This window comes from Taudactylus pleione, unplaced genomic scaffold (assembly GCF_031769625.1).
Source record: "Taudactylus pleione unplaced genomic scaffold, aTauple2 ptg000533l, whole genome shotgun sequence".
NCBI classification, from domain to species: domain Eukaryota; kingdom Metazoa; phylum Chordata; class Amphibia; order Anura; family Myobatrachidae; genus Taudactylus; species Taudactylus pleione.
This window is the reverse complement of record NW_028284935.1, coordinates 45,906-190,084: the sequence shown is the minus strand read 5'-3', so window position 1 is coordinate 190,084 and position 144,179 is coordinate 45,906. Positions and strand designations below refer to the sequence as shown.

At 46.5% G+C, this 144,179-nt stretch overlaps 1 protein-coding gene across 1 annotated transcript; it reads left to right on the top strand.

The window, feature by feature from the left end:
* The first annotated feature begins 2,878 nt into the window (after nt 1–2,878).
* Nucleotides 2,879–3,898, top strand: LOC148501132 (uncharacterized). Its single transcript, XM_088450884.1, has one exon. The coding sequence runs from the start codon at nt 2,879–2,881 to the stop codon at nt 3,896–3,898; it is 1,020 nt and encodes a 339-aa protein (XP_088307010.1).
* Nucleotides 3,899–144,179: the final 140,281 nt, after the last annotated feature.

The window sequence follows — 144,179 nt, the reverse complement described above, 5'->3', positions numbered from 1 at the left end:
ATAGACGCACTGTACAGGTGGCCATGTTCAGATGATGAAATTGCACCTGCCATGGGTCTGATGCACTCTTCGATGTTGCGGCCAATGGTGCATCTTAGTACGCATCGCGACTGAATATTTTTGTAGCCAGTGGGCCCGTCATGGACACACAGACAAGGCAGTCATTTTGTGGGACAGGTAGAATAAATATTGGTTCAGCCCACAAAATGGCTGCATCCGCTTTAGGTTTGTGACAGGTCCGGTTCAGCTGAAAACATTGCCCATGTTCTGAGGAAATACTGTGGTGGTAAACGCAGCTACAGGAAAATGCAGGAATTAGGTAATATTTCTATAAAGCGACTGGAATGGTGAAACACTACCTCGCTGCCTGCCCATGTAATCGTACACTGCATCCGTTCTTATTGCTCTGTGTTCTAGTGAGGCATGCAGGCCCCTATTCTGTTGTCATGACAACCGCTTCACCATTCTTGTCAGTAAACTCCTGGTAAAGTCTCTCCGAGCCTCGGCATGTGACTTTGACATGTGAGAAAAACTGTGCAGAGACGATTGGAGACATTACATAACATGTACCAAGCAGAAATTGTGCCAGAATTTATGTAAAATGCTATTAATATAAATATTTTTTTTAACACAATACGTTCTGTTACATATATTTCTGTATATTTAAATGCAGTATTGGAACGGGCTCATAATTAATACGTCTAATTAAAAATTCTATATGTGCTTATTATTTTATACATAACCTAATACCAGGCAATGATGGATCATGAAATAAAGGATTTTTTGTTTGAATGAGCCCCTCCGCCATTACATCTGATGAATCGTCTCTGGACAGATAAGGCAATGGGATAGCTGATTAGTTTCCTTTTGCAAATTTTGGACCAGAACTCTCCCCTAAATAATCCAACAGTGGCCCTGATTCAGAGGCGGACGCTAATGCAGCCGTGACCGCGCCTTGTGCCGCAGTGCAACTGCGATTTATGCTAATGGGGTGGCTGATGAACATCATATAGAGCTGCTCACCGCCTGCGGAGCTAATCCCCCGCTTTGCTTATTAAAACACCATCGGAGATTGCGCCAGCCCTAAAGAGTCGCTGTCAGGATGCAGCTTGGGATTGGCCATTACTCACGTCTGCGATGGCGTCTTCGGGCTCCTAATATTTATTACGAAAGTACAGTGCCCTATTGCCCTGAAGGAGTGGTCTATCCCCTTTTGACTCACACTGTGGCCGTTATGAGAGGGGGCACGAGGCAGGACTCCCCCACTGAACTGTACAGGGAAGCCCTGTATGTTAGAGCAAGGCTGGCCGGCTGCTATGAGAACTATGGGCTGTGGCACGCGACTCCGGCGGGAGAAGAGCCGGCGCGTGTTGGAGCCCCGGATGGGATATATAAAAAGCGCTGCCCACCTGACTGAGAGTCAGTCCTGAGGTAACGCCGTCGGGAGGAGGTGACACGGTCTGTCGGGAGGAGATCGGCGGCCGGACGCGGGCAGCGCAGCTCCAGGACCCGGTGGTGAGCGCGGAGAGAGTTCCGGAGCGTCTCACCACTCTCCGAGAGCAGGTGTCGGCAACCTGTCAAGGCGGAGCTAGAGGCAGAGCCGGAGGCGGATAGGGGTATTCAAGGCAGCCCTCCCTAGCTTCCCTGCTAAGTCCGGAGGCGGAGATAGAGGATCTGTGAGGCGGATCTATCGGAGAGGGTGGAGGAGCGATGGTGAGTGACAGCTCCCCTAGGGACTTGCCGAACTTTACAAAAAGCCCTTAGGAGTGGAAAACAAAGACATAAAAGGTCCCTATATAGTGCAGTGATATGGAAGGAGCTATAGTCACAGTAAAAACATCATAACATCAGCTGCCTTATTCAGTCAGATTACAGGCTCCGCAGACTTTAGGGATTGCTCTCAAGTTCCCTCAGCAATACTTACCTCAGTTAATCATACTGCTTTCATCACACCCTTATTAAGCTCTGCAAGCCAGTACCAGCGCAGCTTTAGCGAAGTGCAGTCAAATCATCATCCCTTGTTATTCTGCAAAGATACTCCCAAGCCCACCTATGTTCGTCTCCATGCAACCTTGACCTTTTAACCTCTACACAGAGAACAGAGGATTGTAAACTGATTAGCAACAGTGTTCACAGCCCAGAACAGGATTATAAGTAGACACTTTCTTGACAGTATAGCGCAGGAAGCAATCTCTGCCTCATTAAACCAAACCGGCTTAGGAAGGGAGTCAGTACAGTAATGCAGAGATAGTAATGGGATTAACCAATTAACTAACCCAAACCATCTGCATTTCTCATGAGCTTGTAGACTCATTAGAGCAACAATTGTGCACCATCGTTAATAACTTAGTTGGCCGGCCATCTGGGGACTGTACTATAGTAAAAGGTTATTATATTGCATGTTACTACTGTTGTGGTATTTAAGTAATGATATATTTATTGCATGAAATCTGATAACGACTAGAATTACGGGGTTAACCCTTTTAATTTGCAGACAGACAACTGCGAAGGAGTCTTTGTTCCAGTATAATAAACTATTCGTTGGACAAGTGTCCCTTTACTGTAGTGCACTACTGTAATGCATATGTGATTTGTGTAATGTATTGAGTCATACGCGCTGTATTGTGTATTGTATTTGTTCCCTTGTTACTCTTTGAAACGACATTAAACCTGTTGTGGTATCTCCAGAAGAGCAATCGTTCCAGAGTTAAATTTATTTGGCATCGTGGTAAGACATTCCTAACACACTGCCGTATCAGATATCACTTTAGGAGGGTGTTACATAATTGGTGTCCCAAGAACAGGATACGAAACCTGAAATTAAAACAAGATGTCACAAGAACGTTCAGCAGGAGATTCATCCCAACAAAGTCCGGCAATGGCACAATTAAACCCTATAACAATGCCATATTATTTCGGGGCCCCGTGGCTCCCAACATATACAGGGGATGAACAAGATGTAGAGTCGGAAGGTAATTCTCTAAGGGAGTTTAAAAATAAAATGAGGAGCATGTTCCGATTATATCCTTTAACAGACCGTCAGCAAGTTGAAATACTAATTGGACAATTAAAAGGGTCCGCATTGAGAGAAGTTACTTCCTGGCCACGAGAAGAAAAGCTTAATATTGACCAAATTCTACAAAGGTTAGCTGATACCTTCGATATCCGTACTGTGTCAGAATTAAAAATGAAATTTTATGCCCGAAAGCAGCAGTTTGGGGAGTCCCTCCGCAGTTTTGCACTGAGCCTCCAAGAAGCGCTGCGTCGAATCCAAGCTGTGGATGCCACCGAGGTGCGACACATTGATGAAACCTTAGTCAATCAATTTGTTGAGGGGTCTCGAGGGGAGAGCACTAGAGCACAATTACGTCTGCTGCGAATGCAAATGCCACGAAGCACTTTTCTTGATTTCAAAGAAGCCTCTATTAAAATGGTGGGATCTGCCAGGAGCGATGATGTCATGTTCCCTGAGATGCCAGGCTTTCAGGAAATAGCTCGAGATGCATCTGTAGGGGGTCTAACTATGATAAAAGGGAACTTGGCCCAAAGCGTTCAGTCCACCACTGTGGATCCGTTACAAACTTTGACAAGTCAGGTGGAGAAGTTAGCGGCTGGACTAACTGAGATGTGTCAGGAGATTAAAAAAATCACAAAGCATACTGGGGAGCCTAGAGAAGAAAACTGGCGCCGGGAAAGAAGAAGAGTAACTTCTGATTGGTGGGCTCCACCCCGCTCCAACGGGCGACGACCAACAGATCAATTCGATTCAATGGGACGTCCAATCTGCCGCAAATGTAATCACAGTGGACACATTGAGCGGAATTGTACCCCAGCAGATTCTTTAAACTCCAATGCCCCGAGGATGGAGAACAGTCCTCGGGGGTCACAAGTCGAATAGATCCAACTCCGGAGAAATGGTGGCCACAATATGTGGGGCGTTGTCCAGTTGTCCCTGTTCATTTGAATGGAATAGAAATGCCCGCTATGCTTGATACTGGGTCCCAAGTTACCACCATACAGTCCAGAGCCTATCAGAAATATTGGAGAGATGAACCTATTTTTCTTCCGCCACCCACGTGGCTACAGCTGATTGCCAGTAACGGCCTGGGCATCTCTTGCCAGGGGTATTGGGAAACAGACATTCAAGTGGGAAGGGCAATTCTACCAAAACAAGGGTGTATCATTACCAACGTGGAAGACGACAATGCCGTAGCCGTCATAATTGGAATGAATGTCCTTCAGAACTGCCCTGAGGAGCTTATTATGGCCTTAAAGGCCGAACTCTATCAGAAGAGAACGACAGAATGCCAAGTCCTGCAGTATACTATTAAAGTCATCCAAGGTCACCAGAAGTTGGCCAACTCAGAAGGAGAAATAGGGAAAGTCCGAGTGGCAGACTGTCAACCCATAATTCTCCGGCCCAATGCAGAAACTGTAATCTGGGCCAAAGCGCGTTGTGGTCCCCAAGGGACCAGTTACGAGGCTATGGTTGAACCAAATGAGACCCAAGGTCGAGAAGATTTAGTGGTGGCCAAATCGTTAGTGAAAATCCAGGATGGGCGCGTACCACTGCGTATTCTAAATCCTCATAACCATCATATCCGACTTTTCAAGCATCATCCTATAGCTAAATTGTCTCAAGTCACTTTTCAGGATGTTATTGACCCAAGGTTCGTTATCAAGCAACACAGTATGACAACAAAAACTGATCAAAACTCGGTGGAGGAACCATGGTGGACCGCCATTCAAATTGGGGATGAAGAAACGACAGTTGACATGAAGGAAGGAGTTCTCCAAGTGGTTCAAGAATGTTCAGAGGCCTTCAGTACAGATCCCTCTGACTTGGGAAGGTTGACTGTATTATGCACCACATTCCGACCGGGAATGCTAGCCCGATTAAAGAAAGACATCGTCCCCTTGCCCCAGCTTTATATCAGCCAGTAAGAAAGATGTTGCAAGACATGGAAGCATCGGGAGTCATCACAGAGAGTCATAGCCCATGGGCAGCCCCGATGGTCCTTGTAAAGAAAAAAGATGGACAATTACGATTTTGTATCGACTACCGAAAACTTAACAATGTTACCCATAAAGATGCATATCCCCTCCCAAGGATTGAGGAATCATTAGCAGCCTTAAAGACAGCAAAATACTTTTCCACCCTTGATTTGACCAGTGGATATTGGCAGGTGCAGGTGGCTCCCCCGGATAGGGAAAAGACCGCCTTTACGACCCCAATGGGACTATTTGAGTTTCTAAGAATGCCTTTCGGGCTCTGTAATGCCCCCGGAACGTTCCAACGGCTGATGGAGCATTGTCTCGGCCATAGAAATTTTGAAATGGTTCTGTTATATTTGGACGATGTGATCGTATTTTCCCGAACCTACCAAGGCCATCTCCAGCACTTAAGAGAAGTGTTCGGGCAGCTTGTTAAGTATGGACTCAAATTGAAACCATCCAAATGTCATCTTCTCAAGCCGAAAGTATCATATTTGGGGCACATCGTGTCAGCTGATGGGATTTCACCTGACCCCGACAAGATCCAAGCCGTCCGAGAATGGCCTATCCCACGCACCATCAGAGATGTACGACGATTCCTAGGCTTCATCGGGTACTACCGGCGTTTTGTTGAACATTTTGCAGAGATTGCCGCCCCGATCCAAGAACTCTTAAGAGGAGTCCCCAATTCAGGGCACACAAGAAATCTCCCAATAGAGTGGACCTCAAAGTGCCAGGAAGCTTTCAATCAACTAAGAATCGTCTTGACTGAAGCACCTTTGTTGGCTTATCCCAACTATGGATGCCCCTTCCGCCTGTATACAGATGCCAGCAATCAAGGTCTAGGAGCAGTTCTATCACAGGAGCAGGAGGGGCGAGAGCGTGTTATCGTCTATTCCAGCAGGAGTCTAAAAAGAACTGAGAGAAACAACGCCAATTATAGCGCCTTCAAACTGGAATTGCTGGCACTGGTGTGGGCGGTCACCGAAAAATTCAAGAATTATCTCCTGGCCACTCCAGTTGTTGCCTATACTGATTGTAACCCGTTGGTTCATCTACAAACTGCACAATTAGGGGCCCTTGAGCAACGGTGGGTTTCCCGATTGGCTAATTTCCAAATCAACATCCAATATCGAAGTGGCCGAATGAATGTCAATGCTGATGCTCTATCCAGGATATCCCACCAAAACGAACAAGGGGAAACAGAAGACACGGAAGAAGCAATTGAAATGCCTACCTTTCAGCCAGTTCGGAGTACTTCAGTCCAGAATACTATCACTTCTGACAATCGGCCCAATAGTTTCCCTCTAAGTGATGAGACAGGAAGATTGTGGCTACAAAAGTAGCCCCATTATCCAGCAAATCGTAACCTTAATCCAAAATCATAGGCAATTATCCAAGCAGGAAAGACAAAGTGCTCCATTGGAAGTTTCGAAACTATGGAGACAACGAGAAAGGATGACAGTACAAAACGGCTTATTAGTTCGAAAAAGCATTGACCCTAAAACACATCTCCCGATAACCCAGATCGTGGTACCGAGGGTGGAGGCAGAGACCATTCTAAGGACTTATCATGATGGTTCTGGCCACTTTGGTTATCAGAAAACGGAAACCACCATCAGAAAACGGTTCTACTGGATACATATGCGGGAAAGCATCGAAACCTGGTGCCAAGAATGTGTCCCTTGCACCTTGAAAAAGAAAGCACCGACCTCACAAAAATCTCCTTTACATCCTATTGTAACTTGTCGTCCCTTGGAGATAGTCACCCTTGACCAGGTCAAATTGGAAAGAAGCCGAACAGGCTATCAATATGCCCTCACTATAGTGGATCACTACACCAAGTATGCTGTTATCTTGCCAGTACGGGACATTACCGCCCAAACCACAGCCGAAATATTCTGGAGGGCCTTTGTTCGACCATATGGCTACCCCGAGAAAATTCTGACAGATCAGGGGTCTGCTTTCGAATCGCATCTATTCAAGGAACTGTGCAAATTGTACAGATGCGACAAAATGCGAACCACCGCCTACCATCCACAAGGGAATGGTGTCTGTGAGAGAATGAATCAGACCCTCATCAACCTTCTCAGAGCCATTCCCCTACCACAACGAAACGAGTGGCCTACCCTACTGGCTGAATTGGTCTATATCTACAATAATACCGTACACCAGACCACCGAGTATACCCCATACTACCTGTTATTTGGGCGACAGGGCCAATTACCTGCAGACATACAGCTAGAAGTGTCTTTAGAGGAACCGCAAGGCTCCCACCATCAACAGGAATGGGTAGCTGAGCATCAGTCTAGGTTAAAAATAGCCTATGATCTGGTAAATCGACAAAGTCAGAGAGCTCATGATAAACAGAAACGAAATTACGATCTCCATGCCCATGCTGAACCATTACCCATTGGGAGTCAAGTCTGGAAGAGAAAAAATCATCGAACCAGCAAATTAGACTATCAATGGGAAAAGACCCCCTACACCATAGTTGAGAAACCCAGAGAGGGTATGGCTCTGTATCTTATCCAAAGAAAGGATGGCAGTCACAGACATCTAGTTCACCGAGATCTACTTAAAGAGTCTCGTCATCCAACTGCTAGTTGTATGGACATGTATAAATCAGACCCGCAAAAGTCAGAATCTCCTCAGACTGAAAAACCAGTTGATTACATGAATCTATTGATGAGCATGTATTGGCCTGTCCATTGTAGCTCCAGTGAACCTTCAAGGGGTCAAGACATGCTGATCTTTTCTGATGAAACCGAGAAGTCTCCAAGTTGTCCAACAACCGATCTGACCTCCTCAGGACTCAGGCGCTCAGTAAGAAGCACCAGGGGAAGATTACCCCAAAGATACCAACAGTGACATCGCCATTGGTGCCAACCAATGTTAAATGTGAACTTTAAAAATAACAATTGTGATATATAACTCTGCGTGGGGTCACGCATGTTTTAGAGGGGGGGAATGTGGTACCCCCAAACTGTGAGAGTACCGCTTTATAGAATCCCTGAGGTTAAAATGACCCAGTTTTTGTGAAAAGTGATGGTCATGATGTATTACTGATGCCTTGTTGGTGTTTCACAATGTTTATGTTGAATGCAATACTTTGTCTGAAATTACCCTGCTTTATTTATTACGAAAGTACAGTGCCCTATTGCCCTGAAGGAGTGGTCTATCCCCTTTTGACTCACACTGTGGCCGTTATGAGAGGGGGCACGAGGCAGGACTCCCCCACTGAACTGTACAAGGGAGCCCTGTATGTTAGAGCAAGGCTGGCCGGCTGCTATGAGAACTATGGGCTGTGGCACGCGACTCCGGCGGGAGAAGAGCCGGCGCGTGTTGGAGCCCCGGATGGGATATATTAAAAGCGCTGCCCACCTGACTGAGAGTCAGTCCTGAGGTAACGCCGTCGGGAGGAGGTGACACGGTCTGTCGGGAGGAGATTGGCGGCCGGACGCGGGCAGCGCTGCTCCAGGACCCGGTGGTGAGCGCGGAGAGAGTTCCGGAGCGTCTCACCACTCTCCGAGAGCAGGTGTCGGCAACCTGTCAAGGCGGAGCTCAAGGCGGAGCTAGAGGCAGAGCCGGAGGCGGATAGGGGTATTCAAGGCAGCCCTCCCTAGCTTCCCTGCTAAGTCCGGAGGCGGAGATAGAGGATCTGTGAGGCGGATCTATCGGAGAGAGGGTGGAGGAGCGATGGTGAGTGACAGCTCCCCTAGGGACTTGCCGAACTTTACAAAAAGCCCTTAGGAGTGGAAAACAAAGACATAAAAGGTCCCTATATAGTGCAGTGATATGGAAGGAGCTATAGTCACAGTAAAAACATCATAACATCAGCTGCCTTATTCAGTCAGATTACAGGCTCCGCAGACTTTAGGGATTGCTCTCAAGTTCCCTCAGCAATACTTACCTCAGTTAATCATACTGCTTTCATCACACCCTTATTAAGCTCTGCAAGCCAGTACCAGCGCAGCTTTAGCGAAGTGCAGTCAAATCATCATCCCTTGTTATTCTGCAAAGATACTCCCAAGCCCACCCATGTTCGTCTCCATGCAACCTTGACCTTTTAACCTCTACACAGAGAACAGAGGATTGTAAACTGATTAGCAACAGTGTTCACAGCCCAGAACAGGATTATAAGTAGACACTTTCTTGACAGTATAGCACAGGAAGCAATCTCTGCCTCATTAAACCAAACCGGCTTAGGAAGGGAGTCAGTACAGTAATTCAGAGATAGTAATGGGATTAACCAATTAACTAACCCAAACCATCTGCATTTCTCATGAGCTTGTAGACTCATTAGAGCAACAATTGTGCACCATCGTTAATAACTTAGGCCCTCATTCAGAGCCGTACGCTCTGAGCAGAGCGCACGCTCTGAATGATGGCCGGGCTCCATTTTCATGGAGCGTCCTCCTGGACGCTCGTATAGCTGTGGGTCACCACCCACAGGCTATACGAGCGTGCATTTTGATGGCCGCGATGGTCGTATATATTGCCTTCCCATTTCCACTCACCTGCTACCCTTAGCCCACCGACCCAAGTTCCAGCAGTTGTAGCCTATATACATCCGGGCATGACAGCAGAATCTCCATCTGTACATGGCCGGCTTTATCAGCGCAACTGTGGCAAAACACGCAGTCGCTGACAGCAACACACTATGACACACCCGTCTGTGCTAGCCACCGCTGTTACTACTCAGAAACTCCCACCAAAATTTCCTCTCTCTGCATCCAAATTTGTCCAGTGCCTTTTGGTGGATAGCATCTGGCCGTTCACGCAGTGCGCACGCCTCTGAATCAGGCCCAATATTGCGTCTAATTGTGCAAGAACCGAGACGCCCCCACTTTCAGCATCTATAGACTGACACCACCATAATACGCCCATAAGACGGACCATCTCTGTACTTGCGCTAAGACATCTCCCTGTCACCGCCCAGGATTCCCACTACATTATTCAATTCAGTTCTCCGTGTTTGCGTCTGGCATTGCAACTGCGGCTCTTTATGGCCACAATGAGGACGCATGTACAGTAGGTGAAAATCACTCCACTACAGTGTGTCCACCTCTGAATCAACAATAGTGGGCCTGATCCATTAGTGATCACAACTGCGATTACGCACGCAATTGGCCGATTGTTGTGTTTTGCGCATGCATAGCAATGCACGTGTGCTAAGGTCTCACTGTGATCATAGTGACTACGCAGACCCATTGCAGTGTGATTGACAGGAAGTGGCTGTTCGGGGGTGGTGACGGGAGGGTGGTCGGCGAAACGCAGGCGTGTCAATGCGCTTGAACGCCATTACAGGTACGTGCCGAAATTAACCACTGCGATGCCATATGCAGCCTGGGCTTTCACTGCGTGCGATGAGGTTAGCAATTCATGAGCAAGGTCAGACCATGTGCAAGTGTGCGTGCGGCTGCGATGGTACTCGATGTTACCGATGGTATTGCAGACTTGCTAAGTATTACGGATGTGTGTAAGGTAAAGTGGGCATCCTTATGTTTGGCTGCGACGGCATTGTGATTGCAGTCATTAGCATATTTTTGCAGTGAGACTACGTGCGTAATTGCAGTTACGATCGTAATAGCGATCCGTAATGAATCATGTTGCGACTGATGTGATTAATGCAATCGAGCACTGTCCAAGAATGCAAGTGATCCTTCCTATCATCATCAACCATTAACTTTGGGTCTGATTCTGAGTTGTGCGCAACTTCGATGTACTGGACATGTGCCGATCTGTGTCTGCAATGACGGTCGCAGTGCCCCCTAAGCCGCAGCATGTCCGTTTGAGGGTTGGGAGGGGGCGGCAGTGGGCTACATTCTTGAAAATGAGAGCGTGTCGACCGACTTAGCTTTCCTGGCCTCTGAAGCATAATTACATCGGACATCCTGAGTAACCTGAGAGTCGCCCAGATATCTGATGGTCATGCAAGCATTCCGATGCTGAATTTTGAGAAGCAGCAATGGATCACACAAGCCGATAGGAGGCGTCTACAGTATATACACAAGACGCCTCCTGCGGCTCAGGCGCTGCATACAGTACAACGACGTAGCCGCTCAGTAATTCTTTGCAGCCATGTCAGTAGGATCAGCTGGGAAGCATCAAAAAAAAAAAAGCATGTACATATGGGGGGAATTCAATTAGACGCAAAAGTGTGTCACTTTTCTCGTCTGCTGCTTTTTGCGCAATACTACTGCAAAAGACGCAATGCGCCATTCGCCCGAAATATATTCTTGGCATTAGGCAGCAAAAAGTGCAGGTGAAAACGGGGAAATCTGCCCGTACCCCCCAAAAAATCCAACCAAGATAGGATAGTGTAGAAGTGTGTTGGTGATTATAATTAAAGGGTTTGGGGCTTTTAACTTGTGTCAAACGGCTGTTATATGCCTCTCTCTCTTCCCCTAGCCTAACCCTAAGTCCCCCCCGGGAGTCCCTACTCCTAACCCCCTCCCCACGGCTAAGTGCTCCCGATGCCCAGCTTACCTACGATCGGTATGCCGGGCATCGAGATTTTGGCGTGGGGCTGATGATAGGCGTCTGTATTTAGACGCCTATCATTAGTCACATGCTGAGATTTCACAGTCAAAATGCCGACCGCTGGCTTCCTGACTACATCCCGGCTAACACATCTGTCCCATCCATGCAGCCCCCCCAAAATTCCAGACCCAATACCTTAAACCCAATTCCCAACACTTTTTACTTTTTATCCCTAAAAATTTAATTGTTCCCCAAATTAAGCTAATTAAAAAATTTTTTTGCCTATTTAGTTATAAATGGGGGTGTCCAAGGGGTTCTAACATTTTAAGCCAAAAATAGGGATTTTGCACAACTTATCACCTGCTCTGAGGTGGTGAAAACGTTTCCCGGATTTTGCCTTTGGAGATTTTGCCACTCAAAAAAGCCGCGTCTGATAGGACTGCACGATACGCACGAGAAGCCGCTTTTGTGCGAAAAGTTTTCACTTGTGAGAAGTTACCGCACCAACGCGGCTTATCGTGTCTAATTGATTGCGGAGTTATGTTGGAAATTAACCTGCTTTACTGTGGTTTCTAAACACAATGATTTATAAAATGATATCCAGAGTCACCTTCACCACCCCAGGATTTCTTGTTGAAAACACTTCGAGAATTGCAATATGCCCTTTTTTTAACATTCATTCTGTAGTATGAGCTGGCAATTCTAGATGTAAACCTGTCCTTTATTTAGGACAACGCTACTTCAATGGTGGCATACAGGCCTTGTAGAGACCCCCTAAGGCACTTATCACAACCATATATCTATCCATCTATCCTTCTGTATGTATTTTTATAACTCGCTCATTTACATGAACATGACAGTGCTGATTCAGATTAAATAATTGTTAGGATTCAGAAACAAAGGATCTGGTTAATGCATACTTACCGACATTCTGGCAGCCCCCTCGGGGAGGGCGGGGACGGCTAAAGTGGGCAGAGTGGGGGCATGCCAGCTCCATCACGGCCCCGCCCCTGCTTTATAATGCCATTATAAAGCAGGGGGCGGGGCTATGATGAGGCATCATCGCCGCCCCAAACCGCCCACTTTCACGTGCCGGCGTGGGGGGGCACGGGGGGACGGCGGACAATCCGGGGGACTTACCTACTCTTGCTCGGTGACAATATTTGGGAAGGCACCCGACAGTCCCGGGAGATTAGGCAAGTATGGATTAATGCATGTAGCAGTAGCAGCTCCGCTCACATGGGTGCCGTTGGTGACCCTCCTCAGCCCTCGGTAAGTATGTTGATGTTTATGTGTGTGTGCATGTATATATGTATGCTGTATGTTTGTATGTCTTACTTGCCAACCCTCCTGGAAGTCGCTGGAGGCTCCCGATATTTCGGTAACCCCCTGCTCTCCTGGAAGGGTGGGCAATTCTGCCCACTTCCTAGTGAAGTGGGCAGAATGGGGAGATTATTACTGGGGATCGGGGGGTCCGTGCGTTGGGGGTGGGGCCTAATGACGCGATTATATGAGAATTGCGTCATTTAGTCCCGCTCCCTATTTTATATATCCGGCGTTCGTGCCAAATTACAGTGAGAGGATGGGCTTAATGACGCATTGCGGCCCACCCCACCCCCAACTCCGCCCACCTGCTTCTCCTCCCAGGGAGTATGATGTATGTATATATATATATATATATGCTGTGTATAAGTATGTTTGTGTGTGTGTATATACAGTGCATCCGGAAAGCGCATCACTTTTTGCACATTTTGTTATGTTACACTTACAACCTTATTCCAAAATGGAATAAATTCATTTTTGTCCTCAAAATTCTACACACAATACCCCATAATGACAATGTGTAAAAAGTTTTTATGAGATTTTTGCTAATTTCATTAAAAAAAAAACTAAGAAATCACATGTACATAAGTATTCACAACCTTTGCTCAAGACTTTGTTTATGCACCTTTGGCAACAATTACAGCCTCAAGTCTTTTTGAATATGATGCCACAAGCTTGGCACACCTATCTTTGGGCAGTTTCGCCCATTCCTCTTTGCAGTACCTCTCAAGCTCCATCAGGTTAGATGGGAAGCGTCAGTGCACAGCCGTTGGCAGATCTAGACTCCAGAGATGTTCAATGGATTCAAGTCTGGGCTCTGGCTGGGCCACTCAAAGCCATTCACAGAGTTGTCCTGAATCCACTCCTTTGTTATCTTGGCTGGGTGCTTAGGGCCATTGTTCTGCTGAAAGATGAACCGTTGCCCCAGTCTGAGGTCAAGAGCGCTCTGGAGCAGGTTTTCATCCAGGATGTCTCTGCACATTGCTGCATTCATCTTTCCCTCTATCCTGATAAGTCTCCCAGTTCCTGCTACTGAAAAACATCCCCACAGCATGATGCTGCCACCACCATGCTTCACTGTAGGGATGGTATTGGCTTGGTTATGAGCGGTGCCTGGTTTGCTCCAAACATAACGCCTGGCATTCTTGCCAAAAAGTTCTTTTTTTTTGTTTCTCAAACCCCAGGTGGGCTGCCATGTGCCTTTTACTAAGGAATGGCTTCCGTCTGGCCACTGTACCATACAGGCAGGGCCGGCTCCAGGGGTCTGAGCACCCTGTGCCGGCCCGGTACACTGCGCCCTGCTATCATTACCATAGGCCACACCCCCTAAGTGATGTTATTTGGAGGCATGCCTGCCTGGCACGCCTCCAAATAACGTCAGGCTGGGGGTAAAGTCCAGCCAGTGACTGGGCTCCCCCCAGCCCTCTCCCGTTTCTGAATGGATGCCGCCTACAAGGGCGCTGCATCCATTCACACTCCAGGGGTCTGGCACCGCCGCACAGCTGCGGCAGTGGGGCTCCCCAACCTCCCAATTTCACCACCCACGGGCCACTTCGGCCCACAGGAGGAACAGCGGGACAGTGCTGTCCCGCTGAAATCGGGATGTTGGGGAGGGGTGCGCCCTCTATGGGTGGTGCCCCTGTTCAAACACACTGGTCGAACACCCCTAGAGCCGGCCCTGCATACAGGCCTGATTGGTGGATTGCTGCAAAGATGGTTGTCCTTCTGGAAGGCTATCCTCTCTCCACAGAGGAATGCTGTAGCTCTGACAGAGTGACCATCAGGTTCTTGGTCACCTCCCTGACTAGGGCCCTTCTCCCCCGATCGCTCAGTTTAGACAGCCGGCCAACTCTAGGAAGAATCCTGGTGGTTCTGAATTTCTTCCATTTACAGATGATGGAGGCTACTGTGCTCATTGGGACCTTCAAAGCAGCAGATATTTTTCTGTACCCTTCCCCAGATTTGTGCCTCGAGACAATCCTGTCTCTGAGGTCTACAGACAATTCCTTGGACTTCATGCTTGGTTTGTGCTCTGACATGCACTGCCAAGTGTGGGACCTTATGTAGACAGGTGTATGCCTTTCAAAATCATGTCCAATCAACTGAATTTACCACAGGTGGACTCCAATTAAGCTGTAGGAACATCTCAAGGATGAACAGTGGAAACAGGATGCACCTGAGCTCAATTTTGAGCTTCATGGCAAAGGCTGTGAATACTTATGTACATGTGATTTCTTAGTGGTTATTTTTATAAAATTTGCAAAAATCTCAAAAAAACTTTTAACTAGAGATGTGCGCCGATTCCCGTGTTTTGGTTTTTGTTTTGGATCTGGATCTCCCCTGGTTTTGGATCTGGATTGGTTTTGCCAAAACCTCACCTCCGTGTTATGTTTTTGTGTTTTGGATCTGGATTTTTTCTTAAAAAATAAAAAGAACAGCTAAAATCACATCAAATTGTCAATTTTTTGTTCCTTCAGTATTAATAACCTCAATAATATTTATTTCCACTCGTTTCCAGTCAATTTTGACCACCTCACAGCTCACAATATTGAGTTTTTTATTAGTTAAAGGGCCAAAAGGTTGCATCCAGCTTGCTGGCTCAAAACTGATTGATATAATTATTAACCACTTGCCTGGCATGGACGGCAGCTCCTGTCCACACCAGGCAGTTCTTTATCTGTACTGGACGTAAAATTTCATCCAGACAGATAAACATGAGAGCGGCAGCAGGAAGAGAATCTTCCCGCAGCTGCTGCTCTCAGAGGGACCTTCCGGTCCCCCTGCTTGTCAGCACCCTCTCCTCCTCTGTCTGCTGTGCTGCTGATCAATCAGCAAAGCAGGACCACCTACCCAGCGCCTGCAGAACTGAGCAGGCGCTGGGGAAAAGTAAGTTAACTTCCCCCCTCACTCCCCTTACGTACTTGGTACCTGGATCCGGTCTCAAACTGAACGTCGCAATGTTTCAGATGTTCCGATGGTAGTTCCCATGTTCCAGTATTTGAAAACCGATTTTAAAAAAAAAATCTTCTTTTTTTTTATGAAACCATTTTGAATAAGTTAAAATGGATGTTCCTCACCTAATTCACTAAAAAAAAAAAAAAATTTTTGAGCGGTTTTTAGAAAAAATAATTGTCAGTTAAGTGGTTAATTGAGTTGAAGACTGTGCAAAGATGATGGTTGGGATACCCTTGAGGATTGAGGAATTGATAGTTGATACTAGTTGGTGCAGCCCCTGGCTCTAAAATTGATAATAAATAAATTAAAAAACAATTCATTGGTGCAGCCCCGGCCAATAATAAACAGAAATTCATTGGTGCAGCCCCTGGTTGTAAATTGATAATAATTAATTTAAAAACAATTCATTGGTGTAGCCCCAGGCTGAAAAATTAATAATAATTTTAAAAAGTTAAAAACTATTCATTGGGTGCAGCCCCTGACTGAATAATTAATAATAAAAAGAAATTCATTGCTGCAGCCCCTGGCTGTAAAATTGATAATAAATTAATTTAAAAACAAATTATTGGTTCCTAAACCAACCATAACATTAATTTAAAATATCAGGCAGCAATGCCCCAACCAGCATGTAATGGAAAGGAAAAAAGTGTAAGATGGAATAGTCCTTGGGCCCTCCCACCCACCCTTATGTTGTATACAAAACAGGACATTCACAGTTTATCAAACCAATCATTTCAGTGATAAGGACTGCCAATTGTGGCTGAAATGATTGGTTTGTTTGGCCCCCATAAAACAAGATGCCAATGTGCATTGGACATGGAAATGAAAACTATCCCATACACAAACTGGCTTTACATTACTAGTTGTCATCGTCCTTGTCCTCGTAATCCCCATCAGTGTGTACATCATCTTCTTCACACAACATTATTTTGTCCCCGCTGGAATCCACCATAGGCGCCTCTGTAATTTTTTGATGTAATTGTTGGTAGAGGTCTTCCTCGTGGAATTTGTAATTCATTTTAATGAACATCATCTTTTCCACATTTTGAGGAAGTAACCTCCTACGCCGATCACTGACAAGGTTGCCAGCTGCACTGAAAACTCTTTCGGAGTACACACTGGAGGGTGGGCAACTTAAGTAATGCAAAGCCAGTTTGTGTATGGGACTCCAAACTGCCTCTTTTTCCTGCCAGTACTGAAAGGGACTGTCTGACATGCCTATATCTCTGAAATAGTCCTCCACCATTCTGTGAATGGAGACCATATCTGAATGAGGTCCATAGTCACAGTAGAAGACATGTCACTAGTAGGCAGTTCTCTCAGGCCCGACCAGATGTCATTTTTTGGTGACTGATCTGCATGGCCAGAAGGCATTCTGTAAGGAAATTGAGTCTTTTCCTGTCAGCTGCAGAAACTGAAGGAGGAGATGATGAAGTTTCACATGCGGCTGCAGCTGACAATTTTTTTACCAACATCTCTTTGCACAGTTTTAGATTTCGGTCTGTTGGAAAAAACTCACAAGGTAGGACTTAAACCTAGGATCCAGAATGGTCGCCAAAATATATTTTTCAGATTTCAATAGATTGACGACTCTTGGATCCTATTGAAGTGAATCAAGGGATTGATGGACCAGTCCGACATACTTTGCGCAATCGCTTTGGTTCACCTCCTCCTTCAGTTTCTCCAGCTGTTTTTGCAAAAGTCTGATGAGGGGAATGACCTGACTCAAGCTGGCAGTGTCTGAACTAACTTCACGTGTGGCAAGTTCAAGGGGTTTGAGAACCTTGCACAACACGGAAATTATTTTCCACTGCGCTTGAGTAAGGTGCATTCCCCCTCCACAGCAAAAGTCATAGTCCATTGTATAGCCCTGGATGGCCTTTTGCTGTTCCTCCATCCGCTGAAGCATATAGAGGGTAGAATTCCACCAAGTTACTACCTCTTGCTTTAGCTGATGGCAGGGCAAATTTAACAGTACCTGCTGGTCATGCAATCTTCGACAAGCGGTTGCCGAATGTCTGAAATGTCCAGATATTTTGCGCGCCACGGAGAGCATCTCCTGCACGCTCCTGTCATTTTTTTTTAAATGTTGCACCACCAAATTAATTGTGTGAGCAAAACATGGGACGTGTTGGAATTTGCCCACATGTAATGCTCTCACAATATTGCTGGCATTGTCCGAAATCACAAATCCCGAGGAGAGTCCAAGTGGGGTAAGCCATTTAGCAATGATTTCCCTGAGTTTTTCTAAGAGGTTCTCAGCGGTATGCCGCTTAGTGAAACCAGTTATACAAACAGTAGCCTGCCTCTGTATCAGCTGTCTTTTGGTAGATGTTGCTGCTGCTGTTGCTGGTGTAGGCAATATACCTACCCAGTGGGCTGTCACAGTCATGTGATCCTTAGTTTGCCCTGTCCCACTTATCCACATATCAATGGTCAAGTGGACAGTGGGTAAAACAGCATTTCTGAGCACATTAATAAGGTTTTTGGTAATATCCTTGTACAGACTTGGAATTGCTCTTCTAGCGAAGTGGAATCTAGAAGGGATCTGGTAGCAAGGACACAGGATCTCAATTAACTGTTGAAAACCCACTGCGTTAATGGCAGATACTTGGCGCACATCTAATACCAGCATAGCTGTTATGGCGTCAGTAATCCACTGTGCAACTGGGTGATTGCTGTCATATTTGTTTGCCCTTGCAAACGATTGTTTGACAGTTAATTGTTTTTCGGAGGATACACTACAAGTAGTCTTCTTCCTGGTCCCCTTCTGGGATGAAGATCCATTCACAGCAACAGCAGCAGCAACAGGAGTAGTCATCAAGGATCCTTCTGAGGAATCACAGATAGGAGAGGAGTCAATCATGCTTCGAATACCAACATTGGATTCAGCAGGACTACTCCCGATGACGAATGAGGATGTTGATGATGCAGGTGTTGGTGTTGAAGATCGAAGGCGCTTGGAGCCCACAGAGAGGGAGCAGGTAGGTGACACTGGACTTGTTACGTTTTGAGTTTTGGAACTTGGCAACAAACACTTTTATATTTGATGAATGCGCTCCAAGTGACGTAACAAGGAGGAGGTTCCTAGGTGGTTTAGATCCCTCCTCTACTCACTCTTGCTTGGCAACGGTCACATATGGCTGAACAACTGTTGCCCGGATCAGGGTGGAAATAATTCCACACGTGAGAAGTGGATTTTTTTGTCTTTTGTCCCGGCATGACAACAATGGGCATTGGCTTTTTCAATCCATGGGCAACATCTGTTGCCTTACTTACACAAAGGACATCCTCGGCATCAACATCCTCATCACCGACACTGACATCTTCATCATAAACATCCTCATCATCCTTAGCACCTTCAACTACAAAAATATCCTCCTCCTCCATGTGCAATTCCACAGAAGCATCCTCGACGACTACGTCTGCAAGATGTTGACTGCCCTTCCCCACATTTACAGAGGGCACACAAATGTTGGAACTTGGAGGATCCTCCCGACGGTAAGTATCAGGGTGTTAGCGGGAGGTTAGGGTGCGGGGTTAGACAGTAGGGGGAGGGTTAGGACCCGGGGAGGGAGTGTTAGGTTTAGGGTGTGGGGAGGGGGAGGTTAGGCTTAGGCACTGGGGGGGGGGGTCAGGGTTAGGCACCGGGGAGGGAGGGCTAGTGTAAGGGAGGGGTTAAGTAAAAGACTCACCATTCGTTCCTATGGCTGTTGGGATTCTGGCTGTCGGGATGCCGCTGTCGGTATTCTGACCAGCGGCATCCTGAGAGCCGGGATTTCATACACAACCTTTGTGTGTGTATATATGTATGCTGTGTGTGTGTATGTATGTATGCATGCTGTATGTATGTGTATGTATGTATGTATGTATGTATGCTGTGTGTAAGCATATATATGTGTATGGAAACTCCCCCTTAAGAATCCTGCATTTGCCTCTTATAAGTCTTGCTTTCATAATCTCCCTGAAATGCTATTTCACAAGTAGGCAAGTATGGGATAGTGAGATGTGAATGGAATCAGAGTAGTCTGCATATATAACTCCCTACCTGCCTGTTGGGTGGTATAGTGATATTCTCTATAAGACACCTACCTCTGTAACACTCATGGGTCAGCCAATCAGCTATAGTGATTTTCTCTTACTCCAGGCTCCTGCAAACATGCATCCAAGCACTGGTAGGATTAATACCAGGAAATTACATGTAGTGTAGAGATATGCAGTTACTAGTGTATAAAAAAATGGGAACCAGTCCATCTCTCCCCTCATGAAGTAAAGGAGGTAGGACTTTACATTTTCCAACTTCACACTCTTGACACAAGAGCTGACATTCTCACTGCAGTTCTCGGCTCCTGCACAGTTGTGGCTTTTACTATCTCACTCATTCGCATGGGGTTACTCCTTCAATTACTTTCATCCTCAACTACACTCAAAGCCATGGTAAATGCAGTCTTGTGACCCCACTGCTGGCTTTCATTGACATTCAAACTAGACCCAGTGAGAGAACAGCAGCATCTTCCCCTGTTAAATCTCTCAAGTTCACATTTCAAATTGTCAGCATCGTCACCAGCTGGGTTACACCAGGACAGAACAGTAGTATATGCGCCTGGGTTACACCAGGAGAGAACAGTAATGTATGTGCCTGGGTTACACCAGGAGAGAACAGTAGTATATGTGCCTGGGTTATACCAGGAGAGAACAGTAGTATATGTGCCTGGGTTACACCAGGAGAGAACAACAGTACATGTGACTGGGTTACACCAGGAGAGAACAGTAGTATATGTGCTTGAGTTACATCTGGAGAGAACAGTAGTATATGTGCCTGGGTTACACCAGGAGAGAACAATAGTACATGTCACTGGGTTACACCAGGAGAGAACAGTAGTATATGTGCCTGGATTACACCAGGAGAGAGCAGTAGTATATGTGCCTGGGTTACACCAGGAGAGAACAGTAGTATATGTGCCTGGGTTACACCAGGAGAGAACAATAGTACATGTCACTGGGTTACACCAGGAGAGAACAGTAGTATATGTGCCTGGATTACACCAGGAGAGAGCAGTAGTATATGTGCTTGAGTTACACCAGGAGAGAACAGTAGTATATGTGCCTGGGTTACACCAGGAGAGAACAGTAGTATATGTGCCTGGGTTACACCTGGAGAGAACAGTAGTATATGTGCCTGGGTTACACCAGGAGAGAACAGTAGTATATGTGCCTGGGTTACACCAGGAGAGAACAGTAGTATTTGTGCCTGGGTTACACCAGGAGAGAACAGTAGTATATGCGCCTGGGTTACACCAGGAGAGAACAGTAATGTATGTGCCTGGGTTACACCAGGAGAGAGCAGTAGTATATGTGCCTGGGTTACACCAGGAGAGAACAGTAGTATATGTGCCTGGGTTACACCAGGAGAGAACAGTAGTATATGCGCCTGGGTTACACCAGGAGAGAACAGTAATGTATGCGCCTGGGTTACACCAGGAGAGAACAGTAGTATATGTGCCTGGGTTACACCAGGAGAGAACAGTAGTATATGTGCCTGGGTTACACCAGGAGAGAACAGTAGTGTATGTACCTGGGTTACACCAGGAGAGGACAGTAGTATATGTACCTGGGTTACACCAGGAGAGGACAGTAATAAATGTGCCTGGGTTACACCAGGAGAGAACAGTAGTGTATGCGCCTGGGTTACACCAGGAGAGAACAGTAGTGTATGTGCCTGGGTTAAACCAGGAGAGAACAGTAGTGTATGCGCCTGGGTTACACCAGGAGAGAACAGTAGTGTATGTGCCTGGGTTACACCAGGAGATGGCAGTAGTATATGTGCCTGGGTTACACCAGGAGAGAACAGTAGTATATGTGCCCGGGTTACACCTGGAGAGAGAGAGGTAGTATATGTGTCTGAGTTACACCACGAGTGAACAGTAGTATATGTGCCTGGGTTACACTAGGAGAGAACAATAGTATATGTGCCTGGGTTACACCAGGAGAGAACAGTAATATATGCGCCTGGGTTACACCAGGAGACAGCAGTAGTATATGCACTTGGGTTACATCAGAAGAGAACAGTAGTATATGCACCTGGGTTACACCAGGAGAGAACAGTAGTATATGCACCTGGGTTACATCAGAAGAGAACAGTAGTATATGTGCCTGGGTTACACTAGGAGAGAACAATAGTATATGCACCTGGGTTACACCAGGAGAGAACAGTAGTATATGTGCCTGGGTTACACCAGGAGACAGCAGTAGTATATGCACTTGGGTTACATCAGAAGAGAACAGTAGTATATGCACCTGGGTTACACCAGGAGAGAACAGTAGTATATGCACCTGGGTTACACCAGGAGAGAACAGTAGTATATGTGCCTGGGTTACACCAGGAGACAGCAGTAGTATATGCACTTGGGTTACATCAGAAGAGAACAGTAGTATATGCACCTGGGTTACACCAGGAGAGAACAGTAGTATATGCACCTGGGTTACACCAGGAGAGAACAGTAGTATATGTGCCTGGGTTACACTAGGAGAGAACAGTAGTATATGTGCCTGGGTTACTCCAGGAGAGAACAGTAGTATATGTGCCTGGGTTATACCAGGAGAGAACAGTAGTATATGCGCCTGAGTTACACCAGGAGAGAACAGTAGTATATGTGCCTGGATGGCAGACCAGTGCTTGTGAGCTCCTAGGCCTCTGGAAGATTTTGGAGCCTGCAGTGTTACCTGAGAGGCCTCCCAGGAAAGGATGGATCCCCCTGGGGAGGAGGAAGATGGCGATCTGGTAACACTGGCTCTGGGTCTTTTTCCACCTGATCCTTGCCAAGGCCCTGGAATCCCTGGGAAAATGAAAATGGAAGCTTTGCTGAAGCCAGAGACTGAGCATGTGATTATAGCTGGCCCAGTTACTGCGGGTTCTGCAAAGGGCCCCCAACTGATGGCTCCATCGGTGGAGCCCACTAAACTGATGGAAGCTGGCCTCTTGGGTGAATTAACCCTTGATGGTGGAGTCTCTATTCTTGCCAGCAGTGAAGGGGTGGGTGAGGATGCCCAAATTCTGAGAGTCCGGTGGAGCAATCCTCTAATAGTGACAACGAGTTTTCCCAGATGGGGCTGGAGGAATTTTAAAAAAAGCCCCAGAGAATCCAAGGCCAGATTTGTGCCAAACGCAAAAAGTGGGCGTCCTGCCAGACTTGGGAGAGGCCGATCATTCGCGATGAGCTCCTGAAATTAGCAGAAAAACAGGGTGCAAGTGTTGCATCACCATGCTGAAAGAAAATTAGGTAAAAACCATTAAGTCTGAGGAAGATGGCGGACAAGTGGCAGCGGCAGTGACCTTACCTGCAAACCTTTCGGCTGGTGGATCAGCGGTGAAAGGGCAGAGCCCATCTGTGTTTGTGGAGCCAGGCGGACCATTGGAGAAAGGTGGCATGGAAGTGGGGTCCCTTGTCGGTGATGTCTGTGATCAGAGAATCAAGTCCAAGATGGAGCTGGTCTCAAACAAACAGGAGAAAACCCTTAAGATGGCTCCCAGGGATATTCTTTTCCAAAACTCTGCGTTCCACAGTAGGAGAGGGGAGACGTCTCTCCTTGAACGTACGCCAGGTGGAGACGGAGTGGGGGGCAGCCTCAGTGTCTGCTGCTGTTTTCCATGGGCCTGTTCCCCTTGCGCTCATTCAAAAGGTTGCAAGATCGGGGCCAGTGCGGGCCAGAGAACATCATGACAGTGGAAAGGGCACTGAAGCTGGCTATCCCAATAAGCGGGCTTATGCCTAGCTGCTACGGAGTCTTCGGGAGGCGGGGCTAAATATGCATTGAAAGTGACATCAGCATGTCCTAAAGAGACTAGGGATACAGGCTCAAGGAATGCCAGCTGGGTTACACCAGGAGAGAACAGTAGCCATAAACCCATAAACAGTCCAGAATAGCGGACTCTATATGCGGTGATATAAATAGCTTTGGCTGCCGTTTATCTGATTAGTGCCAACCAGGCCAGGTTAGCTAATGTTAATGCAGCTGCTGAACAAAGTAAAAATGTTAATATTAATAAACAAAGGAATCCCTTCTACTTCTGCTAATGTACTTAAGCCAGGTCCTATGTCCTATGCAGTGGCGTAATAAGGGTATTTGGAGCCCAGGTCAAATTTGAAAATGCAGTCCCCCAACCCCCCCTATGTGCGTGCGCTGCAAAAAAAATGGGCGTGGCCACTGAAAAATGGGGCGTGTCAACATGACACACACCCCTTTCTTGTCACTGGGAACATTTCTTTCCATTTGCACCTTAATGCAGTGCCCCTTATACAGTCCCCCCCCTATGCAGTGCCCCTAGTAGTGGTCCCCTTTATGCAGGCCCCGATTAGTTCCCCTTATACAGGCCCCCAGTAGTGGTCCCCCATATGCAGTGCCCCTTACACAGTGCCCCCTGTAGTGGTCCCCCTTATGCAGCCCCCCATTAGTTCCCCTTATACAGTGCCCCCAGTAGTGATACCCCATATACAGTGCCCCTTATACAGTGCCCCCAGTAGTTGTCCCCCTTATGCAGTGCCCCCTGTAGTGGTTCTCCTTTTTCAGTGCCCCCTGTAGTGGACCCCCCTGTGCAGTGCCCCCAGTAATGAGCCCCTTATATAGTGCCCCCAGTAGTAATCCCTCCTATACAGTGCCCTTCATATAGTTCCCCCAGTAGGAGTCCCCCTTGATGCAGTGCCCCCTGTAGTAGTCCCCAGTAGTGGTCCCCCACAATGCAGTGCCCACAGTAGTATCCCCCCCTCCCCAGTGGTAGTCCCCAGTAGTGGTTCCCCATGATACAGTGCCCACAGTAGTATCCCCCCCAGTAGTATCCCCCCAGTAGTGGTCCCCCCCCCGAGGCAGTGCCCCAGTAGTATGCTCCCCCAGTAGTTGTCCCCAGTAGTGGTCCCCCCCTGAAGCAGTGCCCCCAGTAGTATCCCCCACCCAATAGTAGTCCCCAGTACTGGTCCCCCCCCACCTGAAGCAGTGCCCACAGTAGTATCCCCCCCAGTAGTGCCCCCAGTAGTAGTCCCCTTCTTTGTAATAGAGCGCACGCCCCCCCCCCCCGAAATACGAACTAAAATGAAACAAAAGAAAAATACCTGTATCCACGCTCCTGATCCCGCCGCCGTCCGCACATCCATCCTCCCGGGCCAGGCCACTCTGCATTATGGGAGAGACATCATGACGTTTCTCCCATTACTGCTGCAGGAGCCGGATGGAAGCCCGGCTCTTGCAGTGGGCGCGCAGCAATCAATGAGAGTCTATCTGACTCTCATTGGCTGCTGATTCACACACACATCGCTGCCGCTCGGCAGTGATGGGTGTGCAGCAGCAGCCAATGAGAGTCTGTCTGACTCTCATTGGCTGCTGATTAACACACACATCACCGCCAGTGCTGGCGGCGATGTGTGTGTTATGCACAGTCTGAGCCCGCCTGCCACCCTCCTCCTGGCGCTATTGCGCAAGCGCTCAGGGGGAGGGAAGGGGCTCATCTGTGCAGCACAGGACTGGCGCTGGAATCGTAGCGCCGGTCCTATGTAAATGTGTAGCGCTGACCACGCTCACTGCGGTCGGCGCTACACTGGCTAACTAGGGCGGGCCGGTACCGTGGCCGGTGACGCCATCCCGAGCCGCCGGTCCCACGGCGCCCAGGGCACGCACCCCGCTCGCCCTGCCCTAGTTACGCCACTGGCTATGCCCGGGCAGTGAGCAATGCTAGTTCAGGTAACAGTGGTCCTAATCTAGGGCCTAAGTGGTGGTCAAGCAATAAAGAGAAGAAATGTCATCCAGTTCAGGTGGGTGGTGGAGGGTGAGGTCCCCAATAAGGCCACTTTTCTTGATATGATTTTTTCTCTGGGGTTCAAAGCCATGGATTTATACGCATGTATACACCCTGTCAAAACCCCTGATCTTGATGTAAGTTTCTTGTCTCTGAATGGTCTTCAACCCTTTTGTTCCCAATGGGAGTTAAATAAATTAAAAGAGCTTTGTAAATTTTGTAAGACAAATATGGTGATGAGGCAGGACAGAGTCAAGGCCACAGTCTTAGTGCGCAACAGGTCCCTACCTCAAGCTGATATAATATTCTGGCTATCTAGGTTCATTACGGTGCTTTTCCCTATTGAAAAATCGATTACACCAAGGGTGTATGGGGGGATTCAGTATGAATCAATCCTCATCTGAAGACCCTAACCATTTACAAGACAAACCAAAAGGAATCACATCATCACGCTCTAACACAACCTCCTCCCCAACACCCTCCACAACCCCACAACCATCACCTGAAACCGGGGTAATTATCCCACCATTTGGGCCATACTATAACCGAGACCTACCTGGAATCAAGACCATGACCATCCACTTCCTTCACCGGGGAGAATCCGGATCAGGAGGCTTAGGATTAGTTCCACCTCAATCACCTCAATCACCTCAAGGGTAAAGAGGATAGGGGTGATTGAGGTGGAACTAATTCTAAACCTCCTGATCCAGATCCTCCCCCGGTGATGGAAGTGGACGGTCATGGTTTTGATTCCAAGTAGGTCTCAGTTATAGTAGGGCCCAAATGGTGGGATAATTACCCCAGTTTCAGGTGATGGTTGTGGGGTGGTGGAGGGTGTTGGGGAGGAGGTTGTGTTAGAGAGTAATGATGTGATTCCTTTTGGTTTGTCTTGTAAACGGTTAGTGTCTTCTGATGAGGATAGTGAGAAACAAGTAAATGAAAGTGAATGGGTCCTACCTCAATCATCCAAGAACCATGGATCCCCAACCTATACGATGTGTTACCATTAATGTGACTTCCATGCTTCTGAACATGCTCGTTTTCCGGCCTATCATTTTTTTTATACGCTTGATGTTGATTTTTTATTTTTGCAGGAGACCAGGGTGGGTGATTAGGCCACACTCCATTGGGGCCAAATCACAGTGGAGGAGGGGGCCATCTTTACGGTCTCTTGCAGCTGAACCATACGGTTGGTTGGTGGTGCTTTTTACCGGTATGGTAACCGTGCACAGGATTATAGAATTACAGGTAGGTAGGTGCATGGTTCTGGATATCAACCTGTGAGGACATGACCTGAGACTAATCAACGTCTGTGGGCCCCAGTCAAAATGGGACAGGAAATGTCTTTTCAGGGAGATAAAATCTTTTCTTTTTACAGCCTAGCAGATTGTCTTTGGCGTTTATTTTAACACCGTCATTAGGCATAAAGACAGAGGAGACACCAGAGCAACCATGGGTTATGATTCCAACTTTTTAGTTAGCATTATTAGAGAGGCAGGTCTGCTGGATTTGCACGTTCGCCATTTCCCAGACCTCACGGGTTACCATTGCAGTAGTTGTAGGTCTAGGATAGATAGGATTTTTGTTAAAGAGTCCTTGAAAACCTCCTGAGGAAAAGCCAGTAGAGTTCTCCGATCATGTTTTCCTGAGTGTTACTTTAAATGCCTTAGAAACCCCTCAGATAGGGTGGGGCCTTTGGTGTTTGAACTCTGAGCTCTTAAAAGAGAGGGTCAGACAGTCGTTTAAAGATTTTCTTCAATTACAAGAGACACTTCTGGAGGCTGGCTGGAGTGTAAAAAGAGGGCCCAGAAGTTTTTCCAATGGCTGGTAGCCAGGAAAAACTTGTCATAAAGGTGCGTCTACCAGGGCTTGAGAAGGAGACTTGATCTCTGAGCATGGAGATAGTTGGGAAATCTCCTGAGTGAAGGCTCAGATGAAGGACAGTCATCTGTCTTGGATTCTGGAGAGGGATTATTTGAAATACCACTCACCTGATCCCTACCAGAGTTGCGGAAGATCAGTCATTCTGAAGGAGGTCCGGGGACTGTATGATGACCGGGGTACTCTTTGTAAGGATAAGGAGGGTATCTTGGGAGTCAGTGGGTCTTACTGCTCCGAACTCTGAACTTTTATCTGAGCAGCCACTTATCAAAGAGAGGATGGAGCGTTTCCTCAGTGAAACACCTGGGCTTGAGGGACTTGATTCCTCCTTTGATTCTTTAGGTAGAGATGTAACGGTGGAGGAAGTCAAGAAAGCCATAGACAGTTTGTCTATGAAGAAGTCTCCAGGCCCAGATGTAATGACATCTAAATTCTTTAAAGTGTTTTCTAACCTCTTGGATCCTCATCTCGTAGAGGTTTTTAATGAAAGCCTGGGAGAGGGGTTGCTCCCTCCCTCTGTGAGAACCTCTGCACTTATATTATTGTCGAAAGGTAAGGATCTAGCCCATATTGAGAACTGGCGCCCCATCGTTCTTCTCAATATGAATAGAAAGATTCTGGCAAAGGTACTTTTCAACCGGCTGATGGAATTTTTAGGGCTGTTGCTTTCTCCGTCTCAGCATAGCATCTTTAGTGATGTCCTTGGCGTCCGGGAGGCTGTGGAATGATGTCATGCTGAAAAGTTGGGGAAGTATTTGCTGGCAAGCCAAAGCTTTTGATCGAGTGAATGCCCAGTATTTGTGGGCTGTGCTAGAAAGGTATGGTCTTCCTGTGCGGGTAGTAGTTTGGCTGTGAGCCATTTATAGTCAGGCCGAGAGCTCCCACTGGTCAATGGCTGGATAGACCCTGCTTTCACGGTCAACTAGGGTGTCCATCAGAGATGCCCCTGGAGCCCCCTTCTGTATGTGTTCGCAATTGATCCCTTCGTAAGGAGGATTGAGAGTGGCACTGTGCAGCTGGGCCCTGAGTCTATGTTGAGGGTGGTGGCCTATGCAGATGACATCACGATTGTACTGTCATCCATGGCAGAGGCACGTGGCGTAGAACATATTATCTGCGACTACTCTGAGGCTTCATGCTCTAGAGCAGAGGTTCCGAAAGGAGGTCCTCAAATGTCCCCAACAGTTCAGGTTTTAGAGATATCCATGGTTCAGCACAGGTGACTTTATTAGTCAATTTGATTTAACACCTGTTCTTCACCATGGAAATCTCTAAAACTTGAACTGTTGAGGAGCCTTGAGGACCGTGTTTGGGAATGTATGATCTAGAGTCAACCAGGATAAGTGTGAAGCTTTCTGGATGGGGGAGGAAGGTGATGAGTTTGCCCTTTTGGATAGCCTCCCCCGGGCCAGCCCTGAAATAAAATACTGGGAGAAAAACTGGAAGATGCTACCAGGAAGGTATAGTCTTGGAGAAGTGGCAGCTTTCTTCAGACAGAGGGTTATATATTTATATAGTGCAGCTATGGGGTTGATTTTTGAGGTGTGGATCCCCTGGATTGCTTTGGTTGGGCTGCTTAAGGGTATCACATTATAACACTTTTTTCCTTTTTTGCACTTTTAGCACCTTTATTATTTGTTTATTATATATGTAACATTTCCACACCTATATTCTTCACCTCACTACTAACATATGCAGTAGCTGCTCCTATCTATCTAACACTCTTTTACACTTTCTCACTAGAGTGATGCCCTGGGGTGGCTCAACTGGGCTGGTTTGGGGGAGTCCTGCACTCTGGATTTTAACCCCAGCATGGAGGGAATTAACAACTTTTGAAGATGTGGGACCTCAAGTACATTATGGAAACCACTTTTCGTACATATTTTTTTTTCTCTGATGTCTGTATTTTTATAATACAGACATCATTAGTGACCATATGCTACACACACCAATAATGACCACCATATACTACAGACTCCATATACTACAGACTGCATTAGTAACCACCTTATAATACAGACTGCATTAGTGACGAGCATACAATACAGACAGCATCAGTGACTGCCTTATAATACAGACAGCATTAGTGACCAGTATACACTACACACAGCATCAGTGACTGCCTTATAATACAGGCAGTATTAGTGACCAGCATATACTACACACAACATTGGTGACTGCCTTATAATACAGACAGCATTAGTGATCAGCATACACTACACACAGCATCAGTGACTGCCTTACAATACAGACAGCATTAGTGACCAGCATATATTACACACAGCATTAGTGACTGCCTTATAATACGGACAGCATTAGTGACAAGCATACACTACACACAGCATCAGTGACTACCTTATAATACAGACAGCATTAGTGGCCAGCATATACTACACACAGCATTAGTGACTGCCTTATAATACAGACAGCATTAGTGACAAGCATACACTACATACAGCATTAGTGCCTGCCTTATACTACACACAGCATTAGTGACCACCATATACTACAGACTGCATTAATAACCACCTTATAATATAGACTGTATTAGTGACCATCATATACTACACACAGCATTAGTGACTGCCTTATCATAAAGACAGCATTAGTGAACATCATATACTACACACTGCATTAGTGACTACCTTATAATATAGACAGCATTAGTAACCATATACTACACACAGCATTAGTGACTGCCTTATAATACAGACAGCATTAGTGAGCATATACTACACACAGCATTAGTGACTTCCTTATAATACAGACAGCATTAGTGACCATATACTACACACAGCATTAGTGACTTCCTTATAATACAGACAGCATCAGTGACCATATACTACACACAACATTGACTGACTGCCATATATTATACTACACCATAGTGACCACCATAGAATGCAGAATGCATTAGTAACCACCTTATAATACAGACTGCATTAGTGACCAGCATATACTACACACAACATTAGTGACTGCCTTATAATACAGACAGTATTATTGAATGCCATATAATACATACAGCATTAGTGAATGCCATAGAATGCAGACAGCATTAGTGCCTTCCATATACTGCAAACAGCATTATTGACCACCATATAGTACAAACAGCATTAAAATACACCCCTCAGTCTCATTAAAAAAAACATAATCCTTTCTAACCCCATTAAACCATTAACCCCTTATTACCTACCATAAATTATCACCAATCACCCCTCCTCCCCAAACTCTAACTTTTCCTGTTGGATATCTCTTCTGCTGCGTCTGTTCCTCTCCTGTTCCTCTAGCGGCCAGACATAAGTGCCCAGGAAGCAGCTACAAGTCATGCAGGTCCCACTGCGGCTGCTGCTGCTGTCAGTGAGGAGGCGGGGCCATGCAGAGACAGACACCCCAGATGCACTACGGCAAAAAAAAAGCTAACGTGGCTGCAGCAGCTACTTAGAATGAGACACTGCGGACGGGATCTACTAAAGAGTGAAATGCGGTCCAAAAAGTTTTGGCTGCATTTCCATATGTACCAAGCTCTGGAATGTGATACATTCCGGAGCTTGGACCCAGTGGGTTACGCCATCTTACCCAATTGAAGCCTATGGGCATGCGCAGAAGGACTCCAGAGGGACTTTTGGGTCATAAACCCGGAAGTACCTCTATCGCAAAGGACAGCTCTTACCAGGAGATGTTATCGCCGGTATGTACCTGACTAGTGGTGGAATGTACATCATCGCGAACGTGATGTTTAGTACATCCTGCCCTATGTGTGGCAATTTCAGATTTTCTAATTACATGATTCACGAAGGCCCTCCCCACTTTTGCAGAGTGGTCTTTTTCATTCAGCCTTTATTATTCAGAAAGCACTTTATTATGTACGTCTTATGTCATATATTCTTTACAAGGTTTAACACCTTTATTACCTTCCTATTGTCCTATTATAGAATTAGTAACAGCTTATCTAATGTTTAAAAACAGAAAATCACAAACCAAACTGTGAACTAGAACTGTCATAAAAACAGCAACACCTCATCTATTTTTTAAACCTGCGAAACCAAACTGACTAAAGTAAAACCTCAAATTTAGGAAACAGGCACATTACAAGCATTGTCTCCTGCTGAAATCAACCAGACAGCACGACAATAGGGGGCAAATATGGGATGAGGCAAATTTGCATAGCATTCCTAGTAGTGTGTGCAAGGACATTTCCGTGGTAGAGCTGGAGAGGATGGCAGACCTCCGGTATTAGAGACCAAATCCGCATGAGGCTGATCGGGCTCATCTAAAACAGATCTCTGCTAAAACTAACATTCCACAACACGTTCAGGGTGAACGATGTACATGTCTGCTGCCAGTAACATTTCCTATAGGCTCTCTCCAGCACCTCAATTTTGCAACCCACCCCTCCCTTTCTCTGCAGAACCTCTATTCCTCCTGCAATTTTCTCCAGCTCCACAATCCCTCCTCAGTGTTCTCTCCAGCTCCTCTATCCCTCCTCAGTGTTCTCTCCAGCTCCTCTATCCCTCCTCAGTGTTCTCTCCAGCTCCTCTATCTCTCCTCAGTGTTCTCTCCAGCTCCTCTATCCCTCCTCAGTGTTCTCTCCAGCTCCTCTATCCCTCCTCAGTGTTCTCTCCAGCTCCTCTATCCCTCCTCAGTGTTCTCTCCAGCTCCTCTATCCCTCCTCAGTGTTCTCTCCAGCTCCTCTATCCCTCCTCAGTGTTCTCTCAGCTCCTCTATCCCTCCTCAGTGTTCTCTCCAGCTCCTCTATCCCTCCTCAGTGTTCTCTCCAGCTCCTCTATCCCTCCGCAGTGTTCTCTCAGCTCCTCTATCCCTCCTCAGTGTTCTCTGCAGCTCCTCTATCCCTTCTCAGTGTTCTCTCCAGCTCCTCTATCCCTCCTCAGTGTTCTCTCCAGCTCCTCTGTCCCTCCTCAGTGTTCTCTCAGCTCCTCTATCCCTCCTCAGTGTTCTCTCAGCTCCTCTATCCCTCCGCAGTGTTCTCTCCAGCTCCTCTATCCCTCCTCAGTGTTCTCTCCAGCTCCTCTATCCCTCCTCAGTGTTCTCTCCAGCTCCTCTGTCCCTCCTCAGTGTTCTCTCCAGCTCCTCTGTCCCTCCTCAGTGTTCTCTCCAGCTCCTCTATCCCTCCTCAGTGTTCTCTCCAGCTCCTCTATCCCTCCTCAGTGTTCTCCCCAGCTCCTCTATCCCTCCTCAGTGTTCTCTCCAGCTCCTCTGTCCCTCCTCAGTGTTCTCTCCAGCTCCTCTGTCCCTCCTCAGTGTTCTCTCAGCTCCTCTATCCCTCCTCAGTGTTCTCTTCAGCTCCTGTATCCCTCCTCAGTGTTCTCTCCAGCTCCTCTATCCCTCCTCAGTGTTCTCTCCAGCTCCTCTATCCCTCCTCAGTGTTCTCTCAGCTCCTCTATCCCTCCTCAGTGTTCTCTCCAGCTCCTCTGTCCCTCCTCAGTGTTCTCTCCAGCTCCTCTGTCCCTCCTCAGTGTTCTCTCCAGCTCCTCTGTCCCTCCTCAGTGTTCTCTCCAGCTCCTCTGGCCCTCCTCAGTGTTCTCTCCAGCTCCTCTATCCCTTCTCAGTGTTCTCTCCAGCTCCTCTATCCCTCCTCAATGTTCTCTCCAGCTCCTCTATCCCTTCTCAGTGTTCTCTCCAGCTCCTCTATCCCTCCTCAGTGTTCTCTCCAGATCCTCTATCCCTCCTCAGTGTTCTCTCCAGCTCCTCTATCCCTCCTCAGTGTTCTCTCCAGCTCCTCTATCCCTCCTCAGTGTTCTCTCCAGCTCCTCTATCCCTCCTCAGTGTTCTCTCAGCTCCTCTATCCCTCCTCAGTGTTCTCTCCAGCTCCTCTATCCCTCCTCAGTGTTCTCTCCAGCTCCTCTATCCCTCCTCAGTGTTCTCTCCGCTCCTCTATCCCTCCTCAGTGTTCTCTCCAGCTCCTCTATCCCTCCTCAGTGTTCTCTCCACTCCTCTATCCCTCCTCAGTGTTATCTCCAGCTCCTCTATCCCTCCTCAGTGTTCTCTCCACTCCTCTATCCCTCCTCAGTGTTCTCTCCAGCTCCTCTATCCCTCCTCAGTGTTCTCTCCACTCCTCTATCCCTCCTCAGTGTTCTCTCCAGCTCCTCTATCCCTCCTCAGTGTTCTCTCCACTCCTCTATCCCTCCTCAGTGTTCTCTCCAGCTCCTCTATCCCTCCTCAGTGTTCTCTCCTGCTCCTCTATCCCTCCTCAGTGTTTCTCCTGCTCCTCTATCCCTCCTCAGTGTTCTCTCCAGCTCCTCTATCCCTCCTCAGTGTTCTCTCCACTCCTCTATCCCTCCTCAGTGTTCTCTCCAGCTCCTCTATCCCTCCTCAGTGTTCTCTCAGCTCCTCTATCCCTCCTCAGTGTTTTCTCCAGCTCCTATGGCCCTCCTCAGTGTTCTCTCCAGCTCCTCTGTCCCTCCTCAGTGTTCTCTCAGCTCCTCTATCCCTCCTCAGTGTTCTCTCCAGCTCCTCTATCCCTTCTCAGTGTTCTCTCCAGCTCCTCTATCCCTCCTCAGTGTTCTCTCCAGCTCCTCTATCCCTCCTCAGTGTTCTCTCCAGCTCCTCTATCCCTCCTCAGTGTTCTCTCTAGCTCCTCTATCCCTTCTCAGTCCCCCCCCATTCTTCATGCCCCTATGACCCGCAGGGGATGTAGTTATGATCCTGGCTGCCGGGATGCTGGGACTCAGAATACCGGCCCCAGAATCCAGACACCAGTCAGAATCCTCGTGCCAGCATCCTGACCGCTGACATCTTGATGGTAAGTATTGGTGTTAGGGGGAGGATTAGGGGTTAGGGTTAAGCACTTTGGGGAGGGTTAGAGTTGGGCTGAGGGGGGAGGGTTACGGTGCCCACACACATAGTGATATTTTACACAATTTGGCTGATTTCGACGAATCGTGACAACAATTCGTGTAAAATATGGCCAAGTCGTGAGTAAATCGTGAGTCCCCACTCACGATCACAATGTGATGCGCGTCCCCGCTGGTCGCACATCGCATCGTCAGATCTGCCGTGCTGTAGGGCAGATCTGACAATCTAGGACGTGATGAACTGTAAAAAGTCTGGATGCAGGAGAGATCATATGAAGATTGGACACAAAATTGTGTGCAGATCGTGTGCAGATCGTGTGGCGATCGTGTGCAGATCATGTGGTGATCTTGTGCAGATCGTGTGGTGATCGTGTGCAGAGCTGCCGGGGAGAGTTTCAAGGGAAATCGTACACATCGGCTGATCGTGATAACATCGCTATGTGTGTGGGCACCTTAAGGTTTAGGTTGCGGGGGAGGGAGGGTTAGTGTTTTGACAATTAGGTTTAGGCTGCGGGGGAGGGAGGGTTAGTGTTATGAGGGTTAGGTTTAGGCTGCGGGGAGGGAGGGTTAGTGTTATGAGGTTAGGTTTAGGCTGCGGGGAGAGAGGGTTAGGTTTAGGGTTGATATACTTATGTGGTTTTGTCAGGATTGTAACCCAGTCGGGATGCCGGCATCAGGATTGTGAGCACTGGGATCCTGAGCGCCGGTATCCCATACCCTCCGCAGTTCTTGCCAGCTCCTCTATCACCCCCCGCAGTTCTTTCCAGCTCAATTGCCCCCGTGCATCCCTCCTCTACAGCCCCCTTTCCCCAAGTTTCTGAGTTATCTGTCTCCCTTCACCTAACAGTGTCGCAATGGCATGACATCATGTACACGGTGCTGCAGCCAGAACTGTAACTACGGGTGTGCGACAGCAGAGAGCCAGGGGCTTCTTCAGGGACCGGAGCTTGTGGGGGAATAATAGGTAGACATGGCTCCCGCTGCGCCTTGTGCTCTGTGTGATAACATCGGTCTTGCTGCTCTCGTTACCATCCTGTCTGAGAATGATTTCTTGCACAAAAGAAGTTGGTGTCTGTATCATGTTTTCTGGGTGTTAGGACGGTGTGGACTACATGGAAGGTATTAATGCCACTGTACTGGCAAAAATACTGACAGCAGGTTCTGTGCACCTACATTTGGTCCTGGCAGTACCATTAAATATGGTGTCACTGCTATCGGAGTCATAGTGAAGCGGCAGTCATATTAGCACACACTTGCCAACTCTCCCTCATTGTCAGGGAGACTCCCTGAAATGTAGCAGCAATCTCTCGGACTCCCTGGAGAGTCTAGCAATCTCCCTCATTGCACCTTACCCCCATTATGTCGCTAATTAAAAAAAAAAACAGAGATATATACATTCAAATGGGATCATTTCCCTGCATTGGTTATAAGGCACCGTGATCCATACCCCCCGCCCCCCAATACTTACCTGTATCCGGGGTCTTATGATCGGGATGCCGACTGTTGGGATTCTGAAACCAGTGGCGTAAGGGGATACTGGCGTCTGTGTATTAACCGGCAGCGAAATGCCAGCATCGGTATATCGACCACTGGCATGCTGGTGGTGATTAATCCACACATGGCACAGCTTAACCGGGTTTTAGGTTTATTTAACTAGGTAGAATAACAAGGCGGACAAGACACAGGGATGTACAGGTATACTAACAATGTGGGAGCGGCCTGTAGCATGAAGATATTGTTGGTATTGTAGTGCGCCAAGCAACAGGATGGTGTATGCGCCGCTACTTAGTGGTCCTATGCCCCCTAGTAATAGCGTTGGTGGAATAGTATACTTGCCCTACTCTTTGGGACTGGTTTTGTGTCTTAGAGGGCACATCCAGTCTCCTGGATTGCTGGAGAGGAAAGACGCACCAACAGGGCGTGTATGCGCTGTAGCGCTTGTCTTAGGTCGAGCCTCCTGCTGCGCCGTGGCAGGTCTGAAGACTACTGGCTCTGTGGAGGGGAGGATCCGGGTGCTATGTGGCTAGTCGGGTGACTTGCCTGCTTTTCCGTATGGCCAGGAGTGCCCCAACGCGGTTTTCGGGAGCCTCCCGGGAGAGTAAGAAAGTATGACCTGTACACACACATTTTCTGACAAGTATTCGCTTCTAATGCCCATTAATATATAACGGAGTACTTTGCGGGCGCTCATTAGGTTTGAACGCTCTGTTAAAAGTGAGGAAAAAGGACAAGATTTTGTCTACACTTTTAACAGGTGTTGTTTCCCAACCCCCTTGTGTAAAATCCCAAACTGCAACCGAGCTCAAAGAATATTCCTCAGCCGTTCCGACAGCACCAGTAGGGGGCTGCTGAGCCCTGCCATTCCCACAATGTGTCTCATCCACCTGCCTCCGTTCTAAACCCCTCACATTCTCCCTTTGATGCCTGCGCTGACGGCTGGGACGCTGGCTGGCAGGCTTTACAAATGTTATCACATGTGAAGCAGTGGATTTAAAAAGAATATTTTAACGGCAGGTTCACTGAAAGTTCACATTTCTCTATATACCAGACGTGAGTGATGGCTCATTTTCACATGAAAAAAGCCAATTTCAACCTATTAAACCAAACCAAGAGGAAGATCAGGCTGAGCCTGACTGTATATTAATGGATAGAGCCGGTTTACAAAGGCAAGAAAGTCAATATATAGGATACACTACAAGAAATCAAAAGTTCAAAATGGTTTTGTAAGTTCATATTTGTCTCTAGCTGTGCTCTTAAAGCGACACTATACAGCAGCGCTCCTTATGTTGCACACTATATACATTTTATGTTTTGTTAGCATCTTTTAGCAGAATAAAACCACCATTATTAACCACGCTGGGGCTGTGCTTCGTAAAGACCTGATAAAAAAAAATAAAAACTCTCCTTGGTGCTAATTAATGTTATTCTAATTTCACCACTTGAATCGACTAATTTTGACGCACGCATAGAGGTCTATGGGCCTGATTCAGTAAGGATCGCTATAGCGGTTACGCACGCAGACGACTGATGTAATTCTGCGTGAGGGACCGATGGTACTCGATGTTACCGATGTTTGTGAAGGATTGCATAGTATTACGGAAGTGAGATAGCGGTAGAGGGAGGCAGTGGGCATCTCTATGCTGGCAGTGCGTCGGCATTTGCCGATTGCAATCATTACCATATTTTTGCTGAAGACCTGCGTGCGATTATGGAGCCGCGATCGCAATAGCTATCCTTACTGAATTAGGCCCTATGTGGACAGTGATAGTATCTGTAAATAGGTTAAAGCCAGAGAAAACTGTCTGTAGCATTAACCCTGTAACAAACTGCAATAGACATTCTTTTGACAGATTTTAGTCATTGTGTCCCTTAGTTGCCCCATAGTTGCAAATCGTGGCAAGCAGTGGCAGTTCCTACAGAATCGGTATGATCCCGGCAGCAGCAGGCCGACAGAGGAGGAAGTCCTGATCGTCCCCAGGTAAGTATAAACTAACCTAAGTTTACCCCCTAACCCTCCTTTAGGGTGCCTAACCCTAACCTCCCCCCCGTGCCTAACCCTAATCCCCCCTCTAAGTGCCTAAACCTAACCCCCCTTCCTCGCTGCCTAACCCTAAGTCCCTCAGGGGGGTGCCTAACCCTAACCCTCCCTTCCCCTAGCCTTACCCTAACCTCCCGGGGGAAGGGTGCCTAACCCTAAGTCCCCCGGGGTCATGCCTAAACCTAGTCCTCCCTCTCCCTAGCCTAACCCTAACCTTCCCCCGGGATTGCCTAACCCTAACCCTCCCTCCCCCTAGCCTAACCCTAACCTCCCGGGGGGGTGCCTAACCCTAAGTCCCCCTGGGAGCCCTAAACCTAACCTTCCCCCCACGGCTGTCTGCGCCCGGCATCCCTTCGATCGGGATGCCGGGCGCCGGTCTCTCAGCGTCGGTAAAATGACAGGCGTCTAGATTTAGATGCCTGTCATTTAACCTTCGCCGGGATTAAGTAGTCTAGAACCCGGCGGTCGGCATTCCGTTCGCCGGCTTCATAAACATATACCGTTCCTACCTTTAGGAGGGCTGCAAGTGCCTAACTACTGTTAGTTGCACAGGGTACACCACATACAGTTGACCTACTTTAAATCACCTTAAGTTATAGCTTAGAGCAGTGATTCCCAAACTTTTTGGAATCACGGCACCCTAGTGTATTAGCATTGTTTTCACGGCACCCCTAAGCCAAAAGTTTGTTATTGTGAAATTCATAAAGAAATGTAGTGAAGTAGTAAAGTGAAGTAAATTGTGCTTACCTGTCATCCTTAAGGTGCCCACACACATAGCGACATTTTACACGATTTGGCCGATTTCGACGAATCGTGACGACGAATCGGGTAAAAAAAGTACAAATTGTGAGTTTATACTCACGAGCACGATGCCGATGCGCGTCCCCGCTCGTCGTTTATCGCATCTTCTGATCTGCCGTGCTGTAGGGCAGATTAGCCAACCATGAACCCGATGGACGCCGATCGTGAGGGTTTTTTTCCTCACGATGAATCGTACGATTCATCACACAATGCAGAATTTGACTGACAGAAGCCTGGACACGCCCCATCGCCGTCTTGTGCAGCATCGTGTATGGAGCAAGACAGTCACACTTTGGGAGCCTGCACACTGGATATTTGTTTTGTTGGATATTTGGTGAGTATTTGTACAGTTTGCAACCACACTGACCACCAATATGTGCTCCCCACTGCCCACCAATGTATGCCCCCAGGTAATAAATGCATGACCCAGCCACCGCCCGCCGTATTGAGGCGGGCGGTGGCTGGGTCATGCATTAAGCTCCCCCACTGCCCACCAATGTGTGCCCCCAGGCAATAAATGCATGACCCAGCCACCGCCCGCCGTATTGAGGCGGGCGGTGGCTGGGTCATGCATTAAGCTCCCCCACTGCCCACCAATGTGTGCCCCCAGGCAATAAATGCATGACCCAGCCACCGCCCGCCGTATTGAGGCGGGCGGTGGCTGGGTCATGCATTAAGCTCCCCCACTGCCCACCAATGTGTGCCCCCAGGCAATAAATGCATGACCCAGTCTCCGCCCGCCGTATTGAGGCGGGCGGTGGCTGGATCATGCATTAAGCTCCCCCACTGCCCACCAATGTGTGTAATACCTCAAATAAATAAATAAACACGTTTTTTACAAAAAAAACACCATACATTACATTTAAAAACACACATTATTTCAAGCTGGGGGTCTTCTACCTTTCGGTCTCCAGCTGTTGTGGAACTACAGATCCCAGGATGACCTGCCACCCACCTTTGAAACTGTTTTTAGGGCATCCTGGGATCTGTAGTTCTACCACAACGACAGGCCCAAAGGTGGAAAACCCATACTGTCAAAGAAAAACATTATATTACCAAGCAATAAACACATAACATTCCTGTAAAAGAAAACATGATTAGAATACCATAACAAACCTTTAAAAACCTGTAAAAAAGAAAATATTAAAACATTAAAAATGTGAACTATAACAACATTACATTTTACAAAACTATATACACAAATATTTAAATGTCCTTTTTTTCTTATTCATAGATAATGTCCATGGATTCAGAACGTGAATTCGTTACAGGATTCATTGAAATCCTGCACTCGAAAGACTGTCTGTGGAAGATCAGTTCTCGGAAGTACCACAATAAGTCGCAGAAGTTGGCCGCACTCGAGGAACTGTTGGTGTATACAAAAAAATACATATCTGATGCAGACCTGAAAACTGTACGGCAAAAGATACAAAATCTCAGGACAGTATACATCAAAGAAAAAAAGAAGGTGGATGACTCCAAAAAATCAGGAGCGGCTACAGATGAAATATATACTCCTGCGCTGTGGTACTACCAAATGATGTCATTCATCAGTGAACAAGAGCCTCAAAGGGAATCAATCACCTTGATGTCTGAGCGTGAGGGAGATGAGGAGGTTGCAGAAGTCTTGGTAAGTAGTGACACAGTTTAAACCAAAATCCTTAATGTTTTTGTTGTTAAATCCCAAATGTCCAATTTAGTCAGTAGTTCACAGATAGTCCTCCTGCCATGGTACAGCACCTGGTCCATTGAAATAGGTCATGTACTCCTCCCTCACTTCTTTGGCACGTGCGGTGGATGTTGTTGTAGTTGTTGGTGCAGACACAGATGTCAAATGTTCAATGTCCTCCAGGGGTCCTACATCTTCTGGTCTAGCTGGGACTGGTCCTCGTTGAGTAGATTTTCTTCGCAGAAAGTTGTGCAGCACACAGCACGCCATCACGACCCAGTCTATCTTCTCCACATGTAGATTGATGGTGGTGTGGAAAATGCGGAAGCGGTTGCTCATTATTCCAAACGCATTTTCCACAATGCGCCGTGCTCGGGATAGACGGTAGTTGTATATCCTTTTCTCTCTGGTCAGGCCCCTGTGTGCAAATGGCTTCATTACATGTTCATGTAATGCAAAAGCCTCGTCTGCAACGAAAACGTAATTTAGGCCGTGCTTTGTCTGGTCCAGTGAGGGCAGGTTTTGTTGGCGAGTCTCTGGTAGAAAGCCGTCTTTTTGAAGGTTCCACCATCTGAAGCACGCCCATTCTTGCCCGACATCCACAAACAGAAATTCGTAGTTGGCATTCACCACTGCCATGAGAACGATGCTGAAGAATCCTTTGTAGTTGTAGTAATATGATCCGGTGTTGGCAGGTGGGTTGATGCGGATGTGTTTCCCATCGATGGCTCCTCCGCAGTTAGGGAAATTCCAACGTTGTTCAAATCTTCTGCGATGCTGGTCCACTCCTCCACGGTGTTAGGAAACTGTAAAAATAGGAAAAAAGATGTTAAAACATGACTATAATATTTTTTATATCTTTTTTCCCTATATAGACTCCCACCCAAGACCCTGATTTAACATCAACACCGGACCTCAGTCTGCTCGGTGGCGACAGTAATCCGGAGAATAGCACACAAGTGGAAAGTCAAGTTCCACCTGGACCCTCATCTTCGCAACAACCCCAAAAAAAGAAAAAAAAAGGCAGAAAGGAGAATTTTACAGAACGAGAGGACCATTTTTTACAAAACGCAGAACGGCTGCTGCAGAAACCCCCAGATGCAATTGATGATTTCACAGCTCATGTGAACAGCACATTGAGAAATCTGGATGCAGATATCCCCAAAAAATTTTTACGGTTATACTACGACCTCTTGAGTCGCTGTATGAGCAAAAATATCTCATATTCAACATACATTGCAGATCCAATGCTATTTTCCCCTGCCCCAAATAGGTATGTCCGCCCCCCCCTGCCCAGTTAGATATTACTCCCCCACCAAGCACCCCAAGCACCAGCACCACCTTGTATAATGCTCTGCTGGATGCAGCAGATGAGTCGCCCCAATATACAGAGATGTAAATTTTTTCTATATTGTAATATCACCAAATTTTATGAATTCCAATCGGTGCTTGCTGCATGGGATAGGGTGGTGATGACGCCATTTGAACAAGGTCACTACGCACATGGCACAAGTACACATAGCTGGAAGCCGGGGCCACAATGTGTACTTGTGCCATGTGTGTATTGGCCTGTTCAAACTGGCGTCTGACCCACCCTATGACATACAGCCGGCTACCTATTGGGATTCATTAAATTTGGTGAAATTTAATTTGGTTGTTTTTTTGTCTTGATTTTAATGTCACCAAATTTTATGAATTCCAATCGGTGCTTGCTGTATGGGATAGGGTGGTGATGACGCCATTTGAACAAGGTCACTACGCACATGGCACAAGTACACATAGCTGGAAGCCGGGGCCACAATGTGTACTTGTGCCATGTGTGTATTGGCCTGTTCAAACTGGCGTCTGACCCACCCTATCACATACAGCCGGCTACCTATTGAGATTCATAAAATTTGGTGATAATGTTCTTTTGTAAAGTTGTAATAAAAAAGGATATTGCACACAGTTTAGTGCACACTTTCAGTTGCCTGCAGGTCAGTGCACATTGTACTAAAAGAAGGCAATTTCTTGCTTTATATGTTGAGTAAAAAATAATTATAAAAATTTTTCTTTGCACAAGAAACCAATGTGTGGTGTTTTTTTTTAACTTACCTTGCAATACTGGTACTGTAGCACTTTTACGATGGCTTTGCAGGTCTCCGGAATGATGACGCCCAAGGACTGAGGTGAGATGAGTGTCCCAAACTTTAGGTCTTCCAGTGACCTTCCGGTAGCCAGGTATCTCAGGGTAGCCACTAGTCTGTCTTCAGCAGGGATTGCCCTCCGCCACCTTGTGTCCTGTCTCTTGATGTGGGGGGTCACCAGATGCAGCAATTCTTGGAAGCTGGCGTCATCCATGCGCAGGTAGTTCCGATAGGCCTCCGGGTTGTTCTCCTTGATCTCTATCCGCAGGGACATGTGAGAGCGGGTATCCCTTTGTAGCAGCCACTCCTTGGTCCAGCATGCTCTTGTCCTTCTTCGCTGGGCCCTCTTCCTAATCTCCCGGACCCCGGCTTCAGCGACCAACACTTTATACTGATAGGGACGCATCAGTACAGAATTCAGGAACAGGAAAGAATGCAGGTAGGTAGCACACACTTGCAGGTAGAATAAACTTTGTATAAGGCAAGCCAAATACAAAGAGCACAGTAGCAATGTACAGGATTCAGCAGGAATACACCTAGCCTCATCTAGTAGCAGAGCAGAATGTACACAGAGTTTAAAGGGTGCCTGCTTTTTATACTCCCTAGATAGCCCCTCCCATTGTTATGACTATTTAAATTTCCCACCAATAGTCAAGAGCCTGTTTTATTTTTTTTTTAAGCTCACGATTTATGTCCAATCTCACGATGCGTACGATCCGATAGATCGTGAGATCGTAAGACAGATTGGGTGTCTTTTTTCCCAAATCGTGATCACGACGGCAAGGGAGCTCCCATGAAAGTTCATGAGGAAATTGGCCATATAATCGTATCATGAGCACATCGGTATATGTGTGGGCACCATTAGGGTCAGTTATGTGGTGGTGGACAGGTTTGTGCTTCTGTTTGTGCACATATTTACATTACATTGACCATAAAGAAGTTGATTTGGTGCTGAACCACCAACCTGAGGCACCACTGCAAGTGTCCCGAGGCACCCCAGGGTGCACAGTTTGGGAACCACTGGCTTAGAGTTATAATAACTAATAGAACACTCTTTTAACGTAACACTTCCAATGTATTTCTGAGATTACGCGTCTCAATCACCTTTTATAGTGTTTAAAGCTTGGTCTCATATGCTGACAGGTGCAAAATTAAACCTATAACATTAGTACAGCTACTATTATTTAAAATAAATAAAAAAAACACTGCATTTTTAATCTTTTATTTTAAAGACACTACAAAACAGTAAAAGATTCAACAAATAACAAATTTCAAAAAGTGGGAGACAAAAATAAAATTAAAAAAAATAACAATCAGAGGATCCCACCAAACTTCCTTTCAAATATAGCAATAATGTGTAGTAATTTTAAAAATTTCTTACAGAACAACATACAATCTGATGATTAAACAATGGATCAACTATCCTTGTTAAAACAAAATTGAGAAAAAAAGAAAAAAAAAATGTAGGGAAATTTTTAACAGCATAATCGATATATAATTTAGCTTTATTTTGTTCAGTATCCTTGTCAGAATACAATAGGATTCTCCCTAATTGCTGACGTCACTCAGTTTGTGCGCATTAGCAACTGCACATTATGACCAGTGATTAACACAGCCTGGACTTCCTGCTGGGCAGTGGCTGATTTTTACTTGGGCCCTAGACAGGCCCGGCGACAGGGGGTACAAAGGGTACTCCTGACCCAGGCCCCAATGTTAAGAGGGGCCCCCGATGTCCAGTGGGGCACAAAATTGGGCTGCAGCGCCCAAACGTGCATTACATACTCACAGGACCGGCCAGCGCCGCGCGGGCAAACAATGAAGCTGGCCAGGGTAAGGTAACTCTCTTACCGGCAACCCCCTCCTGGCTACCCTGTGACCTGATACGTGCTGCAGCAGTGCATGTACAGTGTAATGAATAACGCATGCCACTGTGCTGGCTCTTCTGTCCCACAGCCACCTAGGGAGAGAAGTGGGTGACAAGTGTAACTGCAAGCCCACCACCCCGCCCCTGAGGCAGCCTCAGCAGAGCTGTCACTTTCACGAGACAAGTGTGTGGTAAGTGTACAGTAAAGGTGCGTACACACTACACGATATGCTCCCTGAGCGATATCGTCTAGTGTGTCCCCGGCAGGCTGTGCTCAATGTCGTTTATGACATTGAGCACAGCTGCTGAACGATATCATTAACGATATCGTTCAGCACCGGGCTCTCTCCCCCATTCCCTGACATGCAGCAACCTGACGAGATCAGCCCGATGAATGATGATGACGAACGACCCGCGGGAACGCGCGTCGTCATTATCATTCATCTTTTTGGGCTTAAAAATGGACGATAAAGTGGACGACTGAACGATAACGATATCGTTATCGTTCAGTCGTCCACTTTATCGCCCAGTGTGTACGCACCTTTACTTTATTTAATTGCCATTCTAAAGAGGGATAATTGTGGTCATGTGAGAGATTCAAGGGAAGCCCCCAAACACATCAGTGCACCGGGCCCCAAAATTCCTGTTGCGGCCCTGCCCCTAGATGAAATCTGCCACTGGTTGCAAGCATATCTAAGCAAAATACTTTTCTACCTTAACACAAGCACCAATAGCAAATCGGGGGTGTGGATTGAAAGATCTACAGTAAAAAGGTTCGATCAAAAATGGTTGTTTTCTTCACTAAATCGGGAATTTACCAAGCACCCGGTTTTCACAGGATTGTGTAGTTTGATGGTGTACTTGATCGATCCTGTCCGTGTTGAAGCCCCGAGTTCCCTGCCCGACTTTCCCTCCCGAACAAGTAGCCTGCACATATCAGTGAAATATGTGCAGGCTGCTTGTGTGTTTATTGTAATGTTAAGGGTTAAACATTTTTTTTTTAATTATGTGGGGTCCCCCCCCCAAAAGCATACCCAGCCCCGGGCTGCTCAGCCAGTCCTGGTTCCTAAAATTACGGGGGAAAAAACGTGTGGGGTTCCCCCGTAGTTTAGGAACCAGCACCTGGCTGCAGTCCTGGATTTAAACATACGGGGAAAAATGCATAGGGTTCCCTCTATATTTAAAACCAGCACTGGACCCAAACCGACTGTGGTGTAATGCCACAGCCAGGAGACCCTTTCACCGGGTCTCCCCAGCCAAAGCATTCATTCCCCAAACCAGTCAGGCCAAGCCGGGGATCTCAGAGGGAGTGGGGACCTCGTCCAACACCCCAAGCTTAGTCTGAAGCCCGTGGCTCTTCCCTGCATCCCTGGGCTGTGGGTACTGGGGTATTAATGGTGAAAATAGTTCAAAACTATTGTATTTTACAGTGGAACTACAGGTGCCAGCATGACTACCCTTTGGCACTTGAGATTGAAATCTCGGACCAACACGATTCTTAGTAAATGTATCCCCTGGTGTCTATCTACTGTAGACATTGTCTACCTGTTTGCTGTAGATCTTTAGACCTGATCCCCAATTAGGAACCTATATTGGGACTTATAACTAAATAATTAATTAAAGACGGACCACTCAGCCTGGATTATAATGTAATAAATTTTTTACATTCCCCTCCCTCATCTGTGTAGCAACACATTCCCCGCCCACACCTGTCATAACTCCCTGTGTAGTAACACATTCCCCTCCCTCAACACCATAGTAACACAGTCACCTCCCTCAACACCATAGTAACACATTCCCCTCACTGCTGTTGTAACACATTTTCCTCTCACCTCTGTAGTAACACCAACTGCCAGTGATGTTTGGCAGTACTTGGGGTGACAGTTGGTGTTTGAATTCTCAACTGTGCTACAGCCATGATGAGACAGTCAGGCAGGACATTGCACAGGGGGAGGAAACATTTTAGCCCTTCTCACCCCCTTAGGAGTCAAATTTCAAAATATCCCTTCTTAGTGGGCACCTACATCATGGAAGGTATATACACCCCGAATTTCATGTTTCCATGTCCAGGGGTTTGGTCCGGGTTTTGTTGAGTCAATAAGGCAGTCAGTGAGTCAGTCAGGACATTTGATTTTATATATATATAATGCGCAGAAGCTAATTCTGACCACTGCCCAATCAGAGCTGAACTCCAATCGTGGTAGCAAAGGGGACAGGTAATTGCCGCGTCCGGCTGGCACCATCACAGCTACAGAGTCGCGGGATGCTCCTAAGGCATTCCAGATGCCCTAGGCCACAGGTTCTCAAACTCAGTCCTCAGGACCCCAAACAGTGCATGTTTTCCAGGTCTCCTAACAGAATCAGTGAAATAATTATCTCGACCTGTGGGTATTTTAAAATGTGTCAGCGAGTAATGAGTACACCTGTGTTCCTGCTGGGTAACCTGCAAAATGTGACCTAAGAGGGGTCCTAAGGACCAAGTTTGAGAACCACTGCCCTAGGCATTTGCCTAGCATGCATATGCCTAGGAGCGGCTCTGTTGCACTGTAAATAGTTTCCATCTGCAGAAAATAGTCACTTGCATGTCACTACCCACAATTCTTATTTGGAGAACAGTTTTTTTTACTGTCTTTGTTGGAATAGCTTGCAGAGTAACTTCAATAAATCTATCATATATTTGATATTTTCCTCATCAGGGCTGGTGCTTGGATTTCCCATTCACCACAGTCCCCTTGTACCTTACCTAATATAGTAGTAGGGGCAGAGAGGCATCTTTTATTCTTTGGATGTGATGTCAAAGCAAGATGGCACAATTCCATTACTAGCCTAACATGACAAGAAACTGCAGTGCCGGCACCCACTGCTCAGTCTATAAGATACTGAATCCCTTTCCGGTGTCCTAGGTGTCTGCTTAGTTTCAACTAATGGCAGTGCTGGTCATGCTCCTCATTGATGAACATAGGGATGTCCATTGATAGCTCTGCCATCGATGGTCACTGGTTTTATACTAGAGGCTATGAGCCATCGATGGCTTAACTTTGCATATGCGCAGATGACACCCACGCATGTACAGACCACGGCCGGCATAGGCAAACACAGGGGGGGTTTCTGGTTGCCTGGAAACCCCTCTTCCCAGCCCACACCATGATGACCACAATAGAAATAGCATATACAGCGGGTAAAATAAGTATTCCAAATGTCAGCAACAACCCAGGCAATCCACACATGCAAAGAAATCAAACCATAGATGTCCATAAATTAAGTTGTGTGTAATAATGTGAAATGACAGAGGGAAAAAGTATTGAACACACTTACTGAAATCTATTCAATACTTCGTACAAAAGCCTTTGTTGGTAAGTGGGCGGGCCGGGGGGGTGGCTGCCCAGACGGAGGCGTCCCCATGAGAACACCTACCGTTTGAGGGCGGCCCCACTGACATCAAAAGTGAAGTCAGTGGGAGAGCTTACGGCTCTGTTTGAGCCAAAGCTCTCTGTGGCTTGCGGCCACGAGACCCTACCACAAAGGTCTCGTCGCAAGCCCGATGGTCGCGATGGTCTTAACCATCGCGACCATCATCCTGGCCGCTCGCATTAGTTGTGGGTGGCAACCCACAGCAATGCGAGCGGCCAGGAAGCCGCTCCATAAAAAAAAAAAAAAAAAGACGCCCTGATTCAGAGCGAGCGCCCGGCTCTGAATCAGGGCCTCCGATCTTTTGTTCTTTCCATAGATTTTCAATTGGATTCAAGTCAGGTGATTGGCTGGGCCATTCTAGCAGCTTTATTTTCTATCTCTGAAACCAATTGAGAGTATCCTTGGCTGTGTGTTTGAGATCACTGTCTTGCTGAAATGCCCACCCTCGTTTCATCTTCAGGACCCTGGTAGATGGCAGCAGATTTTTATCAAGAATGTTTCTGTACATTTTTCCATTCATCCTTCCTTCCAATAATATTAAGTATGCCAGTACCGTATGCTGAAAAACAGCCCCACACCATGATGTTCCCACCTCCAAACTTCACTGTCATTAACCATTAGTGACGTGTGGTGAGGGCAAAGGCTGGGGAGGCACACATGTATAAAAACACAGGCCCTGATTCAGACCCACTCGCGAGCGGCTGTCCGCTCGCAAGTGGGTCGATGTTCTGCACTGAGCATGCGCACGACGGAGGGAGCTCCGTTGTGCGCATGCGCCAGACGCGACAAGCGAAGGACTTTCCTTCGCTTGTAGTGTCTGATCAAAGGGGGCGTGCTGTCGATGTTGATTGACAGCACGCCCCCTTTGGTGGGCGTGCCGGGGGCGTGCCTCCCTGACGGGGGCGTTCCTAAGGGAACGCCTACCGTCAGAAGCCGGCCCACTGACATCACTAGTGATGTCAGTGGGAATGATTTTGGCTCTGATAGAGCCAAAATCATTCCGGGCCTTGCGGTTGAAAACCTCAACCGCAGGCTCCGGCTCGCAGTTTCGATGGTCGAGATGGTCAACCATTGCCAGCCTCCCATTGATGGTACAACTAGTCATCATTGCCATTAGTTGCTAACCATCGATGGTCGATAACCAACCGTATAGTCAATCTGCTTTGTGCTCAATATAATGACATAATTATCATTATTTATAGGGCACCACAAGAGTTCTGCTGCACTGTGACTGCAAAAGTAACAGGTAAAAAACAGTACACGTCGAAGTTAATAACTACAGATCTATGCAAATACAGGGCCCGATTCACTACCGATTGCAAATGCGATTACGCACGCAATCGGCCGATTGTTGCGTTCTGTGCTTGTGTATGCATCGCAGTGTGCGAACAGGCCACTGCGATCAGGACTGCGATCGTAGTGACCACGCAGATCCATTGCAGAGTGACGAGGTTAGCAATTCGTGAGTAAGGTCAGAGCTTGTGCAAGTGCGTGAGGCTGCCATGGTGCTCAGTCTTGCTAAGGATTATGGATGTGTGTAGGGTAAAGTGGGCGTCCTTATGTTGTGCTGCGACGGCATAGCGATCGCAATGGATTAGCGCACTATCGCAGTGAGACTGCGTGCGTAATCGCTATTGCATTCACAGTTGCAATCTGTAATGAATCCGGCCCAAGGTGTCTATAACTATAAAACTAGCTCGGTCTGAACCTGTACCCCAGTTTTTTATCGTTTTATCAGATATAATATAATAATACCAGTGTAATGTAATGAGACTTACATTTCTTGTTTTGCTTGGTCAAAATAAAAAAACACTTGAAGAAGCATGAAAACGCAGATGAGATCCAACGATAACCACGCTTTGTGGTACAGAAGGCCATATTGCTCAATTTGGGCCTGTTTCCCAGGTGCACTCAATTTGAATATGATGCTGATGTTCATGTCGTTGCAACTGCGCATTCACAAAGAGTCCTGGAAACCGCTGCGATGCATTACACTGAGTGTACGCACGAAGGTGCTGTTATGTTCGGGACAGACGCGTGTAGTAGATATTACCGCCGGACGCAAATCCCAACAGCGGCAGCCCGGCAAGGGTGAAAATCCCGATCGTCCCTAAGGTAAGTATCGCTAACCTAATACTACCCCTAACCCTAACCTCCCTCCCAAGTGCCTAACCCTAATCCCCCCTCTGTGCCTAAACCTAAACCCCCTTCCCCGCCACCTAAGTCCCCCGGGGGGGTACCTAACCCTAACCTCCCCCCAAGGGTGCCTAACCCTAACACGCCCTTCCCCTAGCCTAACCCTAACCTCCCGGAGGGGGGCCTAACCCTAAGTCCCCCCCAGGAGCCCTAAACCTACCCCCCCCTACAATCGGGATGCCGGGCGTTGGTCTTGCGGCGTCTGGGGAATGACAGGCGTCTAGATTTAGACACCTGTCATTAGTACCACGCCAGGATTAGAACGTCTGGAAGCCGGCGGTTGGGATTTAGACCATCGGCTTCCAAACTACATCCCGGACAGACCGTATGAGAAATGGGGCAGCAGGGTGATGTTCCCGGGCGGTGACTGGGAGATAGCCTGATGTGCACACAAAAAAAGTCTGTCTCGTGAGCGTGCTATGAAAGGGTCGCGGGCGTGTCAATGAAATCGTCTGCGTTCCCAGACATACAGCCACTGAGGCCGTAGTTAGATGGTGACACTGCACCTGCCATGGGGCTGGTGCGAGTGCCGATGGTGCAAGGATCGCTGTGCCTTGGTGGCGTGTCTAGAGTCACCGTCAGCGCTACAGGGTGACGGGATGCAGAAAGCTGGCGGCTCAGTGCTTGCTCAGTTAGACGCAGGCTACTTTACCAGGGATAGGCATCTGCATATTATCGCAGCCACAGCTGCTGTCTCCACCACTGAATAAGGCCCTTTGTCTAATATCACACTACAAAGCGCCACAGATGGTGATAATGGTCCTATATACGGATGGGATCATCATTGCACATGTTTGTCAAGGACCTCGGTAAGTATCCCTGGCTAGAGTGGTTCTCAAACTCGGTCCTCAGGACCCCACACAGGTCACGTTTTCCAGGTCACCCAGCTGGTGCACAGGTGTAGTCATTAATCACTGACACATTTTAAAAAATCCACAGGTGGAGCTCATTATTTCACTTTTGATTCTGTGAGGAGACATGGAAAACATGCACTGTTTGGGGTCCTGAGGACTGAGTTTGAGAACCTGTAACCTAGATGATAACACACTTCCATTTACTGCCACCACCTGTGATACTTAAAGGAGACACAGGTCCCCGAACTCTATAACACAATTGCGCAGGCTCGGCGACACAATTTCCGCTCAGTTAATTGTTTGCCCCCTGCTTCCAACAATTCATAACAGTTACATCGTAAACTCTATCACCGATTGCGCAGGCTGTGGCGATCAGACTACCACACAGTTAGCCGGTGAAACCATTAACAGTTTATAGCGTAGCCCAAGGGGGTCTAATAATCTACTCAACGAATGGGTTCTGGAACAAATATGAGTTAGATTAATAAAGAATACATTTATTAAAATACTTAGTTATAAAAATGTGACAAAGAGATTAGTTACTTATACCCCTTTTACACCGGAGCTAAAACCCGGGTTTTTGAAGGGTTAACCCGGGCAGCTCCCTGGTGTAAAAGGGGAGAGAGTTGGATCGCTGGGTCGAGTGACCCGGCAATCCAACCCAGGTAACTAGCAGGGTTTAACACGGGCGCAGCCCGTGAAACCCTGCTGTGAGAACAGCGCACTCCGGGTCACGATGACCTGGAGTGCGCTGCTAGCCGGCCGATTGGTCCGGCTTCAGTGGCGCTTGGAGATGACGTCATCTCCAAGCGACCACTTTCACTCCGCAAAAGCCGGGTCTATGCAGACCCGACTGCGGTGTGAGCGGCGCTGACTCGGGAATATCCCGAGTCGGCGCCGGCAAAATTCCGGGTCTGATCCGGATAGGAACTTTGTTCCAACTCCGGGTCAGACCCGGAATTTAGGTGGAAAAGAGGTATAAGGTACATATATGTAATGCAATTTCAAATAAAAAAGGACAAAACTTACACTGTAATCATGCAGCTAAATCTGTTCGGGAAGAACCGAAGGAAACGCAGGTTACAAACTTCAACACAGACATTGATCTCTCGATCCAGAACAAAGGGAGCACAGGCCTTTTATCAGATGATCCTCACACCCCAGGATGAGGTCATTACAGTCTCTGTTGACTGGTTGATTAGTTAATTAGATCTGTCATCCCCTAGACCGGTTTGGGTACGCTGATAATGCCGGCGGTCAGAATCCCAGCAGCGAAATCCTGATGGTGGAAATTCAAATGCATAAAAGTAATGGTGCGTACACACTGGGCGGTTAAAGTGGACGACTGAACGATAACGATATCGTTCAGTCGTCCACTTTATCACCCATTTTTAACACAAAAACGATGAACGATAACGACGACGCGCGTTCCCGCGGGTAGTTCGTCATCATCGTTCATCGGGTTAACATGCAGGCCAACCTGACAATGTCATCAGGTTGCTGCATGTTATGGAATGGGGGAGAGAGCCCGGCGCTGAACGATATCGTTAATGATATCGTTCAGCGGGTGTGCTCAATGTCATGAATGGCAGCACACCCTGCCGGGGATACACTAGATAATATCGCTCAGGGAGCATATCGTCTAGTGTGTACGCACCAATAGTTTGCAAATCGTTTGCAAATCGTTCAGACTGAAAGATAAAATTTCAAGGGAAAATCGTTTAGAGATTGGACAGGGAGTAGATCGTCTAGTAGATGTGCCCCTTAAGTATTCAAACCCTTCCCCTAACCCACCTGTTACAGCAGCCTAACCCTAACCCTCCCCTCCCACAGTCTAACCATAATCATCCGCCCTGCAGCCTGAACCTAACCGTCCCCTCACGCAGTCGAACCCTAACCCTCTTCCTAGTACCTAGCCCTAACCCTAATACTCAGCATCAGGATTGCAGCTGTCGGGATTCCAATGCCAGGATTCTGGCCACCGGTATTGTCTGATGCTGACTTCATCCCCCTAGACCTGCCTAGACCAAAATACAATTGATTGGGTATAACTTCCTCTGTGCAATGATTACCTAAGATTTGGGGTGAACACCTGAATCTCTGCAATTTTAGCTACAATATGACTGCAAATATGATGCCATCAGCCAGGAACACCCCCACTCTACCCCCTAAATGCCGCAGCTTACCAATCAGGCTATAGCATGGAGGCACAGAGAGCAAACTCGCCGATGGAGGGCTGCACATGGATAAACCGCATGGAAAATAGATGTCAGAGCGCAATGGTGCAAACTTCGAAAATCAAAGCCATTTAATCTATTTTTAAGAGCCTTTCATAAGCAGGAACAACTCATTAGAAGCAGAGAGGTGTAACCAAGTCCTCCTTCTTAAAACATAACCGAAACCCACATAGTGATACACAGCCCGGCACCATGGATACAATCACTGTGGATTGTATTTGAGGATGCAGAAATGATGTATTATTTATACAAATGACGGAATACTTTACTGTGTACGTTTTGACGCAATGTGCGCGGCTATTAAACAACACATAAGGAACGCTACTGAAGCATTAACCCCTTCCTGTCCGTCTGTTTTTCTAACATTAAAAAGTGTCTGCGTGAACATTGAAGAAGAGGAGGGTGGGGAGGAAACACTGATTAATTAGGAATACCTCCAGTCTGGGCAGTCATCCATTGTGAGCCCAGAAACAACATACAAATACATCCCCAGCTCTCCACATTAACAAATCGCATCCCAAGCTATTATCCATAATGTAGCTTAATAATACCAATAAATATAATGCATTCATTAATAAGCCATGTACCAGCCACCTCTCTGCATTTATGTGTTTTAGGCGGTATGCAGTCGGCATGCTGAAGGTCTAAATGCCGACCATCGGCATCCCGACTGTCTAATCCGGCAAGGGTCTAATGACAGACGTCGAAATCCCGACACCTGTTTTTTTACCTAAGCCGAAGCCCGATCGAGGGTAAGCCGGGCGCGGACAGCCGTGGGGGGGGAGGGTTAGGTTAGGGGCTCCCAGGGGGGACTTAGGGTTAAGCACCCCCCCGGGAGGGTTAGGCTAGGGGACGGGGACGGGGGGGGGGGGTTAGGGTTAGGCATCCCCTGGGAGACAGGTTTAGGCTGCGGGGAAGGGGGGGGGTTAGGTTTAGGCACTTAGAGGGGGGTTATGCACTTGGGGGGGACATTAGGGTTAGGCACCCCTAAGGGAGGGTTAGGTTAGTTTGTACTTACCTTAGCTGCTGTCGGGATCTTCACTGGTGCCGGGCTTCCGGCGTCGGGATTTGAATCATACCGATCCCGTTTCAGGCAGATAGTAGCACATGCTGTATATGTATTCAGGTGATCACCTACAGAATACCTAGGTCCTATAATTAGTTCTCTGTACATTGTCTGTATGTAAGTGGTCACATGGATCATGGCAGATGCAAGCAACTTGTGGTGGTCGTCCAGCAGTTGTTGAACTACAAGTCCTAGCATGCCCAGTGCCACAACTACTGGACAATCACAGCCTCTGACTGACAGCGCATATTTAGACCTATTAGTCAGGAGACCTAAAAGGCAAGATGTGTATAATATATATATATATATATATATATATATTTATATATATTTAAATATATAATAATTAAATAATCACCAGCAGCATGGAGGGTATCCCTAATACAGTATATATATATATATATATATATATATATATATATATATATATCTATATCTCGATGTACATAAATATATATATATATATATATAGATCTGTATATCCATATCTATCTATATCGATATATATAGAGATATCTATCTATCTAGAGGTTGATAGATAGATAGATAGATAGATAGATAGATAGATAGATAGATAGATAGATAGATAGATAATCATGAACAGTAGCAGGAGGGGCAATGGCTGGGGTGGGGGAGGACTCCTGTGGGCCAGTGATGCCACTCTGGGCAGGGAAGTGGGCGGAGTGAGTGACTGGTGCCCCCCGGGCACACTGATGATGGTGCCAGCAGCTGGATCTGTCCCTGACACCCTGTAGTACCCGGCAGGCAGGATGGAGGAGGGGGCGGCCAGGTGAGCTGCTGCCGGTACAGCACGCGTTGAGCCCGGACTAAGACCCGATGCGCCGACCGGACTGGAGCAGAGAAGATGCCCCGGATAGGGAGGTGGGTGCTGTGCTGGGGGTGACTGGGGCAGCGGGGACTGCAGTGCAGCAGAAGCAGCAGCGTCTCCCCAGCAGATGATGTCATCCCCAGCTATGGGCGACAGCAGGGCTGCGCTGCTGCTGATGGTGCCGATGCTGGTCACTGGTAGTGCTGGCTGGTATACTGTATGGGCTTAGTCACTGGTAGTGCTGGCTGGTATGCTGTATGGGCTTAGTCACTGGTAGTGCTGGCTGGTATACTGTATGGGCTTAGTCACTGGTAGTGCTGGCTGGTATGCTGTATGGGCTTAGTCACTGGTAGTGCTGGCTGGTATACTGTATGGGCTTAGTCACTGGTAGTGCTGGCTGGTATACTGTATGGGCTTAGTCACTGGTAGTGCTGGCTGGTATGCTGTATGGGCTTAGTCACTGGTAGTGCTGGCTGGTATACTGTATGGGCTTAGTCACTGGTAGTGCTGGCTGGTATACTGTATGGGCTTAGTCACTGGTAGTGCTGGCTGGTATACTGTATGGGCTTAGTCACTGGTAGTGCTGGCTGGTATACTGTATGGGCTTAATCACTGGTAGTGCTGGCTGGTATACTGTATGGGCTTAGTCACTGGCAGTGCTGGCTGGTATACTGTATGGGCTTAATCACTGGTAGTGCTGGCTGGTATACTGTATGGGCTTAGTCACTGGTAGTGCTGGCTGGTATACTGTATGGGCTTAGTCACTGGTAGTGCTGGCTGGTATACTGTATGGGCTTAGTCACTGGCAGTGCTGGCTGGTATGCTGTATGGGCTTAGTCACTGGCTGGTATACTGTATGGGCTGTCACTGGTAGTGCTGGCTGGTATACTGTATGGGCTTAGTCACTGGTAGTGCTGGCTGGTATGCTGTATGGGCTTAATCACTGGTAGTGGTGGCTGGTATACTGTATGGGCTTAGTCACTGGTAGTGCTGGCTGGTATGCTGTATGGGCTGAGTCACTGGTAGTGCTGGCTGGTATGCTGTATGGGCTGAGTCACTGGTAGTGCTGGCTGGTATACTGTATGGGCTTAGTCACTGGTAGTGCTGGCTGGTATACTGTATGGGCTTAGTCACTGGTAGTGCTGGCTGGTATGCTGTATGGGCTTAGTCACTGGTAGTGCTGGCTGGTATGCTGTATGGGCTTAGTCACTGGTAGTGCTGGCTGGTATGCTGTATGGGCTTAGTCACTGGTAGTGCTGGCTGGTATACTGTATGGGCTTAGTCACTGGTAGTGCTGGCTGGTATGCTGTATGGGCTTAGTCACTGGTAGTGCTGGCTGGTATGCTGTATGGGCTTAGTCACTGGTAGTGCTGGCTGGTATGCTGTATGGGCTTAGTCACTTGTAGTGCTGGCTGGTATACTGTATGGGCTTAGTCACTTGTAGTGCTGGCTGGTATGCTGTATGGGATTAGTCACTGGTAGTGCTGGCTGGTATACTGTATGGGATTAGTCACTGGTAGTGCTGGCTGGTATACTGTATGGGCTTAGTCACTGGTAGTGCTGGCTGGTATACTGTATGGGCTTAGTCACTTGTAGTGCTGGCTGGTATGCTGTATGGGCTTAGTCACTGGTAGTGGTGGATGCTATATGGACCTAGTCATTGGTAGTGCTGGGTAGTGTATGGGCTTAGTCATTGGCTCAGTCACAGGCAGTGCTGTTTGGCATAGGGGCACAGACACAGGCAGTGCTGTTTGGCATAGGGGCACAGTCACAGGCAGTGCTATGTGGTATAGGGGCACCGTCACAGGAAGTGTAGTGTGATAACTGAGTATTGTCACTGGCAGTGATGTTTACTAGATGGGTATAGTTATTGGCAGTGATGTATGATACATGGACCTAGTCACTGGCAGTGCTGTGTGATAGGCTTAGTCATTGCTGTGTGATAGGCCTAGTCACTGGCAGTGCTGTGTGATAGGCTTAGTCATTGCTAGTACCCATAATAGATGGTCCTAGTCACTGGCAGTCCTGTGTGGTGCCTAGACTTACTCACTGATAGTGCTAGATGAGCTGACTGTTCTAGATGGTCTTGGACATTGACAGCGATCCATGCTGAATGGGCTTAGGGCCTAATTCAGCAAGAATTGCTATTGTGATCACAATAGTGATTACGCACTTAGTCTGACTGCGAAGATATGCTAATGATTGCAATCGCAATGCCATACGCAGCCTAACATAAGACGCCCACCTCACCTTACACACATCCGTAAAACTGCGAAACGATCTGTAACATCGAGTACCATCGGAGCCTCACGCATACTTGCACAAGCCCTGACTTTACTCAGGAATTGCTAACCTCATCGCACGCAGTGAAAGCCCAAGCTGTGTATGGCATTGCAGTGGCTAATTTTTTCATGACCCAGCAACGGCGTTCAAACGCACTAGCACGCCTGTGTTTTGCTAACCGCATGCGCAAAACGCAACAATTGGCTGATTGCGTGCATAATAACAATAGTGATCCTGGCTAAAACAGGCCCTTAGTCAGTAGAAGTGCTTTCTGCTAGATCACAGGTTCTCAAACTCGGTCCTCAGGACCCCAAACAGTGCATGTTTTCCAGATCTCTTCATAGAATCACAATTGAAATAATTAGCTCCACGTGTAGATCTTTTAAAACAGGGATGGGGAACCTCAGGCCCGGGTGCCGTATGAGGCCCCCAGAATCATTTGGTTTGGCCCTCTGAGCTTTTCTCTGCTAGCCTCATCTGGATAGCAGGGTGCCTAGAATGGCACCCTGCAGCTAGAATCTATGCAGCAGTGCCACCTGGAGTGTTCTTAGGACGCTTCAGACGGTCACACCGCTTCCTTTACAGCTCTACGGAACATCCTGAGGATGCTCCGGGCATTGCTGTTATCACCAGGGATTGTGGACCCGCCCCGTGTGATGACACAATGTCACATGGAGAGAGCATGGCCTGCACCGGGCCCTCAAATGATGTTATTTATATCAAAATGACCCTCGGCAGAAAAGAGGTTCCCCACCCCTGTTTTAAAATGTGTCAGTGAGTAATGAATACACCGATGCACCTGTTAGGTGATCTGGAAAACGTGAACTGTTTGGGGTCCTGAGGGCCGAGTTTGAGAACCACTGTGCTAGATGGACTGACAGTGCTGTATTCTAGATTGGCTCAGAGTAGACACTGGAAATGCTACAGGTTCTCAAACTCGGTCCTCGGGACCCCAAACAGTGCATGTTTTCCAGGTGTCCTCAGTATCACAAGTGTAATAATTAGCTCCACCTGTGGATCTTTTAAAATGTGTCAGTGAGTAATGACTACACCTGTTCACCTGCTGGGTAACCTGGAAAACGTGACCTGTGTGGTGTCCTGAGGACCGAGTTTGAAAACCACTGATCTAGATGGATTTAATCACTGCCAGGCCTGTGTTCTACAAGGGTTTATTCACTGGCAGGGGGTATATTTACTAAAGTGCAGATTTTTAGAAGTGGAGATGTTATCCACAGCAACCAATCAGATTCTAGCTATTATCTTCTAGACGTTGCTAGATAAATGATAAGTAGAATCTGATTGGTTGCTAGGGGCAACATCTCCACTTCTAAAAACCCGCACTTTAGTAAATATACCCCTAAATGCTGTGTGACAATGTGCTTGGTCCAGAGTTTCCCAAGCTCGGTACTCCATGCACTATAATAGTCCAGGTTTTAAGGATAGCCATGCTTGTGCACAGATGATAATCAAACAGTCTGAGGTGCAATTTAAGTCACCTGTGCTTAAGCATGACTATCCTTAAAACCTGGATCATTAGTTATTATCAGTGCTGTGCTCTCAATGGAGTAGGTATGAAATCCCGGCTGTCGGGATGCCGCTGGTTAGAATACAGACAGCGGCATCCCAACAGCCAGGATCCCGACATCCTTAGGAACGCACGGTGAGTGTTTTCCTAACCCTTACACTAACCCTTACTCTAGCCCTCCCTCCCCCTAGTGCCTAAACCTAACCTCCCCTCCCCGCACCCTAAACCTAACACCCCCTCCCCAGTGCTACTAGATGAGGTTGGTCACTGGATGTGTTGTGCTACTAGATAGGTCTAGTCACTGGCAGTGCTGTGTTCTAGGCGATTGTAGCCACTGGCAGTGCTGTGTTCTAGGCGATTGTAGTCACTGGCAATGCTGTGTTCTAGGCGATTGTAGTCACTGGCAATGCTGTGTTCTAGGCGATTGTAGTCACTGGCAGTGCTGTGTTCTAGGCGATTGTAGTCACTGGCAGTGCTGTGTTCTAGGCGATTGTAGTCACTGGCAGTGCTGTGTTCTAGGCGATTGTAGCCACTGGCAGTGCTGTGTTCTAGGCGATTGTAGTCACATTCAGTGTGATTCCTATACAATAATACTATATCCTACGACATAATGAAAGCAAACTGTATCTAAAATGTCGGCTAACTCAGGATTGTATATGTTAATAAACACAACCGCCCCCCCCCCCTCAAATGCCTCCATATTCTGGTACTTCATCATGTAAGGAACCTGAGTTTCGGGCTTTTATTACCATCATCTGGCACCATTATTTTGTTCCTGGAACCCTCCCGGGCTCTGTGCACCCATATATAGTCTCTAAATTACAGCTTTAATGGAAAAATTTAATTAATTTCCCTGTCGCATCATTGCATCTGTTACAATCTAATTAACAAGAACCCTGTTTAAAATTCCAGTATCAGTTGTTAATTCTATACTGGGAAATGATAATAAAACTATATTGTGCTATGTGCAAATTAAGGACAAGCATTGCAAAATAAAACAAAGTGGCAGCATCATTACAGTAGTTCATACTTTAAATAATACATCTGGAAACAAGAACAAATGATAGATATACTGTTAATGTCAGTGGGTGAGGAGACTGCATTGTGTGAAAATGAAATCTGCGGGGTACTGTATATTTACTAAGGTGCGGGTTTTTAGAAGCGGAGATGTTGCCCATAGCAGCCAATCAGATTATTGTCTAGATCTAGCAGGTGCTAGATAAATGATAAGTAGAATCTGATTGGTTGCTAGGGGCAACAACTTCACTTCTAGAAACCCGCACTTTAGTAAATATGCCCCCTGTGCGTTAAAGATTTCTGGTGGTACAAAGAAGACTATTTGGATAAAAATTAAAGATACAGTACATGACAGCCCCGAGTAGAGATGAGAAAAATGTTCCATAAAAATATGCCCGATCCCACATTTACTTGCAAAATTTGTGGATGTTTGGCTGGCGGAAATTGGACTTGAATTTCCCCAGTTTTACACCCAAACACATTAAACAAAGGAATTAATTGCCTATTGTCCTCTCATGCCGTGTAATCTGCAGCAGGGATGAGCAGTCAGGGGAGGCAGAGCCTCCCCTATTATACTCCTGAGATTTGATATAAAAATTATTAGAATAATACAAAGAAGATATTTATAACTTATAAACATCTTCTTGTTTATTGTAATAATTTTTATAGTTAACACTCACCAGCTTTGTAGAGCTCCCTGGGACTGCAGGGAGACGAGAGATGAGACAGCAACAGCTCAGCCTCGCTTCTGTATAGTCAGACACTGCTTGCAGAGCTGGGGGGCGGGGCAAACACCACTGGCAGTAAGCTGCACAGAAAGAGAGCTAATAGAGCCATGCCTCTGAACATGGGGGGGGCGTGCCTTGAGCACTGATGGACACCTTGGATGTGTCATGTGACCATTAATTGCACTGCAGTGTTTAGAGAATGGAGCTCAACCAGCAGCAGCAAGAGAAGACACAGTGATGCAGGTAGGAGAATCAATGGACACTGAAGCTTAGTGTAGTGAGGAGGGTGTAACAGTGAGACAGGCTCCCAGCACTCAGACCCATCTCCATGTGTGTCTCCCCAGCCATTGACCTCACCGCATGTCTCTGATCTGTAGTGGTCAGTAAGATCGGTCGGCATTCTCCCAGTATAAGCAGGAGGGCAGAACAGGATGAGACCATAAAGTCAACAGTTACAATGTCGACAATTATTTTGTTGACACCAATATGTCGGCAATTATTATATTGACATATTTACAGGCATGTATTGCATTTTTAAATCCCTCCTCCAATTTTTGGCATTGCGGAGTGGAGCCAAGATGGTGTGGAACGCGTCACCTTGTCACCACTTGGACCAACCCTCCAGGGGGGAAGCAGTCGGGAAGCCGACGGACGTAATCTGACCGCCGGCTTCCCGACTGTCTAATCCCGGCAAGGCACTAATGACAGGCGTCGAAGTCCCGACGCCTTCCATTAGACCTACGCCGGGAGCCCGACACTCGGCTTACCGATCAAAGGTAAGCCGGACGAGAACAGCCGCCGATTGGGGGTTAGGTTTATGGCTCCCGGGGGGGACTTAGGGTTAGACACCCCCCGGGAGGTTAGGTTTAGGCCAGGGGAAGGGGGGGTAGGGTTAGGCAGCCCCTCGGGAGGTTAGGTTTAGGCCAGGGGAAGGAGGGGGGGTAGGGTTAGGCAGCCCCGGGGGGAGGTTAGGGTTAGACACACCCCCCGGGGGACTTAGGTTTAGGCTGCAGGGAAGTGGGGGTTAGGTTTAGGTGCTTAGAGGGGGGATTAGGGTTAGGCACTTGGGGGGGGGAGGTGAGGGTTAGGCACCCCTAAGGGAGGGTTAGGGGATAGAATTAGGTTAGTTAGCACTTACCTTAGGACGATTGGGATTTCCTCCTCTGTCGGGCTGCTGCTGTCGGGATTTGAATCATACTGATTCCCTGTAGGGATCCCCCTGCATGTTTACTCTAAGATGTCTAGTTGTCCTAACCTGTCTAACTTAATCTGTACTGTGCATTCTCATAATTACTAAAATTGGCCATCTCTGAACCTTTTTGTGTGTGTTTGTATATATATATATATATATATATATATATATATATATATATTGGTACTATCACTCTGTGGCTGACTGACTCGTACCTCAGCAATTCTCCTAGTGTTTGTATTGGTGGGATGACAGCGTGACCTGAATTTGTCGCTGAGAATTATCCCTCTGGCATAGATTGGTTGGGCAGCACATATCACAGGGCAGCTTCAGGTAACCAGGACTAGGTCTGGATCTATAAATAATAGTCTGCAGGGCTGATGTAGTGGAATGGAAATGATCTTATAACGACGGTAGGAAATGCATTGCATGTTTACATCATGTTACTATTTTGCCTGTTACATTCCCAAGGGGTCTTGGTGACCTGTTTCAGAGCTTTCTTTGACATTGTGTAATGTTTTGCTATAATAAGTACTGGAGAATATTAAATGACTCCATATCATTAACCCTTTCCCTCTTGCTGGCCTTCATCTACCATGAAAATATTGCAGTCATACAATTTAAGATGGGTGAATATAGGATTTTTTTTTTTTGTGGGTTATTAATTTTTGATTTTGTAGTATTTTTGAAATAATTATAAAAAAAAAAACCTGTCTACCTCATGGATGGTTACCAACTTTACTGGAATGTCCGGGAGACTCCCAAATTAATGTGAGACCCCCTGGACTGAGAAGAGAGTGGGCAATGACCTGCCTGCTGCTAGGTAAACTGGGATATGAAATGATGAAGTCACGTTCCATCCTCATCTGTAGACACCGAATGTCAGGGTGTCATGGCATCGAATGTATTTCATTTTGCCATGAATACTACACATGTATAGTAGTATAGAAGTAATCCAATGACTGTATGATGGGTGTTTTTTTTTATGGGTGGACCAAGGGCGATACTTCGCAGTTGGACAATTTGCTTTAAACTGGGCATGAAGCCTCAGTGCGCGTGTCCCGTGTTGATGCTGTGGCTTCGGCCACAGTGCCCTGGGCGCCATTGAAGACAGGGTGGCGACGGGTTGCATTCTCAGAAATGGGGGCATGTTGGCCAAGTCTAGTGTCTGCGTCTTCTGGTGCATATTTACTGGTCTATGCGGCAGAGAAGAGGCAGCTATTCAAAGTACTCTTAGGCTCAATCAGATGGCCGATGCTGCGACCGGTGGTTGTTATAGTGATGCAATGCTGCGTTTTTGGATGCAGCATTCATACCTAAGATGTCGGCAGCAGGCGTCTTTTGATTTCAAATGCCTCCTGCAGCATTACCATATTTCAGCACAGCGGCGTCCAAAAATGTACATGTTTGCATCAGGCCCTATACGAAGCACCTTGGTAATTACCTTTTTTCCTTGATTTGTTTCTTCATGCTGCTACTGATTGGTAATATTGCAGATTTTCTACAGTGTATTATTATTATTACCAGTTATGTATATAGCGCACACATATTAGTGTTCACTCTAGGTCCGTCTTTATGACACGCACCCTTTTTGTCACTCCTGGGGGCGTGCCCGGCACTTACGGACATGCTGGTCAGCCCCCAAGCGCTGCGGTCACAGTGAATGGATGCCGGACGCATGAGTCCGGCATCCATTCGCCGGTGGTGATCGCTGCGCCGCTGTTTTGACCACCCACGGGACACTGTGACACGCTGGTGGAGACAGAACCCGTAGGCTGTCTCAGCGGGGCGCCGCACTGGAGGGCAGGGTGCTTTCTGCCCTTCAGAAATAGGGCAGGGTGCGGCGCCCTGCATAAACAGCCTAGCGGGAACACTACATATTCCGCAGCGCTTTACAGAGAGAATATTTTTCCATTCACATCAGTCCCTGACAATCTGTGTTCCCTATCACATACACACTAGGGTTAATTTTGTTGGGAGCCAATTAACCTACAGTACCAGTATATTTTTGGAGTGTGGGAGATAACCGGAGCACACCCACACAAGCACAGGGAGAATATACAAACTCCACTCAGTTAGGACCATGGTGGGAATTGAACCCATGACCTTATTGCTGTGAGGCAGTAATGCTAACCATTACGCCGACTGTGCTGCCCACTGTAGTGTTATTACTATGGAAGCCACAGTCGCATGGCACATAATATATTGAACAGAGATGCTATGGAATGCGCCTCTGTCTTCATTGTGACAGCCTTACCTCTTTGCAGTAACATATGATGAGAGCCTTGTGTCATTGTAGCAGACTGACAGCACCTGCATCTGGCAGCCATGCTTGTTTTTCCACCCAGAAAGATTTTGAAAAGGATATAATGATCTGTAAGAGATTATCTGACAAAAATGATTGTCAGGGGCAGGTTTAAAAGGCACTTAACTTGCTAAATAAAGAAAAATACCGTCTATGTTGGGTTGCTACTATAAGCTCAGACAAGCATGATCATATTCAAACCAGTCAGAACCTTATGCTGGGTACACACTACTAGATATATCATTCGATCAAACGACAAATGATATATCGGTAGCATATCGGCAGGCGTGTACATCCGAAATGTCTGTTTATTTGTGGAACAGTAAAACCCAAGCCTGGGCTTCAGTTCCACAGCGCCTGTGAGAACCGGCAAGTATCGCTGGGCTATATATACAGTACATGGAATGACTCATCCTGATGGTGTCTTAGGTACAGGCCAAATCAGGTATAATGGTTTCCATAGCAACAGCACAGATAGTGACAGTCAAACTCCAGAAATGGAGCCAAACACTTCCCTTGGTTAAGGAAAAAAATTGCAATAAATTTAGAATTTTTGTATTAGAGCTAAATCATCAGCTCTGAACTTATTGAAATATAAGAATTTTGCTTTCTTATTCCTCCACTGGGATACGTTTAGGAAGCCAGCGGCTGCAATCCCGACCGCCGGCTTCCCGAATCCTCTATCCCGCCTAGGGTTAAATGACAGGTGTCTAAAATCTAGACGCCTGTAATTTTCCCGACGCCGGGAGACAGGCACCCGGCATCTCGATCGAAGGGATGCCAGGTACCGCGAGCGGACAGCCGGGTTAGGTTTAGGGCACCCGGGGGGGAATTAGGGATAGGCACCACAACCGGGAAGGTTAGGGTTAGGCTAGGGGGAGGGAGGGATAGGGTTAGGCATCCCCGGGGGGGACTTAGGGTTGGGCACCCCCCGGGGGACTTAGGTTTAGGTAGCGGGGAAGGGCGGGTTAGGGTTAGGCACTTAGAGGGGGGGAGGTTAGGGTTAGGCACTTGGGGAGGTTAGGGTTAGGCACCCCTAAGGAGGGTTAGGGTAAGGGTGGTTGGTTAGGTTAGTTTATACTTACCTTAGGGACGATCGGGATTTCCAGCATTGTCAGGTTCCGCTGCCGGGCTCTGCTGTTTTGTCGGACGGCCGCAACCGGGAACCGAACTGCCGGTCATGCGGCAGCTGGCTCTTCATACCAAATGCTCCTCCACTAGGGGGCACAGGAATGACCCTGGGTATAGCCTGGAAAGGAGAGTCTGGGGGTACCAAATAGTTAATGAAATTATAAAGAAGCCCGGGCTCCTCTTCTCTATACCCCGTCCCCAGCCACTGGGAACCCAGTTGTAGTTTGGTGCCAGCTGTGAGTGGTCACCTTGTCAGGGGGGGGGGGGCTGCTTTTTAAAGGCCTGCCATTAGATTTTATTCTTAATTTTTTCTGATTTGATTTTACTTTTCCTAGCAAACGGTGCAGGGCGTCCTATAGGATGCCGTCACTGCTGCTCCACCAACCCAGCGCCGGGGCCGCAGCACTGGCGACTGGGTCAGTGACTTCGGTCGCGGACTCCACTGGAGCTGCATGCCGCAGCCAGATGCTAGGGAGAGCCGGACAAGGTCAGAGCGGCTGCCTGCTATCAGGGAGCTGCACACACACACAGCGGCAGTCACTGCGGTGCAGGAGACCACCGACGGTGCTGGTTGTGAGGGCACTGGTTGTCCCCGCGCCGCTCACTAGACCGCCAAGGTTATTACTGAGATGGGACACTGCCTAATAGCGGTGCTGGCTGATACCCGGGGGTCCATTCCAGTCGGGGAATCAGGGCTCCTCCTGTTTGTCCCTTCCCCAGCCCTGAGCGCACTGCCTCACTGCAGACAGTGCGTCCCAGGTTCAATCCTCCCCTCTTTGCTCCTCCTCTGAGACGCTGAGCGGCCATTTTATGCACTGCCCGTGTTAGCACAGCTCAGGGAGAGACATTTGCTGTTGCTTTGACACCTTGGGGACACCCGTGGACGGATACGTATATATATATATATATATATATACACACGTGTGTGTATGTAAATATATATATATATATATTGTATCTATATATATATATACTGTATATACAGCGGGTAAAATAAGTATTGAACACATCAACATTTTTCTCAGTAAATATATTTGTAATGGGGCTATTGTAATGACATTTTCACCAAATATCAGCAACACCCCAGGCAATCCACACGTGCAAAGAAATACACCATAGATGTCTATAAATTACGTTATGTGTAATAATGTGAAATGACAGGGAAAAAGTATTGACACAGAGAGTCTGCCTCCCTTCCGGACAAGATTTCGATCTAACAAGCCAGAATAGGCACCTTTCTCAGTCAGTGTTGGGTATCCATACACTCGTGCATGCACATTCTGGGGTCACTGGTCTAAAGGTTCGACATAGTGGAGTACTGTCAGTTACACCCCCGACCTCTACAAACAGTCATTCTGAAGCAATGGATCACGCCAAAATCATGTGTTGACAATTTTCATGTCAACCTTTGGACCCTGTCGACCAATTGTACCTGTCAACCTTCTTACATGTTGACCTTTAGTGTGTTGACCTTTTGTCCCTGTCGACCTACTGCCTGTTTAATATCTGGTGTCTATCAAGACATTGTCTACCTTACTGTAGATCTTTAGACCTGATACCCTTTCCGCCTTTCCCATATCCTTTCCTTTCTGCAGTCAGGTCTGGATTTGGGCCTTCGGTTCTCATCCTTGAAGGTCCAGGTTTCGGCTTGTCTGTCCTTTTCAAAGCCAGATAGCTCTACTCCCAGAATTGCAAACTTTTTCTGGGAGTTCTCCATGTTCAGCCACCATTCGTTTCTTCTGTGGCTCCCAGGGATCTTTCTTTAGTTCTCAGAGGCCTCCAGTCGGCTCCATTTGCACCATTACAGACGGTGGTATTGTGTTGGCTTACATGAAACACTGTGTTTTTACTAGCCATCGCGTCAACCCGGAGGGTGTCGGATCTGTGCGCCCTCTCGTGTCGCTCCCCATTTCTTGTGTTTCCTTTGGACAGTGCTGTCTTGAGGACTCGCCTGGGCTACATTTCCAAGGTGGTGACCCGATTCCATATTAATCAAGACATATCTGCATTTCACAGAAAAAAAGAGAATTGCCCCCCAGCACACTGCAGCAAAAACAATACTTAAACCCTACATGATAATAGAGATTTAGAGGTATTAGCTACATACATTTGCAAATATATGAATAAGCGCCAGGCCAATCGTCAAGGCTCCTCTATACTGGCGTCCTAAACATTAAGGGGCTCACGTCCAAGAAGCAAGGCACCGCAAAAAAATTCCAGCCAAGGGCTATCCCCAGGGCATCACAGGAAAAAGTGAAAAAGGTGATAGTGAAGTATAAAGAAAAGATGTGTAAAGATAAATCAATAAGTGTTAACAAAAAGTGTTAAGTGCAGCAAAAACAATACTTAAATCCTACATGATAATAGAGATTTAGAGGTATTAGTTACATACATTTGTTTTTGCTGCAGTGTGCTGGGGGGCAAATCTCTTTTTTTCTGTGTTCAGAGTAAACCCCGCTCTTTACAAGCACCTGCGTTATGCAATTAAGCTGATCTGAGCAACTACCATTTTTTTTGCATATCTGCATTTCAGACTACGGGTCCATCTCAGCAGGAGGCTCTGTTGGATGTCGTGAGGGCTCTCCGGCTTTATGTCAGGTGGTCCGGAGAGATCCGCCTGTTGGACTCGCTGTTGTCTTATACGATGTTCGGGATTTAGTTATTAGACTGGCGGCCAGGATGCCCATGTCGGGCTCAACAGCTAAAGCCCGACATGGGACTTAAGAAAGGTAAGTCCGGTTTAGACCTAGGCACCCCCCAGGGAGAGTTAGGCTAGGGAAAGGGGGGGTTAGGGTTAGGCGCCACTAGGGGGAGGTTAGGGTTAGGCACTCCCCCAGGAGGGTTAGGTTTAGTGTGCGGGAAGGGGGGTTAGGTTTAGGGGGACTTAGGGTTAGGCACCACCTCGGGAGTTTTAGGGTTAGGCACCACCAAGGTAGGATTAGGGGAGGGAGAGGGGAGGGTTAGGATACTTACCAGCCCCAGTCGGGATCTCCTCCTGTCAGGCTTCCGCAGTCGGGATTTGAACCGGTATTTCAATCCCATTCCATGATGTTCATATGAGTGACTGGCTGGCTACTAAGCAGACCTTGGCCCGCTGGCTTCACTTTACCATTCGCCAAGTTTCCTCCTTGACAAACCTTCCTTCCTCTGCCATGGTGATGGCCCATTCCACCCTGACAGTGGGGACTTTGTGGGCAGCACACTGTGGGGCATCTGCTGGGCAGCTCTGGAAGGCTGCCACATGGTCATCTGCTCATACCTTCATCAGGTTTTATGCATTTGATATTTTTACGTCCTCAGACGCTGCCTTCGGGCGTTCAGTGCTCACTGCAGTTTAGGAGCGTCCCCGCCCATAGAGGACAGCTTTAGGATGTCCCAGTGTCATCCCTGTGCCCCCTAGTGGAGGAAGAAAAAAAAGAAGCCTTATGTCTTACCTGTTAAGTCTTTTTCTTCGACTCCATAGGGGGCACAGAGTGCCTGCCCTGACGCACCTGTCTGCCGGGGGGGTGTTTTCTTGGTGACCGGTCCGGCTGTACTTTCCATGGCGTGTATGGTTCTGTATGTGTGCCGGCCTTCCTTCTCCTCTGCCTCGCTCCTGCCGTGGGCTTGAAAACGAAACTGAGGTCCCAGTGGCTGGGGGTGGGGTATAGAGGAGAGGAGCCTGGGCTTGTGGGTAATTTCATTAACTATTTAGTGCCCAGACTCTCCTCTCCAGGCAATACCCAGTGTCATCACTCTGCCCCCTATGGAGTTGAAGAAAAAGACTTGACAGGTAAGACATAAGTCTCATACTCCAGGCATATATTAGGGTAGATGTATCAAGCAATGGAGAGAGATAAACTACCAACCAATCAGCTCCTATCACTTTTCAAACACATCCTGCTACATGACAGGAGCTGATTGGTTGGTACTTTATCTCCAAGGCTTGATTATAAACCAATGACTTTGATTAGCCAAGTGTAAGTGAATTAAAGAGAAAGCAAGCACAAGCTGTGTATTTTATATAGCCTAATACTTGTCAGCCCCTCCAGTACGACCCTTCCACCCAGTACAATAGCCCTACTCCTGCCCTTCTCACGGGATGTAGTTAAAATACCGACACGTGGCATCCCGGCAGGAGAAATCCCGGTGCCGGAATGCCACTCCCCGGCTACAAGACCGGCACCGGAATACCAACAGGAGGTGACATTCCGAAGCCAGAATCCCGACAGCCAGGATGTATTTCCTCTATCTTACTGGTATTAGATAGATAGATAGATAGATAGATAGATAGATAGATAGATAGATATGAGATGTATAGATAGATATGAGATAGATATGAGACAGACAGATAGATAGAGAGATATGAGATGTATAGATAGATATGAGATAAATATGAGACAGATAGATAGATAGATAGATAGATAGATAGATAGATAGATAGATAGATAGATAGATAGATATGAGATAGATAGATAGATTTGAGATAAATAGATAGATAGATAAGAGATAGATAGATAGATAGATAGATAGATATGGGATAGATAGATATGAGATAGATAGATAGATTTGAGATAGATAGATAGATAGATAGATAGATAGATACATAGATACATAGATAGATACATAGATAGATACATAGATATGAGATGTATAGATAGATATGAGACAGATAGATAGATAGATAGATATGAGATAGATAGATAGATTTGAGATAGATAGATAGATAGATATTAGATAGATAGATAGATAGATAGATAGATAGATAGATAGATAGATAGATAGATATGGGATAGATAGATAGATAGATATGGGTTAGATAGATAGATAGATAGATAGATAGATAGATAGATAGATAGATAGATAGATAGATAGATAGAATGCTCTTCCTATCAGACTCTCCCCCTCTCTACAAATCTTCAAACGGGCTCTCAAGACCCACTACTTCATCAAGGCCTTCCAGCTCTCATCCTAACCCACCTCATGCTCTCTCCTCCCTATCTTCCCCTTCTGTGTCACGCCTGTCTGTCTGCCCCTCCCCTTTAGAATGTAAGCTCTCATGAGCAGGGACCTCTTCCCTCATGTGCTTCTATTTACAGTTTCTTCTACTCTTTACTCCCCATAAGGGCATCTAACACGTGACTGCCAACTCCCGGGTGCTTATTGTGAGTGCTTTAATCACTATTGCAGCAATGTATATAAAAGTATTTAGTGAACTTATTTTGAGGCAAATGGCTGTTATATGCTTATGTGTTATATGCTTATGTGTTATATGCTTATGTGTTATATGCTTATGTGTGGAAAAATGCAGAAAGCAATGTTTTTTCAGAAAAATAAGTACCATAAATATACACCTGCTGCAGCCTCCTGCAATCTCAAAAAACACCTGTCTCATCAATATAGCCCCCCAAAATACCAGGCCCCCCACTTTTTACCCATTTTCCAGCACTTCTTAAATTTTTCGCCCCAAAAATAGCATTAGGGGGGTCCAAAGGGTTCTGGATCAATTACCCACATTTGTACCCCAAAATAGCGATTTTGCACTTCCAATTCGCCTGTATATATGTGGAGAAATTTTTTCACCTATTTTTCCATGTAAAGTTTTTGCGTTTAGGCGAAAACGTCCTGGAATTGAATACGGAGAACAGTAGAAAACAGGCGAAAAGCACAAATCGGCGAAAACTTTTCTCCAAACTGCACATTGGCGGCTAATTGAATCCGGCCCCTAGCACCAACACAACTTTCTAATTTAGCATGTCACAGATTTCAGCGGGATTAGTTGTGTTGGTGAAAGAGGGGCTCATTCAGAGATATATATATACGCAAACCCGATGGTGGGAGTTTGCTTGCAGTGTCTCCAAGCTGTTTGGGGGCAGGGAGGTGTTGGCGCTGGCCTGCATTCCTGGAAGATTTCCTGGTCTCGGCTATGGAGGTAAGTCGCCATTCTGACTAGCCTTTGGCTCTCCCAGATAGCCGATGCTGGAACCATCACAGCCGATGGTCACGATTTTGATCCGATGCCTCATCTTCGGACACAGAACTGCGAGGCGACTTTTCCCCTCAGTCGCCTCCTGCCGCATTATCATATTTTCACATAGAATCAACATATTTGCCTGCTGAAAATGTTTTAAAAAAAGTGTTGCGTTTAGTTATTGGACGTGTTTATTGATACTGGAATTACAGTACAAGTAACATTAAGTTCCATTCATCGGTCCTCTGTTATAGGGATATTTAAGCCCGGTTCTGTCTACAAAGGAGTGATACTTCTTGCCAGCAGGCGATGTGTTAAGGATCTCATTCCTGGGGCTTTCTGATGCAGAACTCATTATCTTGATATAAGCTCCAGCAGATGTTTATTGCAGGCAGTGCTAGGATATACTATTGAGATGCTTCAGTAACCAGACAAGTTTTTATTTAGTAACTATGACTAAAGTCCAATAACTCTGTACTGTCTTGTTACCCAGAATGCCGTGCTGCAACAATGGTTTGAGCATGGAGGTTATTCTGACAGGAAGAGATTTGCAGGCGGCTTACAGTATGTGCTGTTAGGAGTATTGGCGTAATGATAGTGCAGGGTCATCCTAATACAGGGAACACCTGTAATCCACCTATTTTACCAAACAAGGCCATGCACTAGATTGCCACAGAGCCACACAGGAGAGCTGTGTACCACCTTGCCACACAGGAGAGCTGTGAACACTGGGCCACACAGGACAGCTGTGTACCACCGGGCCACACATGAGAGCTGTGTAACACCGGGCCACACATGAGAGCTGTGTAACACCGGGCCACACATGAGAGCTGTGTAACACCGGGCAACACAGGAGAGCTGTGTACCACCGGGCCACACATGAGAGCTGTGTAACACCGGGCAACACAGGAGAGCTGTGTACCACCGGGCCACACATGAGAGCTGTGTAACACCGGGCAACACAGGAGAGCTGTGTAACACCGGGCAACACAGGAGAGCTGTGTACCACCGGGCCACACATGAGAGCTGTGTACCACTGCACAGCTGGAGAGAAAGGGGCTCGATCAGAGCCTACATACTGGCTCCCTCCTCCCTTAAACCGCCTCTGGTGACACATTAACCCCTACACTACAGAAAAATAATGGAGTCCAGGGATTGGTAAAATCTCCACAAACATAGCATCCAATAATTAAGGGACACCCATATTTGAAAGAGTGGAGTACCTGTGATCACCATACAATATCGCTCTGCACTACGGAAGACATATTTTTTCACGTTTATCGGAGTGCACTACACTGACAGTCACTAAAACAGTAGACAAAAAAAAAAAATTCCGCACATGGGTGGGTCTAAAGCCCATATCTCCTCAATCTCGAGTCTCCTTATTTAATACGGTTGTTTTTTTTAGTTTAAATAAATGGTAGGCCTTATTAGGCTGCCCTATTATTCCTACACATTGTAAATGTTTAAATCGAGACAGCAAAAATTGTCTCGAAGAAAAAAAACAAAAAATGCATCATAATTTTCAAGCACAGGTTTTGTGATGAAAACCTACACGTGGAATTTGAAAAGGTGGTTTACTGCTAACGCAAGAACCACAAAGTGTTTATACGTAGGCGTAATTTTTAATTCACATTTGTTTTTAGACCACACTTTTGTGGCAATTTTGGTAAAATTTTGGTTACATTTCTTTTAAAGAGCATATTCTCTGAAAAGACTTAGGGGCCTATTCATCATCATCATCATCATCAGTGCTATTCATAAAGCATGTAACACAGGAGATATCACTGATATCTCGTGGTTGCAATTCTGCCCCGTTAAACTTATAAATTATATAATTCATCAAGTTCCGAAAGAGCATTTTTTAAGGACACTGGCGGGGGTAGGAAAGACGAACACCGGCAGCCGCGCGTGGGGGGTGACGGACACCGGCGGCTGCTGAGGGAAAGGGGGACAGACATCGGCAGCCGCTGAGAGGAAATGGGTGATGAACACCCGGGGCTACAGGGCGGTGAAGGACACAGGTGAAGGCGGGGACGGATGCAGCCGCAGGAGAAAGGGGGGTTAGACACCGGGGGCTGCGGAGGTAAGGGGTCCAGAAAGGACACCGGCGACCGGGGATGGAAGGGGGGGGTTAGAGAAGGATACCGGCGGCTACGGAGGGAAGGAAGGAGGGTCCGGGAAGACACCAGCAGCAGCAGGGTCACATAGAGCAGCAGAGGGAGGGTACATAGACCAGCACAAGCAGCAGCGGTGGAGGAGGAGGGTTCGGAATGGACACCAGCAGCCGTGAGGGGGAAGGGGTCAGGACACCAGCGGCCGTGAGGGGGAAGGGGGTCCGGGCAGAGGTAATCAGTGGTAAGGGGGAAAAGCATCGCTTTTCCGAAACACGGACTTAAAAAAGCAGCTTTTTGGAAGTGATACTTCTGTTAGGGAGGCATGATGGATGAGGCATGATGAATGAGGCATGATGAATGAGGCGTGATGAATGCCTCAAAAACATGTTTTAAACTCGCAGCAAGTGTCACTTGTGATGATTATGTCATGATGAATAGGCCCCAAAGCCTTATGAAAAAATAAAAAAACACAGTTTTAATTTGTGTGGGTACTTCATAAACAATGGCTGATCATAACAGTGGAAATGAACAGCCCAAACTTTATAAAATTGGCTCAGTATAATGGTGGGAAACTCTGCAGCAGACCCTGGCCAGGGGAGGACCCGGCAGGGGACCAGCCAGGTCCGATGCCGCCTCCTGCCTTACCTGTCAGCAGCAGCAGCAGCAGCAGCAGCATCATCCTCTCTCCACAGCCCAGCACACACTGTTGTGTGCTGGGCTGCCGCTGAGCAGCAGTCTCCTCTGCCTGTTCGGGGTGTGCGATCACATTAATCGTCCCCCCCCTCCTGGATTTGCCCCTGGCTGAGAGGCTCACAGCACCCCCTGTTCAGCGCTGTAAATACATTGTAATATTTTTTTGTTCTGAGGGGGCATGGCCACGCCTCCCACTATTAGCCCACGTCCCCTGGAAAGTAGCCATGCCCGTCCAAGCTGTCTACAGCCCTGAGCATACTTGTCTACTTTAAAATTCTCGGAGAGGAGGATGCAGCTGACCGCTTTAGGGTCGGGTTGAGACTCTTTCCGTCATGAGTCTCCTGCACCTTTCGGGAGAGCAGGTAAAAATGATTTAATGGTGCTGATGACTGATCATCATTGAAGAAGAGAGAAGAGAGATATGAGGTGGCCATGAGACGTATATATGATCTGCACATGGCTATATGTTTATATGGGATTGTGGAGAGTCTGTGGTTGATCAACCGGGATTTGCCTGGTGTAGGTATTAGACTGAGTATGGCAAGCATTGGCCTATGAGGATGATTGGATAGACATGTATATGGTGGATACTGGATTGTTACGGGCATAGGACAAATAAAATGATCTTAGATGCTCCTTTCCACCTTCCACCCCGATATATACAATATAAAGACCACACAACAGACAGTTACACTCTCCCACCTATGGCCCGTATTCAATTACAGGCGAAAACTCGTGACGCCATTTTCGCCTATTGTAATTATCCCCGTATTCAATTACAATGACTTTTCGCCAATGTGAAAAGTCTTTGTAAAAAAAACGGGGATAATTTTTCTCCAGTGTTTAGCTGGCGAAAGTGCAGAATTGGGGTTTAGGGATGCAGGCTTAAAAAAAAATAGCCTGCACCCATGGGAATGGCCCCCCAAATTAATATGTCCCGATTTTTTTTATTTTTTAACTTTTTTTGAAATACAAAAAAAGTAAAAAATAAAAAAAATCGGGACACCCCAAAAAATTTACTTTAATTTTGGGGGATAATAAAAAAATAGGGAACACACTTCTAAAATAGCGAAATTAAATCCAGAGGGGTTCCCATATATGCGGCAAGTGTTTTCTACATTGTGGGTGGTTGCGGCAGGCGCATTTTTGAAGAAAAAAAGCTAAGTGCTATTCTTCACCACCTTCTTCCAGGCGCATTTATGCACCTGTCGCGGCTATTTAAAACCCGACTTCCCTTCAGCAGGCGAAAACGGTTGTACTCATAGTGATCCCCCATGTCTGGACATCTTTAGAGGGGTGCCAGGATGGTTTCCCGAAAATTCCCAATTTTTTTCGCCGCTTGCAGTTTCGCAGGGTCCCGTTTTCAAGTCCTTTGTAATTGAATACGGGGATAATCGGGCACGCGCGCGATACTTTTCCGCCTGGAAAATAGGCAATGGAGGCGAAAAGTCCAGCAGGCGAAAAGGCTAGACTTTTCGCATCATATTGAATACGGGCCTACGATGTAGACTTCATACTTTGTTATCATGTCTTTGGTGTCCTTCCTTTTATCACATTATCTTTATTACTCGTTGGTAGAGCGGCCCACACATGGTTTTGTTTATGTCTTTACTGCTCTTGAACCACTGTCTGTACATGTATTTGCTATTTACTGAATTGTGCAGTGCTGCTGTTATAAATAATGAGAATAAAACAACAAAGAAATGAGGTCAGACCTTAGGCCCTGATTCAGAGCCGGACGCTCTGAAAGAGCGCTCGCTCTGAATCAGGGCGTTTTTTTTTTTTGGGCGGCCTCCTGGCGGCTCGCATAGCTGTGGGTGACCACCCACAGCTATAGCGAGCGGCCAGGTTGATGGTCGCGATGGTCAAGACCATCGGGCTTGCGACGAGACCCTTGTGGTAGGGTCTCGTGGCCGCAAGCCCCAGAGAGATTTCGGCTCTAACAGAGCCGGAATCTCTCCACTGACATCACTTGTAATGTCAGGGGGGCCGCCCCCAGATGACAGGCATTCTCATGGGAACGCCACCGTTTGGGCAGCCACCCCCCCGGCCCGCCCATCAAAGGGGGCGAGCTGTTTCTCAACATCGATAGCTCGTCCACTTTGTTGCGAGACCCGGTGCGACGGTGTGCCCGTCGCTATCCGGGTCTCGCGCATGCGCACGACGGAGCCGGCTCCGTCGTGCGCATGCGCTCTGGGCAACCATCGACCCGGTTGCGAGTTCTCATCGCTTGCGACCGGGTCTGAATCAGGCCCTTAGTACGGCGGGACTCATGTTATTATGCTGGACACAGGACGGTCATACTGCATATGGGGCATTGTATGGGAGGCATGACACTGTTATGCTGGGCACAGGGCTATATATGTGGAAGGTATGATGCTGCTTTGCTGGACACAAGGCTATACTGTATATGTGGTAAGCATGAAGCTGTTACATATGGAAAAGGGCTATGTGGTAAGCAAAAGACTGTTATAGTGGACATTAAGCTATATTTGGTAGGCATGAGCTATAATGCTGGACATAGGACTATATTTTTGGTGGGTATGAGGCTGTTATGCTGGACATAGAGCTGTATATGTGGGCATGAGGCTGTTATGCTGGACATAGAGCTGTATATGAGGTGGGTATGAGGCTGCTATGCTGGACATAGAGCTGTATAGGTGGTGAGTATGAGGCTGTTATGCTGGTCTTAGAGCTATATATGTGGTGAGTATGAGGCTGTTATGCTAGACATAGAGCTGTGTATGTGAGTATGAGGCTATTCTGGACATAGAGCTATATATTTGGTGTGTATGAGGCTTTTATGCTGGACAGAGAGCTGTATATAGTATGTGGTGAGTATGAGGCTGTTATGTTGGATATAGAGCTGTGTATGTGAGTATGAGGCTGTTATGCTGGACATAGAGCTATATATGTGGTGGGTATGAGGCTGATATGCTGGATATGGGTTATATATGTGGTGGGTATGAGGCTATTATGCTGGACATGGAGCTATATATGTGGTGGGTATGAGCCTGTTATGCTGGACATGGGGTTATGTGGTGGGTATGAGGCTATTATGCTGGACATGGGGATATATGTGGTGGGTATGAGGCTTTTTTTGCTGGACATGGGGCTATGGCCCTCATTCAGAGGCGGTCGGAGGATGCAAGCGGTCGCTCAGAAACTGGGCGGCCGCTTGCATCCTGACCGGCCGTCTCTGTTTTGGTCGTTAGGCTGTGGGTTTACACCCACAGCTCTAACGACCGCTAGGGTGATGGTCGCGATGGTCATAGACCATCTTGACCATCGGGGCTTACGACTAGACCCTAGGGTAGGGTCTCACTTGTCGTAAGCCCCGGAGAGCTTCTGGCTCTGTCAGAGCCGGAAGCTCTCCACTGACATCACTAGTGATGTCAGTGGGGCCTCCCCCAAACTGCAGGCGTTCCCATGGGAACGCCTCCGTTTGGGCTGCCACCCCCCCCCGGCCCGCCTTCCAAACGGGGCGAGCTGTCAATCAACATCGACAGCTCGCCTCCTTTGGAAAGAGATCCACTACGTCCGGCGCTGTCGGTCGTAGCAGGTCTCACGCATGCGCACGAAGGAGCCGGCTCCCTCGTGCGCATGCGCACTGCACAAACATCGAGGCGGCCGTGCGGTCGTAGACCGTACGGCCGCCTCTGAATGAAGCCCTATATGTGGTGGGTATGAGGCTTTTATGCTGGACATAGAGCTGTATATGTGGTGGGTATGAGGCTTTTATGCTGGACATAGAGCTACATATGTGGTGGGTATGCGACTGTTATGCTGGACATGGGGCTATATGTGGTGGGTATGAGGCTGTTTCTCAACATCGATAGCTCGTCCCCTTTGTTGCGAGACCCGGAGCGACGGTGTGCCCGTCGCTATCCGGGTATCGTGCATGCGCACGACGGAGCCGGCTCCGTCGTGCGCATGCGCTCTGGGCAACCATCGGGACGGTTGCGAGTTCTCAGCGCTTGCGACCGGGTCTGAATCAGGCCCTTAGTACGGCGGGACTCATGTTATTATGCTGGACACAGGACGGTCATACTGCATATGGGGCATTGTATGGGAGGCTTGAGACTGTTATGCTGGGCACAGGGCTATATATGTAGAAGGTATGATGCTGCTTTGCTGGACACAAGGCTATACTGTATATGTGGTAAGCATGAAGCTGTTACGTATGGAAAAGGGCTATGTGGTAAGCAAAAGACTGTTATAGTGGACATTAAGCTATATTTGGTAGGCATGAGCTATAATGCTGGACATAGGACTATATTTTTGGTGGGTATGAGGCTGTTATGCTGGACATAGAGCTGTATATGTGGGCATGAGGCTGTTATGCTGGACATAGAGCTGTATATGAGGTGGGTATGAGGCTGCTATGCTGGACATAGAGCTGTATAGGTGGTGAGTATGAGGCTGTTATGCTGGTCTTAGAGCTATATATGTGATAGGTATGAGGCTGTTATGCTGGACATATAGCTGTATATGTGGTGAGTATGAGGCTGTTATACTAGACATAGAGCTGTGTATGTGAGTATGAGGCTATTCTGGACATAGAGCTATATATTTGGTGTGTATGAGGCTTTTATGCTGGACAGAGAGCTGTATATAGTATGTGGTGAGTATGAGGCTGTTATGTTGGATATAGAGCTGTGTATGTGAGTATGAGGCTGTTATGCTGGACATAGAGCTATATATGTGGTGGGTATGAGGCTGATATGCTGGATATGGGTTATATATGTGGTGGGTATGAGGCTGTTATGCTGGACATGGAGCTATATATGTGGTGGGTATGAGGCTGTTATGTTGGATATAGAGCTGTATATGTGGGCATGAGGCTGTTATGCTGGACATAGAGCTGTATATGAGGTGGGTATGAGGCTGCTATGCTGGACATAGAGCTGTATAGGTGGTGAGTATGAGGCTGTTATGCTGGACATAGAGCTATATATGTGATAGGTATGAGGCTGTTATGCTGGACATATAGCTGTATATGTGGTGGGTATGAGGCTGTTATGCTGGACCTAGAGCTGTATATGTGGTGAGTATGAGGCTGTTATGCTAGACATAGAGCTGTGTATGTGAGTATGAGGCTGTTATTCTGGACATAGAGCTATATATTTGGTGTGTATGAGGCTTTTATGCTGGACATAGAGCTGTATACAGTATGTGGTGAGTATGAGGCTGTTATGTTGGATATAGAGCTGTGTATGTGAGCATGAGGCTATTATGCTGGACATGGAGCTATATATGTGGTGGGTATGAGGCTTTTTTGATGGACATGGGGCTATATGTGGTGGGTATGAGGTTTTTTTGCTGGACATGGGGCTATATGTGGTGGGTATGAGGCTTTTATGCTGGACATAGAGCTGTATATGTGGTGGGTGTGAGGCTTTTATGCTGGACATAGAGCTACATATGTGGTTGGTATGCGCTGTTATGCTGGACATGGGGCTATATGTGGTGGGTATGAGGCTGTTATGCTGGACATGGGGCTATATGTGGTGGGTATGAGGCTATTATGCTGGACATGGGGCTATATATGGTGGGTATGTGGCTTTTATGCTGGACTTAGAGCTGTATATGTGGTGGGTATGCGGCTGTTATGCTGGACATGGGGCTATAAGCGATGGATATGCGGCTGTTATGCTGGACATGGGGCTATATGTGCTGGGTATGAGGCTGTTATGCTGGACATGGGGCTATATGTGGTGGGTATGAGGCTGTTATGCTGGACATGGGGCTATATGTGGTGAGTATGAGGCTGTTATGCTGGACATGGGGCTATATGTGGTGGGTATGAGGCTGTTATGCTGGATATGGGGCTATATGTGGTGGGTATGAGGCTGTTATGCTGGACATGGGGCTATATGTGGTGGGTATGAGGCTGTTATGCTGAACATAGAGCTGTATATGTGGTGAGTATGAGGCTGTTATGCTAGACATAGAGCTGTGTATGTGAGTATGAGGCTGTTATGCTGGACATAGAGCTGTATATGTGGTGTATATGAGGCTGATATGCAGGACATAGAGCTGTATATTTGGTGATTATGAGGCTGATGCTGGTCATAGAGCTGTATACAGTATGTGGTGAGTATGAGGGTGTTATGCTGGACATAGAGCTGTGTTTGTGAGTATGAGGCTATTATGCTGGACATAGAGCTGTATACAGTATGTGGTGAGTATGAGGCTGTTATGCTGGACATAGAGCTGTGTATGTGAGTATGAGGCTGTTATGCTGGACATAGATCTGTATATGTGGTGTGTATGAGGCTGTTATGCTGGACATAGAGCTGTATATGTGAGTATGATGCTGTTATGCTGGACATAGAGCTGTATACGAGTGTATGAAGCTGTTATGTTGGATGTAGAGCTGTATATGTGGTGGTATGAGGCTTCTATACTGGACATAGAGTTGTATATGTGAGTATGAGGCTGTTATGCTGGACATAGAGCTGTATATGAGTGTATGAGGCTGTTATGTTGGATGTAGAGCTGTATATGTGGTGGGTATGAGGCTGTTATGCTGGACATAGAGCTGTATATGTGAGTATGTGGCTGTTATGTTGGATATAGAGCTGTAAATGTGGTGGGTATGAGGCTGTTATGCTGGACATAGAGCTGTATATGAGGGTGAGTATGAGGCTGTTATGCTGGACATAGAGCTGTATAAGTGATGTGTATGAGGCTGTTATGCTGGACATAGAGCTGTATATGTGATGGGTATGAGGCTTTTATGCTGGAAATAGAGTTGTATATGTTGTTGGTATGAGGCTGTTATGCTGGACATACAGCTGTATATGTGGTGAGTATGAGGCTGTTATGCTGGACATAGAGCTGTATATGTGGTGGGTATGAGGCTGTTATGCTGGACTTAGAGCTGTATATGTGGTGAGTATGAGGCTATTATGCTGGACATAGAGCTGTATATGTGGTGGGTATGAGGCTGTTATGCTGGACATAGAGATGTGTATGTGGTGGGTATGAGGCTGTTATGCTGACATAGAGCTGTATATGTGGTGGGTATGAGGCTGTTATGCTGGACATAGAGCTGTGTAAGTGGTGAGTATGAGGCTGTTATGCTGGACATAGAGCTGTATATGTGGTGGGTATGAGGCTGTTATGCTGGATATAGAGCTGTATATGTAGTGAGTATGAGGCTATTATGCTGGACATAGAGCTGTATATGTGATGAGTATGAGGCTGCTATGCTGGACATAGAGCTGTATATGTGGTGGGTATGAGGCTGTTATGCTGGACATAGAGCTGTGTATGTGGTGAGTATGAGGCTGTTATGCTGGACATAGAGCTGTATATGTGGTGGGTATGAGGCTGTTATGCTGGACATAGAGCTGTATATTTGGTGGGTATGAGGCTGTTATGCTGGACATAGAGCTGTATATGAGGTGAGTATGAGGCTGTTATGCTGGACATAGAGCTGTGTATGTGGTGAGTATGAGGCTGTTATGCTGGACATATAGCTGTATATGTGGTGGGTAGGAGGCTTTTATGCTGGACATAGAGCTGTATATGTGGTGGGTATGAGGCTGTTATGCTGGACATAGAGCTGTATATTTGGTGGGTATGAGGCTGTTATGCTGGACATAGAGCTGTATATGTGGTGGGTATGAGGCTGTTATGCTGGACATAGAGCTGTATATGTGGTGGGTAGGAGGCTGTTATGCTGGACATAGAGCTGTATATGTGGTGGGTATGAGGCTGTTATGCTGGATATAGAGCTGTATATGTAGTGAGTATGAGGCTATTATGCTGGACATAGAGCTGTATATGTGATGAGTATGAGGCTGCTATGCTGGACATAGAGCTGTATATGTGGTGGGTATGAGGCTGTTATGCTGGACATAGAGCTGTGTATGTGGTGAGTATGAGGCTGTTATGCTGGACATAGAGCTGTATATGTGGTGGGTATGAGGCTGTTATGCTGGACATAGAGCTGTATATTTGGTGGGTATGAGGCTGTTATGCTGGACATAGAGCTGTATATGAGGTGAGTATGAGGCTGTTATGCTGGACATAGAGCTGTGTATGTGGTGAGTATGAGGCTGTTATGCTGGACATACAGCTGTATATGTGGTGGGTAGGAGGCTTTTATGCTGGACATAGAGCTGTATATGTGGTGGGTATGAGGCTGTTATGCTGGACATAGAGCTGTATATGTGGTGGGTATGAGGCTGTTATGCTGGACATAGAGCTGTATATTTGGTGGGTATGAGGCTGTTATGCTGGACATAGAGCTGTATATGTGGTGGGTATGAGGCTGTTATGCTGGACATAGAGCTGTATATGTGGTTGGTATGAGGCTGTTGTGCTGGACATAGAGCTGTATATGTGGTTGGTATGAGGCTGTTATGCTGGACATATAGCTGTATATGAGGCTGGTATGAGGCTGTTATGCTGGACATAGAGCTGGCACGCCTGCGTTCGCACAAAACCCCCCTCCGTCACCACCCACAAATGGCACTTCCTGTCAATCACTCTGCCATGGGTCTGTGTAGCCTCTGTGATCGCAGTAGCTAGTTCGCGCACTGCGATGCATACGCTTGTGCACAACACAACAACCTGTCGATTACGTGCGTATCAGCACCTGCGTTCCTTGCTGAATCAGGACCTTTAACCGTTTAAAAAAAAAAAAATTGTGTTCCTCATTTTTGCTTTTTATTCCTCTTACATGGTGTGTTTCTTATGTGTCGTGAGAAAAATGAGGGGGCCCCGACATTGGTCTCTGCATCGGGCCCCATCCTACCTAACTGCCGCCCTGGTCTCAGGCTCTCATTGGCTGCGGCCCCTTTCTGTATACACTTCAGTTTTGTACAGCACAGAAGTGATCTAATGTAATGTATGTTATCAGTGTCAGTCTCTGGCTGGAATCCTCCTCCCAGAGCTGCAAAAGGTTTCCAGCCACATAATTAGAGCCCATATATTACTGATAAGAAATATTACAAATATCTTGGGCTATAAACTGGCACCGTGGGATAGGGGAGCCTGACACCCACCCAACCGAACATTCAGTCCTACATAGAGACGTGACTCACACACACACACACGCAACACACACACACACGAAGAGCAAGCGAATGCAGAGGATCTCTGAGCTGCAATGAAATCTCACTCCATGTGATAACCATGCCTGGGAACGCTCGGATATGCGGCAACATTGGGGAAGGATATCACTCCTCTGCACAACGCAGACAGCTGTAGGACTGAGCATTCACTGGGCCCTGTAGTAACAGGAGATGAGAAGAGAGTCTGCATAGGTAAGAGGGAGGGGGGGTTTGGCTTGCCAGTCTCTTGCTAGTCACAGCCTGGAACTACATCCACAGGCATCAGCTCTGAATCCTTTCACACGATCGTTTCCCCACAGACATTTACATATTTATTATTGCTACAATCTGTATTATTCTGCAGGACGTGCCACCGCACATGCTGTGTGCTTAGATGCCTCTGCAGTTTACATGCAGAAATGAATACACAGAGATAGATTTGTTACATGTGCGTTACATGTACATATACATCCCTGCCTGCTGTACCTCTCCGTGTGCAGATACATACATGTGCGTGTCAATGTATGCCTGAACCTTTTGAGAATGTTACATCTATAAATGGACAGGTTGCAGCGATATAAGATCACGTGATGAACGGTTAAGTTACTAACAATGTCTTCCATTGGACTATATATGTTGGAACGCAGTTAACCCGTTAGAGACCCCCCGGGGGGGTGCCAGTTACACTTTAGTTTGCCCTTTTGGCTGTGGAGTGGGGGTTTCTGCGCCTTGCAGCCTTGGCTTCTAGCATGTGCATTTAGCCATTTTCTTTATGATAGCGTATAGTGGATTGCAAGCTGTGGGGCAAGTCTGGATCTTGTGTGTCGCCAATAGATAATAATGCCTTATGTATGTAAATGAGAATACAGATTTACATATTTTAGAGGCTTGTGTGTAACCTGTCCCTGCTGGAGCATCAGGTCTCCCTGGCAAACGCCCGTAGGTGAATGTAGCTGGATGCGATAGCTGTTGGCGTAGGTTTCAGGGGGACGTGAAAGTCTTTAGTGCATTGTGTACAATGATGATATGAACATTTCTCTGGCATGTCACTGAGTGTGATTGCCTGTGAGTGTGACTAGGCCAGGTAGATGGAATCCGGTCGTATCGTTCACCAGATCATGCATTCATAGAGGGATTGAAGTCTAGTGCTGTGTAAGGCATCACAGTGGTCCGTCAGCATATGGTAGGCTTTCAGATGCCGCTACAGAGTTGTCAGAATTCCCTTGAAATTCAGATGGTCATTTGTTGTGAGGTATGGATTGAGCCAGGACCTCTGTAATTGACAAAAAAGGCATTTGCCCAGGGTCCGTCCACATCTATGCGCCCTGGACATCTCTGCTAGCTGTAACGACATGCGGTGAGCTCCTCCAATGGTCATCCTCTGGTGCTTATGTGACTGAGGGGTCTACCTACTGAGCAGTGATAAGAGACATAGTGAAAAGTGATAAGGTACCAGCCAATCAGCTCCCAACTGTCATCTCACAGGCTGTGTTTGAAAAATGACAGTTGGGAGAGGATTGGGTGGCACCTTATCACAGACTTATCACATTTCACTCTATCTCTTATCACTGCTTAGTACATAGACCCTTGAGTATCAGGTGGGACTATAGTGACTAGACAAGCAGCCCAAGCTGGACTAATACCCAGACCTCTACAACTGTGAGTACAGAATTGGTAATAAAACCTCATGGGGAGGAATGTGAAAAAGGGAACCAGTCTAATGATGTAAGCAGTGGTCAGGTCATGTTGGGGGTGTAGTGTCCTATGTCTGTATAGTGTGTAATAGATGTGTATTATGATCATGTACAGTGGTCAGGTCATGTTGGGGGTGTAGTGTCCTATGTCTGTATAGTGTGTAATAGATGTGTATTATGATCATGTACAGTGGTCAGGTCATGTTGGGGCTGTAGTGTCCTATGTCTGTATAGTGTGTAATAGCTGTGTATTATGGTCATGTACAGTGGTCAGGACATGTTGGGGGTGTAGTGTCCTATGTCTGTATAGTGTGTAATAGATGTGTATTATGGTCATGTACAGTGGTCAGGTCATGTTGGGGGTGTAGTGTCCTGTGTCTGTGTATAGTGTAATAGACGTGTATTATGGTCATATACGGAGATCACGTCATGTTGGAGGTGTAGTGTCCTATGTCTGTATATAGGGCCTATTCAGAGCCGGACGCAATTAGCGCTCGCTCGTCCAGAAAATAGGGGTGGCTATTCAAATGAACCGTTCACTCTTTGCGGTCTGTTCACGCCTCTAGGTCTGAACGAACGAACAAAACTTGCGGTCGTTTTTTGGATAAATACGCCCCCTGGCCGCTCGCATCCTACGTCATGTCCGCTATTTATTGGATTAATCGAGTACATCGACCAGCGTATGAGCTGCTCGCTATTCTTGTGGTTGGTTTTTGCTACCACAATCTTGCGAGCAGTTCTGGCTATAAAATAACCCAGTGACGTGGTCAATGACGCTGGTGTTTTAATTATGCACACCCATAAAACGCCCGTTTTGACCTTTAAGAACGCCTGCGTTCGGATCTCCACTCCCCGTTTTCAAGCACCTTCCCCTGTTACCACCCACATACGCCTCATTCTGTCACTCAAATTATCAGGCATTCGCTATTTTGCGAGCACATGACTTTCAACCGCACTGACTGGTTCGCGCATGCGTATAACGATCCATACGCAGTTGGGCAAACATCGCCCGGAGCGAACGAGCGGCCGCTTACGAGCGGCTCTGAATCAGGCCCATAGTGTAATAGATGTGTATTATGATCTTGTACAGTGGTCAGGACATGTTGGGGGTGTAGTGTCCTATGTCTGTACAGAGTGTAATAGAGTTGTGTTATAGTCATGTACAGTGGTCAGGTCATCTTGGGGGTGTAGTGTCCAATGACTGTATACAGTGTAATAGAAGTGTATTATGATCATGTAAAGTAGTCAGATCATGTTGGGGGCGTACTGTCCTATGTCTGTATAGAGTATAATGGAAGTGTATTATGATCATATACAGAGGTCAGGTCATGTTGGTTTATAGTGTCTTATATCTGTATAGAGTGTAATAGAGTTGTATTATGGTCATGTACAGTGGTCAGGTCATGTTGGTTTATAGTGTCTTATATCTGTATAGAGTGTAATAGAGTTGTATTATGGTCATGTACAGTGGTCAGGTCATGTTGAGGGTGTAGTGTCCTATGTATGTATAGAGTGTAATAGAAGTGTATTATGATCATGAACAGTAGTCAGACCATGTTGGGGATGTAGTGTCCTATGTCTGTATAGAGAGTAATAGAGTTGTATTATTGTCATGTATTGTGGTCAGGTCATGTTGAGGGTGTAGTGTCCTATGACTGTATAGAGTGTAATAGAAGTGTATTATGATCATGTAAAGTAGTAAGATCATGTTGGGGTGTAGTGTCCTATGTCTGTATAGAGTGTAATAGAAGTGTATTATGATCATGTAAAGTAGTAAGATCATGTTGGGGTGTAGTGTCCTATGTCTGTATAGAGTGTAATAGATGTGTATTATGATCATGTGCAGTGGTCAGGTCACGTGGACAATGTAGTGTTCTATGTCTGTATAGAGTGTAATAGAAGTGTATTATGATCATGTACAGTGGTCAGGTCATGTTGGAGGTATAGGCCCTCATTCAGACCCACTCGTGAGCGACTGTCCGCTCGCAAGTGGGTCGATGGTCTGCAATGCGCATGCGCACGACGGAGGGAGCTCCGTCGTGCGCATGCGCGAGACGCGCCGAGCGAAGGACTTTCCTTTGCTCGGAGTGTCTCATCAAAGGGGGCGTGCTGTCGATGTTGACTGACAGCACGCCCCCTTTGGTGGGCGTGCCGGGGGCGTGCCTGCCAGACGGAGGCGTTCCCAAGGGAACGCCTACCGTCTGAAGCCGACCCCACTGACATCACTAGTGATGTCAGTGGGACTGATTTTGGCTCTGATAGAGCCAAAATCACTCCTGGCCTTGCGGTTGAAAACCTCAACCGCAGGCTGTTGCTCGCAGTGGCGATGGTCGCGATGGTCAAGACCATCGCGACCATCATCCTGCACGCTCGTATATGCTGTGGGTGGTGACCCACAGCTATAAGAGCGTGCAGGAGGACGCTCCATATTAATGGAGGTGGGCCCTGATTCAGAGCGAGCGCTCTGAATCAGGGCCATAGTGTCTTATATCTGTATAGAGTGTAATAGAGTTGTATTATGGTCATGTATAGTGGTCAGGTCAAGTTGAGGGTGTAGTGTCCTATGTATGTATAGAGTGTAACAGAAGTGTTTTATGATCATGTGCAGTGGTCAGGTCCCGTGGACTATGTAGTGCCCTAAGTCTGTATAGAGTGTAATAGATGTGTATTATGATCATGTATAGTGGTCAGTTCATGTTGGGGGTGTAACGTCCTATGTCTGTATAGAGTGTAATTGTATTATGGTCATGTAAAGTGGTCAGGTCATGTTGGGGATGTAGTGTCCTATGTCTGTATACATTGTTATAGAATTGGGCTATGATCATGTGCAGTGGTCAGGTCTTGTTGGGGGTGTAGTGTCCTATGTCTGTATACAGTGTAATAGATGTGTATTATGGTCATGTACAGTGGTCACGTCATGTTGGGGGTGTAGCGTCCTATGTCTGTTTAGAGTGTAATAGATGTGTATTGTGATCATATACAGTAGTCAGGTCAGGTTGAGGGTGTAGCGTTCTATGTCTGTGTAGAGTGTAATGGAAGTGTATTATGGTCATGTACAGTGGTCAGGTCACGTTGGGGGTGTAGTGTCCTATGTCTGTACAGAGTGTAATAGAGTTGTGAGTTGTGTTATAGTTATGTACAGTGGTCAGGTCATGTTGGGGGAGTAGTGTCCTATATCGGTATAGAGTGTAATACAGTTGTATTATTGTCATGTATTGTGGTCAGGTCATGTTGAGGGTGTAGTGTCCTATGACTGTATAGAGTGTAATAGAAGTGTATTATGATCATGTACAGTGGTCAGGTCATGTTGAGGGTGTAGTGTCCTATGTCTGTATAGAGTGTAATAGATGTGTATTATGATCATGTACAGTGGTCAGGTCATGTTGGGGGTATAGTGTCTTATATCTGTATAGAGTGTAATAGATGTGTATTATGGTCATGTATAGTGATCAGGTCATGTTGAGGGTGTACTGTCCTATGTCTGTATAGAGTATAATAGAAGTGTATTATGATCATGTACAGTAGTCAGATAATGTTGGGGATGTAGTGTCCTATGTCTGTATAGAGAGTAATAGATGTGTAGTATGATTATGTACAGTGGTCAGGTCTTGTTGGGGGTATTGTGTCCTATATCTCTATAGAGTGTAATAGAGTTATATTATTGTCATGTATTGTGGTCAGGTCATGTTGAGGGTGTAGTGTCCTATATCTGTATAGAGTGTAATAGAGTTATATTATTGTCATGTATTGTGGCCAGGTCATGTTGAGGGTGTAGTGTCCTATGTCTGTTTAGAGTGTAATAGAGTTGAATTATGGTCATGTACAGTGGTCAGGTCATGTTGGGGGGTGTAGTGTCCTATATCGGTATAGAGTGTAATAGAGTTGTATTATTGTCATGTATTGTGGTCAGGTCATGTCGAGGGTGTAGTGTCCTATGTCTGTATAGAGTGTAATAGAGTTGTATTAAGGTCATGTACAGTGGTCAGGTCAAGTTGGGGGTGTAGTGTCCTATGTCTGTATGGAGTGTAATAGAAGTCTATTATGATCATGTACAGTGGTCAGGTCACGTTGTGGGTGCAGCATCCTACTATGTCTGTATAGAGTGTAATAGGTGTGTATTATGATCATATACAGTAGTCAGGTCACGTTGAGGGTGTAGCATTCTATGTCTGTATAGAGTGTAATGGAAGTTTATTATGGTCATGTACAGTGGTCATATCAAGTTGAGGATGTAGTGTCCTATGTCTGTATACAGTGTAATAGATGTGTATTATAATCATGTACAGTAGTCAGATCAAGGTGAGGATGTAGTGTCCTATGTCTGTATAGAGTGTAATAGATGTGTATCATAATCATGGACAGTGGTCAGATCAAGTTGAGGATGTAGTGTCCTATGTCTGTATAGAGTGTAATAGAAGTGTATTATGATCATGTACAGTGGTCAGGTCACGTTGTTTATGTAGCGATCTATGTCTGTATAGAGTGTATTAGATGTGTATTATGGTCATGTACAGTGGTCAGGTCATGTTGGGGGTGTAGTGTCCTATATCGGAATAGAGTGTAATAGATGTGTATTATGGTCATGTACAGTGGTCAGGTCATGTTGGGTGTGTAGTGTCCTATGTCTGTACAGAGTGTGTGTAATAGAGTTGTGTTATTGTCATGTACAATGGTCAGGTCATGTTGGGGGTGTAGTATGCTATATCGGAATAGAGTGTAATAGATGTGTATTATGGTCATGTACAGTGGTCAGGTCATGTTGGGTGTGTAGTGTCCTATGTCTGTATAGAGTGTAATAGATGTGTTTTATGGTCATGTACAGTGGTCAGGTCATACTGGGGGTGCAGTGTCCTATGTCTGCATAGAGTGTAATAGAGTTGTATTATGGTCATGTATAGTGGTCAGGTCATGTTGGGGGTGTAGCGTCCTATGTCTGTATAGAGTGTAATAGATGTGTATTATAATCATGCACAGTAGTCAGGTCATGTTGTATGTGTAGTGTCCTATGTCTGTATGGAGTGTAATAGATGTGTAGTATGGTTATGTACAGTGGTCAGGTCATGTTGGGAGTGTAGTGTCCTATGTCTGTATGGAGTGTAATAGATGTGTAGTATGATTATGTACAGTGGTCAGGTCATGTTGGGTGTGTACTGTCCTATGTCTGTATAGAGTGTAATAGAAGTGTATAATGATCATGTACAGTGGTCAGGACATGTTGGGGATGTAGCGTTCTATGTCTGTATACAGTGTAATAGATGTATATTATGATCAGGTGCAGTGGTCAGGTCACGTGGACGAAGTAGTGTCCTATGTCTGTATAGAGTGTAATAGATGTGTATTATGGTCATGTACAGTGATCAGGTCATGTTGGGTGTGTACTGTCCTATGTCTGTATAGAGTGTAATAGAAGTGTATAATGATCATGTACAGTGGTCAGGACATGTTGGGGATGTAGCGTTCTATGTCTGTATACAGTGTAATAGATGTGTATTATGGTCATGTACAGTGGTCAGGTCATGTTTGGGGAGTAGCGTCATATGTCTGTATACAGTGTAATAGATGTGTATTATGATCATGTGAAGTGGTCAGGTCACGTTGGGGGCGTAACGTCATATGTCTGTATAGAGTGTAATAGATGTGTATTATGATCATATACAGTAGTCAGGTCATGTTGAGGGTGTAGCATTCTATGTCTGTATAGAGTGTAATGGAAGTTTATTATGGTCATGTACAGTGGCGAGGTCACGTTGGGGGTGTAGTGTCCTATATCGGTATAGAGTGTAATAGAGTTGTATTATGGTCATGTACAGTGGTATGGTCAAGTTGGGGGTGTAGTGTCCTATGTCTGTATGGAGTGTAATATAAGTTTATTATGATCATGTACAGTGGTCAGGTCACGTTGTGGATGTAGCGTACTATGTCTGTATAGAGTGTAATAGGTGTGTATTATGATCATATACAGTAGTCAGGTCACGATGAGGGTGTAGCATTCAATGTCTGTATAGAGTGTAATGGAAGTTTAGTATGGTCATGTACCGTGGTCAGATCAAGTTGAGGATGTAGTGTCCTATGTCTGTATAGAGTGTAATAGATGTGTATTATAATCATGTACAGTGGTCAGTTCAAGTTGAGGATGTAGTGTCCTATGTCTGTATAGAGTATAATAGATGTGTAGTATGATTATGTTCATTTGTCAGGTTATGTTGGGGGTGTAGCGTCCTATGTCACTGTACACAGTGTAATAGAAGTGTTTTATGATCATGTGCCGTGGTCAGGTTACGTTGGGGGTGTAGCGTCCTATGTCTGTATACATTGTTATAGAATTGGGCTATGATCATGTGCAGTGGTCAGGTCATGTTGGGGGTGTAGTGTCCTATGTCTGTATAGAGTGTAATAGAGTTGTATTAAGGTCATGTACAGTGGTCAGGTCAAGTTGGGGGTGTAGTGTCCTATGTCTGTATGGAGTGTAATAGAAGTCTATTATGATCATGTACAGTGGTCAGGTCACGTTGTGGGTGCAGCATCCTACTATGTCTGTATAGAGTGTAATAGGTGTGTATTATGATCATATACAGTAGTCAGGTCACGTTGAGGGTGTAGCATTCTATGTCTGTATAGAGTGTAATGGAAGTTTATTATGGTCATGTACAGTGGTCATATCAAGTTGAGGATGTAGTGTCCTATGTCCGTATACAGTGTAATAGATGTGTATTATAATCATGTACAGTAGTCAGATCAAGTTGAGGATGTAGTGTCCTATGTCTGTATAGAGTGTAATAGATGTGTATTATGATCATGTACAGTAGTCAGATCAAGGTGAGGATGTAGTGTCCTATGTCTGTATAGAGTGTAATAGATGTGTATCATAATCATGGACAGTGGTCAGATCAAGTTGAGGATGTACTGTCCTATGTCTGTATAGAGTGTAATAGAAGTGTATTATGATCATGTACAGTGGTCAGGTCATTTTGAGGGTGTAGTGTCCTTTGTCTGTATAGAGTGTAATAGAGTTGTATTATGGTAATGTACAGTGGTCAGGTCAAGTTGGGGCTGTAGTGTCCTATGTCTGTATGGAGTGTAATAGAAGTCTATTATGATCATGTACAGTGGTCAGGTCACGTTGTTTATGTAGCGATCTATGTCTTTATAGAGTGTATTAGATGTGTATTATGGTCATGTACAGTGGTCAGGTTATGTTGGGTGTGTAGTGTCCTATATCGGAATAGAGTGTAATAGATGTGTATTATGGTCATGTACAGTGGTCAGGTCATGTTGGGTGTGTAGTGTCCTATGTCTGTACAGAGTGTAATAGAGTTGTGTTATTGTCATGTACAGTGGTCAGGTCATGTTGGGGGTGTAGTATGCTATATCGGAATAGAGTGTAATAGATGTGTATTATGGTCATGTACAGTGGTCAGGTCATGTTGGGTGTGTAGTGTCCTATGTCTGTATATAGTGTATTAGATGTGTTTTATGGTCATGTACAGTGGTCATGTCATACTGGGGGTGCAGTGTCCTATGTCTGCATAGAGTGTAATAGATGTGTAGTATGATTATGTACAGTGGTCAGGTCATGTTGGGAGTGTAGTGACCTGTCTGTATACAGTGTAATAGATGTATATTATGATCAGGTGCAGTGGTCAGGTCACGTGGACGAAGTAGTGTCCTATGTCTGTATAGAGTGTAATAGATGTGTATTATGGTCATGTACCGTGATCAGGTCATGTTGGGTGTGTAGTGTCCTATGTCTGTATAGAGTGTAATAGAAGTGTATAATGATCATGTACAGTGGTCAGGACATGTTGGGGATGTAGCGTTCTATGTCTGTATACAGTGTAATAGATGTGTATTATGGTCATGTACAGTGGTCAGGTCATGTTGGGGGAGTAGCGTCATATGTCTGTATACAGTGTAATAGATGTGTATTATGATCATGTGAAGTGGTCAGGTCACGTTGGGGGCGTAACGTCATATGTCTGTATAGAGTGTAATAGATGTGTATTATGATCATATACAGTAGTCAAGTCATGTTGAGGGTGTAGCATTCTATGTCTGTATAGAGTGTAATGGAAGTTTATTATGGTCATGTACAGTGGTATGGTCAAGTTGGGGGTGTAGTGTCCTATGTCTGTATGGAGTGTAATATAAGTCTATTATGATCATGTACAGTGGTCAGGTCACGTTGTGGATGTAGCGTACTATGTCTGTATAGAGTGTAATAGATGTGTATTATGATCATGTACAGTGGTCAGGTCACGTTGTGGGTGCAGCATCCTACTATGTCTGTATAGAGTGTAATAGGTGTGTATTATGGTCATATACAGTAGTCAGGTCACGATGAGGGTGTAGCATTCAATGTCTGTATAGAGTGTAATGGAAGTTTAGTATGGTCATGTACAGTGGTCAGATCAAGTTGAGGATGTAGTGTCCTATGTCTGTATAGAGTGTAATAGATGTGTATTATGATCATGTACAGTAGTCAGATCAAGGTGAGGATGTAGTGTCCTATGTCTGTATAGAGTGTAATAGATGTGTATTATAATTATGTACAGTGGTCAGTTCAAGTTGAGGATGTAGTGTCCTATGTCTGTATAGAGTGTAATAGATGTGTAGTATGATTATGTTCATTTGTCAGGTTATGTTGGGGGTGTAGCGTCCTATGTCACTGTACACAGTGTAATAGATGTGTTTTATGATCATGTGCCGTGGTCAGGTTACGTTGGGGGTGTTGCGTCCTATGTCTGTATACATTGTTATAGAATTGGGCTATGATCATGTGCAGTGGTCAGGTCATGTTGGGGGTGTAGTGTCCTATGTCTGTGTAGAGTGTAATAGATGTGTATTGTGATCATATACAGTAGTCAGGTCAGGTTGAGGGTGTAGCGTTCTATGTCTGTGTAGAGTGTAATGGAAGTATATTATGGTCATGTACAGTGGTCAGGTCACGTTGGTGGTGTAGTGTCCTATGTCTGTACAGAGTGTAATAGAGTTGTATTATGGTCATGTACAGTGGTCAGGTCATGTTGGGGTGTGTAGTGTCCTATATCGGTATAGAGTGTAATAGAGTTGTTTTATGATCATGTGCCGTGGTCAGGTTACGTTGGGGGTGTAGCGTCCTATGTCTGTATACATTGTTATAGAATTGGGCTATGATCATGTGCAGTGGTCAGGTCATGTTGGGGGTGTAGTGTCCTATGTCTGTATAGAGTGTAATAGAGTTGTATTAAGGTCATGTACAGTGGTCAGGTCAAGTTGGGGGTGTAGTGTCCTATGTCTGTATGGAGTGTAATAGAAGTCTATTATGATCATGTACAGTGGTCAGGTCACGTTGTGGGTGCAGCATCCTACTATGTCTGTATAGAGTGTAATAGATGTGTATTATGATCATGTACAGTGGTCCGGTCACATTATGGGTGTAGCGCCCTATGTCTGTTTAGAGTGTAATAGATGTGTGTTATGATCATGTACTGTGGTCAGGTCATGTTGGGGGTGTAGTGTCCTATGTCTGTATAGAGTGTAATAGATGTGTAGTATGATTATGTGCAGTGGTCAGGTCATGTTGGGGGTGTAACATCCTATATCTGTATATCCTATCATAGGATTGAATTATGGTCATGTGCAGTGGTCAGGTCATGTTTGGGATGTATCGTCCTATGTCAGTATAGAGTGTAATAGAATTGTATTATGATCATGTACAGTGGTCTGGTCACGATGTGGGTGTTGCGTCCTATGTCTGTATAGAGTGTAATAGAAGTGTATTGTGATCATGTATAGTACTCAGGTCACGTTGGGGGTGTACCGTCCTATGTCAGTATAGAGTGTAATAGAATTGTATTATGATCATGTACAGTGGTCTGGTCACGATGTGGGTGTTGCGTCCTATGTCTGTATAGAGTGTAATAGATCTGTATTATGACCATGTACAGTGGTCCGGTCATGTTGGCGGTGTATCGTCCCATATCTGTATAGAGTGTAATATAATTGTATTATGGTCATGTACTGTGGTCAGGACATGTTGGGGGTGCAGTGTCCAAATTTGTATAGAGTGTAATATAATTGTATTATGATCATGTACAGTGGTCAAGACATGTTGGGGGTGTAGTGTCCTATGTCTCTATAGAGTGTAATAGATGTGTATTATGGTCATGTACAGTGGTCAGGTCATGTTGGGGTTGTAGTTTCCTATGTCTGTATACAGTGTAATAGAATTGTATTATGGTCATGTACAGTTGTCAGGTCATGTTGGGGGTGTAGTGTCCTATGTCTGTTTACAGTATAATAAAATTGTATTATGGTCATGTACAGTGGTCAGATCATGTTGGGGGTGCAGTATCCTATGTCTGGATAGAGTGTAATAGATGTGTATTATGGTCATGTACAGTGGTCAGGTCATGTTGGGGGTGTAGTGTCCTATGTCTGTATAGTGTGTAATAGATGTGTATTATGATCATGTACAGTGGTCAGGTCATGTTTGGGGTGTAGTGTCCCATGTATGTATGCAGTGAAATAAGATTGTGTTATGATCATGTACAGTGGTCAGGAGATGTTGGGGGTGTAGTGTCGTATGTGTGTATAGAGTGTAATAGATGTGTATTATGGTCATGTACAGTGGTCAGGACATGTTGGGGGTGTAGTATCCTATGTCTGTATAGAGTGTAATAGATGTGTATTATGGTCATGTACAGTGGTCAGGACATGTTGGGGTTGTAGTGTCCCATGTTTGTATACAGTGTAATAGATGTGTATTATGATTATGTACAGTGGTCAGGTCATGTTGGGGGTATAGTGTCCTATGTCTGTATACAGTGTAATAGATGTGTATTATGATCATGTACAGTGGTCAGGTCATGTTGGGGGTATAGTGTCCTATGTCTGTTAACAGTGTAATAGATGTGTATTATGGTCATGTACAGTGGTCAGGACATGTTGGGGGTGCAGTGTCCTATGTCTGTATACAGTGTAATAGATGTGTATTATGGTCATGTGCAGTGGTCAGGACATGTTGGGGGTGGAGTGTCCTATGTCTGTATAGAGTATAATAGAAGTGTATTATGGTCATGTACAGTGGTTAGGTAATGTTGGGGGTGTAGTGCCCTATGTCTGTATAGAGTGTAATAGATCTGTATTATGACCATGTACATTGGTCCGGTCATGTTGGCGGTGTATCGTCCCTATCTGTATAGAGTTTAATATAATTGTATTATGATCATGTACAGTGGTCAAGACATGTTGGGGGTGTAGTGTCCTATGTCTCTATAGAGTGTAATAGATGTGTATTATGGTCATGTACAGTGGTCAGGTCATGTTGGGGGTGTAGTGTCCTATGTCTGTATACAGTGTAATAGAATTGTATTATGGTCATGTACAGTTGTCAGGTCATGTTGGGGGTGTAGTGTCCTATGTCTGTTTACAGTATAATAAAATTGTATTATGGTCATGTACAGTGGTCAGATCATGTTGGGGGTGCAGTATCCTATGTCTGGATAGAGTGTAATAGATGTGCATTATGTTCATGTACAGTGGTCAGGTCATGTTGGGGGTGTAGTGTCCTATGTCTGTATGGTGTGTAATAGATGTGTATTATGATCATGTACAGTGGTCAGGTCATGTTGGGGGTGTAGTGTCCCATGTATGTATGCAGTGTAATAGGATTGTATTATCATCATGTACAGTGGTCAGGACTTGTTGGGGGTGTAGTGTCGTATGTGTGTATAGAGTGTAATAGATGTGTATTATTGTCATGTACAGTGGTCAGGTCATGTTGGGGGTGTAGTATCCTATGTCTGTATAGAGTGTAATAGATGTGTATTATGATCATGTACAGTGGTCAGGTCATGTTGGGGGTGTAGTATCCTATGTCTGTATAGAGTGTAATAGATGTGTATTATGATCATGTACAGTGGTCAGGACATGTTGGGGTTGTAGTGTCCCATGTTTGTATACAGTGTAATAAATATGTATTATGATCATGTACAGTGGTCAGGTCATGTTTGGGGTATAGTGTCCTATGTCTGTATAGAGTGTAATAGATGTGTATTATGATCATGTACAGTGGTCAGGTCATGTTGGGGGTATAGTGTCCTATGTCTGTAAACAGTGTAATAGATGTGTATTATGATCATGTACAGTGGTCAGGACATGTTGGGGGTGTAGTGTCCTATGTCTGTATACACTGTAATAGATGTGTATTATGGTCATGTACAGTGGTCAGGACATGTTGGGGGTGCAGTGTCCTATGTCTGTATACAGTGTAATAGATGTGTATTATGGTCATGTGCAGTGGTCAGGACATGTTGGGGGTGTAGTGTCCTATGTCTGTATAGAGTATAATAGAAGTGTATTGTGGTCATGTACAGTGGTCAGGTCATGTTGGGGGTGTAGTGTACTATGTCTGTATACAGTGTAATAGATGTGTATTATGATCATGTGCAGTGGTCAGGTCCTGTTGGGGGTGTAGTGTCCTATGTCTATATACAGTGTAATAGATGTGTATTATGATCATGTACAGGGGTGAGGACATGTTGGGGGTGTAGTGCCCTATGTCTGTATAGAATGTAATAGATGTGTATTATGATCATGTACAGTGGCCAGGTAATGTTGGGGGTGTAGTGCCCTATGTCTGTATAGAATGTAATAGATGTGTATTATGATCATGTACAGTGGTCAGGTAATGTTGGGGGTGTAGTGCCCTATGTCTGTATACAGTGTAATAGATGTGTATTATGGTCATGTACAGTGGTCAGGTATTGTTGGGGGTGTTGTGTCCTATGTGTGTATACAGTGTAATAGATGTGTATTATGATCATGTACAGTGGTCAGGTCATGTTGGGGGTGTAGAGACCTATGTCTGTATAGATAGAGTGTAATAGATGTGTATTATGATCATGTACAGTGGTCAGGTCATGTTGGGGGTGTAGCGTCCTATGTGTGTATATGGTATAATAGATGTGTTTTATGATCATGTACAGTGGACAGGTCATGTTGGGGGTGTAGTGACCTATGTCTGTATAGATAGAGTGTAATAGATGTGTATTATGATCATGTACAGTGGTCAGGTCATGTTGGGGGTGTTGTGTCCTATGTGTGTATACAGTGTAATAGATGTGTATTATGATCATGTACAGTGGTCAGGTCATGTTGGGGGTGTAGTGTCCTATGTCTGTATACAGTGTAATAGATGTGTATTATGATCATGTACAGTGGACAGGTCATGTTGGGGTGTAGCATCCTATGTCTGTATATAGTGTAATAGATGTGTATTATGGTCTTTTACAGTGGTCAGGACATGTTGGGTGTGTAGTGTCCTATGTCAGTATAGAGTGTAATAGATGTGTATTATGATCATGTACAGTAGTCAGAACATTTTGGGTGTGTAGTGTCCTATGTCAGTATAGAGTGTAATAGATGTGTATTATGATAATGTACAGTGGTCAGGTCATGTTGGTGGTGTAGTGTCCTATATCTGTATATAGTGTAATAGATGTGTATTATGGTCATGTACAGTGGTCAGGACATGTTGGGTGTGTAGTGTCCTATGTCAGTATAGAGTGTAATAGATGTGTATTATGATCATGTACAGTAGTCAGGACATGTTGGGTGTGTAGTGTCCTATGTCTGTATAGAGTGTAATAGATGTGTATTATGATCATGTACAGTTGTCAGGACATGTTTGGTGTGTAGTGTCCTATGTCAGTATAGAGTGTAATAGATGTGTATTATGATCATGTACAATGGACAGGTCATGTTGGGGTGTAGCATCCTATGTCTGTATATAGTGTAATAGATGTGTATTATGGTCATGTACAGTGGTCAGGACATGTTGGGTGTGTAGTGTCCTATGTCAGTATAGAGTGTAATAGATGTGTATTATGATCATGTACAGTAGTCAGGACATGTTGGGTGTGTAGTGTCCTATATCTGTATACAGATGTAGATGTGTATTATGATAATGTACAGTGGTCAGGTCATGTTGGTGGTGTAGTGTCCTATATCTGTATACAGATGTAGATGTGTAATATGATAATGTACAGTGGTCAGGTCATGTTGGTGGTGTAGTGTCCTATATCTGTATACAGATGTAGATGTGTATTATGATAATGTACAGTGGTCAGGTCATGTTGGTGGTGTAGTGTCCTATATCTGTATACAGATGTAGATGTGTATTATGATAATGTACAGTGGTCAGGTCATGTTGGTGGTGTAGTGTCCTATGTCTGTGTAGAGTGTAATAGATGTTTTTTATGATAATGTACAGTGGTCAGGTCATGTTGGGTGTGTTGCATTCTATGTATGTATAGAGTGTAATAGATGTGTATTATGGTCATGTACTGTGGTCAGGTCATGGTGGGGTTGTAGTGTCCTATGTCTGTATAGACAGGGCCGGTTCTACATATATACGCTGATTACGTGGCCGAGTAGGGCGCCACATAGTGGAGGGTGCCCTGGCCCACCTGCAGCCCTTGGCATACATAATTCTAATTACATAGTGGCCGCCGGTTCGGCTAAGCTCTGGCTGACTGTGTCTTTGTTACACAGCTGTGTTGAGAGTCACAAGGGGCGGCCGCTGCTCCTTTGGTTGGAATGCGCCGGGTGACGTGAGATCATGGTAAAATTGTAAAGAGGAATGGGGGTGTGCTGGACACCGCAGGCGTGGAGTCCAGGATCGGAGGAGATTGTGTCTCTTTAAGCCACGATGGGTGGTGTGCGGCGGCCATTGGCAGGATCCTTACAAAGTAAGTCCTGAGTCTCCTGACACCTAAATGAATCTTACCACAAAACAAAATTGCAGGCATGGGGTGTGGCGGCCATCGACAGGCTCTTCACCCTCCAGACTCTTCACCCCCCCAAAAAACGGAGGGCTGTTACTTTAAATAACTGAATCCATCCTGGCTCCTGGCCTGCCTTGTGGTCACTCACACTCAGTGAGTGCAGCACCAGCACCACACTCCCCAGAGCCTCTCTCTGTACTTATGTGGGCGGCCATAGTGACAGCCCTCCACACCATACTTTCCTACTTTTGAAAACTTGTTTCAGAGAGATTATAGTTGGTAGTAGAATGCGGAATGTGGTGCGCTGTTATCGGGATGTGTCATGTTCTGCTCAAAGGGCGTGTCTAACTCCAACTGTGGGCGTATCTGTTGCCACTCAGGGTGTGTCTAACTCCAACTGTGGGCGTGTCTATTGCCACTCAGGGTGTGTTCTGCACTAAATCAGGAGACTCCAGCAGGATGCGGGAGGATAGGCCAGTAATGCCCCTTACCCACAGTGTCTAACATACACCCCCTCATACCCACACAGTGCCCAGCATACACCCCCTCCATGCCCATACACTCACACAGTGCCCAGGATATACACCCCAAAGCAGAACAGTGTATACACCCACATATACCATACAGTGCCGAGCATACACACCCTTATAGTACCCAGCAAGCGCACCCCATACCCATACAGTGCCCAGCATGCACACCCCATACCCATACAGTGCCCAACATGCACACCCCATGCCCATACAGTGCCCAGTATGCACACCCCATACCCATACAGTGCCCAGCATGCACACCCCATACCCATACAGTGCCCAGCATGCACACTTCATACCCATACAGTGCCCAGCATGCACACCCCATACCAATACAGTGCCCAGCATGCACACCTCATACCCTCACTGACACAGTGCCCATCATACACTTCCCATACCCATACAGTGATCAACATACACCCCCTATGCCCACAAACTCACAGTGCCCAGCATACAGCCCCCCATACCCATACAGTACGACCATGCACCCCCCTATACGCACATACCTCCCAACCGTGCGCATCTGTTCTCTTGTGTACGGACTGCCTAGGGGCTGCCCAGCATCTCGGAGATTGCTGGGCATGACCCAAAGTGACGAAAACGGGGGAAGCCGCGAAACTCCGACCCGGTTTCAATAGACTTCATCCCCTTTTCCACACGCCACGCCCCCTTTTCGGCCACGCGCGACCTGTCCCTCCTTGCTTTCTTAAAATGTTGGGAGGTATGCACCCATAGTGCCAGACACACAACAGTACAGTAATACTTTACTACTCTATGCCTGTAGCACAGCCACACAGCACCTGTCATAGCCCTGTGTGGAGCAGCAGCAGAGAGCAGGAATAACTAGAGGAGAGGGTAATTACTGCCCTTACTGCAGAAGGGTGGCGGCCATGTTACTGAAGCTCTATAATTCCGGACACCTTTCTTTCATATGTTCCTCCCCTGGTGGCCACCGGCAGCAACTGCAGCTAGAGAGGGTGGTCTACAGCAGGTTATTCCCGACAGCAGAGGAATGCTGGGGTTTTAATTAGTTTTCCGGGGCATCGGGAGACTGTGCCTTGATCCGGGAGTCTCCCACAGGAATCGGGAGGGTAGGCAGGTATGCTCTAAACGCGATTTTGTGGGTACAGTTTGTCCTACGAGACCACGTCCCCTTAATATTTCGGGTACCTCATGGAGCGCCAAAAACAATATTCGCTTACCAAAAAAATTGGGCTCAGGCCGGTCCTATGTATAGAGTGTAATAGAATTGTATTATGATTATGTCCAGCAGTGGTCTGACCATGTTGGGTAGATATAGGGGACATTTATCAAACCTTTTACAGGGGATAAGTTGAGATTTTGAACAAAGCAACCAATCAGATTCTAGCTTTGTGAAATAATACTGAATGTTCTATAGATGGTATATAGGTCTCTATAACAGATATGTGTACATTTGGCACTGTCATCGTAAACTACCAGATTTATACTACGTAGAATCTAGTTCTAGGTAATCGTCTCCATCTCCATAGGGAACAGGAGGAGAGAAAGTCTGCCTGGCCATGTGCATTAATTACACATCTCTGTGTTCACAGCAATCCTGATGTATTGGCTGGTGTTATATTTACCACTGAAGTATTACCATGCTGTACTATAGTAGCCCTTTGTATGCTTTATATCTAGGCTTGATGCTGAATGCAGCGTGTGCATGTATATTTTGCTTTTGTGTTTTTGCTTTATTCTATCAATCATTTTGCTTTATTTTACTCAAAAATAGAAGTTCTGACAGTTGTTTCTTATATCAAAGAGCCTATTACAGCATCCTGTGAATTCGGCCGCTTTCGCAATATAATGGGCAACATTAAATGAACGAGGTAGTTCATTTTATATATATCGGCGATATCTGAGAAATTGCGCTGCCTGACAATCTCCAGTACTATTAGTGTTTCACAGTTTGTCTCCGATGGTGCTACAGTAGCTATCAGACTATCTGAATATGGCGTTAGCCGGTTTACCCTAGCCAGAGAGGAATCTTGTAATGCATCCCCGGCAGGCTGTACGCTTACCACTCTCCCTCTTCTCACTAATGGTTCTATGTGCGCGCACGGACTCCAGGTCACGCATGCATAGTAGTTCGGCCGGGACAGCATTTTATCAGATGCGCTGTTGCTGCAAGGGTTATTATAAGTCTGCAGTAGCTGCTAATAGCGGCGTTAAGATATGATATTTAATGGCATTGTAAAGAGAAATAAATATTATTTGCCAGGGATCAAAGTAACTGCAAATAGCATATAATGACAGTCACAGTACTAGCAACCCGCTTATGATTTGCTGTTTGCAAACGCTCCCCTGACACCGATTGGTGCATCCTTCATAGCCTAGTCACAGATTATGCTTTTGTGAAGGTATTTATTAAGAAGATTATTTTCTCCATTCACCTGATGGGGTTGTATCTGCTGTATTAGAAAGACTTTTGTGGTTTAATCGATGTCTAATAGTGAATGTACATAAAATAAATGGCTTTCAACATGGACGCAAGTGGAACGTACAGTACATGTCTGTGATATGTGCCTGGCGTCAATGAGAGCAGTTGTCAACCACAATGCATTTGTCCGGGAATACGCACTTTTTGATTGATTGTGTCCTGCTTTTGGTGGACAGTCCCGATCTTGGATCGCTGTCGCGCAGTCTCACGGTCAGGATGTTCATCCTGATTTGGGGGGTGTTGCACCACCTGCGGCAAAAACATTTGCAGTTTTTGGGAAAACATCTCACAGGGAGCCCCGGTGTGTCTCGGCCATGCCCTCCCTCCCATCCTACTTTGGAGATCTTTATAGTGGTAAAGTTAGCAGAATTGGCCTCTGAGCCATAGATGAATTTGACGGCAGATAAGAACCACTTGGCCCATCTAGTCTGCCCCATTTTTACACATATTGTTACCTCAACCCTTATTGATCCTTACTTCTTCTGAAGGATATCCTCATGTCTATCCCATGCATGTTTACATTGCTCTACTGTCTTAGCCTCTACCACCTCTGATGGGAGGATATTCCACTCGTCCACTACCCTTTCTGTGAAGTAATTTTTCCTCAAATTTTCCATGAACCTACCACCCTCCAGTTTCAGAACATGTCCTCTTGTTCTGATACTTCTCTTACTTTGAAGAATGTCTCCTTCCTTTACCTTGTTAAAAAAACCCTTTATATATTGAACGTTTCTATCATGTCCCCCCTTTCCCTTCTCTGCTCCAAACTATACATATTAAGATCTTTTAGTCTTTCCTGGTACGTTTTGTGGTGTAGACCTTGCACCATTTTAGTTGCCCTTCTTTGTACAGTCTCTAATGTATTAATATATTTCTGGAGATATGGCCTCCAGAATTGAACACAGTATTGGAGATGAGGACGTACCAATGACCTATACAGTGGTATTATCACTTCTTTTCTTTCTGCTACTGATCCCTCTCCCTATGCAACCAAGCATCTGACTTGCCTTCCTCATTGCTTTGTTACAATGTTTGCTTTGCTTTAAGTCACCTGAAATAGTGATTCCTAGATCCCTTTCCTCTTCAGTAGTTTCCAGTATAGTGTCATTAATACTATATTTAGCCTTTGGATATTTGAGACCCAAGTGCATGATCTTGCATTTTTTGGCATTAAACTGTAGTTGCCACGTTCTTGACCATTCCTCTAGTCTACCTAGATCATCAATCATTTGTTTTACCCCTCCTGGTGTGTCTACCCTGTTGCATACCTTTGTGTCATCTGCAAAAAGGCATAGTTTCCCTTCAATACCATTTGCAATGTCACAAATAAAGATATTAAAAAGCACTGGTCCAAGTACAGATCCCTGAGGTTCTCCACTGGTAACATTTCCCTCTTGAGACTGCACTCAGTTTACTACAACTCTCTGTTTCCTATCCTGCAGCCATGATCTTATCCATTCAGCTATCTTTGTATCCAATCCCATGCTTTCCAGTTTATTTAACAGTCTGCGATGTGGAACAGTGTAAAAAGCCTTACTAAAGTCTAGATAAGCTATATCTATGCCCCCCCCCCTTTATCTATTTCCTTAGTCACCCAGTCAAAAACGTCAATAAGATTTGTTTGACATGATCTCCCCCCAGTAAATCCATGCTGTTTGGTATCCTGCAGATTGCTGGATATGAGATAATCTACGACTTTCTTTTAAGAGTGTTTCCATCAATTTCCTAACTACTGCTGTAAGGCTCACTGGTCGGTAGTCACTGGTCGGTAGTCACTGGTCGGTAGTCATTGGTCTGTAGTCACTGGTCGGTAGTCACTGGTCGGTAGTCACTGGCCGGTAGTCACTGGTCGGTAGTCACTGGTCGGTAGTCACTGGTCGGTAGTCACTGGTCGGTAGTCACTGGTCTGTAGTCACTGGCCGGTAGTCACTGGTCGGTAGTCACTGGTCGGTAGTTGCTTGCCTCTTCCTTGCTTCCACTTTTGTGCAGTGGGACGTTTGCTCTTTTCCAGTCCTCTGGGATTACTCCAGTAGCTAGTGACTGGTTGAATAATTCTGTTAATGGTGTTACCAGCACCCCTTTAAGCTCTTTTAGTCTATTTGGATGTATCCCATCTGGCCCCATTGATTTATCCACTGTCAGTTTTGAGAGTTGTTAGGATCTTCTCCTCTGTAAATGTGTTTGTTCCTACATCATTCTTCTGATTACACCTGCAACTTTATTGTGGCCCCTTCCCCTCTCTCTCAGTAGTGAATACTGAACAAAAATAATTATTAAGATGATCAGCTATTACATTGTCTCCCTCAACAAGACTCCCTCTTTCTGTCTTTAGTCTTTTTATTCCACCTTTTGTTTTTCTCCTTTCGCTTATATACTTAAAAAAAAGTTTTGACCCCTGTACCCACTGACTGTGCCATTTTCTCCTCAGCTTTTGCCTTTGCACATCTGATTACTTTCTTAGCCTCCTTCTGTTTTACAAGATACTCCTCTTTGTCTTCATTATTTTGCATCTGCTTGTATTTCCTAAAGGAGGGTATCCACTACCCGACAGTGAAAAGACTGAACGATATCGTTATCGTTCAGTCGTTCACTACACTGCAGGGTGCCCACACTGAACGATATGTCGTTCAGTGCAGGTACAATCAATCATCTGCAAACATGCTGAACCTGACGATATCGTCAGGTTGACCAGCATGTTTGAACGATGATAGATGTCTAAAAGATGTCTAAAAGACCAAATTTTCAAACGATTTTCAAACGATGTTCAAACGATTATCGAATGATTTTATCGTTATCGTTCAGTCGTTCAACTTTATCGTGTAGTGGATATCCCCCTTTAGGGCCATCTTTTTTGCTTTTACAATACTTGCTACCTCTTTCCCAAACCACACTGGCTCCCTTTTCCTTATGGTTTTTCTGACCCTTGTGATACAAAGGTCTGTTGCCTTTAATATTGCACTTTTTAAATTTTTCCCACCTCTCCTGCACTCCTTTCAAGTTCCTCCACTCTGCCAAAGATTCGCTTACACATCTTCCCATCCCTGCAAAATCAGCCTTTCTAAAATCTAACACCTTTGTTTTTGTATGGGGTGAGTCAGTATCTGTCTTTATTCTGAAACATACTGCTTGGTGATCACTGGATCCCAGGTTGCACAGCGCATGTGTAAGTGGCGGTTAGTCCAGCAACTTAACCAGTAGGAAACTTAGGGGTATAGTTACTAAGCAGTGTTAGGAGACAGAGTGAAAAGTGATAAGAAAGTGCTCCCAACTATCATTTTTCAAACACAGCCTGTGAGATGACAGTTAGGAGCTGATTGGCTGGCACCTTATCACTTTCTTATCACTTTTCACTCTGTCTCCTAACACTGCTTAGTAAACAGACACCTTAATCAGGTTTCAAGTTTCTTAACCAGGTACAATACGGACACAGACACAGGGGTCAATCCTATTAGGTGCGAATTGCGAGTTTGTTCCTTAAAACTCGCACTTTGCCGTGAAGCGCACTCCCGAGAATTCTCCAATACAATTAAAAATGTCTATTTGCACTTATCGCAGCGGAGGGGTGCGAACTGACAGCCAAATGAGATTTGCGAGAAATGCATGAAAATGTGGGGAGACCATCCTGGACCCCCCAAAATGGATAATTTCGTTAGCAGGACTGTATAGACGGCTGTTTGTGGGCATTAGGAAGCTACTGTAGGTTTGGAAATGGTGACAAATGGCTGATTTGTGCTTTTTTTTTAATGCAAGAAAATGATAAAAAACAAACTTTTATCGTTTATTCTCAAACGAATTAAACGAAAGATGCAAAAAAAAGTAGGAAAAGGGTGATTTTGGGCGTACTTTGAGGGCACATTGAAAAAATTGAAAATATAGTATATAAACAATTATTTTTCAATTTAAAAAAATATTGTAATTAACTTTGGGGTGCCTAAACTAACAAAAAAAGTTGATTTTGTGGTAACTTAAAGAAATTTTTTTTTACCCCAAATAATGGCATGTAATTTTTGGAGTAATTAAGGTAATTGAAAACTTCCAGTTGCCTAATTAGCCATTAGGGGGGGTGTCCAAGGGGTTCAGCACGGTGTCCCGACATTTTAACCTTAAAATAAAGGTTTTCCTTTCCATCTCTCACCCTCAGGAAGGTGCGAGTAGAAAGTTACGAATTCAGGGCCTGATTCAGAGCCGTTCGCTATTTGCGGTCGTTCGTTCAAAAACAAGGGGTGGCTATTCAAATGATCCGTTCGCAAATTGCAGTCTGTTCCCACCTCTAAGTCTGAACGAGCGAGCAAAACATACGCTCGTTTATTTGATAAAAACGCCCCCTGGCCGCACGCACCATACGTCATGTCCGCTATTTATTAGATTAATCGAGTACATCGTACAGCGTATGAACTGCTCGCTATTCTTGTGGTTGGTGTTTTCAACCGCTATTTTGCGAGCAGTTCTGAGTTAAAAAAAACCAAGTGACGTGGTCAATGACGCTGCTTTGTTAATTATGCACTCCCTTAAAACGCCCGTTTTGACCTTTAAGCACGCCTGCGTTCGGATCTCCACTCCCCGTTTTCAAGCACCTTCCCCTGTTACCACCCACATACGCCTCATTCTGTCACTCAAAATAGCAGGCCCTCGCTATATTGCGTACCAACGATTTTCGGCCGCACTGACTGGTTCGCGCATGCGTACTAAAAAACGTACGCATGCGCAGATGTGCGAACATCGCTTGGAACGAGCGTACTGCCGCTAGCGAGTGGCTCTGAATGAGGGCCTCAGTCTGACTGATCAGTGTGGATTGCAAAATGAATTCGCTATTCGAATTCGAAGTGAAAATAGCAACTCGCATCTCGCACCTAATAGGATTGACCCCACAGAGATAAGCAGGTTATTTTTTATGTTAGATGCAGCCTGGAGCAATTGGGCATGCTTGGCGTTATAGTGTGCCAGATGGTAATGAAGTAGTGGTGGACTCCTTGATACATGTGATGGTATAAGGTAACACTCAGGGGTCTATTCATCATACTTAAAATGGCCCCGTAACCATGTGGAAATGCTATTTTCCGTATATTTAAGGTAACGGGCCATTCATCATCAGGGGTGTGATAGGACCACCTGATATTCAGCAAACTCAGAAAACTGAAAGTTTTCAGAGTTTGCCTGTGAGAACAAGCGTCATCTTCAGTGGGTGAACAGAGAGTCGCATTGTAATTGGCTACCTGGTGGGTCTTATTCTTGACTCAAGGTTCCATCTGTGTGGAGTTTGTGTTTTTCCTGTATTCTCTATTTATTGAGTAAATTTACTGTGCAACTAAAATGACTTTGACAGACCAAATATTCTGTTCTATTACGTAGATCTGATATGTATAATTCCTCTGCTATGATAAAACCAAGGGAGGACACAGGAATAATACATGGCAGAAAAGTTAGACATTTGTTTATACACTTTGCAAAACTTCACTTTGATCAGTGGATGACTTTGGAATACCTGGAAACTGCCCAAAATCCAGATCACTGTGAATCATCTTTCTGTCCCTTCATCACGCAATAAAAACTAGACTGTAAAGATAATGCACATTTTACCTAGATTTGACATTTTTTACTGTCTTCCCATTTTTGTTGGTTATTCTCTTATATTTTTCACTTATCTATTGGAACCCCAATATTAGGGTCATGCATGCACATACAGTAGGGGCCCTGGACTTGTCTGGCGAGTGATAAGTTTCTTCTTACTGCCGCCAGCCCGTAATGCCGGGGAGCTGAGCATCACTCAACTTCCCTTGCGATTTTATCTATGTTGGCCCAAAATTGATTTTCTATTGTTGTGATCAGCAAGGTTTTCCTATAGGGATGACTGAGATAAGATGTAGACACAGAGGAGAGAGGGAGATTAACAAGAAATATGGTGGAAGGTGGCCATAGATGAGACACAGGAAGGATACATAGACAATATATATGGATGTAGTGTTCCCGCTAGCTTGTTTTAACGGGACGCTGCGTCCTGACCAATTTTAAAAGGGCAAAATGCGCCCTGTCCTTTTAGCAGGGCCCTACTAAAACAGCCTGCCCTCAGCCATCCCCACCTGCGGGTCGCAGTGTCCCTCACCATGAGGGGAGAGCTTGGGGAAATCCCAGCACATCCTTAAGTGCTGGGCACGCCCCCAAGCGTGACAAATTGGAGATGTGTAAATTTTTTCACTTTTTCCTCCAAATCGCAAATTGCCAAATCGCATCCAGATGTTTTCCCATTCTAAAACGTACAACTCTCCAAATGTAATAGGTTGCGATTTGCAAATTCGCAAGCCAATCTTGACTAAAATTCGCCAGAACTTTAGACCAGGTGCAGATCATACATGCCTACTCTCCCGGGAATCGTGGGAGGCTCCCGGTTTTTCGGGTAACCTCTCGTGCCCCCGGAAGAGTAGGCATACAGTATCGCCCCCGGAAGAGTAGGCATACAGTATCTCCCGCATCCTGCCCACTTCCTAATGAAGTGGGCAGGTTGGGGAGATTTGACCTGGAATTTTCGGGTCCGTAGGGAAGGGGCGGGGCTAACTGGTGCAAATCGACGTCTGTCATCTGGCCCCGCCCCCTGTGGAGGAGAGCAGCAAGTCACCTCCTGCTGCTCCCGGAAAGCTGCACAGGAAAGTATGGTTCAGATAGGCAAGTTTATCCTGAGAGCCAGAGTAACATGCAGAAACATGCACATATCCATGAGATACATGCATGTTTCAGTGTGTACATGTAAAAACACTTAAACTAAAAAAAAAAGACGTGCATCCCCTCCCCATAAGCATAACCAGCACCTGTCCTGGTTCTAAAATTACAGGTGCCAAAGTGCGTAGGGGGCTCCTGTATATTAAGTACCAGCACAGGGATTTTCTGAGCCGGTCCTGGTTGTGGAAAAACGGGACAGAACAAGTAGGGGTCCCCTGTAGTTTCCATAACCAGCACCGGACTCTTTCTAGTGTGGGGGGGGGGTATTAGTGCCCCAAATAGTAATGCTCCCTCTGTAGCAATGCCCCGTCCTCAAGTAGTAGAGCCCCCAATAGTAATGCCCCCAGTAGTAGTGCCCCCAATAGTACTCACCTAAAGCGGTTGAAATGTGCAGGACGGTACTGACCTACCATTATGAATGCTCCAGTGGCGTATCTATAATGGATGCAGGTCCAGGGGGGCCCCGCACCGCACACACTGCACCCATAGTATTTTAACTTACCTGGGTCTCAGCGTTGCTTAAAACAACAGAAAATGGCCGCCGCGGCCATTTTTCCGGTGTTCTGCGAATGCGCAGTAGACTCCGAGCACACTCTAGTGCCCGGAGTCTACTAAAGCTCCGGTGGCTGGCCACTGCGGAGAGAGGAGGGGGCCCCGCACGGGGAGTGCACACGGGCCCCCTCCTCTGTTAAGACGCCCCTGGAATGCTCCTTACATGAAGCATTCTCCTTTACCAAGATGGCCGCCGTTTGGACTTCTGCACATGTTCGGCACCATCTTTTCACTGTGAATGAGCACCATAGACCCTGCTGACTATACATATCCTGCGTACACCTGCACCGCTACCCTCATACATCACTCTGCTCAAGCTCCGCCCCATCCAGATGACGCAGTGTATAACTGTGAGTACGGCTGTACCAGTAACTACTCAGACACCTGGTTAAGTACTCGGGCTGTCCCTAGTGCATCTGGACTCAGCTGATGCTACTATTATATAACCCGCCAATAGTACATATACAGTATCAACAAAAACTACAAGGCAATACAAGATTATGGGGGTCATTCAGACCCACTCGCGAGCAGCAGTACGCTCGCAAGTGGGCCGATGGTCCCCACTGCGCATGCGCGAGACCCGGCGAGCGAAGGACTTTCCATCGCTCCGGGTCTCGCAGCAAAGGGGGCGTGCTGTCGATGTTGATTGATGGGAACGCCTACCGTCTGAAGCCGGCCCCACTGACATCACTAGTGATGTCAGTGGGAGTGATTTGGGCTCTGATAGAGCCAAAATCACTCCTGGCCTTGCGGTTGAGAAACCCGACCACAGGGTTTCACTCGCAAGTCCGATGGTCGCCATGGTCAAGACCATCGCGACCATCTTGTTGGACGCTCGTATATGCTGTGGGTGGTGACCCACAGCTATACGAGCGTCCAGGAGGACGCTCCATTTTAATGGAGGTGGGCCCTGATTCAGAGCGAGCGCTCTGGTCAGAGCGTCCGGCTCTGAATCAGGGCCTATATCAGCTTCCACACACTAGACAAGTCACCAGACCTTTATTTTATTCATTTCTTAAATGGCTTCACAGATTTATTTCCATTATAAGATTGAAAAGTAGGTCCCGTTACTGCGTACCGTTGAGTACCATTGAAATAAAAAGCACTGATTTTGCACATTACAACACATGTATTTAGTCAATTATCCATATTAAAGGACAATAGGCGAATACCATGTCCCTGCAATGATGATGCAACAATTGCAGTTCCCTTGACGGGGTAATATTTTACCAGCAGCAGGAGCAGGCATTGTATAGCAATAACAGTCTGCACAAGGCGCACCTGTATGGTCCCTATGACGATGAATAGAGGGTCTGATTAGTGCTGAGCTCTTATAGTGACACAGCTGTGTGTACAGTGACTCATTACAGCTATTAATCATGTCATATCTTTACATTTGGATATTCTGTTACAGTATATATGTGCAGTGTACAGTATTCACTGGAGCAGGGCCAGATTAACCTTGGGGCGGAAGGCACCACAGCTCCAGGCCTCCACATAACAATAGGCCCATCATCATGATAGCATAATAATGACCGGCAATGACATCTCTATAATGGGTGCACACCCACATGGTACTGACCACACCTACACAGCACTGGTCACACCCACACCACAATGGCCACACCTCCTCTGCTTATCACAATAGGCCCTTGAACATTTTTCAGCCCCAGGCCCATGTGGCCATTAATTAATCCAGTCCTGACAGGGAGCAATATGAGTTACTAACGTCTCTGACTGTACAGTGTTGTGTCTTATGTCGGCACTGTATAACTAAACTGTAATAATACTAACATAGTTTCGGCTAAAGTATTTATATTGTATTTGTTTTCTATAAGTTAAAGCAAAACTTTATTAATTTAATAAAACACATACAGTATACGTTGCAATAAATATTTTTTTGCTACTTACTGTACATTTAAAAAGGAACACCTCATTCAGCCACCTGTCCACTATCAACTGTCTCTTCTTCATCATGGCTAACTGGCTTGTTAGCTGATCCCAGCATTATTATTGAAATTCCAGTTCCCAGAATTGATGTAGATGGAAAAGCTTCAAAGAGATCAAAGTCGCCCATTTTCTTGTGCCGTGGGAGTTCGGCAAAGAAGGACTTCAGGTGGCATCGTGATGTTCCACAATGAGTTTCATCACACCACCTTGGATTGACTCCTCATTTGTTCCACATTTTCTGTCTGGACACCAGTTTCATGGTCGAGGAAATTATAGTTATGACTCACTCTCGGGGCGCTGAAAGCCTGCTTCATTCAATTCATCTTATTTGCAGACGCGCCAGGAATCCAGAAATGTGATAGAACCTTCAGAGATGTTTTTTCGCTTTGATTTGGTACTTCAGCCAAGTATGTGCCGTGCCACCGGTTGTTTTTGCGCTTTGATGAACTCCAGGTAGGATCACTATAACTGTGGGACAGACATCTCTGAGGTTGCGGTTCCAGTCAATGACCATCTTGTTGACTAAATTGAGATGTTATTGACACCACTTAATTGACATCAGTTCCTCACACCAAGAGTAAATTAACCTTATAGCAGTCACAAATGGAATGCCACTTCCTGCAAACCAGTTGACTATGCCCAAGCTGACCTTAGACTGACAGTTCATCACATTGCATTTCTAGAAAACCTCTGCACCAAATTACAGTACAACGTTGCAGAATGGCGATTTATACATTTTCAGTCACCTAAATGCCAAAAAACCAATGGCCTCCCTTTCCGTGCGAGGTCATATGCCTTCATCTCGATGATAATGCTTGTGTCTGTTAGCCATGAGGAAAAAAAGACAGTAGGCAGATGGTTCATTGAGGTAGTCCCTTTATTACATAAGTACACATTTTTCTATTACTTCAATCCCATGCTTCCAAGGACATTGAGGAAACTCCATAGTTTTGGAGAGTCCAACTGTACACTCCTGGATTTCGTCTCTCGTTCTATAGAGGTAGACGTCGATGACGCAAGCCTAAGCCTCTCCGTCGGGCTCCGTTCACTGTAGCTTACCAGGAATCCTCATTTTGCATGAGCTTCCCATTTCATAAGCATTAGGCATACCACTGGAGATGTGGCCGCAGACCCATTGCGATTTGGCCCCTTTCACAGTCTGTCCCGGTTCCAAGATCTACAAAGATGGGAGGTATGGCGTTCCAGTCATTCTCTATCCAATCATCTGAGAGTAGAATACGCCTAACGTCATGTGCATATAATCGCGTACCTTCCCTTATTAACAGCCTCTCCACTTTAAACATCCGGTTCTGGTTTATCACACCGGCTACTGTAATTTCATTGGCTTTCACTGTTGCCTTGGGCCCGTAACCTGTTTGCAAGCAGAGAAATCATTTTATGGTTACCGTCCATCAGATAAACCTTATGGTTGCATTTACAGAGGGGAAGAAGCTTCCACAGGCAGAGAGGGCATGGTCTTATGGTGTTCCCATCGAGAAAGGATTTCCACATGTACTATGGACCTTCACAAATCCAGTGTAGGAGTCCATCTTTTCTATACATGTAGCATGCACACAGTCTACATACAAATGTAAATGCCATTAACATAGGGGGTCATTCAGACCCACTCGCGAGCGGCAGTACGCTCGCAAGTGGGTCGATGTTCCCCACTGCGCATACGCACGACGGAGGGAGCTCCGCGTGCGCATGCGTGAGACCCGGGGAGCGACGGGCTTTCCATCGCTCCGGGTCTCGCAGCAAAGGGGGCGTGCTGTCGACGTTGATTGACAGCACGCCCCCTTTGGTGTGCGTGCCGGGGGCGTGGCGGCCAGACGGAGGCGTTCCCATGGGAACGCCTACCGTCTGAAGCTGGCCCCACTGGAGTGATTTTGGCTGTGATAGAGCCAAAATCACTCTAGGGCTTGCGGCAGGGAGACCCTACCGCAGGGTCTCCGTCGCAAATCCGATGGTCGCGATGGTCAAGACCATCGCGACCATCTTTTTGGCCGCTCGCTTATGCTGTGGGTGGTCACCCACAGCTATGCGAGCAGCCAGGAGGCCGCTCCATTTTCATGGAGGAGGGCCCTGATTCAGAGCGAGCGCTCTGGTCAGAGCGTCCGGCTCTGAATCAGGCCCATAGTGTAGAGGTGTGATAATATGTATATTATGTAACCTATGATGTAGAATCAGTTTTAAAAGCCACAGCAAATAGCCAAGGTAAGAATGAATGAATCTCTCTGCATCACCTCTACCAATAGGCACACCTAGGCATCTGCATAGGGCACCAGGCTATAGGGGTGTCTAACACACTGAAGGGGCGATCTATCAAGTTTTGGAGAGAGATAAAGTGGAAAAGTTGCCTAAAGCAACAAATCAGCTTCTAACTGTTATTTCATATACTGTGCTAGATAAATAACAGTTTGAAGCTGATCGGTTGCTTTCGGCAACTTCTTCACGTTATCTCATTGTCTTGATACATCTCACCCCGTATAATGCATGAGGGACACAATGTCACTCATTCATTGTCTTTATTGTACCCCCACACTGAGCACACTAACATGAAGCCGCCACTAGACTGTTACCTGTGAAGATGCCAACCGCTGCTCCTCCATGTTTGCGATACGGATGTAGTGCTAGGCTATATTACCGCAGCCTAGCACCACACTCCTAAGTACAAAGAATGCCATGTGGTGGCAGGGAGGTGCCAAGGGGGAGGTTACAAGCCTTGAATGAGTGCATTGGTCCTGGTCGGCAACTGTTGTGCGCAAAAATTAATATATGTACTAGGGCAGCACAGACGGTGTAATGGTTAGCGTTACTGCCTCACAGCAATGAGGTCATGGGTTCGATTCCCACCACGGCCCTAACTGTGTGGAGTTTGTATATTCTCCCTGTGCTTGCGTGGGTTTCCTCCGGGTGCTCTGGTTTCCTCCCACACTCCAAAAATATACTGGTAGGTTCATCGTCTCCCAACACAAATTAACCCTAGTGTGTATGTGTGCGCATGTTGTAGGGAATATAGGGCCTGATTCAGAGCCGGACGCTCTGACCAGAGCGCTCGCTCTGAATCAGGGCCCTCCTCCATTAAAATGGAGCGTCCTCCTGGACGCTCGTATAGCAGTGGGTCACCACCCACAGCATATACGAGCGTCCAAAAAGATGGTCACGATGGTCTTGACCATCGGACTTGCGAGGGAAACCCTGCGGTCGGGTTTCCCAACCACAAGCCCTGGAGTGATTTTGGCTCTATCAGAGCCAAAATCACTCCCACTGACATCACTAGTGGGAACGCCTCCGTCTGGCAGCCACGCCCACCAAAGGGGGCGTGCTGTCAATCAACATCGACAGCACGCCCCCTTTGGTGCGAGACCCGGAGCGATGGGAGCTCCGTCGTGCGCATGCGCAGTGGGGAACATCGACCCACTTGCGAGCGTACTGCCGCTCGCGAGTGAGTCTGAATGACCCCCATAGAGTGTAAGCTCCACTGGGGCAGGCACTGATGTGAATGGCCAAATATTCTCTGTAAAGCGCTGCGGAATATGTGTGCGCTATCTAAATAACTGGTAATAAATAAATAAATATATCAAACCTTTATCTAAAATAGCCTGGGGAGTGTTTTCTGTTCATGTGCTATTACAATCATTATTATTGCTAGGATGCTGTACATGTGACAGTTATTTAACATTTCATGCTGCCTCAGCAGTACAGACAGAATGTCAGCTCCCACTCACAGTCATAAATATGTATAGAAATAAGAATATCTGTACAGAATAATTTAACGCCATGTGTTAAATCGGAATAAAAAAATGAATTAAAACTAACCTTGCTAGTTAGCTGTACTTTTTACTTTTCCTGTGCACTAGGGACCTCATTGCAAATGCGAGCGCTCGCTCTGAATGAGGGCGGCCGCATCTGTAAAAAGAGCCGGCCTCCTGGCCGCTCGCTAGGGTGTGGGTGACCACCCACAGCTTTAGCGAGCGGCCAGCTTGATGGTCGATACTATCGCGAGCATCGGGGCTTGCGACGAGACCCTTGTGGTAGGGTCTCGTCTACCGCAAGCCCCAGTGAGCTTTCGGCTGTATTAGAGCCGGAAGCTCACCACTGACATCACGAGTGATGTCAGTGGGGCCGCCCACAAACGGCAGGCGTTCCGTCGGGAACGCCTCCGTTTGTGTAGCCGCCACGCCTACAAAACGTAGTGAGTCCCGGAGCGAGAGAATTTCTCTCTCGCTCTGGGGCTTGCGCACGCCCCGTGCAAACGCTGTGCGTGCGCATAGCCCATCATCAACCTGCTTGCGAGCGCTCAGGCGCTTGCGAGCGGGTCTGAATGAGACCCTAGGTTTCACGAATGTCTGATTTAGGATCCAGACAGAAGGATTACTGTAGAGGCATCCATATGTCCCCAATCCTGGTGAAAAATAGGATTTAAAATTCTTTAAAAAAAAAATTTTTTTAAATCTCTTATCGCCATAGAACCTCAACGTTAGAAATCCCTATTAGACCCTGAACTTAAATCCGAATCGGCTGCAGCTCGCAGACATCTTCAGTCGCTTTCGTTATTTCATATACACAACGCTATAGTGAAACTGAATAAAAATGTTGCATTCTGGGGAACAGGTAAATTGACAACGATTTAATATTGTATTCTGTCCAGCCTAATGGGGCATACACACTAGATGATAGAAGTGAACGATATCCTTCAACGATATATCGTTCATATCGAGCAGTATGGATGCACCAAATGACCTACGATGTGCGCTCCCACGGGTCGTTAACGATGCTTGCTGTCGTGCTATATCGTGCGATATCGTCAGAAAGTGCCTGTTCAGGGATGTGGCAGAATGACGTCACTGAACGCAAGGAACGCAAAGGCCGATGTTTTTGCACTGCGTCTGCTCATGCATTGCACTGCGCGTGCGCGAACTAGCCAGTGCGATCGGGTTAGGGTTCGCAGACTACACGCAGTGTGTACGCAGACCCTGCCGAAATTGATTGACAGGTAGTGCCGTTTGTGGTTGGTGACGGGTGGTGGTCAGGCGAACGCAGGCATTATAACGCCGTTATTGGCGTTATTGGGGCGTGCATAATTAAGGCAGGGCGACGGCATACGCACCCATACTGTAAGCTGAATGCAGGAAGCGGCCAAATGGTTCTCGATGTTACCGATGTTTACACTATCTTACGTGCTGATCAGGCTGTGAGTAAAGGGAGATGGCGGCTTAGTATGGGGCTGGGCGTCTGTATCTTGTGCTGCGGTCTCCGTGCCTATGCATTTATTAGCATATTCTCGCAGCGGACGGGTGCGTGCGTCTGCATCCGTGCGTTCCTTGCTGAATCAGGCCCAGTGTGTATACCCAATATCTTTCAGCACATTGTCTAGTGTGTATGCCCCTTAACCCTGCATCAGGCGCACCTCTGGGACTCCCAGGTTTGGGCGCAGTGCGCCTGACAGGCGCCTGTTATAAAATCGTCATTAGCACCAAATTAACTCAATTCTATCGCACTTAAAGTGATCAGTGACCTTCATCATTATGTACAAAGAGAGAATATATGGAAATCTGATTCACAAAACCACATTTATTAACCTCAAAGCAAGTAAAACAAAAAATACTAAATTTTAAGAGGCGCAGTGTACCTAAGAGGCCGCCCTCGACAAACCTACATATTTCCGCAAAATACCCACAGCCTTTGTAATTTTCATTCATAAAATGAGCAAAATACACAAAATTGTGAGAAAATAAAAATACGTACCTTCAAAAGTCGGACGAGTTCGGGCGCAATGAGCCTGAGAGGCCAGGAAGGTCACTACTGCACTCCACGCAGGAGGCGGGAAAACTGACTAGGGGGGTTTCCAAACAGCGGAATGGGTATGAAATACTGCCGGCCGCATTCCCGTCAGCAGCAGCCCGACAAGAGCAGAGTGCGACGCAGCGGAAGCCCGACAGCGCTGGAAATCCCGATCGTGGATAGGTAAGTATCCACTAACCTAACCTAACCCCCCTAACCCTAACCCTCCTTAGGGGTGCCTAACCCTAACTTCCCCCCCAAGTGCCTAACCCTAATCCCCCCTCTAAGTGCCTAACCCTAACCACCCCCTTCCCCGCTGCCTAAACCTAAGTCTCCTGGGGGGGGGTGCCTAACCCTAAGTCCCCCCCGGGGGTGCCTAACCCTCCCTCCCCCTAGCCTAACCCTCCCGGGGGGTTGCCTAACCCTAAGTCCCCCCCGGGAGCCCTAAACCTAACCCTTCCCCCCCGCGGCTGTCCGCTCGCGGCACCTGGCATCACTATGATCGTGATGCCGGGCGCCGGTCTCCCGGCGTCGGGGAAATGCGGGCGTCTGCATCTAGACGCCCGGCATTTCACCCTTGCCGGGATAAGACAGTCGGGAAGCCGGCTGCCGGTATATAGGCAGTCGGCTTCCCGATTGCTTCCCCAAACAGCACCTAGAGATAGGAAGGTACTAGGAGAGGTGAGCGAGAACAGCGGCGGAGAGGTGAGCGAGAACAGCTTTGTGGCGCCTGTCAGGCCAGCTGCGGCTGACGCAGGGTTAAGTCAGAGAGCTTTGTCACACGGCCAACACCGGAATCTATTTCATAGTTCAGTAACAGTGAGTACCATCACAGCCTCACGCACACTTGCACAAGCTCTGACCTTACTCAGGAATTGCTAACCTCATAGCACGCTATGAGTCCTCAAGCTGCGTAGGGCATCGCAGTGGATAATTTATGCACGCCCCTGCAATGGCGTTCAAACGCCCTGGCACACCTGCGTTTCCCTGACCACCCCCCCATCACCTCCCACAAACGGCACTTCCTGTCAATCACTCTGCGATGTGATTGCAGTGACCGGTTTGCGCACCGCGATGCATGCGCAGTACGCAACAATTGCCCGATTGCTTGCGGAATCGCAGTTGGTAGATGAATCAGGCCCAAAGTTTTGTTTTTCTGGAGTTTTTCTCAAGGTCATTCTTCATTTATTTGAAGGTCCCTCAGGTAGAATTTGACATTTGCTAATGGTATGTGTCAATGGTGCCCCCGTGCATTTGCTCATGCTACAGAGCTGTTTGCCGAGAGGATACAGGGTCATGATCCTGATTACAGGTTCAATCATTGGTGACATTCATCATTAACTCTGTCTTTTCACAGACAGAATGTTGCTGTTCATCATATCCAGTCCCAAGACCCCTCTCCATGACTACTCCGTAGCTACTCTTTTTAAACTTTGTGTACCTACAGCTCCCTCAGACACTATTCGCTGTAAGGGAAGCAATCGGGAAGCCGACTGCCTAAATACCGACAGCCGGCTTCCCGTCTGTCATTACCCGGCAAGGGTGAAATGCCGGGCGTCTAGATGTAGACGCCCGCATTTCCCTGACGCCGGGAGACCGGCGCCCGGCATCCCGATCGTAGTGATGCCGGGCGCCGCGAGCGGACAGCCGCGGGGGGAGGGTTAGGTTTAGGGCTCCCGGGGGTGACTTAAGGTTAGGCACCCCCCCGGGAGGGTTAGGGTTAGGCTAGGGGGAGGGAGGGTTAGGGATAGGCACCACCGGGGGGGACTTAGGGTTAGGCACCCCCCCGGAGGACTTAGGTTTAGGCAGCGGGGAAGGGGGTGGTTAGGATTAGGCACTTAGAGGGGGGATTAGGGTTAGGCACTTGGGGGGAAAGTTAGGGTTAGGCACCCCTAAGGAGGGTTAGGGGGGTTAGGTTAGGTTAGTATATACTCACATATCCACGATCGGATTTCCAGCGCTGTCGGGCTTCCGCTGCTTCTAACTCTGCTTTTGTCGGGCTGCCGCTGACGGGAATCGAACCACCGGCCATGCACCCGACGGTATTTCATACCCATTCCCGCTGTAATTATTCAATGATTTTACAAGAACTTATGACCTTGACTAAAAATCGGTTTTATTGATGAGGTCTCGTGTCTAGGTCATGTTGCTGGGCTATTCCATATATAATGCCCTCATCGAATCTCAACAAATTCTATGCTAAATCTCTTTCATTTGGAAAGGGAGACGTCTTAGGGGGCATTCAATTAGGCTGCAAAAAGTCGAAATAGGCGACGTCATTTTCGCATGTTTCAATTATCCCCGTATTCAATTTCAAAGACTTTTCGCAGGTTCGAAAAGTCTTTGAAAACGGGGAGTTTTCACCATGTTTTATATGGCGAAAAAAAGTGCAGAATTGGGGTTTATGGGTGCAGGCTTAAAAAAAAATAGCCTGCACCCCTGGGAATGTCATTTAAAATTAAACTGTGTTAGAAAAAGTAAAAAAAAAAAAAATAGGGACACCCCAAAAAAATGCAGAATTTAAAAAAAATGACTTTAGGGACTTAAAAATATGCTAGTACCCATTTTCATGTACCTCAAATTTGATGGGACCAATAAAAAAAGAAAAAAATAATCTAAGTGCTCTTCTGCATCACTTCTTCAATGTCGGGAAAAAACGCCTGCCGCGGCTATTTAAAATCCCGACTTTAGGGGCGTCCTACAATTTATTCCCGAAAATTCACGTTTTTTTTTCGTAGCTCCCAATTCGCCGGGTCACGTTTTCTCTGATTTTATATTGAATACGGGAATAAAGCAGGCACGCGCCCAATACTTTATCCCAGGAAAATCTCTGATGTGGAGCGAAAAGTCCAGCACGGACTTTTCGCTCCCATATTGAATACGGCTCTTAGACTTGCCAAGAAAAATAATGATTTGGTCCAAGCTGAAAGGAGCTGCACCCAAATTTTAATTGATCGGTTACCATGTTTTGTAGGCTAGCTTAGTGATTGGTCCACTCCTGACTCTCCTTTAAGGCGAGTGACTATCAGTAGGTCTCTCTGAGCCATTCACGTTTGGTGATTTGTTGTGGATTACTATGAGACCTCTCACTGGTTCCACGTTGGTATTGGATAATCTAATAGCTTTGTATCATGGATTAAACCATAACAAAATAATTTATATTCCCTTCCCCCCAACTTTCCAGCTTCAACCTCTCTAAACTAAGTGCCAATTTGCATCTCTCTGTGCCATAGGTTAGGTATAGCTAAGGGCCAATAACCTGTTGACTCATCCCCAATGGAATTCTATAACTTTTTAAAAATCCAACACTGGATTCATTCCCCAAATTCTGTCAAGACTTCCGTAAAATGCTCCTCTATATTTATTACCTTTCAGCTTTTTTCCTAATACATCGCTCTAATATCTACATCTAATGGTGCGTACACACGGTATAATATCTATGAGCGATATGAACGATATTGTTCATCATTAAATCGTTCACATCGTTCATTTTTATGCAGCCAATGAACGACCAACGATGTGCGTTTCCGCATGGACGATAACGATATCGTTGGTCGTCCATACATGCAGCCCAAACCTGTACGATATTGTTCAGTGTCCACAGGAGGGAATGCTCATTGGTCGTTTATCGTTGGTGATATCGTTTGTATGTGGATGAAAAATTTTGCTGGAGAGACTGGGGCAAGTCTGGTAGTCTCACTTATATGTTCTGGAGTCGCTGCGTCTTAACCTTTGAAACAAGGGCCTGATCCAGCAGTGCACGCTAGTGGCCGGCTTGCACGACCCCCATGGGTCACTTAGCCGATGTTCCCGCAGATTATGCGATGATGCGTTGTACGACGCAGCTCGGATGAGTCATGTATGCAGGAGAGTGGATGCCTCCTGCTTGCGTGCAGCGTTACAACGCCGTCCCAAGCTGAATGACCCCCAAGATCTTCAACCTCATTAATGAAATCCTTTAAGCTTCTGTCCCCAGCTCTCTGGACCTGGCCTTCCTACATCGTTATCCCATAACCACTCCAGACTACTAATGGATGTATTATAAGACTTATAGACACCAGAGCTGCAGCAATGGCTCAGTTCTGGAAACCACTTTCCGCTGCGCCAATCTCCTATCATTGTATCTAAAAAAAAATTCAGGGGGAGACCCGTGGCTTCTAGAACACTTCACGTGCCTTTCCCTTTTTATAAAATGGTTCCGATGGCTTTCATACTGTACACCTTTCCTTGTGCTCATTTTTTTGCCAGTATGTGTTTTTTACTTGTTTCACATTTATTCAGACCATTATCTTACTTTAGATAAGTTTTGCCATGCGGTGGCTTTCACTGGTGGGTCTTACAGCCGGCAGAAAGACGGCAGTAAAATAAAACATACAGAGAACGTTGCCATGCTTACCTCTAACTGCTTACTGCTCTAAGGAGGCACCATGATGATACTGTATTTATAACGGGATGAAGTCACTATCACGGCGCTCAGAATACCAGTGCCGGAATCCTGACACCAGTGAGAATCCCGGCGCCAGTAACCTGAACACCGATGGTAAGCAGTGAGGTTAGGGGGAGGGATAGGGGTTACAGTGGGGCACTAGGGGCGGGTTTGGGTTTAGGCTGCAGGGGGAGGTAGGTTTAAGCACTAGGGGGGGGGAGCGTTAGGTTAGGGGGAGGGTAAGGATACTTACCGACACCTGTCGGTATACTAACCTAACCCTGTCGGGATGCTGGCGACGGAATTCTGCTCGCCGGGATCCTGAGACCCGGCATCGCATACCCAACCCTTTAAAACTTAGTAATCATTATAAAATGCCATTGCAGAGCTAAATAGCGCCATGCGCCAGCCCACCCCATTAGCGCATAAAATCATTAAGTTGCGGCAGGGGGTGGCAGCAGCAAAGGTAAGCTCTTATCAGCGGCACAGACTGCAGGGTGCCTGTCAGGAGTTTCTTAAGGACGCTCTGGGGCTGCCGTTTCAGCCACCCTGCTAGCTAGAAGCAAGGGCCGTGGGGCGCTGTGTGTGGCGGCTCCTGTCGCACACCCCTAGTTACGGCCCTGTCATTATATCAATGCATTATATATTATATAGGTAACTCATGCAGACATATATATCCGAGTTGGTTTTGCCAAAAGCATTATTATGTGACTCTCAAACTGTTGTGAAGTTACGAGACTCATAGGGCCGAATTCAGTTAGAAGCGAAAAGTCAGTTTCGGCGATACTTTTTCGCCGATGATGTCATTTTCGCCGGTTTCAACTTATCCCCGTGTTCAATTATTCCGACTTTTTCGCCGTTGCGAAAAGTCAGTGCATCAGACCTGGCGAAAAAGTATCGCCTATGAATAGGTGGCGAGAAAAATTACAGAATTGGAGTTTTGGGGTGCAGACCTCCCAAAACCACCCTGCACCCCTTGGACAGTTCCCAAAAGGTAATCTGTGTCAAAACATTTTTAAAAAGTACCTTAGGACACCCCAAAAAAGTACTTTTGTTTTGGGGGTGAAAAGAAACCAAAGTTGGAGGACACACTTTTAAAATCTAGCGAAATAGACTCAGGGGGGGTCCCCAAGTATGCCCCTGGTGTTTTTTTTGATTGCAGGTATTTGGGGCAGGTGGATTTTTCACGTTTTTTTAAAACTTCATATTGGCTAGTGCCCATTTTCATGTACCCCAAATTTGATGGGACTAGTTATTTTCCAAAAAAAATCCCTCCAAAATGCTATTCTTTACCACTTCTGTAAAAACGCTATATAGCTCCGATTGAGACCATTTAAAAACCCACAGCTTTGCGAGCGGCAGGAGAAAAAAAAAAAACGCCCACAAACCCTGCGAGCTGCCTGCGCGGGGCTGAATCAGTGCCTATGTGCGGTAATTATTAGCAGAGAATCAGCAGGTGTATGGGGGATCCAGAGCCTGTTAACTTGAGACTGCTGGGCCCATAACCTATTAGCAGAACTGTATAACGGTGCTGTGCCCTACAGTGGTGCTGGGTGTAGTAGTCACCCAGACAGTTTAACCACCAGGAGGGAAGACACTAGGCCGAAATATATATGATGCTGAGTGTATTGCGCAGTTGTTGGTGCTGGTGGCGGTTAGTCGCCACGTGGTACAATGTAACCAGTTCTTAGGTTTATTGAACCAGGTAGAACAGCAAGTCGCATAAAACACAGAGATATGACAGGTATTACTGTACCGTAGCGAAGCAGCCTGGGGCTTTAGGGTATTGCTGAGCATTTTAGTGCGCCGGGCGTCTTAGCGGTAAATATACACTAGTAGGACGTGAATGGTCAACTTTAAATTGGATACAGTGAATTTAAAATGTATTTATTATTGTTGTTATTATAATATATATTTTTTTATTATCTGATAATGATGATGATCATGGTGCCCCGAACGTGCGTTGGTTCTGCCGCATAGGAAAAGCCTGTTCTTCATCTCCTACATGTAAATAATAGACGGTTAAGGAGACATTTTGAGCACATGGATGAAAGAACAGAGATTTATAAGAAGTCTTTACGGGACTTGTGGAATGTGAGAGCGCGTACGCTGGGGATACAATTAAAGCTGCGCTCTGGAATGAGCCCTTTTCAGATTCACTTCTGCTGATTAACTCATGGGGAAAGCTGAATTGCACTTTTCTGCCGTTATTTTATGTAAATCTCCTGATTTCCGGCCTTAACTAGAGCAGAACATGTTAGAGTCTTTAAAAAAGCATTTTAATCTGCAGAGCGGATCTCCCGTGGGAATTTGCTTGGTGACCTTTAAGCTAAAGACATCAGTTTAGAAAAGAGGATGTTTGGTTTGTGCTTATTTTGAAAAGTTGTCCTAGAAATTGTGATTATAAGGCGCTGCCTGGCCTGTAGACTTGTAACAGAAAGCATAGAAAAGAAATATATGCCGACATACCCTTACTATGGTATATGGTTAGTAAATCAGATGGAAGTGGGTTATTTTAAGTACAACTTTGCCCTTTCGGGTTACAATTAAGGGTTCTATTTATGAAATGGAGATAATACCCCTTTTCCACCTAAATTCCGAGTCTGACCCGGAGTTGGAACAAAGTTCCTATCTGGATCAGACCCGGAATTTTGCCGGCGCTGACTCGGGATATTCCCGAGTCAGCGCCGCTCACACCGCAGTCGGGTCTGCATAGACCCGGCTTTTGCGGAGTGAAAGTGGACGCTTGGAGATGACGTCATCTCCAAGTGCCACTGAAGCCGGACCAATCGGCCGGCTAGCAGCGCACTCCAGGTCTTCGTGACCCGGAGTGCGCTGTTCCCATAGCCGGGTTTCACGGGCTACGCCCGTGTTAAACCCTGCTAGTTACCTGGGCTGGATCGCCGGGTCACTCGACCCGGCGATCCAACCCTCTGCCCTTTTACACCAGGGAGCTGCCCGGGTTAACCCTTCAAAAACCCGGGTTTTATCTCCGGTGTAAAAGGGGTATAAGTTAAGTCTCCTTAGAAAACAGGGGAGAAAAGCTCTTTCTCTGCTTCACACAATTTAACAAGAGGTTAATGGCAATTAAATCACTGATTTCTCCGGCTGTACCTCATTTTCCACCTACTTACATCCCCATATACATCTGTGGAATGGCAACATTAGTTAATTTAACAAGGATGGCATTACCTTTACCCATAGTTGCTGACTTTTTAAAGCTTCTCCCAGAGAGGAGACATAGCAGGTCACTTCGGGGAGGCTCGGGCAGGCTCCTATGTCATAGGGATGGCTATCGGTATGATTACCATCGATGGCAAAATAGCAAGTGGCCATTGATGGTAACCAACTATGCAATGGATGACCATCGATGTCTTCACCAACCCGATGGTCATCCCTTGTCTATCACTGACTGGCCAATCAGAATTGGGGACGTGACTTCGCAGGTGTCAGGGGGCGGAGCTATGCTTTGTGTCCTGGCACCTTGTAAAAAATAAATAAATAAATATTCGGTTACGTTCTTCCATCCGGGAAGGGCAGGGCGCTGGGGGCTGTCAGGAAGCTTTTGCGCTCCGGAAAAGGTTGGGGGCGGCTGCATGTCCTTGTGACACGCCTCCAATGTTTCACACTTAGGGGCGTGCCACTCATCCTCGCATATGGCTGCAAATTGTGGGTCAAGATGGGTCTTGCCCGTTTCACTAGGAAGTGGGCGGCATTCAGGAGGTTTATCTACTCTCCCGGGAATGTGACGGACTCCACAAAGTTTGGGAGTTCCCTGGACAATCTGAGGGAGGAGGTAAGTGGGCTTCCCATACAATCACAACCTCCGCAGGTGCACAGAAGCAACTACTGCCAGTGCTGCACTGCACCAATGTCACATCCAGAAGAGAAACAGTTTCATGGGGAGATGTATCAAATCTTTCAAAGAGTGGAGAATTTGCCTATAGCAACCAATCGGCTTCTGCCTATTATTTAAAAGAATTTGCTTGATAAATACTACAGCTAGAAGCTGATTAGTTGCTATGGGTAACAAAAACTTGGCCTCTTTTCCACTGCTCAGGTTGCTTGATACATCTCCCCCAATGTGAGCAGTTCTCAAGGCTAAACATAGGGGAAGGTGCAGCTAATGTTAACCTGCGCACAGACATGGAGGTAAGAGACCCCTGCTCACAATCTCTGAAGGTAAAGAGGAGGATGATGCATAAGGTTAAGTGCAACATATAGTACATCCAGCCTGATTGCAATGATAAAAAGTGGTGCGTTTAGCTATATGCATACCTCCCAACATGACCCTCTCCAGGAGGGACACAGGACCTCATTCAGAGCCGGTCGACCAGAGCGTGCGGTTGGTCTGAATGAGGGGAGGACCTCTTGAATTTTCAAGACGTCCTCCTTTGCGGTGGTAAGGCTGTGGGTTAACACCCACAGCTTTACGACCGCCTAAGGTGATGGTCGCGACGGTCAAGACTATCACGACCATCGTGCTTACGACGAGACCCTAGGGTAGGGTCTCCCTTGTCGGAAGCCCCGGAGAGCTTTCGGCTCTGTCTGAGCCGGAAGCTCTCCACTGACATCACTAGTGATGTCAGTGGGGCCGCCCCCCTAACGGTAGGCGTTCCCATGGGAACGCCCCCGTTTGGGCTGCCACCTCCCCGGCCCGCCTTCCAAACGGGGCGAGCTGTCAATCAACATCGACAGCTCGCCCCCTTTGGATCGAGACGTTGTCGGTCATAGCGAGTCTCACGCATGCGCACGACGGCGCCGTCATGCGCATGCTCTGTGGGGGGCCATCGACCCGGTCCGAGCGCATCGGCGCTAACGACCGGGTCTGAATGACCCCCACAATGCTCTGGTCCTGGACTTCCCTGGTAATGTATGATTGGTGGAGGCACTAGAGGTGAGGCTGCAGCACACTCCAAAATTCAAATAGGGGAGTCACACCAACTGCCAGTGAGTCCCAGCCAGTGGTGTTTGGCAGCGTGTGAAATGACAGTTGGGGGTAAATTTACTAAGGTGAGAATTTTTAGAAGTGAGTTTTAGAAGTGATGTTGCCCATAACAACCAATCAGATTCTACTTAACATTTAAGTAGTACCTTCTAGAAGATAATATCTAGAATCTGATTGGTCGCTATGGGCAACATCACTTTTAAAACTCACTTCTAAAAACTCTCACTTTAGTAAATTTACCACTTGGTGTGGCTCCCCTCTTTGAATTTTGAACTGTGCTGTAGTCCCACCTCTTACCAGGGAAGTAAATGGATTTCTATAGTCTGATCACAAAACAAAGAAAGTAATGTCAGTAGCCAATGTGGGTGATAATGCATGAATCAAAGATGTTGCTGTGCTGTGTGACAGATGTGTACATATTCGTGGGCTCTGCATATTTTTCTAAGACCATGGATTACTACATGGTTTATTTATCTTATTTTGCACAATCAACCCCGCACCCTCTGGTCAGGGATGCTTGGGGGATAGCCCCGGGCTTCAGACCCGGCCTGGGGTACCCTGGACAGGTCCCCACCTCCCCAGGGATTCCCTGGCTTGGGCTGACTAGCGTGCGGTGCGAATGGTTTGGCTGGGGGACCCCGTGTAGCATGCTCCCTGGCTGCGGCATTACACCCCCGCTAGAAAAAAGCCTGGTGCTGGTTGTGGCCAACACGTGGGACCCCTACTCATTTTGTCCCCCACATTTTCACAACCAGGACCGGCTTACAGAGCCTGATGCTTGCTGGTGATGAACGTACGGGGAACCCCTTCCCCCCCCCCGTATTTTCAGAACCAGTACCGTCTCACAAAGCCCAGTGCTGGTTGCGGTTTTGAGAAGGGACGCCATGTAATTTTTCTTTTTTTTGTGACACTTTAAATTCTCTTTTGCACACAGAAGCCTGCACAGATCTCACTGGTCTGTGCAGGCTTCTCATCAACTCGCGCCTTGTAATGTGTTGTAGTTGTGAGTTTTCCCCCAGAAAAATTAGCATGGACTCGTCTCTCTGACATACTCGCACCCTCCAACTCGCACTCTATTACATAGTGCGACGTTAAGTATAGACTTGCGTCAAACTCACTGCGAACTGATGTGAGTCCATAGACGTACATAAACTTGGACTCTATTACGTTTTCTTCATAGTATTTATGAAAAATGCATCATGCATAACATAACTCTGCATTCTGGTAAATAGCTTTCTGTGATATTGTACTACATTGTGTTGCACTGTAGCTACTGCTAAATAGATGTTTTATAAGTAAAATGCACAGTCGTTATATCCACTTCTTCCCCAAGCTTTATGTGAGTGACTTTAAACTGAACTGACCTGGACAAGCTTTGCCTATCAGCCTATCACAGTTGGTCTGTGTGGGAAAAACATATGTGAATGCAAGAAAAGCGAAGGCTTGCCTGTCTCCATTAAGTTCAATATTATTTATCTATCAGATACAGTAGATAGGGAAAATACATCATACGGTATACAATTGGGAAGCCCGCTGTCATATCCCGGTGAGGGATGAAATGCCGGGCGTCTAGATGTAGACGCCTGACATTTCCCCGACGCCGGGAGACCGGCGCCCGGCATCCCAATCGAAGGGATGCCGGGCGCTGCAAGCGGACAGCCGCGGGGGGGAGGGTTAGGTTTGAGGCACCCAGGGGGAATTTGGGTTAGGCAAACCCCCGGGAGGGTTAGGGCTAGGGGGAGGGAGGGAGGGAGGGTTAGGGCTAGGCACCCCCGGGGGGGGGACTTAGGGTTAGGCACCCCCCGGGGGACTTAGGTTTAGGCTGCGGGGAAGGGGGGGGGGGTTAGGGTTAGGCATTTAGAGGGAGGATTGGGGCTAGGCACTTGGGGGGGAGGTTAGGGTTAGGCACCCCTAAGGAGGGTTAGGGGGTTAGGTTAGTTAGTACTTACCTATCCACGATCGGGATTTCCAGCGCTGTCGGGCTTCCGCTGCCGATTTCATACCGATTCCCATCATACACATAACATTATGGGCGGAATTCAATTGTATTCGCGGCCCGCATCTCCCGTCTAAAGTGACAGGAGATCGCGGGCCGCTATACAATTGTCCAAGATGTTCGCACTGATCGCGCCCATAGAGGTCAGGTTTAGCTGCGTAAAGCAGCTAAACCCGACCAAAGTGCTGGGCGTGATTGCGAAAAGTGATGTTTGGGCGCCAAAACATGTCACTTTTCGCACATTTCAGCTCTCATCCCCCAGGGGCTGCGAGCTGAAATGTAGCGCTGGCAGCTCATCGTGCCCGACAGGAGCAAGAATTGAATTCCGCCCTATGTATGATCATTATGCTGGTTGCCACCTTACACAGAGGGAACTCACACTCATTTCCTGACACCTGCTGCTGAGCAATAACCAGCCTGGCTACAGTACTGGTGCTGGTTATTCATGTAGGGGTATGGGGCACACGGTCCCTTTTTTTTTTGTTTCATTCAGAGGCCCAGATTTATCAACCTGTGATACGCTTGTTATCATTAGTTACTAATCATAAATGGTGCTCCAACCAATCAGCTCCTGTCATTTTTGAATCACATGACGGTTACAGTAGGAGCTGATTGGTTGGATAACCATTAGAGTGATGACAATAATATCACTCGTTGATAAATCTGGGCCTGTTTCATACAGTATAAATGGAAAAATGCAGCACTACTACCTGCTGCATGTAAAATAAATTTAATTGAGTCTTGACTGTTTTGGACACCATGGGGATGCCATGTGCTGCTATTAAGCACCATGGCGCATACTAGCCAACTCTCCCTCATTGTCAGGGAGACTCCCTGAAGCAGTAGTAATCTCCCTGTCTCCCTGAAGAGTCCACCAATCTGCCTCATTGCATCTTATCCCCGATATAAGGCTGTTATATTAAAAAAAAAAAAAAACAGATATATACATTCAAATGAAATCATTTGTATAATTTCCCTGCATTGGTTATAAGGCACAATGAGGTAGATGTATGATAGCGGCACTTAACGTGCCGCTATACCGCTTCCTGCTTCGCCTCTTTACTGAGGCGAAGCAGGAAGCACTACCGATGAGAAGCAAGAACATCTCATCGGCCGGAGAGGGGGAGCGTTAACTCCTCCCTCCGGCGCTACCCGCTACAGACAGCAGCGCATCAGCCTAGTGCTGATGCCCTGTGTCTCTGTCCTGGCCGGCTCCACTGAGCATGCGCGGGATCTCGCAAGTATCATGAGATCCCCGTGTGCAGCGCTGTCCCTGCTGTGGGTATAGGCTAGCGCCAGGCTGTAGCTGTCGATAACGACAGCTACAGCCGGCCGAACGGTCATGCGGTATGGCCGTTTGTACATGGCCCAGGCTATCGGCGCTACTATCTTGTAGATAGCAGCGCCGATGATGACAGGGGTGCGTAGCGCCCCTGTCATTTACCGCCCAGACCCCCGATCATACATCGGGGAGAAGCAGTATCAGCGCACATAACGTCCGCTGATACCGCTTCTGGGCTTGGTACATCTACCCCAATGGTCCCCATGGCTACATGCATTTTCTAAAGAGTATCAGTGTGTTCTCATCAACAAATAGATCTTACTAATGGTATGAACACACGGTATTATAAAATTGCACGATATGAACGAGATCGACAATACCGTTAAGAACGTTAATTTTTTGGTGCCCAACGACCAGCGGTGCGCAGGCACGTGTGGTCGATAACAATATTGACCATCGCCCATGCATGCAGGCCAACCTGCTCGATATTGACCACGTTACATAGTAACTGGCCCGTCGTTGGTGGTGTGCTGGATGAACGATAATGATCATCCAGCACACCGGGAAGGTGCAAGACGATCACTCGGTGTTATCGTTAGCGCTGACTGATCGTACTGTGTGTACGCACCATAACTGCTTTGTGGCTCATTTACATTTGGATGTAAGTCAGTATTATGACACACCCCTCAGATGTAGCAGTACACGCCCATCACATGTATGACACGCCTCCCAGATGTAGCAGTACACGCCCCTCAGGTGTAGCAGTACACGCCCCTCAGATGTATGACACGCCTCCCAGATGTAGCAGTACACGCCCACTTTACCACCGCGCTCATAGGTGCTGCTATCACAATCTCCCTGAAATGCTTTTTCAAATGGCGTGTTCGATAAATTGCAACGTTCAAGCCTGGGTGTCGATTTGATCATTGCTACAGTGTTTCATGCTGTTTCTGTGTAATTTGGAGTACTATTCAATCCACATACAGGGGTAAATTTACTAAAGTGAGAGTTTTTAGAAATGGAGATGTTGTCCATAGCAACCAATCAGATTCTAGCTATTATCTTCTAGAAGGTGCTAGTTAAATGTTAGGTAGAATCTGATTGGTTGCTATGGGCAACATCTCCACTGAAGATTTGGAGGTCAGTGTGGATATTATTAGATATCTGGTGGAAACTTGCTGAGAGTAAATCGGAAGGACAATGCAACCTATTGTGGATACACTTATAATTACTTGTAAAGTCAGAGGGAAATTAGCATATATTCATAGCAAGGTGTTGTTTATCAGCAGGATAGGAGAAAGCTTTTCCTATTGCACGTTACCTTCCAAGGCTCTAATAGAACATGAGACTATTTAGTAATTAAATAAAATATCTGACCAATCATTGAGAGCTAAATCAGAAACTCATTTTAGTGTCACCCTTCTCATTCCTCTACATAACCCAACGAATAGAGGATGAGACACATTAATATGTAATATTATTATCTATGATCTCTAACTATCTATTGCTATCTACTATCCTGATCCTAAAATCTGTATCCTGTCTCTGTATCTTTCCATCCTTAATCCAGCATGGGTTATTAATCTGAGGGGAAACAAATAGTTCTGTTCAATCCTCTCAGATTACTGTCCCATTGCTAATCTCCCATGCACCTCTAAGGGGCCGTGTTAAATGAACGCACAGTTTGCAGGATATTATCATGAAGCTCGCTCCCGATTCCCTTCAATTAGGAAACGGGATTGCAACAATGTCACACGTTCATGCTGCCCATCCACTAGCAGATCTCAATACGACTGCACGATTCCGATATTGCCATCGTGCAGTCGTTTGTCAGTCTGTGATGAGCCTGCACTGAACGAGCAGTCGTTCAGTGCAGGCTCATCAATCATCTGCAAACATGCTGAACCTGACGTTATCAGGTTGTCCAGCTTGTTTGCACGATGATAGATGTCTAAACGACCAGTGGGCACGCGCATTGCTGGTCGTTTTAGACATTTTTGCAAACGATTTATGAACGATTGAACGATAATGATATCGTTATCGTTCAATCACTCACATAAATCGTCTAGTGGATGGGCAGCATAACTCTGCAGTGTGCAGCCAATGGCCCTGATTCAGAGCCGCTCGTAAGCGGCCGCTCGTTCGTTCTGACTGATGTTCGCACATCTGCGCATGCGTACGGTTTTTAATACGCATGCGCGAACCAGTCAGTGCGGCTGAAAATCGTTTGTTCGCTATATTGCGAATGCCTGCTATTTTGAGTGACAGAAGGAGGCGTATGTGGGTGGTAACAGGGGAAGGTGCTTGAAAACGGGGGTGTGGAATTAGATCACAGGCATGCTTAAAGGTCAAAACGGGCGTTTTAAGGGTGTGCATAATTAATACAGCAGCGTCATTGACCACGTCACTGGGTTTTTTTTTACTCAGAACTGCTCGCAAAATAGCGGTTGAAAAAACCAACCACAAGAATAGCGAGCAGTTCATACGCTGTTCGATGTACTCGATTAATCTAATAAATAGCGGACATGACGTATGGTACGAGCGGCAAGGGGGCGTATTTTTCAAAATTACAACCGCAAGTTTTGCTCGCTCGTTCAGACTTAGAGGCGTGAACAGACCGCAATTAGCGAACGGTTCATTTGAATAGCCACCCCTTGTTTTAGAACGAACGACCGCAAATAGCAAGCGGCTCTGAATGAGGGCCAATGTGAAGTACATAAAAGAGTGGGAAAATCACCCCTAAACCGAAAACAGTGGCAAACAAGAGTAAATCAGCGTAGAAGGCTGCTAGTAGCCATAAGCAAAGTATTGAGGCTGGTGCATGGTGTCAATAGGTTGGTTTTTGCAACTATTTTGGGGGATATTAAAATATCTCTATAATGATTTTTAAGTGTGTATATACAAGAAGTTGGGATAAAGGGCCTGATTCAGAGCCGGACACTATTTGCGGACCGTCGTTCCAGAAAAGGGGACGGCTATTTCAATTGAGTGCTCGCTCTTTGCTGTTTGTTGACGCCTATATGTCTGAGCGAGCGAACGAAAAATGCGCTCGCTATTTTGTAAAGACGCCCCTTTGCCATTCTCAACACACGTCATCTCCGGTATTTATTAGATTAATCGGGTACATCGAAAGGCATCTGAACTGCTCGCAGTGCTTGTAGTAGGTTTTTCTTACCGCTATCACTGCGAGCAGTTCAGGCAAAGAGACAACCAAGTGACGTGGTCGATGACGCTCCTTTGCTAATTATGCACTCCCATTAAACGCCCTTTTGACCGTTTGGCACGCCTGCGTTCGGATCACCACTCCCCCGTTTTCAAGCACCTTCCCCTGTTACCACCCACAAACGGTACATTCTGTCACTCACATTAGTAGCCCCTTTGCGAGCGCACGATTTCCGACCGCAATGACTGGTTTGCGCAGGCGCATTACGACCCATACGCATGCGTAGTTGTGCGAACATCGCTCAGAGCAAACGAGCGCCGCTTACGAGCGGCTCTGAATCAGGCCCAATGGCTTGTTTTCTGGCAGGGCCAACATACACAGGACTCGGGGCCTGATTCAGCCAGAAACGCAGTTGCTAGTACGTGCGCAATCGGCCGATTGTTGCCTGCTGCGCTTGCGTATGCAACGCAGTGCACGTGCACGAGCTGGCCACTGTGATATCAGTGACCATGCAGACCCATCGCTGAGTGATTGACAGGAAGTGCTGTTTGTGGGTGGTGACGGGGCGTGCTTAAATTACCAACTGCGATACCCTACGCAGCCTGAGGCCTCATAGCGTGCGCTGAAGTAAGTATTCCTGAGTGAGGTTTGACCTGCCTTAACTGTGCGTATGAGTCCGATGGCACTTGGTTGTACCGATGTTTTCGCAGTCTTGCTACGCATTATGGATGTGCATGTAGGTGAGATTGCATTGCGATCGCTATGGATTAGCATACTATCGCTGTTGAACTGCGTGCGTGCGCTATATTGCGATCCGTAGTGACCCGGGCCCTCAGTTACCTCTCTGACAATGCCCAGTTTCATATTACTGTGTTTGTTCCCAATTTTGTTATGTATGTCGGCACTACAATAAGTAAGTGACCAAACAATACAACAAAGCAGTGATGTGCGGTCAGGTGAGGCAGAGCCTCACCTGTCATACTTAGGTATACTCCAGAGTTTTGACTATAAGAATTATAAGAAAAATGTTAAAAAATATTATAAATATCTTCTTTGTATAATTCTAATCATTTTTATAGTCAAAACTCTGGAGTAAAAAGTCTATCGCAGGTGAGGCACTGCCTCCCCTGTCTGTCTTTCCCGCACTGGCAGGTGAGGCACTGCCTCCCCTGTCTGTCTTTCCTGCACATCCCTGATCAACACTCACCAAATTCCCAGCACTACATACTGCTGCACCTGTGTATAATGCCCACATGGACCCTCGGGCTCATATATGTATGTGTAAATCTGGCTCTGACACTAGCCAGAGCCTCCCCAGCCATTTACCTCACTGCGACAAAGGGCCCACTTATGGTATAGTATGTTACCCCCATACACGCCCTAGCAACCAATCAGCTTCTACCTATCATTGTATAGAATTTACTGAATAAATGATAACTAAAGGATGATTGGTTGCTGTGAGCAACCGCAACTTCTCCACTTGTCCCCCCCCCACCCCCAACAAATACACACACAAACTTCTGTAATAGTCATTGTATGGGTTTTCACTCGTACTATATTCATCCCCGGTACAGTACATTTATATGTATGTTTTAAGAAAGTCCCTATATCAGTGGCTCCCAAACCTTCTAGGTTCCCGGTGCCCTCGGGTATCAGCATTATATGCACACCGCCCCTAGGCCAAATATGTCTTATTGAGAAATGCTGCAAACATTATGAAATGAAGTACGTTGTCATACCTCCCAACTGTCCCGCATTTAGCGGGACAGTCCCATTTTTATGGGACTGTCCCGCTGTTCCACCCGCGGTGGGGGGGCAGTTGGGGAAAGCCTACACCGCTGCTCTGCATAGCAGAGCACCGTGTATGCAGAGCTAGTATAGATGCTGTGCGCGTGCGCTCACCATCTGTTCAGAGTACGGGAGATGCTGGGCACTCCCCATAGTGATGTAAACGGGGCGTGCCGCTAGGCCACGCCCCCTTTCCGTGCAGGCCACGCCTCTTTTCGGGAGAGCGCGCCCCGCATGTCCCGGCTACAGATTGTCAAATGTTGGGAGGTATGCGTTGTGCCTATATGTCTCCTTTAGACTCAGCAGCAGAAATAATTTGAACTGGTCCTGGACAGCCCACGTGTTCCCCTCCTGCCAGGGGCATGCGCCACCCAGTTTGGGAACCACTGGTCTGTAAGTCATTTTCTTTCTGTTCACTGGACTCTGTATAACAAAGGCTAAGGGGGAGATTTATCAAAGCTTGGAGAGAGATAAAGTACCGGCCAATCCGCTTCTGTCATGTTACAGGTTGTTTGAAAAATGACAGTTAGGAGCTGATTGATTGGTACTTTATCTCTCTCCACTAACTCTCTACAAGCTATTGATAAATCTCCCCCCAAGTATTGTTTCTCTACCCAATGTCACCTTCCCTTTCCCTCCTTATCTCTAAAGGGTGAGATGTATCAAGCCTCGGTGAGAGCCTCTTCAAGGCTTGATACATTTCCCTGATGGTTCTCTTCCTATACTTTATCCCAGGGATAGAAAAAATTCCAAATTTCTGTGCAGACTTCTGATAAGACGACTTTAGTGAGGTACACAGGCAGCGACGTCTCCCCGACACTTAGCCTGCAGCTCTGCAGGTCACCCTGTGAAATTTCCTTTCCCAAGAAGTGGCATCTGATTATTCTAGATTATTCTAGATTAAACCTCCATTTCTTTGCTGGAGGGGAGGCAATGTGAGGTGCTGAATGATGTTTTTATTCATGAAAACTATGCTCTCAGTATTTTATCCACACAACCTTGCCCAGAAAGGGAAGGAATATTTAGGAACACTATATTCAAAGCAAAACCTTAGTAACATTACAGCTGTATTGTATATTAGTGTACAAGCAGTAATGTTACATTCCTTAATATCAGTACCTGCATTGGCACATTATGTTAATGCCAGTAATCAGGTTGCTTAGAGCTGAAGCAGTGGGTGTGTAACCACGGGCACCCTACATTGCCATGACAACCACTGGTTCCATTCCCAGGGTATGGAGATTTTGCAGATTTGTCAACTTTTGCTGAGATGTTCTTCTGGTTTTCTCATTTGATTGTATTCTTAGCTTCCTTGCAGGGGCATATATATAATAAGTGTAGAGTGTGTGGTGCAGACGGGGCCCTAAATCAAGGGGGGTGGGTCCGCTCCACTTATGTTGCACCCATGGATTATACTTACTCTTCTGCCAGTGCTGCAAACATCACTGGAAAATGGCTCCGGCGACCACTTTTCCAGAGATATACGCATGAGCAATAGACTCTAGCACAGTGTTTGGGGACCTGCACACGGGCCCCCTCCTCTCCTTAAATTCCCCCGCTCCTTTTTCCAGGACAATCTCTTGTTCTGTCCTACATTAAAGTGCACCACCTCGTACACGATTTCTTCTGATTGGCCGTGCAGCACAGTCTACCAAAAGATATCGTGTATGACCCACAGGAGCACGCAATTGTGCATACACACTGCGCGATTTGTCATTCCAATTTGCCTGGAAACGTAAAATTGTTCAGATTAAGTGTGTACCCATCCTTAAACATCGTTTTTTTCCAGGGTAATCAAACCCATCTGGGCTAATGTTTTGCAAAAATGTAGCCCCTTCTAAGATCTCCTATGCCCCTCTTATAGATTCATGCTCAAATTTTGCACCCCATATTCAAGACATGGGACAGGATGCATGACGATCACCACAAAGGACCGCTCTCTTGGTAAGAGCGGCCCTTTGCGATGGAGGGACTTTCGGGTCTATGACCCAGAAGCCCCTTCGGCGTCCTTCTGCGCATGTCGCGGGGGTTACTGGGAGGGATCTTTCTGCAGAAAGAAGCTCATAGGCCTCTATGGGTAACGCTATCAGGAAGATGGAGTTACCCACCGCAACCAAGACCTGCAGTGCATCGCATTCCGGGGCTTGGTGCATATGAGAAATGCAGTCAGATCCGCATTTACGGGGTTTGACCACATTTCCCTAATTATCGAGGCCCGAGCTTGCTAGAGCGGCCTCCCTCTTACCTCACAGCAGCCCAGTACATGCTGCTTCGTGCTGGTCTGCAGTGGGAGACTGCTCGCGGCTGCAGTAGTCTCCTATGTCTGTGGGGAGAGCGATCACACTGATCATGACCCACCCCTGGTTTTATGCCGGGTTGAGGGGCTCACAGCGCCCCACTCCCCAGCGTGGGCGCAACTCACCCGGCGATTAGGCCATGCCCCGCCCCCACTGGACTCGACTCCTTTGTCAGCTACCTCCCATTGTGGGTGGCAGTGAGCGGCATATAGCAAACTGGAGTCCTGGAGATCCGACCGTACCTCCCGGACATTCCGGGAGAGTAGGTGAGTATGAATGAAGCCACCATTCTCGCGGTTACCATCATTGTATGTTTAAATCACTAGGGGTTCCATAGCGAGGAGAAAAAACATAATAGACTATAGAGAGTAACACAAATGAATCCTAGCAGAGACATAATATATATAGTTTTGTTTATATATAAAAAAAAATAATTAAAAAACTAAAAGCATAATTGACGTGAATATGAAACATGGTAGGTGTGCGTGCTGAGAGGTGAGCAGTGATTTATCGGAGGTGTGAACCACTAACCAGACACTGATCGTCCTTGACATGTATTTAAGGAAAAATCAGTATGTGCTGAGATCATTACACATAGCAAATGAGGGAAACAGCTTCCCAAAGTCTCCGAGATTAATTGTAGCATGTACGCTGGCAGTCAGCTACGTTGAAGTTTGTAACCATAGCAGCCAACTCCCCCCGGCAGTACCCCACTCACTTGGCTCAGAACGTGGCTTTTTTTTTTTAGCACATCCCTCTAAGACAGACCTTAATTAGGACAGGGCTAGTAATGCCAGGCTTTCTCTATGTGGCACAGCGGACACAGCACATGGGATGAGCTGCAGAGTGTTGCCCACACGAGACGCGGACTCGCTGGGGTCATGTGACCAAATTGCCCAACCAATGTACCAAGTGTGCACTCCAAAGTGGTCAAAGGCCCTCATTCAGAGCCGTTCGCTATTTGCGTTCGTTCGTTCAAAAACAAGGGGTGGCTATGCAAATGATCCGTTCGCACATTGCAGTCTGTTCACACCTCTAAGTCTGAACGAGCGAGCAAAACATACGCTCGTTTATTTGATAAAAACGCCCCCTGGCCGCTCGCACCATACGTCATGTCTGCTATTTATTAGATTAATCGAGTACATCGAACAGGATATGAACTGCTCGCTATTCTTGTGGTTGGTTTTTTCAACCGCTATTTTGCGAGCAGTTCTGAGTTAAAGAAAAACAAGTGACGTGGTCATTGACGCTGCTGTATTAATTATGCACACCCATAAACCGCCCGTTTTGACCTTTAAGCACGCCTGCGATCGGATCTCCACTCCCCGTTTTCAAGCACCTTCCCCTGTTACCACCCACATACGCCTCATTCTGTCACTCAAAATAGCAGGCACTCGCTATATTGCGTACAAATGATTTTCGGCCACACTGACTGGTTCGCGCATGCGTACTAAAAACCGTACGCATGCGCAGATGTGCGAACATCGCTCGGAACGAGCGTACTGCCGCTAGCGAGTGGCTCTGAATGAGGGCCAAAGTCTCCTACTGATTATAATTCATTGATTAATAAATCAAAACAGAAGGGCGTGTGTTATCCTGCACAGGACTCTCTACATAGGTCTATTTATTGATGTAGATAAATGCATGTACATGTTCCGTAGTCATAAACGTTCAGTCTGCCATTATTGCCTGCATAGCCTGTATTAATACTGGCATACAGCAGCACAAAGCCAGAGCAGGCAATAAACCAGCGACATGGTCCTGAGGTTTCTTGGGGTGGGGGAGGGGGGAAGCGTATAGTCAGTCTCGTTCTTTAATATTCATGGTGGTCGCTGGAGGACTCATAAACACCCAATTACATGTATATATTAATGATGCTTTACTGTATGTCTTCAGGGGAGATGCATCAATCTTCTAAAGAGGACAAGTGAGGGTGTTTCCCATAGCAACCAGTCAGCTTGTAGCTATAATCAAGTGCTTTCTATGAAATGATAGGTAAAAGCTGAATGCTATTGGCAACATCTCCACTAGTCTGCTTTACCCCTAGTGTAGTGGAGACTAGAAAAGGGATGTAGGTATGATCCCTCTGGTCGAAATAAAGGCGCTAAGAATACCGGTGCCGGAATTCCGACACCAGACAGAATCCTGGTGCCAGCATCCCAACTGCTTACATCCCTATGGTATTGGGATTAGGGGTTAGGGTTAGGCACTAAGGGGAGGGTTAGGGTTAAGCTGCGGGTGGGGGAGGGTTAGGTTTAGGTTGTGGGGGGGAGGGTTAGATTTAGGTACTAGGGGGAGGGTTAGGTTTAGGCTGCAGGGGGGAGGGTTAGGGTTAGGCACTAGGGGGAGGGTTAGGGTTAAGCTGCGGGGGGGAGGGCTAGCTTTAGGCTGCGTGGGGGGGAGGGTTAGGTGTAGGGTTAGGGTTAGGCACTAGGGGGAGGGTTCGGGTTAAGCTGCGGGTGGGGGAAGGTTAGGGTTAGGCTGCGGGGGGGGCGGAGAGTTAGACACTAGGGGGAGGGCTAAGTTTAGGCTGCAGGTAGGGAGGGTTAGGTTTAGGGTTAGGCACTAGGGGGAGGGTTCGGGTTAAGCTGCGGGTGGGGGAAGGTTAGGGTTAGGCTGCGGGGGGGCGGGGGGTTAGGCACTAGGGGGAGGGTTAGGATTAGGCTGCAGAGAGGGAGGGTTAGGTGTAGGGTTAGGCACTAGGGGGAAGGTTCGGGTTAAGCTGCGGGTGGGGGAGGGTTAGGGTTAGGCTGCGGGGGGGGACGGGGGGTTAGGGTTAGGCACTAGGGGGAGGGCTAAGTTTAGGCTGCAGGCAGGGAGGGTTAGGTGTAGGGTTATGGTTAGGCACTAGGGGGAGGGTTAGGATTAGGCTGCAGAGAGAGAGGGTTAGGTGTAGGGTTAGGCACTAGGGGGAAGGTTAGGCACTAGGGGAGGGTTAGGTTTAGGCTGGGGGGGGGGAGGGTTAGGTTTAGGCTGCAGGGAGGGAGGGTTAGGTGTAGGGTTAGAGTTAGCCTACTTACCGGTAGGTGTCGGCATTGTAACCCAGTCGGGATGCCGAGCATCCTGTACCCAACTCTTAGAAACACAAGAACATTAATAACAGTAGTTATAGAGACACTTCACTGGGGGAAACAGGTCAGCTATGATACAGTTTTAAATCTGTCTAAACCATGTTATAGCAAAGTTTGGATAGGGCCTTAGCCTATCTATCGTCAAATTTTGGTGGTACATTTCTGTCCTCTCCGTAGGCCACCGCTCTGCTCTTTTCAACCTGCATGTGGACTGGTATGCCCAATGTGTAGGTCTGCAGCCTCATTTGGGCTTTCAGTTTCTGTCCATGTGCCGGACCCTACCCTTGTTCAGAAGACGCACACCACCGGTAGCTCCACAGACATGCCAGTCACCAATGGCAACTTTATTATTATTAGTGGATAGTAAAGCTTCTGTCTTACTGTAGTCCATACTAACTGACTTTCTGTATGCCCACTCCGGGAGTGTCTTGCTCCCTTAGCGGTCTATTTACTAAGCAGTGTTAGGAGACAGAGTGAAAAGTGATAAGGTACCAGCCAATCAGCTCCTAACTGCCATCTCACAGGCTGTGTTTGAAAAATGACAGTTGGGCGCTGATTGGCTGGCACCTTATCACTTTCTTATCACTTTTCACTCTGTCTCCTAACACTGCTTAGTAAATAGACCCCTTAGAGCTGTATTTCATTATTGTGTCGCCCCCTCCACTGATGTTCACAATTTGTGGCATTTTATAGTGTGGGGGGCTAGGGTGATGCTATCCAATGCAAATCCAACCTCACGGCCACCCACTTGGGACGGGTAGTGGCTGGTACCGGGAGGCTGGCCAACTCTGTCGAGAGGTCAAGAGAGACCTAGTTGCCAAATATGTGGTAGTCATACATGTTGAGATATGCGTGTGTACTATTTGTTGTGATATACAGGTTATAAACAGTAGACACCATCAGAATCCAGATACAGCAGACAGTCCAAGTAGTTAACCAGGTGTGAGGTTTATTGAAGTGTAGTAGAGGTGTTTATTTACAGCTGTTCTCACAGGTATACAGGTAGAATGGATCTGGATGGAGCGGAACTTGCGGCAGCACATACAGAGGACCAGCCGGTCATGTATGAGGGTAGCATTGCAGCCAGAGCCGTAACTAGACTTTTTGGTGATATAAGAAACGCACACGAAAAAGGGCCATGGCCTCATGGGGAAGAGCCAGAGAAGAGATAGGGGAGGCCAGGAGCTGCTGGAGATAAAATAAGAGGAAGCTACAAGTGAGAATGATAATAAACAGATCATTGACAGGCCTGAACGGCGCCCCCTGCCCTGCGGCGCCCTCTGCCATGGCACCGGCCGCACTACCCTAGCTACGGCCCTGATTGCAGCAATGTAGTGGTATTTACAGGATGCAATGCAGGACACTTGCAAGGTCACTTCGAGCTAAGTGAAGCACGTCTGCGTCCCGCTTTGGCACTCAAACACAGTAACAAGATGGTGCCACGCATGCACAGAAGACCAAACGGTGGCCATCTTGGTAAAAGAGAATGCTTCACTTATGGAGCATTCATGGGGACGGTGCCGTGAGACGCTCAAAAGTTCAACACACCTGGCTGCAAGCTTTCTCCATGTTGCACAAACATTTTTTACATACAGTTTTGTTGCAGCAACCTGTAAAACAAATTTGAGGGTTAGACACGTAAGAACATATAAAAAAGAAAGAAATAACAGTGCTTTGGGAGACCTGTGAATAAATTAATCATTACTAAACCAGCTATGTCAAAAAATATTTTAATTAAAAATAATAATATGCATTCTATAAAAAACTACATCATTGGCCAACGAATCACATATACAAGATACAAATGTAACAACAATAATAATGCTGTAACAAACAATCACAAGTTATTGAAACACCATGTAACTATATATCCGGACTCCGTTTATTCCGTTGCAGCATTCACTCTCCAAACTCTGCCTCGGTCTATATTTCCCGGCATGCGTTTCCCGACCAATCGAGTGTCGGAGGGAGCCAGTGTTGCCGGCAACGGCGTGCTAGTCGGAAGGAAAGTCTTTAAGGAACAATTGTCACTTGGCCTCTCTCCGCTGTCTCAAGGCTGGAAATAGTGGCTAGATAGCCAGACGAACTGGAATAGACCACAGGTTCTCAAACTCGGTCCTCAGGACCCCAAACAGTGCATGTTTTCCAGTTCTCCTCACAGAATCACAAGTGAAATAATTAGCTCCACCTGTAGAGCTTTTAAAATGTGTCAGTGAGTAATGATCACACCTGTGCACCTGCTGTGTGACCTGCAAAATGTGACCTGTGTGGGGTCCTGAGGATCGAGTTTGAGAATCTCTGGAATAGACGGATAATAACTCTTTCACAATGGTGTATGTGATGTAATGTCCTAACGCGTTTCTTCCCATAGGGATTTCCTCAGAGGGGAAGAACATACAATTATATAGTCCACATTTATTCAGAAACATCACTAGTGACATAATCCCCCTTGGTAAGCACGACAGAAGGATTCTTCTCATTAGCTATGTGGCCACAGAAACAGGTCCTTACTCCACGAGCTCACGACTGTTGTCACACTGAATGTTGATGGTGTCTTCATTGTTTATAAGACTCATTTCACTCAAAGGGGAATATTTACTATAGTGCGGGGGTTTTTAGAAGTGGAGATGTTGCCCATAGCAACCAATCAGAGTCTACTTATCATTTATCTAGCACCGTCTAGAATAGCTAGAATCTGATTGGTTGCTATGGGCAACATCTCCACTTCTAAAAACCTGCACTTTAGTAAATATACCCCAAAGTCTTTTTGAGGTGTTGAGTTACCTTGGCTTTTTTGGGGGGATTTCCATTCACACCAGTCATTTTTTTTTTTTTTTACTTTTCTTTTTGGATATTTTGGGGTTCACAGAATGTTATATTAGCAAACTCCTCATGATATCTCTTTGGTGGTTCTCCACGTTTGATCTTGCAAAGGTCCTTTTCTGTGGTTGAATGACCACGCCGGTAGTCTCTGGTTCAGACGTGTCTCCAGCTGCTGACAAATCCGGTATCTGCAAATCCAATTCCTGCTTTCTCCTCCATTGTCAGACCTCAAGACCTTTCATTTATCACCAGTTTGAGTCTCCACTGATTTATTTAGTCTGCAGTTTTGTTCAACACTTCACTCTTTTCTTTGATGTTATAAATGTTTGTCATTCTTATAAAACCATCAATGAACGTTATGAAATATCTGTATCCACTTATAGATATAAACTTCCATTGGACCACACGCATCTGTGTGCACTAACTCCAGGGGGGCTTCAGCTCTGCACGCTGATTTTGGGAATGGCCAATGGCTTCAGTTTTCACACATGGGTTTTTTGGTTATCAGTCACTGATCTGTGTGGTAAAATGTGTTGATAGTTATCATGTTGATAAGCATCAGGTAGACATGAGAATGTCGACATGGTCAAACTGTCAAAATGCAACATGTCATCATGGTCAAACTGTCAACAGTGACCATGTTAACAATCATTATGTCTACTTGGATATGTCAACATGGTAAACTGACAACAAACCATCCCTGGACCAGCACTGGGCTCTGTGAGCCGGTGATGGTTTTAAAAATATTGGGGAAAAAGGGCGTGGGGTGTGATGCCTCAGCCAAGGGACCCTTTCACCTGGTCCCCCGGCCAAAGCATTAACATCCAAAAGTAGTCAGCTCAGTACCCCCCCCTCTCCAGAGCACCACAGGCCGGGCCTCTTCCCTGCACCCCAAGCCGGTGGGTGCAGGGGTAATAGTGATAATAATTAATGTCTGCTATTATATTTTTATAGTGGGACTACAGGTCCCAGCGTGCCTGTCCTTTGGCACTTGTAGAACTACAAGTGCCAGCAGGCGGCCGGCAACGGTACTCTCACTGTAAAAAATAATAAAAGAATCACAGTGCAAACACACCGTGCCCAGTAAAAG

Bases quoted from the DNA above. Each gene is read 5' to 3' on its own strand.
- LOC148501132 (XM_088450884.1), top strand. From the start codon at position 2,879: ATGGCACAATTAAACCCTATAACAATGCCATATTATTTCGGGGCCCCG.